Below are 102,207 nucleotides of genomic sequence, written 5' to 3'. Positions count from 1 at the left end.
ATGGAGGCTAATCATATAGCCTCTGGGCTGTTGGGTGTGTTTGTCTGTCGTGTCCATTGGTAACTACATATCTTTGCCTAAGGCAATTATATTTCCCTACCTAATGGGTGCCTGCTCAGTACAAAGGCCCAAGTACAGGAAAAACAGCTGGTGTGGGACCGCCTCAGTGCATTGTGGGAAAGCCGCACATGGACATGCACTGGGAGGGAAGTTGCTAGAACATTTAACATTGGCCTGGAGCGAGAGAGCATTCCACAAAAATTTGGCTTTGGGGACAGAAAATACCTTCAGAAAAAAACAACTTTCACCCGGTCAAGTGTACACTGGATGAGTTCCTGCCCAACTAAAACCTAAACTAACACTCCAGTAGCCTGCAAAGGTTATTTCAGAATCATAATCCTGGGTAAGGTCAGTCGTATTCTGCTCAGTACGACTGTGAGATGCATGTAAACACAACTTTCTTCTTCACTATTTACTTTACCATTTCCCTTATCCAGGCGCCCGGTCATGCATTATGCAGTTCACACCCAAGTACACTGCAGTTTTTTTAGCAGACCCAGCAGCAAGCTGATCTTTGTGTGGGAGGAATCTGTTACCTGGCTTTTGTCGAAGGACAGTCGGGGGGAAAGGGAGCATTTAAGCACATAAATCTATTTTCAAAAAACATCTTGAAAGGCTAAAGTGGCAGCGCCTGAATGCCATGACACCAATGGCAATGAATCGCTCAGTTCCACACTGATGGCAAAATGAATTTAACAATTTTCTGCCAGGCCTAAACCAGCAGACAGCCATTTACATGCTGTTTATGCCAGTGCTGTCTTCCGGTGACCCAAAGAAAGCCGGACTGCCGCAAGACCTTGACAACAAAGTGCTGGTCTCATGCCTTTCCACCGGATCTGTCAGCCCCATCATTTGCCCCCATTCTCCCTGACCAAAATAAAACACAGTGTGTGTGTGTGGGGGGGGGAGCATGGAGAGCTTATTTTAGACCGGGCAGACGCCCCCAGTCATTTCTAAGCCAACTGTTATTCGTAGTACATGGTTAGTTCACTGCGGCAGTTCACGCAGTATTGCCTTTCATAGACTTGGCCTTTATCTGAGTTTATTTACACAAGAGCGCACGGTCCAGTGCAGAGCATAGCCACATCAGAGGCATGCTCGCTCACTCGTGAATTCCATCCACAGCTGTACGATTTGGCGAGCGCACTTCCTCGTGCGAAAGCACTGGGATCACAAGGCAGAATTAAGGAACTGCGGTTCAAGGAGTCTGACTTGTGAATGAGTGACATGGATGAAGCAGTCCATGATGAACAGAAACTGTTGTACTCTTTGGTGTAGTGCTTGATATATACCTAGGAATATATACATCTTTAAGTATTACTGGGCAGCTTAATAGATGGATTTTTAATTAATGCTTGATTTTGCTTCTTCAGGTGACATCATACAGCTGAGGTGGAAGGCATGTATGCCTGATTAGTTTCTGTCACCTAGGAGGGCAGAAGGTGAAGGTCTTCATCAAAGAGATGTATAAGATGACAGATGTTGCATTGGTAGAGATTCTTTGTGAGCAATGCAGGAGGGACAAATCCTAACGTCTGTCATATTTCCCTAATTCTATTTGACTTTTTATGTAATTGCATTCTACCTTATTTATCCTATTTTATAGGACAACGTGTCCATATTACTTAATTTTGCATGCGGTCAAAGATTTGTCTGAGAGATAGATCCCCCTAGTTTCACATTAATGTTCAGTTACTCTGTTTTGAAGTATAGGGCCTTATATTTGTGAAGCATTTCATTTTAAATATTTGCGTAAAGGCTACAAATGTACTAAGTAGTTTGTACTGGTCAGTGATTATCTTTGATTTTGATGAAACGACAGTGGGTGTGGAGTGCGTTTTTACATTGAACATTGATCCCAAATGAAGATGTAGTGAATAGGCTGCCCTTTCCTTTTTCCCTTCCCTTTGTGAGTTCTATGTAATACAGATGTAACATGGCACAAAAAATGTTTGTTTATTTGTTTATTTAAAGGATCCCCATTAGCTGATGCCGTGACAATCAGCTACTCTTCCTGGGGTCCACAAAAGTATTACACGAGTATAACACACGAGTAGGCATATTCTGGACTCTGTTTAATACTCTGCTTGTTCACTCATTATTTTATAAGTCCAGTGGTTTTTTTAAAGGATAAGCAATAATTCAACTTCCTTTTAATTCTGACCTCCATGTTCACAAAGTACATAGACTGCTATAAGATGGAATGTCTTCCGAAGGATGCAAAGGGGTTAAAAAAAACTGACATAGGGAACTCACAGACTTTCAACACAGTAAATGCAAGTCATTGTTCTGGTGTTTACATGGTAACTGCCCGGACTAGTTTCTCAGGAGAAAGTTATCCAATGGAACATTGCATAATGCATGTGCTATGTCCCGAACTGGCTCAGGGTGATTCCTGATTCATATCCCACTTCTTTTACATTACCCGCACTTGGATTGTGTCGTTTATTTTAACAACTTTGGGTGAAAACTGATTTCAATAAATTGCAGTTATTTTAAGACCTACTGTAGGCAAGTCTGTTAATATGAAGGGTTAGCACTGTGATAGAACAGGAGCAAAGCAACCCCCTCCTAAAACAGAGAAATGAAGTGAACAAGCCATTCCCAAATATTCCGGTCCTGTCTAAACAGGCAGGCTCGCTCAGATGAAAAGGGTTTGAGCAAAGTTATTGAGTCTTGACGCAGAACTGGAACTGCAGCTGACGTAGGGTGAGCTAGGATTACGAATGGGAGGTGTTAGTTTACCAACAACGCCATTCGGTGCAGCCCTGGGTCAAACGAGCTCCTGCTGAAGTAAGCTGAAGGCTTTTGTGTGGCATTCGTGTTTTTGAAGATAATGGGAAGGCGAGGAACACATTTTGACATTAGCTGCTTTTTGTGGCTCTTGCTGGCCATGACAGCCATTCGACACACCTGGTCAGCTACGGTATTTTGGACAGCCTATGTGGGAATAAGCTACCGGAACTCGACTGACAACCAGACCGTGAGGCAGACCTGCGAGTGTGGCATGTATGGGCTGAACTCTCTCCTTGGTGATGTAGTAGGGCAGGTGGAACTGCCTGCCTCTGACCCCCTGGCCTGTGGCCCGTACACCAGCTTTAATAGCTCAGCCGACACCTGGATTGCCCTGATCGAGAGAGGGAACTGCACCTTTGCCGAGAAGATCAAGGCAGCTAAAGAAAATGGAGCTGTGGCTGCGGTGATCTACAACCTGGCTGGAACTGGTGATGAGAAAAGCCCCATGATACACCGTGGTAAGGGTGCCTGTCTTTGCTATGTTTTCCAGGGACTTGAATCCACATGCCTAGGTATTTAAATGTAGTTAAGCCTCTGGCATTCATTTTAATGTATTTTTGGTTTTGGCTGTCGATAGATGAGCCTCGTCATTTATTCATATTCTGCATGAATACTGAATGTTATGAAGTTATTGTACATGACTGTGGTGCTGCGATAGATTACAGTAAATATAGAAAATAATACAGAGAACGCCATTTAAAAAATTCTCAAACAAAAATGTCCTGTCCAATGGGAAACATTGTATCTGATGAAAATAAAATGTGGTACTAGAGATTCTTACCATTTCGGGAGATTCATTAAGAGGCCTGGTATTAGATTTCACATTTATTATTCCTGCAGAAATAGTGTTTTGCAAAATGAATTTCATTATATAAGGAAACTAGGAGACTAGGTGAGGTTATAGTGTTTCTACACTGTTTCATCATTACTTTAACTCAGAAGGTCCTGAGATTAGAGTGTAAAGTACATATGAAGTTGCGATCTGAGTAAGAGCCAACGTGTTGCTGTGGATGTGGGTTTTCACACTCGTAGTTAAGAGATCAGGCAAATGAAGCATCAGTGTTCCTCTCTAGACTCTTCTGTATCCAGGTGATGTGCAGCAGTATTGCAGACAAACAAAACAGTTGCTAGGTGCTGCAGTATGCAAGCATGTTTTTCCACTAAATTGCATTATTTAGTGAAACATTAAATTATAGAAACAGAGAATGTGAATGGTGTATTTATTTATTTACATCAGAATTGAAACTGCAATAGACACCAAAGCTTCAAACTACAGTTACCCACTCAGCTCGAAATTGTGTATTTATCTCTGATCTAAATAAATTATTAAATATTGATAAAGTGCATACGTGTCAATACACTTGTATCCGTAAAGTATAAATTCTGAAACAATACTGCATGAATACTAAAAACTAATTTATAAAATATTTACTTGTACAGCACCTTTCCAGCAGTACACCACAAAGTGCTTCACAAAGTGCATCGAGAACTAAAATACAGGATGATACAGATAATTACTCAAATATAAATAAAGTGTTAAACTATATCACTTGATTGCATTAAGCGTTAAAATTTCAAGCAGTGTTCTTATACGTTCTACATAGTTATCAGGGCTTATTGATCATACAAAATGGTTTTAAAACGTATACAGAGTTCTTCTTTTCAAATCTTTCTAAAGGAAAGCTTAACATGTTAATAAACAGAACAGTAAAAGCACAATGGTCATTGTTTGCCCTCTTTGCTAGTATAGGGGAATCCAGGGAAAACACAGTTATTATTTACAGCCTGATTGATTTAGATATATCTGACATTGATGATTTTTAATTAATTCATAGACTGAAAGCCAAATGCTATTAAATTTGTGTGGATTTTACTTTTTCATTTTTTATGAAATTATATATTTGGGGGATCTTGTTTGTGTTATTCTCTATTGTGAATATAAAACATGCAAATAAGCTCAGATATTTGTGATGTGCTGTGAGGTTTATGTGTGTCTCACTTGTATAGCACAGAAGCCGTAAGTTCTTGACTTGCATGAATACATGCTATAAAACAAATAATTTTGTTGAACACAAAGTTTATCCAGCATGGGCTAGCTGACACTTTCTGGAACTGGGAAATACAGAATTTTTCATTTATGTTTGAAAATGAGCCTTACTAAATTGGTCACTGCACTCATGGGAGAGGTTGAGGTTGGTCACAAGGGGGTAGGATAAAAATGTAAATTTAAAATGTGTATTTTAAATGTGATGCCATACTGGAATATATGTCATGCTTCGTGATTTTAATAATGAGTGTTTCACAGAAACTGCATGTGTGGATCTGGAGTTGCGTAACACTGGCCCAATGGGCCACAATTGAAGCGAAATTGTATATTGAATTTATTTACAGTCTTATTTGCATCAACCGATAGATGGCGACGTGTGCTAATGGGGAAATTTGAATATGTTAATCTTTGCGGCGCGTCTTATGTGGCTCACTGTATTCTCAGATAATGGTTGTTGGCATTATACATGCGCGAGCGTTTGTATGTTGTCATGTCAATGTCATTATTTTTAATGCTAGACTCACAGACAACAATTAAAGTGCTTTTAAATAAACTGTTCTGAAACACCCCTAATCGTATAATCAGCTTTACATCAATGTGTAAATTGATCTCTTTTTTCTCATATTATGTACGTGCGCAGAATAATGTGTGCCCTGAAATACGCGATGACGGGAAGACCACTTTAGGCAGTGTATTGCGAGGTGCCCAGTGCAATGTCAAAGGTCATGAAAAAAGCTACTCTAAAGTGGAGATCGCATCGTTTAATAAAGTGTACAAGTGGTGTTATGTTTCTTTACGCAGTTTCGGATATTTACGACAGATTGAACTGGACCAGTCGCTTCCTGGTTGAGAGAAAATCGGCCAATGTCGCTTTAAGGACTAGATGGGTGTGTTCAAATATAGTTTGACCTCATTAGGAGGGGAGGCAGCTTTATCCAACTAGCTCAGCTAGTTCACCTGTCAACCTCGTCCAACGAAGCCTTCGTGGAGTTCTGACTTGCTTCCTAGTCTTGTTTTAAAAACCACATTTTCGTATGGTAACTTGCATCCGAAAAGCACTTAACTAAGAACACAACAAATAAGAAATATGGATCCTCATACGAAACGGTATTTGCTTTCGTGGTTGTTTGTTGCTTATATAATTCAGGTTTCGAGTTTACACTTCGCGCAAGCGACTTACTTATATACTGCATATTTGAATGTCTCGTTTTTTGATTCTGAAAACAACGAAACGTTCTGGCGACAAGAGGAAAGTGGACTTTACGGGCAAGACTCTCCGAGAGAGCCTGTGACTGGGGAAGTGCTTTTACCGGAGCCGATCCACAGCTGTGATTTGGAGACTTTATATGATGTACCAGGCGATGCTAAGAGTTGGATCGCCCTGATTCAGCGTGGATATGGATGTACTTTTACAGAAAAGATCAATATTGCGGCCAGTAAAGGAGCAACAGCTGTCGTAATCTATAACGAGCCAGGCACAGAAAATAGGGTGATCCAGATGTCTCATCCAGGTATGTCTTTTCTAATTCTGTGTTCATTTTACGCAGCTGCGCACCTTGATCGAATATTACTTTTGCTGTTGCTTTGAACGTGATGGATCAATGTATTTTTATTGTTAATTACAGATACACGCGACTTTTTTGCTTGGCAACCTAACCTATCTTTGGTCTTGTGACTTTAGGATTGTTACTATTTAGTTGTTGATGGGTGTTATTCAAATTCCAGGTTATTCAAACATTTGTAAAGGTGTCGATTGGAAACAAAACTCAGTATCAAGATAATTGAACTAAATTGTTTTCTAAATTTCATGTTACCATTCTGTGTCAGTTCACCTTTGAATTATTTGCCTGGAACCAGGAAGACGGTTCATAACTTCTGTTTGATGTCATAATATGTCTTTGCCATGCACCTGGTCTTTGGAAATACAGGCATTTTAGCAGGCACGACAAGAACTTCATGGTTTTTTCACGCATTTTAAATAGTTTCTTTCTCAGGTCGTTTTGTCTAACTGTGCCCTGGTGGTCTTGTTTAGAGCAGTTAGGATATAATGTTCCCCCAATTCTCGCTTGAACTTAGTGTAAGAATGTGCCTAAAGGAAATTATCTGTTTGAGCATATTCATTCACAATGGCTGCAGTGTTCCGGAGTAAGCGAACTTTTCTGTTTGATTTGTGATGCAGAATCAAAATTATAACTGCCTCCGAGACAATTCAAACGTTTAATACTATGATTAAGTTGGTCTTACACGAGACTACTTCTATACAGTTAAAGTCTGACACACTCACACATTTAACAACAATCATGGTTTTTTAGTCTTAGAGTTTCGTACATCTTAAGTTTCTGCAAACACTGGGAATCATGCACCTTCACACTTTATAACACTCCAACAGGATTCTTTTGGAGATTTTTATCTTAGCCCTCCTCAGGTGTGTTGATGTCAGACAAAGACAGTGCACCTATTGGCTGTTCACATTGTAGGATTCGAAATAGGGCCATTGACCATCACGTTTTCAGCCAAGACTGATGTCTTTGGTCCTGGCTCAAGAGGTTTGTGATGGTTAAGGACAGATTTCTAACCCTACACTGCCAACAGTAGGTGTGCTGTCAGTGTTTCCTAAATTATTTCATGTAATTTGGCCCTGTGTTTTTTCATCTTAACATCTGAAGAGAATGAACCTCATTCACAAAACTCTATTTAAATTATTCTTACTTTTGTTCTTAACAATGTTTCTATGATCAACAATATGAGATTCATGACCCATGTGCAGACCTTTGTTTTTGCGCATATCCCAGGTGTATGAAATGATGAATGCTGGCTGTAAATTTTATGGGCAATCCTGTTCATGTAATCTGCATAAGGAAACGGCTATGAACAAATGCAGATAAGAAAAAAGAATGAATGCCGAAATGTTCTTGGAAACATTCTTACACGCAATTTACAATCAAATGTGATCGTACACATGTTTCGTGAATGAGGCCCAATGTGATCTAAATTTATGTGTCACATGAAAATGTGGAATGGCAATCATTTACAGTGGAAGTAATCTGCAATTTAGCTGTTATGCTTACATTTTTTAATTGACTACACTATATGTTTCAACAACTGTCTCCATACAGTGCTTGAATAGCATATCATGAATAGTAGTAGTAGTATTGACATTATTTTGTTCTGGGAAGTGTTCACAAATTAATTTATTATTATTTCACATTTTTAAATAAATTATACTATTTTGCTTATTTGGCTATATTTATCTGACCCACAGACATACAGTACATTAATGGGGCAAACATATGTCTGGATAGGTTTATAAGATTCAATATTTGTTTAAATATTTGTCATTTTTATCTATATTTTATTATTAATTCCCACTTTCCCTGGTGCAAATGATTGCACGTTTCTTGGTGTAAATTTGTTTGTAAATGTGAATGTCATTATGCTGCTAAAGTAATTTCTCAATGGTGATTATAAAGTACTCTATGATAATCTATTTACAGTATCTATTTTGCAATAAATACTTCTTTTAAGTTGTAAATATACAAAAACATTTTGTAAAATTAACTTGACAACCAAGTATAAACATATATTTTCTGGAAAAGGTATCAGCTGTTAAAAAACATTAATTTGAATGGTGTCTTCTTCCTTGAGGAAAGTCTTTGTTATTTTAAACTGATAAGACACATAAAGTTTGAATGATCACATTCTCTTCAGATGGTAAGATGAAAAACACAGGGCCGATTTACATTAAATAATTCATGATACATTGGGTAGCATTGCTTTGGAATAGAGATTGTGTGTTGCAAATTGGCCTCATTTTCATATCAATTTGAAAAAGGTAGATTACCTTAGGCACTGGACTGTTTCAAAAGTATCATTTTAGTACAGGTATCATCAAAATCAGAAAAAATACCCAGCCCTAGTCATGAAACGATATCATGTGGGGTTTGCATGTGAAATGACAGAGAATGCATTTCAGAAATATAAATGAGTTTCCCACAAATATTATTGGCCTACAGCTGTAAAAGCAATAATTTGACTTTTTTGGCAATTAGCCTATTTGTTAGCAAGCAAGCTAGCTTTCAGATAAAACAAAGATGACAGTCACAAAGTTTTAAAAATGTGCTTTATTGGCTGAAATAGTATCACGTGCACTTCCTTATATGTCCATTTTGCCTATTTATCCCAGTATCCTGCAATTGGCTGTTTTGATCCGACTAACTGGATCAGATGTTGTTACTGGCAGATGTAGCTAAATCTCCATTGGAGAGAATTATTGATTGTGGGATTGGAGTATTTGTGATGATGAAATCGGCAGGAAAAAGAAGAATATGGGGAACGAAAAATAAGCAAAGTCTGAGACTTTGTTTTGTGAACGTGTTCAGTTGTATCTGGGTTCTGTGTGTTTTTCATGAGGTCAGAAGGTACAGAAGGCCATGTTCTTCAGGGCTGAGAGTCTGTGGTCATTTTGGTTATTTCTGTAGGAAACCCTGAAAAGTGTCATACCCTCTGTGCTGTATAGAGTAGGTATGGGGCTTGCCCCACCCAGCTGTAACTTAAACCAGAAAAATCTGGTTCTGTGAATTTTTTTTTAGTAGTAGCAAGCCTACTTAAGCAGAAGATGGAGGATGATACTAATAAAGATCTGGTAACGCTGGTAAATGGAAAAACTAGGCCTTGCAGAACACTTGTTTGTTTATACATTTGCTCAAACAACAAGGTTTGGTGCAATTATGCCTAATGCATCCATAAAATGTAACCCCTCCCCCATGGATACAGGCAGACAAAAAACGGTGTCTGCTTGCAAATAAATTGATTCATTTTCTCCCAGCTGGCTAATTTTCATCCACATATTCTTGTACCAAATGCCTTCTTTCTGTTGAACAATGAGAGAAAGTAAAGCCTTTAGACACTTGTGCTACGGGACCTTAATGCCAGCTCTTGTGGCGATATATTTTCCCATATGTTTGTTTGCACTCCTTTCAGAAATTAGCTCTACTGGGTGGACAATTTTCTATCTTCTTGGCTTTTCACACATAAGACGGGGTTTTCACCGCACTTAGCAGAACAAGATCACAGGCTGGGTGTATGCACTCATTTGTGAACTGTGGTACCAGACAGCCCCTCCTATTTGCATGGGTTTGAGCTGTAGGCTGTGCACACAGCAAGATTTTTGAACGTGTGAGATTTGCGTCTGATCACAATGGCTACAGGGTCAAAATTGCAAGGAGTCTTTTGCATTTATAAAAAAAAATTTTTTTTAAAAAAGCTCTGCTTAAATTTCAGGGGAAAATGTGCAAATGAGTCAAGAGAAACACTTGCATGGTTGGTATAAGGCTTGGTGTTTATGTTCATCTCAGTCAGAAAGCCTCAATGTTTTGGACTTGACGCATGAAAATGTAGGCCTTTTCTCACAGAAAAATTGTTTCAATGAAAAAAACTTTTACACCGTTCACATTTTCACCTGCTTTACTTCTGCCCCAGCGATTGAATTCCTAACAACTTGCTTGACAGCCTTAGACTGCCTCAAATGCGGACGTACCATATTTTAGGCGTGGTTTCGGCGTGACCACCAGTTAGCAAGCCCGAAAGAGGGATGACAACACTCAGCCGAGCAGAAGAAAATAAAAACATTCCACTCGCCGGAATGGTGCTCTACAGTCCGTTGGGCCTGTTCGACAGGTTTCTGGTGTGAGACGTGTTTATCTGCCAAGCAGTATCTGCCACAGTAAACACAAGCCAGTTAAACCAGTTTCTATTATTATACAGCACTGTATCATCCAGTGTTCCAGTTGCTTAGTATGCAACAGGGATACTTAATCCATTACTGTTCTGTCACAAAATCAATTTGGTCTACTGATGTATACATATCAATTTAGCCATTATACACAAGTAATGGTTACATAAGTGCTGTTCCACATCGAACGCGAGGAATCTGTCATGCCGTAGTGTTGTAGTGTTTGTCTGAGGGGGTCAGATCCATATTAACTTTGTTTACAACACCTTCAGCTAAAGGCAATTTCAGTTCTTTGGTAAGGAAACCACAGCAAGTCTTCCATTTTTTATTACCCTGCTTTTTTTATTACACCTCACGTGCATCAGTTTTCAGATGACTACTTTTGTCAACATGGTATAGGCTTGTCTAATGAACAATACACAGTTTTGTCAAACAATAACTTTCATAGAGTTGGCTAGTGGTTAAGCCACCCATTTTTAGTAGCCTTACATTCCAGTACAATGGACAAACACAAATCTATCCAGATTTATGAAAATATACTTACTAATACGAACTATTGAAAATAAAAGATAAGGAAATCAGTTAAACAAAATTCATAGTTCTAGTGAAGGGGTGCATTTGTGTAATCTCAGTTTGTGTTGTTGGTGTATTTTATTTGCATATTCACAAGTAAATGTACTTTAGGATTGCAGATTAACTGACGTCCGAGGATCCACCTAGATGCAATTTTGTTTAAATTATTGTTATAAGTTTTTGTTTATACAGCCATTCCCCATCAAGATATATCAGTGAGGTAACTATGCTTTGCTTATGTCTGATTTTAATTTTGATGGATTTGCAAGAGGTTTTTCTCTATAATAAGAAAACATTATAGAGATGGTTAAGAATTTATTGTAACTAGTTTTATTTGTTAAAGGTGATGCGTCTTATAAAATGGATGATAATTTGGTTGCAATGGGGGATAATTTGGTTGATGTGAAATTGTTCTGAGGTTATTTTAAATGAGGATTGTTGAATTGTACAGGACCAAAGTACATGACATAGCTGAAAAAACTTGAACTACCAAATGCATGTTTTTGTATATGGAAATATCTAGCCAAAGCAGTCACTTAACTGGTAAGGTTTGTCACAAGCTCACTATTTTGGTGGATTAGTGTAGTCTTTGTAAGAACTTTCTTCACCTGTTCTGCATTCAGCAAAGAAATGAACAAGAAAAGAGTGGCTCAAGTAAAGCATTGAATGGATTGCTTATCCATTGACATTACTTATCTTTTTGCGACAGTATCATAATAAAAACTGAATGTAGCCTATATATTAAAATATGATTCATTTTATTGTGTAACAGGGAAAAAAGGGTATGTGTTTGATTTTGTTGGGAAGGACTGATTTTAAATTAAGAATTTACAACTAGCCTACAGGAAACTACTTCTGTACTCAGTACTTGAATTTGTCTCCTGAATGGTTGAGAAAATGGCTGATACTGAAATGCAACAAACCGGAGTTCCAGTTAGGGATAGTTAACCCTCAGGTTGTGAATGTGTCATCTTTCTATTGTTTGTGTAGCTGTCGGGTGGTCCATTTAACTGTTTATAAAGCAAACGTAAAGTATAATTCACCTAATGTTATGTTATACATTTTGACCAACTTCATTCCCTGTCATTATCACAGGTTTTACACTTCTTTTGGTAAAAAATTACACCATTCTTTTTTGAGTAAACTAAAGTATAATTTATCTCTTTTTTTACTATTGTAAAGACCAGTGTAAAATGCGATTATCACAGATGTGTCAGAGTTTAGCAAGGATACTTTTGAAACCTTTTGCCAATTATTTTATGATTCACGATGATGAGTGCTCAAACTCACATGATCCAGTGTGACTTCAGAGCGAAACAAGCATTCCACTTCTGAGTCAGCTGGGCTCTCACTGGCTGTGGCGGGTTTCAGTTCAAGATTCCATCGCTGATCCCCTCATACTACAGAATTACCGATTACCTGCCTAGATTATCTTGTATTGTAAGGTGTTTACAGGCAGAATATTAACCCTTCCGATCGGCTTGGGGGTCAGCCCGATTTTGAATTGTAAATATCACGCGTTATAACGTGATTTACTTCCATTCAGCCAGAAGAGCATTAGTGAGGACGGGCATTGATTGGGTGATTAGACCTGGCTCGCAGTTGGCTTTCCAATTGATCCCAAAGGTTGAGTAATGTACCATTTCAATGGAGCAGTATTGGCAAAAAACTGATAGGTGTCCTGTTCTATCCTATCCTTTCATGGCAATTTTTAAGTAATTTTACTGTTGGGGATGGTAGAAAATTTGGCCAAAAATAGAGCTTTAAAATAAAATGTTATGTTGCACTTGATGGTATGACAGTGGACAGAATATTCTTTTCTGAGTTTGGTGTCTTCACCCCCCACAGGCACCGGGAACACTGTGGCCATCATGATCGGACACACGCGGGGCATGGAGATTGTCAGCCTGATCAAAAGGGGCATCTCTGTCACCATGAGCATCGAGGTGGGCAAGCAGCACGGACCCTGGATGAGCCAGTACTCTGTCTTCTTTGTCTCCATCTCCTTCTTCGTGGTGACCGCTGCCACCGTCGGCTACTTTATCTTCTACTCGGCCCGCCGCCTGAACAGCGTCCGGCAACAGAGCCGTAAGCAGGTGAGACGCCGAGAGCCCAAGCTCTATGTAAAAGGAAACAATCTTATTCTGATGCGGTGCTCTAGTTTTCCCTTTGGTGAATATATGTGTCCCTGCTGCGGACTTGAACATTTCTTTGCATAATTCATGTCATGGGGGCGGCAGTGTATCATAATGGTTAAGGAACTGGCCTTGTAGCCAAAAGGTTCCAGGTTTGATTCACAGGAAGGATGCTGCTGTTGTACCCTTGAGCAAGGTACTTGGCCTGTTTTGCTTCAGCATATAACCTATCCAGCTGTGTCAATGGATGCTATGTGAAAATGCAAAACAATTCTGTATAAGTCGCTCTGAATAAGAGCGTCTGGTACATGCCTGTACTGTACTACAATAATGAGCTTCGGGCTTTGAGATTTTTAAGGTGATGTATGCAGAGTAGGACAGTAGAACATGGAAAGCAGTTTGCCGCTGTTTGCTCTTTGAATCTGTGTAGTGTATCTCTACCATCGCAGATGTGTCTCATGGTTGTGCAGCAGGATAATTTGGTTTCACAAGAAGTGCTTTTTCAAATGTGTCCTTTGGAATAAAGGGATTCTATGAATAATTGTCTTTGATTGGTGGAACAGCGAAAATCAGGGGCACTCTACAGCTGAACACACGCATCTTGTTCCCACCATTCAGCCCAGTAGCCTCAAAGACAATGTTTTAGGTAAATACAACGTGTTTTAGATTGTGTGTAATCTGCAGTGAGGAGTCAGCGTGCAATCAAAGGCTTTTCTGACACTTGTGGGTTTATCAAGGTTCAAAGTCGTAAGTCAGGGTACATTACTTGGTCTTAAGTCAAGCCAAAGCAGAGAAGCACAGTCTGACCTTTTATCTAAGGTGAATTGGCTACTTTTCTTAGAATTTTCTTATTTTCTTATTATTTCTTATTATTTCTTCCTGTTAAAGTTGTTTGACAGATATGTCCAGAACACCGCCTGTCCTGCCTGTTGCTTTAAATAGCCAAACTGGTTGTGTGTTGAATTGTTGCAGAATGATGTCAGAGCCTTTTGCATTTGCCCCACATTTATTTGCCTTTGTTGCACAACCATGTTGCAAAGCTATCGGCACACAGGGGGAGCTCAGGCCATTGAACGGGGCTGCATTTGAACCAAGATAATTTGTGATAATCTGTGTAATGAATGCCCCTGAGTCCTAAATCGTAATCCTGCTGTGCTCACTGTGCTCCAAGTTGCGCTGTAATATAATTACACATCATCTTCACAGCTTATGGGCTTTCGTATGTGTCTCAGGCGCCCGCAGTCTGAAACACTAATATATATATATTTTTTGTAGCACGCACAAAGTTTCCTGTGTTGGCACTGGTCTCAGACTTCAGTCCTACTGTGAAATGTGAGTTCCTGTTGCAGAGAGATATTGAGCTTCACTTATGAAATATTTAAAATTGGCAGGACTTCTTGACTTCACGCTGGCAGACTGAACCTTGTGCGTCGTCGGTGTTAACCAGCGGTAAAAATAAATCTTGCCAGTCTGCGTTTTCCTCAGACGACACCAGCAGCTATCACCCAATGTCTCAGTGGACAGTGAGAGGAACTCGGTTCTCTCTTTCTGAGTTGGGGAAGTCTAAGCCTTGGAAACTCTTTGTGGGGCTTTGTGTTCAGAATTAGCCTATCCGTCATTTTTCAGTTTTGCGAACAGGAGAGACTTGAACTTGACCAGGTGTCACTTGAACTAAAGCGTAGAACAGACAGTGCCAGGAGAGTCCACCTATAACGCACCCGCATTACACCACAGCGTAAACTGGTGTGGAACTCTTAGATCCTCCGACACTGGTCTCCTAAAATGTTCCAAAGGCTAGAACAAAAAAACATGGAGAGGCTTTCAAGCTATTTTAGCCCTGGAACAGCCTGCAAAAGGATCTGAGAGTCTCTGAATCTGTGGACATTCTTAAAAGGAATCATGAGACACACCTTTTTGGTATCTCTTTTACGTAGCGGTATTTATTATCCCTTGATTTTCTTTTCTTTTAAATCCACTCATTAGTGTCCTTCTTTTCTAAGTTATCTGACCTTGTTTGCTGTTTTTTTCTGTTTAGTTGCTGTTGCTATCACTGAATAATGTCATTTTAGTTTTATCACTTCCCCTTTTTTGTGTAAAGCGTATTGAACTGTGGTTTGAAAAGTTTTGAAGAGTTTGTGGAATGCACATAAAAGCAGACACCCTTGCACAAGGCCCATATTTTTCAGAAAGAAGAGTAGAAAACCAGAAAGACAGACGTGGAAATTCTTCCATTATGCAGGAACGCGGCGGCCAGCACGGGGCCCCGCCCACTCAGACGGCTGTGGCACCACAGGAGCCCTTTGTTCAGGCCGTAATAGTATGCAAAATCATCTCGCTCTCTGCCAAATGACAACAGCCCTGTTTGAGAGAAACTGAATTACGTGCAACTGAATTTATTTTCGCATTTTATTTCTTCATTCGCTGTCATAAATTTGATGACGCATTTTAAATGTTTGCGAAATGTTTTTTTTTTTTTTACTTCACCCAAAAACATGTTGAAACATTCCTGGCTCTGGTGATACACATAAGTGAGCATCGGTGCTTTCCAGTGGACTTTTCACCGCAGAACCAGTAGTCATGTGCTGACCCTTTCGTCCTGTCTACTCCAAGGAACTGCTGTCCTGACCTCCAGTGGTCATTCAGAATCTCATGGTGCTTTTGGAAGAGTGGATGTGTTTACCCCTGTGTCCTGGTCAAATTCACAGGAATACCGAATCTGTCCTAACCTCCACCTAATTATCCTGCTACATCTGGCTATTCAATTACTTGCACTATCTGCTCAACTTTCTTTCCCTGGTCGTTACTGCATTGAAGAGAAAGGTCTCACGTGACCTGCCTGGCCAAATACAGACAAATGGCACGTATAAATGTAACAGTTCTGCTCATGGCTTGTTTTGCGGCTGGGTTAATATTACTTTTCATAACATTTGCACTTTTCTTTGATCTCAAAATCACAGTGTAAATTTGTCATCGGTAAATTAAATGTAAATATCAATTTAGTTTTGTTAGAAATATGTGTATGTCGCAAACAAGCACGGCTGTGTCATGAGCGGAACTTGCGTTAGGTTCTCGAGGTGGTGCACACCGCGATCTGCAGAAGCTGATGTAATATTTCCAGTGAAGCTTTCCTCTCAGGAGCAGTTAAATAACGCAAACACGGTCATGTCTCCTAATGAAGTTGTAATCAAGTGCTTGGGTTCATCAGGGGAATACGGGCCTTGATCGTGACATCATCACTTTGGTTTGTTTTCTTTTTCATTGAACCAAATTGTGCCCTTGAGTAGCGGTGACTTGACAAAAAAAAAACAGTGCCAGATTTTGTTTGCATTTCAAATACAGGTTGTTTACTTAATGAAGTCTGGCTTTCTGTTTGACTTGAGTAATAAAAGAAAAAAGATCTTGCACTGTTGTGTGGATACTGTTATTTGTACCGAACGGTTTAGCCGAAGTCCACCACGTCATTTGTTTCCTGTAATAGGCTTGTTCTTATTTAAGCACGATGCATGCGAGTGCTTCAGTGCAGCTGGAGCACAATGGTGTTCTTGTTGTCTGAATGCATAATTATGCCCTTTACCCAGTGATTTCTCTGTACAGTGAGAGCAAACAGCAGCGTGGGTTGGTCTTTAGGGCCCTGATATCTGGCCCTAAGCACACAGCATATGAATCCCAGAGTAATACTTGTGTTTTGCCTCCTTTTGCCAAGGTAACTGTCCCTTAAGCTGTGGTAAAACTCAGCTGTGTAGTAGGGCTACAGAGTGCGTCAGGTGTAATGGCTTAGTGAGGGGAAGAAAGCAAATAATATAATGTAAGACTACAGATCCCAGTGTACCACAGGCTCGTGGTTACCTACCCTCACCATGTTCCTGCATTCCCTTTTGCAGAAACAGCTGAAAGCAGAGGCAAAAAAAGCCATTGGCCAGCTGCAGATTCGGACCTTGAAGCAGGGAGATCAGGTACACCTGTCAAATTATTCTGATTGGCTTAATGAAATCACATGACATTATATTTTATGCAAAGTTCTGTGGCTGGTGTATTGTATATCATCAGCCAAGGCAAAGAGACGTGGTTCGCCTTTAAAGTCCAAAATTTCTTTTTGTGTCTTAGGAAACGGGACCAGATGCTGACACCTGTGCTGTGTGCATTGAGGCCTACAAGCCTGGTGACGTGCTCTCCATACTCACCTGCAAGTAGGTATTGGCCTTTCAAAGTGAAGAGAACCTCCACAGATATACCACGCCATGCAAATATTTCACACTGAATAAATGTGAAATTTATTCAGTGCTGTTGCATTTTTTTGGTGTGCTAATATGAAGGTGCAGTTTTACATACAGTGCTGCTTTGCATTGTTTTATTTTTGTTTCAAATCCAGTCTTTTTTCCTTTGCTTTTAATTCCACATAAGGTCTGTCCCTGTTCTCGTGTGTACTTGCGTGGTTTAAGTTTTGTCCTCTGCTTTGCACACTCATGTATTTCTCGATTGTCCAGCATTTTGGTTGATGGTTTTGTTTTATATCTGCTTTAGAAATTAACTTGCCTAGTCCGACAAAGCAGAATAAATATTGTTGCACATCTGGATATAATCTAACTGGTCATTTTTGTACTTTTTAGGATGCAACATCTTTTGAAAAATTCACTTGTAACATGCCAGTGCAAAGGGTTACGTGGACAGTCATTGCACATGCCGATTTGTGTTTATTGTTTAATTTCATACTTTCATACTTAGACAATTCCCCCCAAAAGTATTGCAACCTGAACCTCAAACAACATTGCTGAACTGAATATGATATTTAGACTCTGGTTTACCTAGTGTAAGTGAGTAGTATTTGAATTAACCTGCACTGGCAACAGAAGGTAAAGCTGAAATTGAGAGCACACTTTTTTCACATTCATGTTGAAAAGCAAGGTCGTCCCTTCTGAAGAAAATATGTATGTAAAAAAATGTATGAGTGCTATTTCATATGCATGTTATTTTTATCTTTGAAAAGCTTGGACCCATGTGATGTGTCCACAGTACTTACCCACAAGTCTTGGCATATCCATTTCAGTAAAATTATTTTTTATGTTTGAGACAAGGCTGCTGTGCATGAAGACTGCTTGCAGGACACTTCCTGGCATATTTTAATGCACTTAGCGGTATTGAACACCTGCTCTGACTCGCAGTCATTTAAACAGGTCGTTTGGAAACACTCTTAAGTGCCTTTGAGTGTCTGAGGAGGACTGACCTACAACAGAACATTCCACAGAAAGCAACACAGTTTAAAGCTGAGATTCGACTTACCCACAATACAGCTGACTACAGATCCCATGCCCTTTGGAAAACAAACTTATCTGGCTGCCCTGTGGCTGCTGTTGTGGATGGTGGCTGGTTGCCCATTGTACACGCTGTTGATTAGTGATCTGTCCACCTCCGACAAGCCTGTTAAAAGCCCACTGGTGGCTCAGATGAGATCAACCTGTTATTGTCCACTTTTTGTTGTTATCTATTGTGTTGATCCTTTTTTTTTCTTCTAGTCATTTCTTCCACAAGACATGCATCGAACCATGGTTACTGGAGCACAGGACCTGTCCTATGTGTAAATGTGACATCCTGAAGGCCCTAGGGATTGAGGTGGGTGCACTTTTGAATTTCTCAACACAGTCCCAACGTCACTAGGGAAGCCCTAACTTAACTGCAAATGCATATTTGTTTTAGAAGAGATATCTGTGCTTATGAACAGATAAATAACACAGTTTTCTATATTTTGGCTCTGTACTCCACCAAATTGGATTTGAAATGATGATACAATGAACATGAGGGTAAAGTGCAGACTGTCAGCTGTATTTCTCTAGCTGCCACTAATCTGATCAATATGTACATTGACTGACTGACCGTGTTGGTCACAAAGCTACACTCTGAGCTGACCCGAGGAGGATGGGTTCCCCCCTTGAGTCTGGTTCTTTCCACAGTTTCTTCCTATCTGTTACCAGGGAGTTTTTCCTTGCCACTGTTGCCTTAGTCTTGTTCCTGTGGGGGTTAGGCCAGGGTTGTCTGTGAAGCATATTGTGACAATTGTTTGTGAAATGCGCTAAATTGATTTTGATTTGATTCTTTTTTTATTTGATTTTGTATGAGGGTATGTACATGCATATTGGCGGATCGGTATAGGAACTGCAGCCTTTTTTGTAATTTTTTTCCACCGATTTAGGGGAACAAAAGTAACCGGAAAATTGAATGCTTGGCTTTTTCTTGGCCATCTGTGTGTTGCTTTATCATTAGTTTATGCACAAGAAAGCTAACAAAAGGTCAGGAGTTGATTCTAGGTGTGACCTTTGTGTTTGTTGCTGTTGTCTGTCAACATGAGGATGAAAGAATTTTCAGCGCCAGTAAAACGGGTCATCATGAGGGTGAAGAATTTGAATAAACTGATCAGAGACAGACTCCAAAACATTGGGTGTGTCAAAATCAACTGGTTGGTACAGTGTTATGAAGCAAGAACGCACTGGTGAGCTCAGCATTAGCAAACTTCCTGGTAGATCACACAAGACCGCTGTTACCGTCAAGAGAAGATTATACCAGTGTAACCTCAAAGGATTGACTACAATATACAAACCACTGATAAGCCTCAAGAACAGAACGACTATGTTGGAGTCAAAGCTAAAAAAGTGCGTAAGAAAAGTACTGTACATAGAGTTCTGGAACAAAGTCTTATGGGCAAATGAGGCAAGTATTAACCTGTACCAGAGTGACAGAATTCAGAAAGAGGAAAGTGTAGAGACCGAAGGAACTGCTCATGATCCAAAGCATTCCACCTCATCTGTGAAACATGGTGGAAGCAGTGTTATGACTTGGGCATGTACAGCTGCCACTGTAACAGGCTCACTTGTCTCCTGATGATGTGACTGCTGACAGCAGCCGCAGTTTGAATTCTGAAGCGTACAAAAACATCTTATCTAGTCAGATACAACCAAAGGCCGTGAAGCTCATTGGACATGCAGCTACAGTAACTATGCATTTCAACTTGCAGCAGCCCAAATAACCTGCTAAAGCAACAAAGTTTTTCAGGGGCAAATAGTGGAATGTTCTTGACTGGCCAAGTCAATCACCAGACCTGAATCCAACCGAGCATGTGTTTCACTTGTTAAAGACAACTGAAACCAGAAAGCCCCCCAAAAAAACAAGAACTGAAGTTAGCTGCAGTACATGCTTGGCAGAGCATCACCAGGGAGGGTACCCAGCATGTGGTGATGTCTGTGTGTTGCAGACCTCCGACAGTCATTGAATTCAAAGGATTTGCCAAATATTAAATATGATGACATTATATTTAAGTTTATATTAATTTGTCCAATTACTTTTGGTTCCCTAAAATGGAGGGGGGGGGCTACATGTAAAAAGGGTTGTCATTCTTATGTGGGTCACCCAATGTGGATGTTAATACCCTAAATTTAAAGCTGACAGTCTGCAGTTTAGCCTCATATTCATTGCTTCGTTTGATTCATTGTGATGGAATACTGCGTCAGAACAACAGGAAAATGCATCACTGTCCAAATTCCTGTGGACTGCACTATATGGGAGGGATTCAGTTGACAGGGATAGCAGTGTTCATTGCTCAAGCAACCCTGTTGCTCCATGGGGCTGCCTGTGGCTCACTCTCTGAGAACAAGTATGATTGGGTCTCCTCAGCCCCCAGTGTGCGTATGTGGATTGTAGCTATGATGTGAAAAGAAGCTTCTGGCTGGCACCGCACATTTCGGTGGAGAACCGCAAGTTGTATATGAGCACGCTTGTAATATATTTTGCGAATTGGGTGGGATTGGAGATACCAGTTTTAAATGAAAACAAACAAATACATAAATAAATAAATAAATAAATAAATAAATTCAAGTGAACAGTCGGTCAATGTGCATGTTTAAGTAGGACAGAAAATTTCAAAATGTCTCCCAGCCTCTCCTACATGTTTTGTTCTGCCTCACGTTCTGCCACTACTCAGGATCATGAGTAGAAAAATTACAGTCCAGACCCCCATGAATTCATTTTGAAAAAGTAACTAATCTCCTTTATGTTCCCCAGCCCGAGGAGGACCATCATCAGGGCTCCATCCCACCTGACTTCAGATCGTACCCCTACAACCCTGAGGACACACACAGCGAGACTGCCTCTTCAGGCTATGCTTCTGTGCAGGGCATGGAGGAGCACCCCATCCCCACAGAAGGCACCACTGTTTTTGAGAGTAAGCCCTTTTTTATGCTACAGAGACAGTAGAGTACAGTCCACTGACCTGGGCTGTTCTTCTCACTGAGCTGCAGATTTCATTACATGCTAATTAACATTCTTTCTTTGCCTACAGAGCCCTGTTTTGGTTTCAGTAGCATACTGCCACCAGCATTGAAACTTACTATTTTAGAACATTTGCCCTTTAGCTGAGCTTAACTGAATACAGTTTCTAAGGCTTAAGGGTTCCTTCTTTAAACTTAAATACTTTATCATGAATTTCACCATGTTTGCATAAGAACCAAATTAGTAACGCATGGTCACTTCAGCTTCTCAATTTAAAGCAGAAGTAGAACTACATATGACAAATTGAGAACATTAGGATAGAGTGGTGAGGTTTCTGATCTCACCGAATATAAGTTATGGTTGTTTGCAAGCTATATGAGAATTTGCCTAATTCATTTAAAACTTACAGATTAAGACAATAGCAGCTCATTGAAATGTGCTGCTGAAAAGTCACATGAATCGTTTCCTCATTCAATTTGTGGCGTTGCTTCCTAATATGCAGTGACTGTTCGTCCTATCTGCTTCCTGTTTCTGTACATAGACCCTCCAGTTCAATGGTTCGCATCACCTTGTCAATATGTGCTAGTGTCTATGGCTATTTACTCTTGGCTCTGGGAAAGTCCACTTTGTGTCTTAACACCTGTGTTTGAAATCTGGGGTCTGGTCTGCACATGCTCTCTGCATGATTTCTTTTCCCATCTTGCTAGTACTTCTGTTTATGCCACACATTTATCTTCATGTCTGTCAACACAAGGCTTTATTGTAATATTTACTTGATTGGAGTGCATTCCTAAACCTTATTTATTCCTTCTCTGGGCTTTCTGTCATCGAGTCATTGCATAACAGTATACAAGCAGTATTGTGAAATCTTTTGTCCTTATATAAGCATTGTATGTACACATCCTGCCTTCATATGTTATTCTGCTAGTTTAGCACTCTATGAATGCTTGGCTTTCTGGTGTGTGGCAAAACACAGTTGGATTAAGTGTATATGCAAGATAGTGAGACCTCGTAATTTGAGTGAAGTCCCCTAACTACTTGTGTCTCTGATCTGCAGCTGTACGTGAGCTTGCCGGCCCGGATCCGGAACCAGGAGCAGTCCGAATGGATAGCCAGCCCCACTACGACAACCTGGCTTTCGAGGGAGACGCTCGGGCCAACCAAAATCCCAGGACGTAAACAGTCTCTGCACTCCAACACTAAAGCTGGAACCAGACTTCTTGCCGGACTTGTGCCACAATAGACTTAGACTGAAATTGGTTTTGTGGTTGTCAAAGAGAGAGATGTCACAGAGATATATCTGGCAAACAATACACAACCAGCACAGAAAATGTGGGATCACTGCTAGAAAAGTATGTTTCTGTCTATGCATATTGTCTAAATGTAAAGATTGGATAGGGCACCACTTTTTTTTTTTGTTAAGTTGTCTTTAGCATCTATAATGAAAATGGTACTACAGAATCTTCTGTCCTGCATTGTACAGTTCCATGCTGTTTGGTTTAAATTACATCGTAGTGTGTTCTTTAATCTTCTGATTGCAAGTGTATGTATGTCTAATGATAAGTTAATCAGACGTAGGGTTATAAATTGTACTTTTAAAAAGTTATTACCTCTAGGTTTTGAAGCAGGCAATCTGGATAGACATGCCCGCAACAGTCTCATTGTTGATCTCCTGATATAGTTCAAGTCACTCGAAAGATGAAATTTTATTTTGAAGGCCTCAAAATGTGAAGTACATTTTAAATAGGTTCAGCGAAAGTGGCTTTCTAATTCAGTTTGTACCCTTAAGTTGATTTACATGCTGAAATTAAGCTGTCATTTAAACACTTTAATTACATATTCAGTTATCTTGTACTTAAAGCCTGGTTTTAGCTTGCTTTTCAAAATCTTTAACTTTAATGGAAAAGGAATGAATAGTATGGCCCTAATATATGAAAAATTCATTTAGAATTGACACGGATGGCAAAAATTCTTTATCTCACAGGCACTGAAAATGCAACAACTGAGGTTACCTCCACCTACTGGACACTTTTGTCTATTGTTCCTTACATAAGCTTATCACTTTTCAACCCTTTCATATTGCCTGACATTATGCATAATGGGAATTGTAACAGCATTGTGTTACAAAATGTTCATTTACTGATATTCGTTTTATATTAGTTCATTTACTTTTTGGAAATTATTTTGTTTGCATTTCGCAGTGACACACACACACAAACATACATTATAATTATTATTTTTTTACCCACTTTGAAGATGTGTGCCTTAAAATGCTTTAGCTATTGTTGATTTTTCATATAATGTTATTTTGTTTGTAACTTTACTAGATGTTTTTAAAACTATGGAGGTGGAGCTCTCCAAAGTATTTTAATTGAATAAGGGACATAGTATTTGTTCAATTTTTTGTTTCTTAACTGGCTGCATTTGAGACTTTATAAGTGTATATATGATTAAAGTTTATATTAAAATTTAAATGAATTGTAAATAAAATTTGTTTTATTAAACCAAGGCAGTGTCTTTGAGCGGTAAATGGGGTCTATACTGTATCAAGCGTGGCGATATTAAGATATCAAAGCAGTCAGCGCTTCAACTTGTTTTCCTCCAGTTGAGTGTGGCTGTGTAATTAGTTTGTGGAAAATGTAATGTGAAGCTCATAGTGGGTGTACACCCTTCCTGAACTTTCTGTCCAGATCCATCAAAAGAAAATTGTGTTCTATCTAAAGCCATTATTAATGACCAGAAATGATTCTTTGGCTGAATTGTGATTGACAGTTGTAACCTTTATTTCCTAGAATTACCTGTTCCCCTTCTTGATTACATTTCCAATACTGCTCCAGAGCCACTGAGATCATGTTTACCATATTCTCATTAAGTTAAAATGTTACCTGCCATACCAAAATATGGGACTCCTGGCTTTCATAGTGCAAAAACAATTGCCTGTTTATGTCAGTGGTGCAAATTTGTGAAAATAGGCAATCATGTAATGGAAATGCTAAGGTATCACACATTTACTTCACTATCACATTGTTAATTTCTCACTCTACTAAATATTCATGACAAATCTTCCCATCCCACACATCAATCAAAAATAATGTAATGTTTTCATACAAGTTGACTACAGAGGCCAAATACGAACATCTCCCCTTACCTCCAAAGCTGATACCTGCTCACTGCACTTGCATCATTGGCTCGCCTAACATTGTGTACACTGTGGATGCAGTGGCGCTGCCCTTTTGTTTTCATATAGGTAAGCTTGACATGATGAAAACGTCTCTAAACAATGTAACTTCATTCGAAAAGTTTACTTGAAAATAAAAGCTACAGATGCATATTAACAAATATTAACGAATGTCCATGTTGCTCCATGGCCTTCCTTCAACAAACAGATGACAATAGTCTAATTTAACATCAAACAGGTAAATTTAAATACAAATAAGATATTTCATTGTTCTTATGAATTTCTATCACACTTAAATTATGGTTAGCATATTTATCTGGTATAACAATTTCAGAGATTACAGTTATGAAATCACACGTGAACTAAGATATAAATCTAAAACAGAAAAATGCCCTTTTTTTTGCTTATTTATGCAAAATTACATTCTGACCACTGAGTGGCTACATGTGGAGAATACCAATGACTTAAAAAGCAGAAACAAAAAGCCACAAAACGTCTCTAATGTAATAAAGCCATTTTACTGATGGCTTCAATATGAACTCTCATACTGTTTCTTGTGGCAGACCGAATTTAGTTCTAGGTCTTACATTGGTAGTTCTGGTTCTCACACTAACACTGTGCACAGTACTGCTGGTATAATGCAATGTCTTGATAATTCTTCCCATTATCCAGGAATTTCATTGGGTGGAGTCATCCAGTATGATATCTCCAGGTATGAAGTTTCTCTTGGGCCTTGCCCATTTCTGGTGTTCTTGAAGTAACGATAAGTATTCCCGAGTCCACCTGGTCCCGAACAGATTGGCAATGTACTGGACTTGATTCCAACATAGGCACGCATACTGTTTCATGTTTTTATGTTTTTAGTGAAAACACCAGGTGGAATTTTAGGTTGTGTCTTCAACAATAGCAGATGATTAGGGGTAACAGCGTCTTTGACGTCTTTGGCATCATCTGATGTCATGGTGATCAGGCAGTTATTGATGAGGGCCTCAGCTTCACACATGGCAGTCTGTAGGCCTTCATTGTCCAATGATTATTTCTTGAGCACTGAACTGAGAAGCTTCCTTACAGTGTGCATCTGTCCTTTCCATACACCACCATGGTGGAGGCTGCAAGTGGACTTAAAATCCACTGGATTCCTTTTTGCACTATGGTATCTTATATTTTGGCCTGGTTCAGGTTCTTGAATGCTTCACACAACTCTGTTTTGGTTCCAACAAAGTTTGTGTCGTTATCAGAATGCATGACAGTCACTTGTCCTCTTCTACGTATGAAGCATGGTCCGACATTAATACAAGAGTGAATGTCTAGCGTGTAGGCCACTTCGATATGGACAGCTCTGATGGTCAGACAGGAGAAGAACACACCATATCTCTCCACGATGCTTCGGCCTTGCTTGACTTCAAAGCTTCCAAAGAAATCCACTCCAACATTTGTGAAGGGTGCTTTGCCTGATAACGAGCAATCTTCTGGGAGCCTTTTTCAGCCTTTTTCTGCTCTCCAGCTTTGGCACAAACACTTCTGCACAATTTGCAGCTTGAGATGAGCTTTCTAATAACTGAATTAGCTTGCAGGATTCAATATTTTTGTTGCAGCCTTAAGAGCTTGTGATTCAATCCATAATGTCCAAACTCTTGGTGGATGTGTCGGAGAATCAGAGTGGTGACCTTTAAATCTTTGAAGAGAATGAATGGGTGCCTCTTCTGGCATAGTGGATTTGTTTAGTCTCCCACCAACTCTCAGTACTCCAGCTTGCAGAATGGGGTCCAGCTTGTATATGTAACTACTCTCTTCATGTCGCCTTTTGTAATGCTTTGATTTCCTCAGGGTACTTCTCTCTACAGTGTATGATCACTACCTCCGCATTGGACAAGGTAAGAGATTGCATTTGAATAGCACTTTTTTGCCTTTGAATGTGTTGTTTGACAAGCATGGTCTGTTTCACAGGATCACTCTCAGAATGGCTGACTGTCTCTTGAAACTCCTCTCTTCTTATTTTCTGGTGTAGCAGCACTTCTCTTCAGTCTGAGAAGCCATGCAACAGGTTTCTACAGTTTGCATCATTTTGAGTAGCGCTCAATACACTTGTTCACTGTGTCAAAGTTCCCTTCTGCACTTGTAAGACTGGCTGTGATGGATTTTTGAATCACAATGCCATCCTCCAGAACTTCAGTCACAGTATCTGGTTGCACTGGCCAGTCACTCTCTGGTTTCATCAGGAAACTTGGGCCTTGAATCCAAGTCTTACTCTGCTTGAAGCTTTCAGCCTTTAAACCTCTCTAAGCTTGACCCTCAGGATCCACTAGGCTGTTGACACACTTCTACGTTGACGTTGTTAAAGCTTCTCAAATAGCTGCGATTCTATTAGCCACAAAGATCTTGAAGTGTGTAGTCATGTTCTAAACATACGGCGATGCATAATTTTTTGGCACTGGCAATAATTTGTGTCATGCTTAGAAAATGTGGTCCTATGTCTTTGACTTTGGTGGATCTTTCTACCTCTGGGGTAGACACTAAAACAGCTCTACTATTGCTCGCCCATTTCAAGTGAAACCCTTCACTGGAACACAAAATTCTGAGATCTCTTGATCCCTTAACTGCTTGGTCTTCTGAAGACACAGACTTTAAACAGTCATCAATGTAGAAATGTCTAAGTACTGCCTTCCATCTTTATATTCATGTTCATGGCACCACTTTTGCTATTTAAGTTATGTGAAACCAGAAGAGCGATACACTGCATTTGTTTAGTTCCGTCCACATCAGAATTGTAAGAAATAAAGTGAGAATTCCGAGAAATAAATTGTGAGAGATAATTGCAATTCAGCAAACTTTTTATTCTGTGGCGAAAATGGGCTTCCGTACATAACCACGGTTTCATTCTTGAACAGAGTTTTTTTTTTACTAAATGTAGTGACACTGTCTGCTGTTTTCATAGAATGCAGCCACTTGAATTGTCCATGTAAACAAGTAAACGATGAAAACATGTCACAATGTAACTTTGTTAGAAAAGTTTACATGAAAGTAAAAGATACAGACTTTATTCAACAAACTGATGACAGTTGCCTAATTTAACATCTGAAAAGATGTAAAATTAGACAAACTGAATTTAACAAACTGAAAAGATGGCGATGATGTAACAGTAGTATAATATAACAGTGCATCAAATAGGGAAATTTTTATATAAGTAAGAAATTCCAGTGTACTTACAAATTTTTATCATACTAAAATTGTGGTTAGTGTATTTATCTAATAGAAGGTTCACAGATTACAGTTATTAAATCACTCATGAAATCCAAAACATGAAATATTTTTCAATTTTCTTTACTTATTTATAGCTCATACAGTGGAATGTATCTTTTTAATATCTGTATGTAGTTCATCAATTTTTATGTACAAGTTTGTTTCCACTACTATTTTTCTTAAAATCTTATTTCTGATGTATGTCATTCAGTAGCATGCTTGCAGGTGCCACACTACAATACCACTTGTCACCTGCCCCAGGTCAATACATATTTACATAAGTATACATCTATGCATATTAGATATTTTCAGACACTACTTCATTAAGCCTGCAGCCATACCACCATGCACCATGCTCCTGTAAAATGGCTGAAGCTAAGCAAATGTGGGCTTGGTTAGTACCTGGATTGTACCAGCAGGGGGCAGTCTTCACGCTAGAAAATCCCCAGTGCGGTGAAGGGGACACTGTGCCAGAGGAGATGCCATCTTTCGGGTGAGATGTTAAACTGAGGTCCTGACTTGTGGCCAGGTAGAGGCTACACATTGGTGGTGGCTGAGGTGAAGCACTGTGAAACACTTTGTGCATCTGGAAAAGTTCTCTATAAAGGCAAAGGTTCATCCATTAATGATGCTGACAGTACACTACTGACAGCATGTACATGCTGACATTAATCAATCTAAAATAATCATTTAAATCCATGTTATTATTAAGAAATATGAATGATTCAAAGGAACTGTCTAAGAGGGCACTTCAGTTGTAATTTGAAATATGTAATGCAAAATAAATTTCTGTTGAAAAGTATTATGTGTTATGATGCTCTTCATCTAATCTTTTAAATCTTTGAAATGTAATTGATAGGTACACTGTTTGAAATGTGCTGGCAGACCCATGGGGTGAATGTAATTGGGCAGTGTATCCAGGGAGGGTTTTGGTCGCCAGGACTGTCCTCATCTCAAGTCCTCCAGTGAGTCCACCTGCGGTCTGCCTGTGTGACCTGCGCATGAACTGTATTCTTTGATACAATGGCACTTAATAATGAGAAGCATTGGCCATTTAAAACATACGTATTCAGCACTATTTGAAAAATAACTTGAAGTTATATAATTTTCCTGGGATTTATTTTTTGTGAAATAATCACTGTGCATGGTAAAACGATTTCGCCGGATGTCGTTATAAAACTTACAATGCGCACATTAATTTGCAAACATGTTCCAATTGCTTGTATTACTGAACCAGTTTTACGCTGTAAAAAATACTGGATTTTAGTGACTGAGAAGGATCATGGGAAACGAAGTTTTTATGTAGATGGCGCTCGTGCTATACGAACAACCAAAACATTTAATAAAACTACTGTCCCAGAAGCACCTACGCGATTGACTCTGGCAAGCTTTCTGTCGACGTGGGAAAGAATCCACTTGCAAACAGAAACATTCATGGGTGTAGGTGGCTTCCGCGATGAACATCTGGACATGCAAATTGGAGATATATGAACTGAAATATGTGGCTAAAACCAGAAGAAGTGCTCCTGAAGAATGCATTGAAACTATGGGTGACGGAAACATCAAATGATTATTTCGTTTTGCAAAGGAGACGAGGGTATGGAGAGGGAGGAGGTGGCTTGACAGGTAGGGGACAATTGCATCAACTGCAAAATGTGATACCGTAACGTATTAAACTGTGTTTGAATGTGCTAAACATCCCATGTTACATTGTGTCTCGCTGTAAACTCCGTCATTTATATAATGTACGCATATGTACGATCATGGGCAGCTGTTATTCTCTATTTAAGTTTTGTTTTTCGTTCGTAGGCTATTCCCTCACAAAGGTCAATTCCTTCTTTGGATTTGTGTTTGGTCACTAAACTATACGTGCTCATTTAGCACAGTGTCGACCAACAAGTGTTTTCCATATTGGTCGCTCCTGTGCACACGTTTTGTAAGGTAGCCTATAACTGTGACGACCTGTCCGTCGTTTTGCTGCATCTTACGGCGAGTAAAAGGGCGCATCAAAATACGTCCACGGGGCACTGTGACTACCAGCTCACCCGGTCGCTTTACAGGCCAGCTAGTTTGCCCCTTGTATACTCGTTCTGATATTTCGAGTACTCTAATCGCATGTCTCTCTGAAGGGATGTGACAGTTATGTAGCCTGTTTACCTACGGTGCAAGAAATCGTGTCCGAAGAACAGAATCCTGCTAATTGTGACAGTTTTAGGTCTCGCTTAGGCGCAACAGTGACGCATAAGTCATAAATAAGTTTATTGAATGCAGTCTCTGCATGACTTAAAATCATATTTTGTCTTTCATTCCGTCGTCATTTGGTGGGCGTCGCTACATGATCAACAATGGCTCAAAACAATACGTTATAATTGTGCAAATAGCTGTATTATTGTTCAGATGTGTCCAAGGGGCTAAGGGTACACTGAACTTTTCTTTCGTCAACTGTGTGGTTTCTAAGTACGGATATACAGTCATAGAAATAATATGAAATCATGCCATGATCCAGAATTGTACCGCGGTGAATATCGGATATAAAACAAACTTCACCGCAGTCAGAATTGTTACACAGCATCGCATGCCTTAACAATGCAATTTTAGAAAATTTAGTCCACTGCCACTTAGATCATGCAAGTCTTTTTTAGTAACCTTTGATATTGAGCCATGACGGCATTTTGTGGAAATGTAGCCTATTATATGGCATAGCCCCAGGCATTTTCAAGCTTGAGATTGTGAGAAAATTATCCAGTCATTGCTTTGTAGACAGTGTTTGTTTCAGAAGTTTGATTTGCCAGTGCTGCCCTGCCCCTGACAGCAGGCTGCTTCTCTTTTCTTTGCTGAAGTCCTCTGTTTTATTTCCCTGATAAGCCTGAAATTGTTGCATTTGAGGTTGTGTTGCTGAAATAGTTGTACTAAAAGTGACCAAACTCTGCTGTGCCTCCATGGGATGTGATGTTGATAGGCCTCAACATTCAGACTAAGAGACTTGAAAGGAGAAGAGCCAAAAAATATACATATATCGTTTGGAGAAAGTGTGTTTTTGGCAGAGGTGATATCGAACAGTCAATCACTGAATACAGGGCTGCTAGGTGAAATTCCCAGTCCTGGTACAAAATTATATTATTATTATTATATTTTTCTGGGACTGTGACAGTAATCAAAAATATTCTGCCAAACGCACATTTTCTTGCCTGTTGAAATGTTGATTCTTGCTCAGTGGACAGATTTTTTTTAATCAATAAAAATTGAATAAATTCTATAGAATCTCACTCTCATCAGTGCAATGATCCTTGTTTCACATGGAAGAATAATACTGGCTTCAGAAATGGTGAAATTTTAAGAAACCTAGGCTGAGGCCACATGCTTTTAGCAGTATTTAGACTTGCATCCATCCCATTAAGCCATGAGCCAGAAATATCATTACAATCCTATCAAGAAAACTGGGGGTAAATTGCAGTTTAGTATAACCTGTATATTGCAGTTGTTTCTGCAAAGTGAATTGAAAATCTATGAGATAATTTACTCTATGTAAAAAGCACTGCCCATTTCAGTTCCCATTACACTCTGCTTCTCAGAAGATACATTTTACTCTATGATAATTGAAAGGAAAATCAGGCTTCATATTTTCAGATTCAGTTTTGCCATTTTTTAAAATATGCACAGGTTATAATGCTGTGGTCACTGAATCAGGAATAGCTATTTATTAGGTGTAATATTCTGTGCTTTATTCTGTGAATTCTTACAACAGGACTGATTGCTTCTCCTTCAAATGGCACTGGACATGCTAATAAATATGTCGATAACCATTCGTATAAAATTGTGGATTGTGGATTGACATGAGGTGGATATCGGTAATCTCGTGTATTGAATTAAATAAGGTTTGAATCAAAGCACCTCAACACCTCTCCCATCAGAGTGACTTCTCTGACAAACAGAAGGTCATGAGCTCGGCCCCTAGGGTGAGTCATACCGGCTCCCTCATTTGGCTGAATTAGATTGCTTCAGCATTAGGATGTAGCCTTTGGAAAGGCTTCTCACAGTGGCCACCTGCGCTGTTCTATTTTTCTCTTGACAGGCTGCGAATGGGTTTTATTGAGGGTTACTACCAAGGAGTGACTCAGAGAAGAGTGGTAGTTGTGAGCACAGTCCCCATTACTCTGAGTGCCGGGGCCGCAGTTACGTCCAATTAACAGGCTATGACATGAAATTAATCGTGATTGTGGTGTTGCCCTCCCCCCAGTGGCACTAAAGAGGCTGCAGGCACTCTCCACTCTCTTAAGAGCCTCTTCTAGTGCCTTTTCAGGGTCATTTTCTGATTGGTGTATGCACCCAGATCACAAAATGCTACCGCAGGCATTGTTTCTATATGTGGCTAGCCTTCATAGGGAATCCCTGTGGACAGTTGTAACCTGAGCAGATGGTGCAGATAAGATTAATGGGACTAATGTTTATGTGTTGCTTATCCCTCTATACAGCGCCTCTGCTTTGGCTAATAGTGTCGTTGTTTGCTACAGCTCGCAATTTACAAGCACCTGCAGGCTGAATTCGGAAATGTATGTCATTTTAAAATGCTGGTGTGTCACACACAAGAAGGCTGCTAAAGGAAGTGGGTGTTACATGGAAGGACGCATTTGTCCTCGAGGCTCAGTTGCGGATATGATTAGGTGAACAGCCTCTGTGTCACACTCAGCAGGTAATCAGGAAGCTTGAATTGTACTTCTGACCTTTATTACAATTCATGAAGGGTAAATCACAGAAGGGTAATTTGACTCAACTAGCTTGAGTCAGTGGCGGTGGAGCAGTCATTCGCTTAGCCTAATTGAAATGCAAATTATCCATCGGAAAGGGAAGATCTTGTTCACAGCTGCGTTTTGCTGTGGGATAAATGGGATAGCGGGTCCCCGGGAGAATTTGAATATTGCACCTGACATCCAAACAAAATCCCCATTCCTGGAGAGCCCTCCCCGTGTCCTAGATGCGCAGCATTATGGTTGCGCTGTACGCGATGCTTGATGATATTTCAGCTGAATCGTTTGTCTCTGTGTCTTCTGGGAGACAGGCCTCCTGGTGGGGACTCTGGACACGGTCCTGGACTCCACAGCCAAGGTGGCTCCCTTCCGCATCCTCCATCAGACGCCGGACTCCCAGGTCTACTGGTCAATAGCATGTGGTGAGAGACGGCTTTACTCTAATAACATTTCAACGACTCGGAGAAGTTTGGAGTGACCACAGTGCTGCTTAACTTACTACTTCATATAGGCCTAGACTATGCGAGAGAGGAAATGTGTGTATGCGATGGAAAAAATAGAGTCAATGCAAAATTGCATGTTTACATGTGCTGTGCCCTGGGGAAGAGTATTTTAGTTATTCAATTATTACAACTTCTATTACAACTTATTACGATTTGCTTGTGGAATTGGGCTTTGAGGCAAAGAAGATCAGATGTGAGTCTTGCACTGTGAATTTACTTTTTCATTTGGTTTGGGTCTTATTAAATCACTTGATTCTGTCATCAATTTAACCAATATTTTAGTTCAGCCATTCTATTCCACTGTCAAATGGAATCGCATCAGTCACATCATTGTTTAGTTCCCCAGGTCCTTGGCTCCATTTTAGACATGCTGAGATCAATAAGAACAGAGGGCGTTGTAAAGCTTTGATCTCTCGCCGTTCTTAGTAATCCCATTTTCTGCTGAGTAATGCAGGAAAGATCACAGGCCCCAGGAACAATAAACCAAAGACAGTGGCTGCATGTGCTTCCCCTCAGTACTAATGGTAAATCTAAACTATTACTTTACATTATTTATTTTCTCAGCAGGCATCCTTATCTATATGTGACTTTGGACACATCATGCAGTTGGATATTTACTGAATCAATTTAGGTGAATTTCTTTAGACTGTGGTACTGAAGCAGTATTGCGAAGCTGTTATTCAGACCTTTAGTGTCTACATAGGGCCAGTTTTTCAAGTACACTGGGGATTGGATTTTGCAATCTATTCCCAGTTATTTTTAGGCATTTAGCCGACGCTCTTATTCACAGCTTACGTTTCGCTTACAATCAATTTATACAGCCAGATATTTTACTGAAGCAATTCGGGTTAGGTACCTTGCTCAAGGGTACAAACGTGCTACCATCCCCTTCGCTTTCAGAATTTTTTCTGTGGTGTTTAGTGACTTGCTCTTTCTCTGTTTTTGTTCAGGTGCCACAAAAGAAGAGATCAGCCAGCACTGGGAGTGGCTCCAGCAGAATGTCATGAGGACTCTGTCTGTCTTTGACTCCAGTGAAGACATCACCAGCTTTGTCCAGGGCAAGATCCGAGTGCGTTCCTCTGAAGTGTCCATTTGCCTCACTATCATGGGGGCTTTCCATTTGGTTCCAGGGTGACATATCCGGCCCAGGCCCATTCTTTCTGCCATGATCGTGCCAGAGCCTGGTGACTGACTCTCCATGCCATTTTATAGTGATAGTAACCGTCGCCTGCCTCTCCCCTTCTTTTTTTCTCAGGGTCTAATTGCGGAGGAGGGGAAGGCCTCCCTGGTGCTGGAGGACGACCCGGAGAAGTTCCGAGAGGCGTTGCTGAGATTTGAGAAGTGGTTCGGCCTTCCGGAAAAAGAAAAGTTGGTGACCTACTACTCCTGCAGCTACTGGAGGGGCCGGGTTCCCTGTCAAGGCTGGCTCTACCTCAGCACCAACTTTCTCAGCTTCTACTCCTACCTCCTGGGGGCTGAGGGTGAGGCGGAGAGCAAGCCCCACACCCCCTCTTTTCCCACAGTTCTTTTAGAGGGATAAAAATGTAGTGCAAAAAGTCTCAGTTTTTGTAATTGTTGTTCTGAGTGAACGTGCAGTCATGAAGCCAACATGAATACTTGCAGAGGACATGCCTGCTTTTCAGGCAACCACACTGCTTGGTACAGAAAGCATGAAATGACATCTGTCTGGCCGACATGTCTTTATTAGTTGTGTCGCCATTTACAACCATGTACTTGGAGTCATTTAAAGTGCTGAAGAGTGAACAGAGCTGATGCATCACATTATGTTTAGAAATACTTTTAAACAGATTGGCTTACACATTGCTACATTTCTGTGTACTATTTTTTGTCTGTATTGAAGCTAAATAGTTACTAAAGCAACTCACATCACCTTGCTAAAGGGTACTGCGACAGTGGGCAGTGAACCTGCAACTCTTGGTTTACAGGCCCAGTTCCCTAACCATTATGCTTCACTGCTGCTCTCAGATTCACCTGTACTTAAATCCTCTGTGCTGTGGGACAGGCTTCTGCACTATGATTAAGGGGAAGATACAGACTTAAGTTCAGTAGTAGGGCCCGGTGCATTGAATTGCTGTTGATAATTATAATGTCTCTGCACCCTCAGTGAAATTCATAATTTCATGGGCTGAGATCTGGAAGCTGGAGAAGACGACCAACGTGATCCTGGCAGAGAGCATCCACGTGGTGGCGCACGGCGAAGATCATTACTTCTCCATGTTCATGCACCTCCACGAGACCTTCCTTCTCATGGAGCAGCTCGCCGACTACGCCATCAAGAGGCTGTTTGACAAGGAGACTTTCCAGGGTGACCCTGCTCTCGGAGACCCATTGCAGATCACCAAGAGGTACTGCCTTTCACCCCATGGCCTGGCTCAGAGTCAGCCAGGACAATGACTGCTGGGAGCCATGACACACTGTCTATCACTGCCATTGGAAAGTGATTTTTAACATTGCACTAACAACCATTTAACCCAGAATCAGTCAGGGTTACTGTTTTGTCTGTCAAATACGCCTAAAGTGGAGACATTACTGAACACATCTTATCTTTACTGCAGTTGCTGACCAATATTCATTGGAAAAAAAATACAGGTTGCATTCAGGCACTTGAAGGTGAGGTTTGAAAAATACAATTTTATTTCCTGTCTCTCCTCTCCACAAACCATCCTCTGCTGTCCCTCCTGTCCTTCAAACCTGCTTTCCTCCCTTTCCTCTACTATCCCTCCTCTTCTGTCCCTCCTCCCTTCTTCCCCCGTTGGCCTATCGACCCGGCGCCTCCCCCTCTGACAGGGGCCTGGAGACGCGGGCGCGGAACGAGCAGTTCAGGGCCTTCTTCCGGCTGCCGCGGGAGGAGAACCTGCTGGAGGTGTACGAGGGCTTCCTGTGGGTGCCCTTCAGCCACTTCAACACGCTGGGCAAGATCTGCGTCTCCGAGGGCTACCTGTGCTTCGCCAGCCAGGACGGCAGCCAGTGCTACGTCATCATCCCCGTCAGAGAGGCAAGCAGCCGGGCCTGCCCTTCACATGTTTTCGGCTATATTTGCTTTGCTCAAATAAAAAAAAATGTTTTTATGGTGCCTTTGTATTTACTTGTGGCGCTCGCATTGTGATACCTACAGTAGAACCGCTGATATACAAATGTTTCGGGAATGTGGGCTGTTCAGAAGTCTAAAATATTTAATAAAGTCACATGAAAGTTAAGTCAATCCAACACTATTGACTTCCCCACATTGTATGGTTAATTGTAACTTTTTTAGCTAATAGGGTTAATTTTGGTATTATTTCTTGTTCTTTGTCAGTTGAAAGTTTCTATTTAACGTTTCCTTTTCTGTATCAGCAGTGATAAAAAAAAGAAAATGTTCATCTGATAACAAGGAGCTTGATAAGGCATAAATGTGCATGCGACTTCTGGTTTCATATGTGCTGGGTAGACCGGTCATTTCCATGAAACTCACGATTCATGTCTCTGAAGTTCTGCTAAGCTCATTAATGACTGCTTGGTACTGCCAACCCAATGCCATCCCTGAGCTATCTTGTTCTATGATAAGTCTGTCTTTTTCAGACAGTATAATGACCGTGTCGTTTTATAGTTCTCTAGGATTCTTCCTCAGCAGTAATAAGCCAGATCAGCCTTTGAGATAGATCTTCCTGCAGCTCCTGAGCTAGCCTCTCTCTGTAGGTAGTCAGCGTTGAGAAACCGGACAGCTCCAGCAGGGCGGTGACCGTGTGTGTCCGTGGAAAGCGAGCGCTGCGCTTTTCTGAGGTCCGGGACTACGAGCGCCTGGCCAATGGGATTCGCAGGAGGTGCGGGGCTGTGGCCAGCCCCCAGCATGTAGCAGGGGGAGAGGTAAGGTGAACCCTTGGTCTTGGTCATCGACTTAACTTATTTGATCCATCCGTCACCCCGAGTTCATCTTTGTGTGTACCACATTTCATACGCAGGCCTACAATGCAATTTTCTTCACAGTAATAAAAACAATGAAAAAGTAATTAAATAAAATGAAAAGATAAAAGGCATAATCATGCTTTCTAACTCTTGGAAGCAGTGAACCTATTTGTGAGTGTGCTGTTGATTGTATAATAATCCTGTCACAATGATTTCAAACCATAAAGCAATGGTCAGTACTGCAGCATGTGAATTATGAGAAGAAAACTAAAGCCTTTGCAGCTATTATAAGCACATTTCACATTATGATAAATAACGTCCATGACTTTCCAGGTTCATCATTAGGGCAGCATGTTCTGTCACTGGTCCTCCCCTGAGGTATCGCAATGAAAATCTGAACTGGGGCTCATGAACCTAGAAGTTCACTCATTTCAAATCTATTAGTGAATATGCATTGCAGTAGGAATTATTTCCAGATGGCCTGACAGAAGAGGCGGTGATTCAGGCTTCAAGTCACCGAACCAGTAAATGTTCATCGAGCTCTGGAATTATGTCTGTGGGAATGCTCAGTGATCCATTTTCACTGGCCGCTTTATCTCGTTCCTCAGCTTCTGTGGGCACATTGAAATCTCATTGCGTACACTTTATATCGTATCATTGTATCAATCTGATTAATATTTTAGAATACATTTTCTGATGATTCATGGTCTTAAGTCACAGAACTTTAAAACACATACAGTGAGCTCCATAATATTTGGGACGAAGACATTTTTTTCTTCTTGATTGGGTTCTCTACTCCCATGCACCGGGCCCCAGGTCCGATGAGGTACTATACTCATTTTGTACAGTTATTCGTAGCCATACCAAACACCTGTCCGACAAATCGGAAACACTCAATAGGAGGAGAGGTAGAGCGCTTGCAAAAAATATTTTTGGTAGACTCCAGGTAGCGCAAACTAAGGTGCTCTTGAAGGCATGGTGCCTATACAAAATTTGACTTGCTTGAAACTTCAGGCACACTTGCGCAAAGAAAAATATTTTAAAAGTCTTTATTGTAGGGGTATATTTGCTGATGTTAAGTTTAAAAAAATGGATTTTTTTTGACCTTGCAGTGTCTTCATCTAGGTGTGTCAGTTTTAATGCTTTTTCACATTCACAAACTGGTCAGAAATATTTCCAAATGATTCTTGCAAAAAATAAAAATAAAAACCTGGGCTGAAATTGGCTTGCTTTCCTCCTTAGCTAAACACCAGTAGGTTGGGTTAACTGTATGTTAGTTACGGTAACAAAATATGTTAAGCCCAAAGAAATCCTTTGTACATGTAAAATGTCGTGCGGACACGGCAAGCTAAGTTGAAAAGCATTGCTCCTTCTCTGGATGCAGAGAAAGCAATATGCTTTTTTCTTTTCCTAAAAATGAAGATACCTGCAAGAAATGGGTTTTATTTCTGGAGCCCACAGGTACTGCAATATTGCAACAACCCTTACAGATAGAATTTGCAGTGCCCATTTTCACCCGGAACTTGTCACTGAACAGACGCATGATGGATGAGTAAGGCCTACCATTAGATAGCGATAATTATATAGCTTTCAAGCTTCGACATGCAGAATCAAAGCCTTTCTTTATTCGGGCGTATTGTCCGGAGTTTCAGACTGCTGTAGAGTCTAACATTAGTGTACGGTAGCTCAGTGTTACAACTTCATTCCGCATTGAATGATCTTCAGTTTTAACTATATGATGGGAATGCCTAGTTTATGTTGCTGTCTTTCATTGCGTCTGGCAGTGTTACTGCATGACACAATCTATCTAGCAATGAGAAATGGTTTACATATGACTGGTCTTGCGGATACAAATGTTAATGGGTTTGGGGTACACGCCCACCTTTTCGTTGTCTGCTGAACAGATCGTGATAATCTAATAGTGATTATTACAATTTAATGGTTATAACTGGGCTAAAAACTTGAACGAAATATTAAGAAAATAATCAATTGTCACTTCTGAGTAATGTAACCACAATTTGAATCCGGTTTCCTGGACCGTTAAATGTAGTGTAAGCAGGGTTATTGAGTTTAGGGTTCATTGATCCGGGATGAACCGAGCTGCTTTCCGAGCTGCTGTTTGAGAAAACCTGTGAAATAATCGTCGTCCAGAGATTTCTTCCCAAGCTGTTAATCTGAAAATAGCGACGGGTCGCTCGTCACTAACGAACGTGACTGCATGTTCCCCTGCAGGTGTCCGGAGAGGCCTGTCAGGCCCTCATCGAGCACTTTGAGGACAACCCAGAGGAAGTGACCTTGATGGTGGGACAGAAAAGCAGTGGCCAAGCTGTCAGCACCGAGGCGCTCATGACTGTCTTCCACCCCCAGGATGCAGAAAACCTCGACCCTAAAATGGTACTGAGAAAACCATGCCTTCTGGGTTTCGAATAATTATTAACAGGAGAGTCTGAATTGTCCAGTATTTCAGTAGTTTAGATGTTCCTTCAAAATGCTGATGTGATTAATAATCACTTGCTGCTCGTTTGGATGTGAGGAGACCACTGGTTTTTATTTATGAGATGTTAGTATCAATCTCAAATGCATTGCTTGCCTTTTATGTATTCATTTCATTTTAGAAAATACACGTCACATTACATTTTCATGATAATAATTCAAAGCTCCTAAATAATGCAGTTAATAATAAAGCGGTAATCATTTGTGTTTTTGCCTATTTTCTCTTTATTAAAATAGTTTAAAAAAAGCCCAAAGGTATACATAAATGACTATTGCTGTCAGTTATTGAATAAATGCATTGTTTATATTTATTGAAGGGGGCTATTGCTTTTGTTTATTGAATGAGTGCATTGCTTTTAGGATTTATCTGCTTGGGAATGTTGGCCATGAGTGTTATTTTTGTGCATTCTCTGTGGCGAAGCTGAAGGAGAAGATGAAGGAACAGTCCTGGAACATTCACTTTGCGGAATATGGACGCGGGACGAGCATGTTCCGTACCAAGAAGACGCGGGACCTGATCGTGCGTGGAGTCCCAGAGGCCCTGAGGGGAGAGCTGTGGCTGCTCTTTTCAGGTGCATTCTAACCTCCAACTCCTAACCCCAGTGGCCTTGGAATACTACTGTAAGCAGAGAGCAGAGGAAGCGGAGCATGCATAAAATCTGCTGTGTTCTGTCCAGAACTATTTCCATTGTTCTAGATCCTACAGAAAACAAGTGGCTGCTCCTAGACAACTCTTAAGAATTCTGATAAAAATAAGGTTACTCTTGTATACAGTAATAAAGGTAATGAAATTAGATTACTAAAGTATGGTGCCTTTAATCTCAGTGTATTTTAATGAGGGGTGTGATTCATCTCAAGCGTCACTATAGTGTAGCATCAAAGACTTTGCTGCAGAATACTCAACACAAATCAGTTGAGATGGAGAGGAAAAGATTGGCTTACCCAGTTGAACTGGCAGGTTACCACAGGGTAAAATTCAGAGTATTTGGAGTTTGGCCTGGGTAGTGGGGAAGCCTTTCTTCCCTATGCTCCTTTGTAAGTGCCGCATTGAGCCAGGACCTGGACTACTGGCTTTTAAGCTGATAATGAGGGGGTCACTGTGAATGCTGACTGTACCTGTTGCTTAATTCCTCGTGCCAGGTGCGGTGAACGACATGGCCACTCACCCGGGTTACTATTCGGAGCTGGTGGAGCAGTCGCTGGGCACGAGCACCCTGGCCACCGACGAGATCGAGAGGGACCTGCACCGCTCCCTGCCGGACCACCCGGCCTTCCAGAGCGACACCGGCATCTCCGCCCTGCGCCGGGTCCTCACCGCCTACGCCTACCGCAACCCCAAGATCGGCTACTGCCAGGTACAGCGCTGCTCGCCTCAGGCCGCGCCTCCCTCCGCTTCCCCTCCCCCTTCCCCTTCCCCCTCGCGGCGGGATTCTGTGACTCAGATGGTGTGACAGCGCGCCTGTTCTCCCCGAAGGCCATGAACATCCTCACTTCCGTCCTGCTGCTCTACGCCAAAGAGGAGGAGGCGTTCTGGCTGCTGGTGGCTGTCTGCGAGAGGATGCTGCCCGATTACTTCAACCGCAGGATTATAGGTGAGTCATAGGCGTTTCAGTCAGCTTGTCATTTTTATACCCCCTTTGGCTCTCCGGATATTAGCTCCGATCAGGCCATGATACAAAAATGAGACGGGGAAAGATGTAAGAAATAATGAAGCGTTTGTTGTTGTGTGTGTGTGTGTGTGTATGTCTAATGGTGACTGTGCGTGTGTGTGCGCATGCGTGTGTTTGTGCACTTGTATGCGTATTCCTTGCGTGCGTGTGTGTATGTGCCACAGGTGCCCTGGTGGACCAAGCGGTGTTTGAGGAGCTGATCCGGGACCAGCTGTCCCAGCTGACGGAGCACATGACGGACATGACCTTCTTCTCTTCGGTGTCCCTGTCCTGGTTCCTGACCTTATTCATCAGCGTCCTGCCCATCGAGAGCGCCGTCAACGTGGTGGACTGTTTCTTCTACGACGGGATCAAAGCCATCCTGCAGCTGGGCCTGGCTGTGCTCGACTACAACATGGACCACCTGCTAAGTTGCCGTGATGATGCAGAGGCTGTCACAATCCTCAACAAGTGAGCAAGGATAAGACCACTGTCACCACAGGACACCAGAAACACAATCACACCGCATTGATTATATCTAGCTGTGCAGTAAACACTCTGATGACTTACAGAAAGGAGTATTACATAAACCCTGGTTGGCAGACACGCCGTGTTGCAATATTTGCTTGAATTTAGTATTTTGTATCATTTAATTTTACGGTGGCGTTATCGGGATCCCCTCGTCTTGTTCCGGGGCTCCTAAGGTTGGCAGATTTAGTTGTTTATTTTTATTTCGCCGCTCACTTTTTCATCTGCAGGTTTTTCGACAGCGTGACCAACAAAGACAGCCCCCTGCCCCCCACCGTGCAGCAGGCCCCCGTGGGGAACAACGACAAGACGTCGCACGCCAAGGTGGACATCATCGACCTCATCCGCGAAGCCTACGAGGTACGCGTCCGCCGCGTCTAAGTCCGGATCCTTCGTACATCCTGTGAAGCAGCACGATGTGCCAGCAGGTTCTGATGACATGGCGGTAACTCTACACACCCCTCCCCCCCCCCCCACTCACAAAGCGCTTTCGTCCCGCAGAAATACGGGGACATCCGATCGGAGGACGTGGAGAGCATGAGGAGGAGAAACAAACTGTACGTGATCCAGACTTTAGAGGATACCACCAAGCAGAATGTTGTAAGTCAGCCTCAATCACATATCAGTGCATTTCAGCTTCCGTTGATCACACAGTGCATATCTCCCCAGGATGGGTCTTTACCCGAGGGGGCTGCGCTTTAAATATATGGTAAAGCAAAAAAATAGATGTGATGTTGATTGGGTCTGACCTGAGCTCTGTGCTTTCCAGCTAAGGGTCGTGTCTCAGGAAGTGAAATTCAGTGCTGCCCATCTAGAAGACCTTTATGCGCTGTTTAAGGTGAGAGTACAATTTGTTACCGAGTCATATGTGTGGCTAAGTCAAGATGATCATGTGCTGTAACATGATCATATATTTAGTAACATTCATTTGGCTATCTAAAAAAAGACACAAAAAATGTCATGCAATATGTTCATTAATAACTGTTTACCCCACAGTGTTACTATGCTGTGTTCCCATTGGACGCTGACGAGCATGTGGCTTGTACCGTGATGTCTTGGAGCTGTTCAAAATGGGAATTTCGGTTTTAAATCATTTAACATAGAATAGCATAAAGTATTAAAGCTGAAGTTCAGTTTTCAGTTTCAATTTCAGTCAAATGAAGGACAGCAAGTACATGCAAAACAGAGGCTACCACAGAACTGTGGCTCCTGCATGAATTAAATGACATCCCAGCTGCTGGCTTGACTTGCTGATATTTACATGCAGAGGGGCCTATGGCGAGGTCAGCACGAAATGCCTAGGTGAATGACATCATCAGTATAGGGCAGCCTTGACACATGCCCCAGGATCATGATGTCCAAGCATTCATTTGAAGTGAGAGGCCAAACAGACGAGCAACTTCAGGTCTCTTCACTGTAAATTGCATCATGGGGTGAAAGCATACAGTTGAATCAAAAATGGTGGTGGCCCAACACTTTAAGTGACTTTACATTGGTGGTTCCTTTTTCTTTGTTTATTGCCTATACTTTACTGTAATGTGCAAAAATAATGACAATTATCAAAACCAAAATGTGGAAAATGAAAGACGAATGACTGTATAACCACCTCTTTTTTTATAATTGTGCATCGACTTTTGATATTAATTACTGCTACCAAATCCCATTTGTATCTATTTATAGGGATGTTAGCAGCAAATAAATCAGATGTGTACTTTGAACTCGGTGGTAGCTGTACAAAATGAATTAAATTAAGGATATCAAGTTTAATGTTGAGTAATTTAAATTTTTAATTTCACGATCTGCATCAATCAACAGCATTACAAATGCATGCTTCGTCTCTCAATCAGCCCTCTTTCTCCAACAGTACACTCCTAGAATATCATACTTTTTCCCTGTTTGACTTTCTTCATTAAGGCAATAAAAATATGTCATTTTGATCATAGTATGGGATGTGTGTGTGTATGATTTCAGTAACAATCACGCAATGCTTTAGCAACATTAAGGATCATATTTGAATGTGAGATGGTGGAGACCAGTTTTAGCTGAAATGTACTTTCATTTATGATGTAAATGTGGTGCAAAACCACAGTTGTATTGAACTGCAACTGGGCCTGCTGAACATGTGCATTTGTAGCCTGGACAGGTACATAGCCTAAATGTGATGGTAAATTCAGGAAAATTCCATGAAAACATACAGGACTGTCATTCAGTCCTCTCAGGTTTTAACCTTGGTGTTGCATGGACTGACTATAATACAATAAATCTGTCTGTGGTTTTGTCTGCAGAGGCAGCATTTTCTCAGCTGCTATTGGACAATGAACAGCCCGGTGCTCTTGCACCATGACCCTAGCCTGGCCTATCTGGAGCAGTACCAGCTGGGCCAAAGGCAGTTCCGCACACTCTTCTCCCTCCTGGCACCCTGGACCCACTGTGCCAACCAGGACGACCTCTCCCTTTGGGCCTTCCGACTGCTGGATGAGAACCAGGACGGTTTGGTGAACTTCAAGGAGTTCTGCTGCGGCCTGGGTGAGGGTCCTCTACCCCGCTGCGTGGTGATAACCATGTGTGGTCATCACATCCGCCCGTACGCCGTCCCCACGCAGTCCGTTTCACCGGCACTGACCAAAAAAACCCTGTTTGTTCTGTCCACGCAGATGTGCTATCAAGTGGGTCTTTTACAGACAAGCTGAAGTTTATCTTTAAGTTGCATCTACCGCCAGGTAATTAAAATGGCTTTTCATTTCCTTCGCTGATACTGCTGCAGTGAATTTGAATGCTCTTTCAGCACTGAATAAAGCTTGACTTTCCTCTGTTCTGGTGTCAGCAGTCCCGCAGATGTGTTTATGGGTAATGGATTGACGTAATGAGCTAATGTATTTCTCTCAATGTCCTTCTCACACTAACCTTGCTCTGGCCTTTGCTCGGCCAGTTTTACTAACCGCTGTGTTTTCCAGCTTTCACAGAGGTAGAGACAGGGAGCCCTGTCCTCTCAGAGGTTCACAGACTGTCCCACTTTAGTCCATTGAGCGACAGCCTCTCCCACCTCAGTGGACTGACTGGTCAGCTTGCCTTTCTCCTATCTTATTCCCACCCTTTTCCTTTCACTGTCCCTGTGGCTTGCAAGGTCTTTGTCTTATATGTTCCGTGCATCTCTCGACGTGCCTGTCGTGGAACGTTTTCTCCGTTTGGGTCAGAGTGTGTCCGCTATATTTCTTTGCGTGAGAGTCACGTTCCAGTCTAAATGTGTACTGTGCCGCTGCTTTGTAAGCTACGCTCTGTCTTAGTCGCTGAACATGATCAGTGCTTGGGAAAAAAATGCTTTGGTGTATGGTTTACTCGCACTGGTGTGTACAGAATACAAACAGATACACAAGTACCTGTACCTGTATTTGGTCATCTGCGTCAACGTCTTTGAGTTTTGTCATGTTTAAATGTGAACACACTTGATTTGCCTGCTGTAGTGTCCTCCCTTGATGTTTCTGAAGATGGGGTCATTAGGAAAAGTCCAGAAAGAGGTAATGATCTACTAGTGAAAGATGAAATAAGAGATATTTCTCTCTTCCTTATTTTTCTCTTCTTAAGCAGATAATGGTTTATGTGAATGGAAATACGTTTAGCGATTGTGGGATATATTTGATGCCCACCAGAATTGTCTGTATGATGTAAAATGCACAGGATTTGTTTGATTTTAAAACATGCTGACATTTGTTACTATTCCAACATCCCCGGGCAATTTTTTAGAATAGCCTGTACTTGATGACCTTTGGTAACCTTTGGTAATGCTGTGGGTGGTATCCAAATCTAGGATGCAGTAAGTAGTGATATTTGCCCAGGATTGATCTTGGACAGTATAGAAGTACCACTGAGAGGGAATTCAATGAGGGAGTGTAATGCCTTATAAATCATTGCTGTCTGCTAGGAGACTCAACTTTGCTTTTTGTTTTAGGCCGAGGGAAAGTGGATCTGCAGGCATACCTGAGGCAGTGGCAGGATGAGTTACTGAAGAAAGAGGAGAGTATTAAGGATTTACCCAGAATTAACCAGGTAAAGTAAAACTCCTCCCAGGCATTTGCTCCCTTTACATTCGCATCCGTGACTCAGCTGCTCCTTAATTTCGTTTTATGGACTGTGTGGATTCATTAAATTAGTAAATGCAATCAGAAATGCAAAATAATTTATGTGTACATATTCAGAGAAAACATTTTTTGTTAAATTAAGTTGTAAGATTCAAATTGAACTTGAACAGTCTTGCCTGGAAAAAAGAGCCAATTTTATTGTTTCATTAAACCAGGTTAGTTAAAATTATTTTATCTTTTCACCATTTAGAAGTTTTTAAATTCTTTTTCAGGGTCAGTTCATTCAGTTTTCAAAGACCCTGTACAACCTGTTTCATGGCGACGTGGAGGAGGAGTCTCTATACCGGGCTGTTGCCCGTGTCACCAGCCTCCTGCTTAGGATGGAAGAGGTGGGCCGCAAGCTGCAGCAGTCTCCCCCGGTGCAGGTTCTGGCGGATGGGGAGGTCCCCAAGAGGCCCGACAGCTCCGGCGAAACCCTCATCCCCCCCGGTGAGCCGGATACCGCGTCCGGCCCGGAGGAAGTGGAGTGGTCCTTCGCCTTCGAGCAGATCCTGGCCTCGCTCCTCAATGAGCCAGATCTGGTGCGCTTCTTTGAGAAGCCCGTGGACATTCAGGCTAAACTGGAGTATGCCAAGAGCACTCAGCTGAAGGCTCAAGCAAACCAGTAAAGCTAACTCTCTCTAAACTCCCTTATTAAAGCCATAAGGTCTCTACACTTTCATGCTTTATGTTTGGCCATGGAGTGGGTGCAGGATCAGGCCCCATTCTCCAAGTGTTCTCCCCCAAACACTTTTCTGAGGGAGGACTGGATCAAAAGAAAGCATTCGCATTGGAACCATAAGGGATTGGCTATTTCTGCTATTGATTTCCTGTTGATACACCAGCCAGTCTGATAAAGCACTTGCCACCGTTTACTTGACTGATTTGTGTGTTTGTTTAGCCTTAAGTTTTAAAAGTTAATCTTGATAACACCAGCTTTGCAAGTGGAGATGTCTGAAGTCCATTGTGACGTTTTTTCTTAAAATGGCTCTCCTTAAAGCTCACATAGGGCATTTCAGGGAAAGGGATTCTTTAGCATGGTAGAATGCTTTGGCATATGTTGTGTGTTGACAACAATTAAAGGGAATATAAATGGATTTCTCTTCATATCCATCTGAAAAACAGTTGCTATATTTGCAAATTTCTTGCATGAGAGATGGGAAGCAGCTATTTGTTTTATTATTAGAAGTGGGAGGATTGAAATGTGTGTCATTTTTGACAGCTGGGTCCTGCCTTACGAACATTTTGGTTTTTAAATCTGAAAGCAAATTGTGGTGTTGGATATAAATGTGCACAGCATTTGAGAATGCTGAGTTGCAACATGTACCTGTTGGCTTTTGAAAAATCATTGATCAATGTGATAATCTGTGCTCTTAATTATGCTGATGACAAAAGTTAGCTCAGAAGGTTGTGGCACAAAATCACTTTTCATTCTCTGAATAATTTTCTATAATGTACACAACAAGGATTATTGCATTCATTTTCACTTGCAAACAGTGGGACATTTCTGCTAATTTATCAGGAGAGGGCAGTGCTGCTCCGAAGGGATGCATTGTTGATATTGTCAGACTTGGTCTGTTAGAAACGGTATCATAATTTCTTTTGATGCTTTGCTGATTTTTCATGCATGAATGCACATTTAAGTAATGTGCTCTTTTTGTGTTCATAGAGTGTGAACACTTTTTATTGTATTGTTTTTTGTATGATTTAGTTTATTTCTAGAGGGGCACAGAGATTGCTTTATGAAATGAATGCTGTCATTTTTGTCAGTTCTTTATATTGCAGTTTTGACTTAAATTTGTGCAGTAGAGGTGTGGACAGTTCAAAACACATTCAAACTGAAATGAGACTATATTTGAGTCTTGTACGTCTCGGAGTATGCATTGTTATATTTATGTTGTACTGTATGTCAGACAAAATTAAGTAATCTTGACATACCTGTAATGCATAAATACATGATATACCAACTGTAAAGACATTCCTTATTTTTTTCTGAAAGAAAATGGCTGGAAAAGCATGACTCTGTGCATGTGCATGAGCATTGATAATTATAAATGTGTTATTCTGAAAGACCACAGTGGGCAGGGCTTGAATGTTTCACTTTATTGAAGATTTAAAGTGGTATGGAGTTAAAAAAAATGAAATGACTTTTAGGATTTAAAAAATATTTTCCCAGATTTCTTAAATAAACAGTACGGTGTGCATTTGAAAGGGAAATGATCGGAATGGTTGTTGGAACACATGTTGAGAATTAGACAGTTGGTTATACACAACATTTGTTTTCAGAAGTTAAGGACAGTGATGTGTGTTTATCAAAGTTTATTTGAAAAGTGGTGAAACTTTATTATGCAGGTGAATGGTAATCCACTCAGAAACAACTGCTTGACAGTTGACCTATAAATATGCATATGTATTTTATTTTATATGTCTCACCTATCAAAAAGAATGAAAGGTCAGGAAATACACTATATGACCAAGAGTGCCTGGACTTAGTCTGGGGCTGTTTGGGCTGTTATGGTTTGGGCTAGGCCCCTTAGTTCCAGTGAAGTAGCTCTTAATGCGACATTCTAGACGATACTGTGCTTCCCCAACAGTTTGGGGAAGGCCCTTTCCTGTTACAGCATGACAATGCCCCTGGACACACGGCAAGGTCTATATAGAAGTTGTTTTGTTGAGAACAGTGTGGAAGAACTTGACTGGCCTGCATGCAGCCCTGACCTCAACCTCATCCAACACCTTTGGGATCAATTTGGAAAGCCAACCATGAGCCAGGCCTAATCGCCCAATCAGTGTCCGATTTCACTAATACTCTTCTGGCTGAATGGAAGCAAATCCCTGCAACAATGCTCCAACATCTTGTAAAAATCCCTCTCAGAAGAGTAGAGGTTGTTATAGCAGCAATGGACAAACTCCATATTAATGCCCGTAATTTTGGATGAGATGTTGTATGTCAGGTGTCCATATTTTATGGCCATGTAGTGTATTAAGGAAAATGATAATTACATATTATGTGCACCTGACTGTATGAGTATTGAAAACGTAATGGAACTGGATTCTGAAACCTAGCCTGTTTTTGGGGAAACCAGTCTTACCAAAAATGTGTATGTCAACACATTTACACATGATTATTTTCAAATGGAGTTAATGGATTATTAAATAAAAAAAGCTATTTCTATGTTACTGTTTTTGCAGTTAAGTTTAAATTATAAAAATGTTATAAAATTATATTTTTTAAAATACACAGTTCTTTAAAATGTTCTACGTACAGTACATTCTTTAAAATATAGTACTCATTATTTTAAAAATCCTTTTGTGAACAAGCAAATTAAAGGGATCGTTAACCACAAAGATCCATGTTATTTCATGCCTCAGAAATGTATTTCTAATCCAACAATGACAGTGTATTTTTCAAATTTGATTATTCCATCAAAAAGGCTCCACAAGGTCTCATTTAAAAAGTAAATAAATAAATACTAAATTAATAAATAAAATCTTCAAATAACAATAAGAGGTGAGAATCATTATCAACGATAGTCCTACTAGAACCTACGTTCAGCGCAGTGATTGATTACCTAGCAAGCTGTAAACATATTGTGTGTCATTGAATAAAAGTTCTAGAAAGTTAAGCAAGTTACAAAACCTGCTGTGATTATGATGACTGCTTATGATGGCAGTCGTTTTTATTATTGACTAATCACAAATGTACAACGATGCTGCTGGAAGCTGTCATTGTAGGGTCAAAAGACATCTTGAGAAAAGGGTATGAATAACATTCATTTTTAGGGTGTGCTAACTATCTCTGTCTAAATAAGTTTTGTTTTTGACGTTACTGTAAGGGATGATTGTGCCATTATTAAGGCGAAAGATCATCTCTTCCAACTGTCTGACTTCAAAAATAACCTAAAATCTGTGTTTTTATTTTTGTTGCTTTGTTGGGTTTTTTGCTCTTATGACTTGACTAAAAAAATGTGCAAATTTTATTTTATTAATTTTTAATTGTGCAAGAATTAATGGCAATATCAGAACTTTGATATTTTTGATCATCTTCTGAAAACAGTTGATATTTATTATAAGTTAACAGACTCCCACACACACAAAATATTCAGTGTATTTGGTTGTTCGGCTATCAATAGAGTCCTTACAAGGGTGTTGATAAATTCCAGTATGAGCTATCAACCACTTTCCCTGGCTTAATATATTTCATAGAACTATTTTGTTGTCCATTATGAGCTGTTTTTGTTGAACTTTCAGGGAAGAAAAACACCATTTGCACATTATGTTGTACAAAACCAGCCATGCAGAACTAATACAGACAAATCCAACATCCTGTTTTGGCAAGAAAACAAAGATATACAACTGTACCATATTAAAGGCTTGTATTACTGTATAATAACCTATTTACGGATATACATATATTCATTTGCTTCCAGAATATTTAGTTTAGCATTTCAGTAGCCTTTATTTGCTATACATTTTATTGAGAAACAAAACTGACTAAAGAGGCTTAAAAGATTTAGCTTTTCATACTTGTTTTTGTAGGACAGAAAAAAATGTTTCTTCTCCTGTGGGCATAGATTTGTGCTCCTAGCTGCTAGTTGAGTGAAATAAAACCTATTTTGGACAAACACAATTATTTCAAATGTTATGATGTAGGAAATATGTACCTCACAGCACAAGGCATAAATGATAGATATTAATTGTATGTCTGTTGTTTTTGTGCAAAAATTAAAGAATTATAGACTTGTATTTATAATATTAGCTAAACATTTTAGGAGAGATTGGTAAGTCTTAAATCAAATCGTATTTAGTTTAGAATTTTAAATTAAACTTAGATTGTCTAGGCGTACTTTTTCAAGTTATAAAATGTAAGGCACAGGTGATAACGACACAAATATGCTGTTTTACACAATCCTTCAATTCAGTTTTTGCCATAAGGTTGCACATTATAGTCACCCAGCTAGAACACATTGACAGTGACACAGTATTTATGTGACATCTTGTAGTGTCTGTTTAACTCTGAAGTAAAATATTTTGCAAAGATGTGTTCTTAAGACATTCGATATAAACTGTTTGTGCCTATCACAAGTCACTTTATGTAAAATGTCCTTGATCAAGACAAAAATGTATGTAAAAGTGCAACCTGATAAATAAACTGCCATTGATGTTTTCCACTGTGTGTATATTTACTTGAGACATATCAACACTTATGTGGTGTAGTGGTATATGAATCCCATGGCATAGCATTAAATATTACAGGCAGACTATGCAGGATTTTTTTTACTTGAAAATATTATTAAATAACCATGCGAAGGCATATCTATGATGCACTGCCAATCTATGTCTTTACTTAGTTTCACCAAATTCCTGCACCTTTTACCAATATTTGTTATTCTAAAATGTGTTTGGGACATTCCTGGACGTGGCACTCTTTTCTGTGTGGGGAGGGGTGGGTGTGGCTACAGAGCCTGTGGTTTGGGATCAGATTCCACTCCTAAAGTGCTTGTTGCTTGTTAGCTGCTGCAATGATGGATGCTAAGAAGTCTAGAAACAGCGAGGCAAAAAGACAAGCTGACAGGGCTCATTCAATAACTAGAGTCAACCTTGGAATTGCTTTTCCTTGATGACGTCAGCTGAAGTTTGCCAAGGGGATGAAAAGCAACACAGAGTTGCCCTGTTTTCTGTTGGACCTGTAAATAATTTACCTTTAGCTAGTTAGTAAGGCAGCTAGATGCCCAAGGTTGGGGAGCTTTTGTATTGAATTATGTGCTCCCATCAAGATGTCTTTCTCCCTATGGGAACTGCTGTTACTGTTTATAGTTGCAACTTAGCTAGCTCGGTAATTCAGTAGCATTTATTTCAATTGGGAACTGAATTGCATGCAATCCTGCTATGGGTAGCCAACTTCACTAGCAAAGCTAACAAAGTTGCAAACAAAGACTCTCGTCCTCATAAGGGTTCACTGATTATAAAACACTGCATAACTTGAAATATTTTTATAATTTATTTCTGACTCTATACCTCAGGAATATAACAATGTACTGTAATATTACATTACATTTTATTTGGCAGTGGCTTTATCCGAAGAGAAGCACAATAACTGCATACCAAAGGACATTGGAACAACTACCGAACACAGGTCAGATAAGGTAGCTTCAATTCTCATAAAGTCTACAAAATATTACCCCAGTTCTAAGGAGCAGAAGTGAACTTCAGTTTAAAGAGATATTCCATAACTGAGCTGAGCTACTTACTACTACTACGTAAGACAATGCATGTTTTCATAATATCATAGTACTTAGCCCTGCTTCAAACAATATAAGGCGACTTTAATATGTAAATTTCATTTTCAGATAAGATGGTCCCTGTCTAATCCTGCTCCCAACACTTCACACTTCACCCAATCAGTGCAGCCACCAGCCCCACTCTTTCTCAACCATTTCTCCCTCCCCCTTGGAATAACTTTAAAAAGCAGACTTTTCTTTAATTAGCCAGAAGAAAGAATTTTGGGTGCTTAACTTCAGCCACTTAACATCCTGTGTTGGACATTCAGGGGTTGCTACCTGCTGTTGCCAGGTGAGGAATCTGAACCTTGCATCTGGGCCTGGTGTGGTGTTCGGTGCATGCAGAATCTGACATTTTTGTCTTACAGCCCACCTGGCATTTTTACATTTTCATTCCAGGCTTTTTGGAATATTCTGATGCATTTTGGTTTTTGGACTTTGGTCTTTGGACCAAAGAGAACCAGAAAGAATCAAGCTGTGGTTTGGTATTCGCTTTCATTCATGTATTTTGTGGCTGTAACTTGTCCCTGTCTGTAACATAGTTAATTGTTTTTTTTTAAGGTAGTCAAACTTCATCTTTAGATTATACATTGCATACTTGTTGTAATTTAATGAATCTCTTAATTGTAATCTGGCTGTGAGTTGTACATTTTAACAAAGGTTGATCCAACAGGTTGCTATGCCTATCAATGAATTTGACCATTTAATTGATGTCTTTGATAATAATTAACAAATTAAATTGACTAAATGTATTTTATGTTGAATAAGTGAGGGGTTTTAACTGTTGATGCACTTGTGTTCGGTATTCATTGTGCCAGATATCAAACAAGGGTTAAAAAGTTAAAATCACTGGATTAAGAAAGTGAAACATATTTTACTTAGGCCTTAATACTTCATTCCCCAGACAACATACAGGCAAACACATATACAAACTAGCTCAAAGAATCACATAGGTGTAGATTCAGTTATTTTGCTTTACCATGAATTACAATTTAATTAAACTGTTTTGTCAGATTTTTAAATGGATCACAGTTTTAGTTTTTAATGGGATATATGTGATACATACTTTTATATGTCAGATGATGACATAGGCCTAGCTACCATTAGTTTAAAAACTTGGCATTTCCAAGATAAGTAGCCTACAGTAGCCTAGTTAAAAAGTAGGCTACTGTAGCTAACACCAAAAATGCTACCGCCATTGCCACTTTAAGTAAATCAATAGATCTTCCATCATTAAATTCGTAATGCTCTACTTCATTACTTTTTCTAAACATACTGAACAGTCTGATATAACTATCAATATTGCAGGAGGAAATAAAGTTATAAACCCTTATTTACTCACTTAAATGGCCACAAAAAACCCTTCTGTAGTCATGAACCAATATTATGTGGAGTTTTTGTGTGAAATGACTGAGAATGCATTTCAGAAATATTAATTTGTTTCTCACAAAGATTATACAGCTGTAAAAGCAATAGTTTTCTTTTTTGGCAATTATCAGTTAGCAAGCAAGCAAGCTAGCTTCTACACAAAATAAAAATGCCAACCACAAAGCTTTAAAAATGTGTCCAATTGGATGAAATGGCATCATTTGCACTTCCTTATGTCCATTTTGACAGTGTATCCAAAAACAGTCATTTGATCGGGTGTTGTTATTGGCAGATATGTAACTATGTAACTAACTGCCCAATGGGGAGAATTATTGATTGTGGCACTGAAACATTTGTGATTTTGAAGTCGTCTGGAGGAGGAGGAGGAGGAGGAGGAGGAGGAGAAGAAGAAGAAGAAGAAGAAGAAGAAGAAAAAGAAGGAGAAGAAGAAGAAGAAGAAGAAGAAGAAGAAGAAGAAGAAGAAGAAGAAGAAGAAGAAGAAGGAGAAGAAGAAGAAGAAGAAGAAGAAGAGGAAGAAGAAGAACAACAACAACAACAACAACAACAACAACAACAACAACAACAACGACAACAACAACCAAAGTTTGAGGCTTTGTTGTGTGACATTTTAAGTTGTATCAGAATTCTGTGTATTTACATGAGGCCAAAAGGCACAGAAGGTAATGTGCTTATGAGCTGACAGTATGTGGTGATTGTCGTTATTTTTCTTAGTTCTGTAGGAAACCCTGAGAAGTGCCACCAAATTCGTGGTGCTAGGTATGGGGCATGCCCCGCCAAGGCGTAATTTGGCGGATGCCATACTTCCCATCCCAATCTTGATGAATTTACCACATGCCTGAATGTTTAGAAGTCTTCTGGTGTTATCCAGTCACACATATTTCTATTTGTGCACAAGTGAATTTAAACATTGAACCGCACAAAATTGGTAGCTAGCTATTCCGTAATATAGCCAATTTAACAGTAAGCTTCATCAGCCGGTTGCTTCAATGACAGCTATAATACATCCAGCTGTACGTGTGACGACGGAACCAACGTCGTAGATGAACGACGTCAGACAAAATTAGCCAATAAAATATAAATTCATTTGAAAATACATCAATAAAAATCTGTTTTTTGTACGATTCAACCAACCAGTCTCATTAATGACAGTCTAGTTTTTAAAGCAGACATGCTTCCGTCTGGTATCTGAGCACGTCCCTCCCCCTTTGTGATCAGAAAAGGTCTGTGGTGGTTAGAAATTGAGGAAAAGGATAGGATCTGGAGCTGGTGGGTGCGTGACATAGTGTCGTGAGTAATGTTGTTACCGAACAGATTCTTTTGGTAATTTTCTGTATACGCCCTGGCGGTTGTCTCCCCTTAATGTTGCGATCAATACGGTAATTCTGGTTATTGATGGGTCGTATTCGGTTAGTTAGGTAGCGTGTATCTCGTCTTGTGCCGCACAGTAATGGCGGACTTGGCGCAAAGTGAGCTGAGAGGTTGAGCTGTAGGCTTGCTACTTCAGCCTGCTAGCTACTTAAGTAATGCTTTAGAAGTGTCCACAGAGTAAAGGTGAAGATGATTAAAAAGGGGCGTGTATACGTAGAAAATGCATTCTTTTATTTTTAAGAAACGCTAAGCTGATGTCAGGGGAAACACCTCTGCACGCAGAACCCCGAACTAGTTAGCTAATGAGACTTAGCTAGCTAGCTATATGGTTGAAACCACAAACATTAAGTAGTTATTCCACCCTGCTACCTGTCTTATAGAGCACCATTTATTTTGTGCGGGATCATTTTGGGCAAATTAGTGAGCTAGCGTAATGCAATCACATGTTGCTCAAGCATACAAATAACAGCGCTGTTATACGAGCGCTGTGTGTTTGGATGTATGCTCAGGCAGTTTAAAACGATAATTGTAGTGATTTCATTTATGAAAGTTTAAATGGAAACATAATGGTACGTTTCGGTATGCAGCAAGCTGCATGGAGTCAGATCCTGTAGTGAATTCGTGTGTGCCATGTCAGCTCATGAGAAGTCCAGGTCGTGTTTACGTTCTTGCCGAATGTCCCCATAGATCCATAATCAGTGGAAGATATGCTACTTGTGTGAACTTCGTGTTCAGTAGGCCCAGATGAGGGGTGGTAAACCGCTACCACGGTGTTCTTTCAATATATTCAACCCGTTGATAGTATGCTGCGAGAAAGTTCACTTCATATATATTTATTTACGCGTTTGCAAACTTGTTTTGGCTTTGCCACAGACCCAAAGCGTGGCCATCTAACGGAAGCACAAGGGAGTATCTGTCGATAGATTTTATGCTGGTTTGTCAAAATTTCCCGCTTTCTTAAAATATTGCTGATCTGATGAAAAAGCAAGAAGAGCTGAAGCCTTTAATATTGACACACTACTTAAGAGGCCGAAACTTACTGTGTCGTTTTCCTTCCTATATATTTTTGTTTGTAAGCATGACACACATTGGGAAATAAGAGCATGTGTTTGAAGAAAAAAACATCTTTGTTATTGCTTGTGGTCCTGAAAACCCTGAACATCGCGAGGTTTCATCGGCACATAAATCGGCCAATGAGCGCAAAGGTCTGGCAAAGCTGCCTGTTTGCAGGAAAGCTGGAATTCTAAATGTACAGATCCAGTCTATGGTACAGATACAGTTTGGAAAGGCGTGGACAATGTCTACGTTTATCATTAGCAGCCGAAAGTGCGTACATCTTACTCTCGTTTTAAATGAGCGTTTGTCCAGATATACATTGATGTGTCAGCTGGACTATCCTTCATGTTGAAGGACGTAACGTTATACGCTCTAAAGTTAGTTGGTCGTAAATGCGAACGAACCTCCTAGCTTGCATTGCTAATTTGGGTTCAGATGACTTCAAAATGTCTCCTACACTTTCACCGCCCAATAAGACCTTCCATTTGTTCATTCTGATCATGTAAAAATAAGTAACTTTCTTTTAATGTAATCGCTGAATGGTTTAGCAAGGTAGCAATATATAGTTTTGAAAAACCGAAATTACACAAGGCCATGTCTGGCCTAGCACGTTATCAGTTTGCTGTCTTATGAAGGTTTTAGTATAGTCGTGACGTGAGAGTTTTAATGGTGCCCACGTTTTGAGTACAAAAAATCAACTAGTTTGTGTCGTTAGTATGCAGATACATTAAGTGACCTTGTTTCGTTATGTTTGAAATATCACGCCCTCAATGCAAAATTTAGATATGCACTTCCATCCCAGTCACTTACACATTATAATACTCTTCCTTGCTTTTTAAATCAGTAAACCTGGTGCAACATGGAGCCCTCTGAAGGTCCAGGATCTTTAGACTCATTTCAACTTGCTAACGAAACTTTACGACGAGACTTGCTTTCTGCACAGACCAACATGGAGGTCTCCTGTACAGATTTCCTGGGCGCAGATCAATTCGGTGCCAAACAGCAGGCTTCAGAGCCACCGTCACTAACGCAATCTGAAAGGGAACGGCAGAAAACACAAAACAGTCTAAGCATATTGGGGGACCCAGACTCACTGGAACTATCCAAAACCCAAGTAGAAGAGTTCTACAGCCGAGTGTTTCCAGAATCATCTGAGCCATCCTCAAGTTCCTGGCAAAAGGATTCTACCAGCCAGGACCACATAGAAGCTAAGTCACCAAAGGGAGCCGAGCTGGCTGACACCAGGCACAAAATGGACACTCGTGAGGAAAAGCAGGACACTGACCGTGAACCGAGAGGACCCAGCCTGGCAGGTTCTACTGACCTGCAGCCTTGCACGTCACCAAAGATGTGCGATGATGATGTACAATCGTTTGCCGAAGGAGGAACTCTGAATTCTGAGAATGAGCCCCAAAAACTAGAGGACTCAGCAGATCACAGGATGATATCAGGAAAACAGGAGGAAAACAAAGTCATACTTGACCCCCAAGAACCAGAATCCAGTGCAGATGCTCTTCCTCTCAGCAGAGATGCAATGAAAGCCACTGGGCCTGAGAATAGAGTGGAGGAAAAAATTGGAAGTACCCCAGCAGAGGGCAGTGTAGGCCCACAGATCAGTGAGGTCAAGCCTGGAGCAGTGACCGAAGGTGAGAGTGCTGGGGCTGAAGTTTTAATTAATTGTCATCTGGGACTGGAATATTGATTATAATTTTGCTAAGTGGCTCATTTAATCTTCCAACGGTTTATGATAATTTCTGAACTTGGAAAAAAGTTGGAAAAATAAAAGTAAAACAACTGTTTAGATCAATGAAATCTTCATTTAGTTAACATTTTCACAGGTATCATGTGGTCGTTAATGTTATGAATCCAATTTCCTTTTCTGTAGCTAAGGATTTCCCTGCAGCTTCTAGCCCCACTGAAAATGCAACGGAGTCTGAAAATGCACGTGATAAACTGGTATGCTTGGCACTACCTGGTTGCTGCTGATGCCGTATAATCGATATGTTGCCGCGTTTAAAATGGTGTTTTAAGCATGGCAACATATTTCTTTCTTGGTCTGACTTTTTGAAATGTATAGGAGAGTAGGAGAGCCCAACGTCTGAGGAGAGGAGACTCCAGGCGAACATCGCAGAACTCCTCAAACAATGGTGAGTCACCACAATAACTGCACAGCAATAGTTCTGCTACTAAATAATCGTTTAAGCATATTTTTTGGTTCATGATTAAGTCCGTTTTTAACATTTGTCTTTGAAATTTTGCGAGGCAACTTAAAAATGCTTGAATTAAAAATTAAATAATGTTCGCCAAACAAGGCTAATAATAAGAAATTACTAGAGAAGCTTTGTGAAGATGTACATTTATTTATTTATTTTTTTTTACATTTAAAATGATTTTGCAGTTAGCTATTGTGTCTTCCTGTAGTCAAGCTCTCTGATGACGATGACTCGGACGCCATGGTGGACGACCCCAAGGACGCGGACTTCGTCCCTCACGCGACGACGCTGCCCCGCCGCTCCCCCCGGGTGACCATGCGGAACCAGAGGGCGGCGAGCAGCCCCTACTCGGCCCCCGAGCCCGCCCCCCACACGGCGGCCCGAAACTCCTCCCCCTCGAGCGCCACTCACGGCCACGCCCAGAGGCCAGGGGCCTGCCCCAGCTTACCGCGGAACGCGCCGCGGTCGGCCACCAAGATGCACTGCGCCCACTGCCGCACCCCCCTGCAGAAGGGCCAGACGGCCTACCAGCGCAAGGGCATGCCTCAGCTCTTCTGCTCCTCCACCTGCCTCTCCTCCTATGCCAAGAGACCGCCTAGGAAAAAGCCTTGTGTCTTCTGTAAAAAGTAATTTTTTTCCCCCACATTCTTTAAAAATTCCTTTTCGCTGACAATATTCAGTGCAGTCGTAATGTAATAATAATGCAACATCACATCTGCTTGTAGTAATAAAATCCAGTTTAGTATCTTTAGGATTCCTTGAAACTCTGTTTAGGATTTTCATGGTTTTCTCGACGTTTTTCAGTACTGACTTTCTCGATTTCCTTTTCCGCAGGGATATCGGAAATGTTAAAGAAACAGTTTTTGCCCAGACGGGACCGTCCAGCTCCTTCCAGGAATTTTGTAATAATATCTGTCTTTCGCTGTACGAGGCCCAGTTTGAGACGCGAGCCCCGTTGATAACGGATCCCGCCGCACCGAAATGCAGCATCTGTCACAAAGTGGGGGAGGTAGGAGGACAATCGCAGCTCCTTTCAGTCCAAATCCTCTTTGCATGTGTCGCTTTCGAAAGCTGGTGTCACCAGTTAAAAAAATACCCCCTGTAACAGCCTTGGTTAGAGCTTGGTCAGAGCTTGGTTGCGCATATTAAACATTTATAGGAGTGCTAGGTAGTGTAGGAAGCTTTAATCATTTGTTCTTGGGGATTAGAAACAACTTCAAGCTCCTGATGCACGAGGCAAAATGCACGAAAATAATAGTAGGAATAATTTTTCCTTATTTTACTTAAAATTTTGTTTCATTAAAGTATGGTCATACCTGGTTTTACTGTAATAGCATGGTATTCAACCTTAGTAGTAGTGCTCTGCAATAAACTGCTTGTCCGCTGTGCCTCTTTCAGTTATGGACAATGCAGTTCATTTCAGAGGTTGTGGTTCAAGATGTACCCAATTGAGCCTTTTCCATTTCTGAACATGTCATTTGCTGCCTGTTATAGTTCGGGTCCCTCATAGTCAGCAACCAGATAGTGTAACTTGTATGTTGGTTGTAAGCTGCTGTATGTCTCTGTAGCTGCTCTAGGTGACCATCTAATACGGTTATTGACTGTGAGCATGCAGTAATTAATTAAAGAGAGCAATTTTAACGTGTCTGGTGTAAACCAACATATTCGAGTGTTAACCGAGTGCGGTAGAATAGAGAATTTTTACAGTAGAAGAAAAGCGTCTAAAGCATGGGACCTTCCCTTTTGTTTCACTGTGATATTTTGCCCTTTGTGAACAATCATTTACCCAGATTTCCTGCTTGAGGGCCATTACATTGCACACTGGGACTAATCACTTTTAGGGATGCCAAAGAACTGCTATGAAATTACGAAGGGTAATTTCAGCATATTAAAGATAAATGACTGGAAAGACAAAATGTTCTAAGGAGCTGTAATGTAATTACATTGTTGCGGACTGTATAATGTTCAATCTTGTATGCCATTCTGTCATATAGTGGTATGGTTATGCACTGTGATGAAAACATTTTAAGAATATAAATATGATACAGTGATTTAGCATTTCCTTTCAGTTACTAGTTTACAGAAATCATTGTTCTCAAATCATATTCTGTCATTAGTAAGTGTTTTTATATTATTGACATATTATGCATTATGTTTCAATAGACTTTAGTGAATATGTGACTTGTGACTATTGTCAGCTTCTCAGAAGAAGGCTTCATGAGGAAACTGTTTGCGTCATAGTGCTGGAGCGCTGAATTACGAGCTATAACGGCAGGTTGCTGAAAGTATAGTATAGTATAGTATAGTATAGTGATAAGCCATAACGTTTGTGACAGCACTGGCCTGAATCAGAGGGAATCTGAATGAAACCAGCATAGCTGTTATTCTTTCTAGCAAGGCTACATGAATTGTGTCTCTGAGCTGAGCATTAACTGATGGAGTACAGCTTAAAAGCCCAAGATGTGTTCTAGTGTGTTGAGTGAACATGTCTGCTTCTTTATTTCAAATGTCAACAGTTTATGTTTACTCCAGAAAGCTGGCACGTAGTAGGCCTTTTCTGTTCCGACTTTCCCCTGCCATCTGTGAGCCATTAGTAAATCGGTACAATAAAAGTTATTAAAAATAAGTAAGCACTTTCTGATGCCAAGGTCTGCGGAACCACACAGTGATATAATTAAGGTATACATTCTTTACTGCAGGCTATGCTGGGTGGCTAGTGCTGTTTTAGTGGTGCTTTCTCCAGCATGGGATATACGCACTTTATAATTACCTTTAGCATGTTAACTGAAGGCAACTATCAGTTTGATGACTGTCCCACATCCTATCCTATATGTATTTAAGTTAATATACTTAAATGTAGCAGGTTTTAATGTCAACTGAGGTCCGTGTTGCCATTGCAATTAAGAAGGCAGATTTCTGCTTTAGAAGGTTCCTTGAACAAGGGTATCCACCCTGCAGATGATTAAGGATAAAGAGTGTCCGGCAGCGGTTGGTTGCTGAGGCATCTTCATTCAGTAAAGCAGGAGTGATGGTAAAGCCGCTGGACGCCCAATCGCGAGGCGGCTTTCAGCGTTTGTGCCCTCTCTCTCTGTCCATTTCCTCAGATGCTCCACGAGGTGAGCAGCGGGAACATGGTGCACCACCTGTGCAGCGACGCCTGCTTCAACCGTTTCCGTGCCACCAAGGGCCTGAAGACCAGCTGCTGCGACAGCTGCGGGCTCTACATCTACGCCAAGGCCGCCCGCGCCGAGTACCTACTCCACGACGGGCAGCAGAGGCGCTTCTGCAACACCACCTGTCTGGCTCAGTTTAAGAAGGTAGCCAATCAAATTCTCCCTGATGAGCGCGCAGATACGCTATTGTAGGGGTCTCTAACTCAATTGATTGGCTAAAGGGCTCACAGACTTTGATTCCAAGGCCAACATTGGCTGCTGATTGAAAGGAAATCACAAAAACCAGCAGAGACTGTGCCCCTCAGACTGTAGTTTGAGACCCCTGAACGACTGTCTGTTAATATATATAACACTGACATCATCCGGTGCATCGAAAAGGAGCATGAATGTCATAGACCAGCTGTTTGTTCAAGCAGAACGGTTGGTGTGGTTGTGCCTACTGTCTTTCAACCTCAAATATTGAATCCCAGCAATTAACAGTATGGCAATTAAAAGTAATACATTTTTCTTCACAAACGCTGTTTGGAGACTTACTCGCCAAAACTGAGTTTGTGAAAAAAAGTGCAACACTTTACTTGTAATAAAAATTTAAGGACTAATATTGACCGCATGCAGGCAATGTCTTTTGTCCAAGCAGAAACCCATGCAGAAGTGCAGCGATGACTACGCGTACATTAGCTGCAGTGTGTTAATTTAAGTACTAACCCATTCAAATAATCAGTTGGGCTGCGTAAGCCCATCTTATTTAAAAGAATTTCTATTTTTGGTGAAATTCTTTTACATGTACGCAAGCGCTGTTCTGGCATGTGATAGAACAGAAAGATACATAAATAAAAAAATTAGATGGTAAATCAGGCAATTAGTATCAGAAATCAACGTGCATATTAGTGAGTGCTTTTGCCTGTTTATTCAATTTTATCTGGTTGAATCTTGACCTTGCTGCTACTTGTCTTTTTTCTAAAGCAGGGGGTTCACAATTGTTTGTAGGGATCCTCTATGTACATTGATGTTTGTTATAGTCAGTCTCTTAACCACTTGTTGAAAGCACATTTTTTAGTTCTTCTATGACATTTTGTCCTTGAACCTATTTTAACACAAGGCAGGTTTATTTTTGAACCCTTCGTTTTCCATTAATGGCTTAGTGGCCGCGACCAGGTGTCCACTCTTTCAGAAGTTAGGACCCCAGCTGATCAAGCATTTGCACCTCTTCCTAACGGAATCACCTTTTGGCACATTACAGACAATGAAAGCATTCGTTGATCTGACTTATTAGAAGTACTGGATGTGAACATGAGACATTTATGCTTCATGGCATGCATGGCTAGGTATGCAGTAACGTGGCCTTTAAATGGACATTAAAATGGTATAATTACGAACAATGAACAGCTTGTTACAATTGAGGTTGCATTTATGGTTGGAATGAAAGCCAGCATACACAGTGGGTCCCCAGGAAAGAGCATGAAAACCCTTTTCTAAAGTACACCATGCGTCATTCGATCTCAAATCAGACACATTTATTAAGGTTTATAGACTTTGGTCAGAGGTTCTGTGTAGATATGTTTTTCCCACACTCCTTGACCATACAGATGGTTCCAAAATGGCCACTTTCTTTAGGGGCAGTATTTCAGTATACAATATCTCTCTCAGGCAATAAAATTTAAAAAAGACCTGATTTTTTTGTGGTGGCTAACATCACGCCCAGCACAAATTCAAAAATATGAATCCACTTGTGGATTGAGACGAAACATTAAAAATAATTTTTGAAGATCAACACAGTTATTGTATTAGCTTTGGTTATTGTGTTTTGAATTATATTATACATTTCTAGATACAGAGAACGTACATTTCCAGATACGTTATTGCATAAATTAATATATTAATATGAGGTTACTTTCTGACAAATAAAAAAATATTTTGTTTTGATGTTTGATGGTGTTATTCCTTCTACACTAACTTGTGAATGTTGGCGATCATCAAAACACGGCAAGTTTACAAATGAATAGCAAAATAAAATTTAAAAAATCCTGTCTATGTACATTAAGATATGTTTTCTGTTGTCTGAGACATTGACAAATTATTCAGAAGTTTAAGTTGAGCTGGGTGGTCAGGTGCCACACAGAAAGTGTTGGCAAACAGGTTGTGGGCCTCCAGTCTTGTTTTGATGGAGCATTTCTGATTATTGGGGCCTGAAAGAGCATTGTTAATGCATCTGTAAAAATTCAAATTTGCGTTTACAATGTTGTAATTAGGCAATAACATGTGATAAGCCATCCTACATTGAAAATGTTTTTTTTTTCTGAGGGTTGGGCCAGAAAATGTGGGCCTTTAAGGTCTCAACTCGAGCGAAGGGAAAACCCAAAATGTTAAAAGGCTAATGTAGCTATATCGAGCCTTTTTACTTAGAATAGAATGGGAGGTGAACATGCAGGCCACATGGTGAGCATTGGAACCTTGTTTTCCCTGATGTCTTTTATATGCATTTCACTATGTGAGGCCTGCCTCTGCCATTGGTAATTATACCTCGTGTGTGTTAAACGGTATGGCTTGTGAGAATGAACAATTAAAAACTAAAATGCCCCCACTTATTTGTTTCAAGTTTTATTAAATGCTTGGTGACTTGCATGGTCTAGCATGTTCTAGTTAAGCTGAGTAAATATGAAATTTGTAAAACATGAAATTTCATGACGTGCTAATTATAAAACAACATTTTATCACTACCAGAAAAACATTGCTGCACATCTTACCCTTAAAAACAACATCATTGCATTGTTAGCAAACTACCTATGAGCAAACAGTAAGTGAAAACGTTGAGTGTCATCGGTAGTCTTGTTAGGTGTGTGGCTACGGGCTGCCAGTCGGCTAACCGCACATTACACAGCATTCCAAAGGAGCACGGTGTAAGGAGTGGTTGGCTGCAATTTTTTATTTACATGGGATAATCCCTTGCTGGATAATTTACCGATGCCATATTCCTTTTCAGAGCAGTAGTTGTGTGGGCAGGAGAAGGGAGGGGCACTCCTGTCATAACCAGTCAAAGCTGAGAATGTAAAAAAAAAAAAAACATGCCACACCCACACATCTATATAACTCCACTTGGTAGACCTAGTGGAGTTATATAAAATTGTCAAAAAATAAAATAAATGAGGAACCTAATAGAGAGCTTTGGGATTTTTGGGAGTTTAGACTTTTGTTACAGAGGCAGCCCAGCAATTAAAAGCATTTTCAGGTGCCTGCCATAAATCTTTTGGTAGATTCTTTTGGACACCAGCACCCCCTGGTGTGCAAAAGCAATTTTTCAATTGTCTGTCCATAACCAGGCTGTTATTTTGCATAGAACTTGGGGAATCGCAGTAAAATATGGTTGCAAAGAATGAACAGTATTGCTTGTTATCACTGTATTTTCTGTACGCCATGAATGTTTTGGTGCCAAGGTTGCCAGTCTTTGTAGCTGGTCGTGCGCTCTGATCTTGTCTCTTGTCGCTTCAGAAAAACACTAAAGTGCTCCCGTGCCAGTGGTGCAAGACTCTTTGCAAGAACTTCGACATGCTGTCCAACCCCGATGGCAACGGGAAAACGCTGCTCTTCTGCTCGGTGTGCTGCATCACGTCTCACAAAGTGAAAAGCACCTGGGACGCCGGTAGAGTCCCGCTCCCTTTTCTCTCACTGGCCTTCCGAACGGGCTCTGAACGTGAACGAGTTGTCCGTGACAGTGTCTCCTTTTCCCCGCGCCAGCTCCTGCTCGACCGTGCGGCTTCTGCAGACGCGCGCTCTCCGAACCCGCGTACTACTACAAGACCGACCAGGTCGTCTACCAGTTCTGCAGCCCTAGCTGCTGGACCAAATTTCAGGTAGGAAGGCTCAGTTTGCGGTTTCGTGTGCAGAAGCCCCCTCAGCGCCGCAGTAAAGGCGTACATACGTGACCTTTTGAAATTGACTGCGTTCTTGTTTTCCGATGATTTTGCATTCAGGTGTGCGCACCAGATGTTTGAACTTGCAAGATTAATAAATGTTTGTTTCTCTGTTGTGAAGGTTATTTTATAAAACTTTAGGGCTTTAATGCCTGATTTTTAACAAAAGAGCTCCAGGTAGTTAGCGTTTTTTTTTAAGGAGTTTAAAAGTGAAAAATGAACACTTAATATTTACAGTGTGATGTACGGGCTTGGCTGGAGATGCCTGTAAAGTGGAAATATTCTTGTTAAAATGTACAAACTAGCATCTATAGCCGAGCGCGTCGACCGACTTCTGGAGCCCATTAGAGTCCAAAGCAAATCATAATGTGCCTCAGTGTGCCGAGAAGGGTTGTTTGTTGGATGCTTGTTTTTGCCTGAAAAATCCATTTTTATTTTCTCAATGTGCGGTGAAATCGAATGGTTTAAAAGATGCTGTCTGATTCTTCCTTTCAGAACAACAGCCCCGACGGTGATATTCACTTAAGTTGCCACTCCTGCCATACCATGTTTAACGGGAAACCAGAAATTCTCGATTGGCAGGTAATGACTTTGCTTCGGAAAATAATGTTGAATCTAGAGTCAAACCCGTCGATAAAAAGAGCTGACCGGTTCGTTTCACAAATTCAGCGGTAAAACGACGCGGCCGTTTTTGTGTGGGTTTCAGGACTCCATCTTCCAGTTCTGCTGTAAGGAGTGCTGCGAGGACTACAAGCGGCTGCACGGCGTGGTGATCGTCTGCGAGCACTGCAAGCAGGAGAAGCTGCTGCACGACAAGATCAGGTTCTCCGGCGTGGAGAAGAACTTCTGCAGCGAAGGTCAGAAGAGCAGCCGACCGCTCGCGCCCCGTGGAGGAATCGAGCCGCGCTCGGGCCGCCGCGGCGCGAACGCCGCGCGGCGCCGTCAGAAATGCCCCCGATCCCCGCTTGCGCCTCGCGCGGACGCGCGATGCGTTTTTCTTTTTTTTTTGCTTAGAAACGTGAATGCTTGTGTCTGTGTGACTTTCGTTTCATTCCCCGTCTCTCTCTCTGTGAAAGGCTGCATCTTGCTGTACAAGCAAGACTTCACCAAAAACCTGGGCCTGTGTTGCATCAACTGCACGTACTGCTCCCAGACCTGCACGAGGGCCGTCACCGAGGAGCTGGACGGAAACACGTGGGACTTCTGCAGCGAGGACTGCAAAAGCAAATACGTCCTCTGGTACCTGAAGGTATGCCGGGTCGTACTATTTATACAGTGTGGTCGTTCGCCAGGCCGTGAGGAATGTGGAACACCTGTCCAGTGTCATGAGATGCGCGGAATGTGCACAGTTCCTGGTGTACCGCTCCAGGGCTTGCATTGTAAATACTTTGTGGTTCATGCTCTGAACTATTAAAAATGATGATTGAAAGATGTTCATTTTAGCACCTAATGCAATGCATGTTATTCCTTACTATTTTTGGTGGTAGAATGCTAAACAATAGTTTTTCATTGTAAATGTTTCTTTTGCTGGATCAGAGATAAATGTTTGTCCACAGTTTGATTATGGTCTTGCTAGGAAATGCTACATTCACACTTTCAGTTATTGGCTAGTCTTAAATCAGATACCCATTTGCAGCATTAGTAATTTAACTGCCCACACAAAGATAGGCTCAAATCCTTGAGAACTGGATGATCAACTTCCCAACATATTGTCCTGTGTTATGTACCAGAAGGAGCGCAGGCCCTGGACACCAGCACTCACAAGCACCCAGTCACGCGGCTCCACCCAAAACGCCTTGGCCCCAGGTCTGTTTTCACCACCTCCCCCCTCCCCCCCCCCTCCTCCCTCCCTCCTGTCCCCAGGCTGCCCGATGCCACGCCTGCAAAAGGCAGGGCAAGCTCCTGGAGACCATCCACTGGAGGGGGGAGATAAAGCACTACTGCGACCAGCGCTGCCTTCTGCGCTTCTACAGCCAGCAGAACCAGCCCAACCTGGACACCCAGCGGGGCCCGGAGAGCCTGCTCAACAGTGCGTCAGGAAGCCTCCCCCCCCACCCCACCCGCCACCGCAGGCCCGCTCGCAAACTCATAACCAACCGCGTTAGGCGCAGTCACTCATTACAATCCCCCAGCTTTCACGGCGGTAACGGGCTTCGTGGCGCGCGGTCAGTGGGAGAAACGTTGGTGGGCCCCGGGGATCGTAACTCGCGATCAAGCGCCGAGCTCCGGCCAGCTGCCATAATGAGTCCGAGGAACATGAAACGGTCCTCCGTCAGCGTCGGACGGCCGTAAAATGCACACATCTCACATTCTTCTGTTTGGCTCGGGAGAGGGGGGTTTGTTAATTTAACGAGCTGGGTGAATTCTGCCGATTATCCCGCCGTCGAGAAGTGCTTCTGCAGTAAAGTTTTTTTGGAACCGTTCTCGACGCTGTTCTGAAATTCTCAAAGCCTTTGTAATTTCCACTGCGTCTATAAAGTGTTTACATGTGCAGGCCGTTGGCAGTAATTGGCTGTTAAACTTGTATACATTCGCTCCGTTCACGTTTCAGGTCAATCCCCAGAGTCTCCCCCTACCACTGCAAAGAAAGTTGAAGTGAGTCTCTTCTTTTTCTGTACGCACCACTCCACGTGTAATCCGTAGCTTCACATTTTGAGTTATATTGATTTTCATTTTATTATTATTTATTTAAACTTAAATAATACAGCTCCTTTAATTAAATCTCATAATTGTGTTAGTTGTCATTCTAAAATTTTATATTATTCTGCGCCTTACATTTCAGTAAGCAAAGAATAAACATACACAATTTCCTTCCGCAATTTTTTCAAGCTTGGACATCATATTGTGACATTCACTCTCCATAATGCATGAGAAATCTCATATGTACATGTTTGAACAAGTAACAGCTCTGAAAATAAATCATTTAGATTTTTAGATTTGTTTCAGCTCTCTGTTCTGTGTGCCTACAGTACCCAGAATTCACTGTGCTTATGCATATATCACACAGCAAGACATCTGGCATACAATTCAGAGTTCCGTTGAGAATTTATCATCTATATTTATGCTTTTAGGTGATCAGGAACTTTCATAACTGTGTACAAGTTTGATTTGCAGATATAATTTCATACCTTCCGCAGGAAGGAGAGACAGAGAAATACGTTTTGTACTTTGCATGTTAGCCTGGAGTAAGACGTTTTCATTTTTTCAACACTGATACCTGTTTTGAAAAAAATAAGGAACAGAATATTAAATCCTCTATATGGCCACCACAGGCAACTTTTTGAATACTCCTCCTCAGAAGTCCACTAAGAAAAGGAACACCCTTATGAGTATGCTCTGATGCTGAAAGGCCTGTGTACGTATTCTTAGGTCACAGTAAAGGTGCCGCCAGCTCGCCTTTCCCCATCGCCTTCTCCTCCACTCCCACCCTCTCCTAACGAACCTCAGAAGAACAAAGCGTCCATCTGCAAGCCCTCAACGGAGACCAGATGTGTGACCTGTAAGCCTAAAACCAGGTCGCAGGGTTGCCAGACAGGTAAGGTCACACAGAGGTCTTTCCTTGTCACCCTCTGCTGGTTTAAGTTGAAGGGCTTGGGGTATCGGTGCAGCATATGCAGAGATTTCAGCCCTTGCGTGGAGATCATGTATCTCTTGGTTATAAGAGCACAAGAACTGATGAGCGTCAGCACATGTACTGTAGTTGGCCTCACGCTTAGTAGTAGCAGGGGGACTCAGTTATAGGAGGTGTGTTCCCACCGAGAGTTAAGTTCCCAGAACAAGGTGTGTCGTATGGTGCATTACTTGCCTGTTGTTTGGGTAGGAGATCTCCTGGAGTGTGAGGAAAAGATCTTGACCTGGGCGGGCTTAGATCCAGTGGTTATGTTTTGTGTTGCATGTTGGTGAAGGTGGCTTTGAGCTTCTACAGGTCAAATTTGCACTGAGCCTCCACGGTGGTCTTCTCTGGACTTCTGCCAGTACCACATGCTAGTGAGGGGAAGCAACATTTTATTTGGAGATTTAATATCTGGCCACAAACCTTTAAGAGAGGTACAGGTTTATGGGGCAGTGGGACTCCTTTTTGAACAATGTTAATCTGTAAAACGTACACATGAACCACAGGGGTTCTGTTCTATTTGGCCAGTGTAAGCTTTGTGTAGCGAAGATTTTAAGCTAGGGATCAGGAGCACAGGCAGATAAATTACTCGTAAGGTTAGGGAGGTGCTGACTGCCTGGATGGAAGCTATCAAGGCTACATATAAACATCTTTTAAAGGAAAATCTTATTACAGTTGGCTTGGTACAGCTGGGGGTTGGGGAGACAGAGAGGAAGTGTACAGTACCCTGAAGTTCCTTTGTATGAATCCTCGAATAATAAATAAAAATAAAATGCATTTTCGCAACTAGACACTGGGATTGGTGGAGTGTAGAAGGGTATGATAATTGCCACAAGAATGCTACCTGTTTGGTTTGGTGGAGGAGGAGCAATGGTCTGGGGCTGTTTTTCATGGTTTGGGCTAGGCCCCTTAGTTGCACTGAAGGGAAATCTTAATGCTACAGCATGCAATGACATTCTAGAGAATTGTGTGCTTCCAACTTTGTGGCAATTGTTTTAGGATGGCGCTGTCCTGTTTCAGCATGACAGTGCCCCCACGCACAAAGCGAGGTCCATTAAGAAATGGTTTACCGGGTTTAGTGTGTAAGAACCTGACTGGCCAGCGCTGAGCCCTGACCTCAACCCCACTGATCACCTTTGGGATGAATTGGAACGCTGACTGTGAGCTAGACCTTATCGTCCAGCATGAGTGCCCGACCTCACTAATGCTCTTGTAGCTGAATAGATACAAATCCCCGCAGCCATGTTCCAAAATCTAGTGGAAAGCCTTTCCAGAAGAGTGGAAGCTGTTATAGCAGCAGAGGGGGGGCCAACTCCATATTAATGCCCATGGTTTTGGAATGAGATGTTCAACAAGCACATGTGGGTGTAATGTTTGGGTGTCCACGTACTTTTGGCCATGTAGAGTATGTACATGCTAGGGGTGTTCAGACAACATCAACGTCTTCTGGCAAACAACATTACTTGTGCCTGTATATGGAAGGTGGGATCTTGATGATTTTCGTGGTTTTGTTTTCTGTTTAATGCTAGTTTTTTATCATCTTCTCAATACCATTGGTCCACTTCTTGGTCAGAAAAATATCCGTGTACAACCAATGCAAATGCTGTATTGAGGTCTTAACTGGTGGCTTCTTCATGTGGGTGCGTTGCAGACGATTTTGTGATGCCCCAAACCTTCATGCTGCCCATCCCGGTGCCTGTCTTCATCCCTGTGCCACTGCACCTGTACTGCCAGTACACCCCTGTACCCCTCACCCTGCCCCTGCCGGTGAGTCCCAGCACCCACTGTGGGGGCCTCGGGCCCCGTTCATGAAACCGTTCAGCCTCACTTCATCTGATAAAGAGAGGGTTCGATTTCAGCTTAACCCGCTCTGTGACTTGCCTGTCCTAAATGTAGAACATTGCGGCTCAATCTGTGGGTATGTGAAAATCCATTAATTAATTTCATTAACTGCTGTACTGGTCACATTTCAGGTATTTTATCTTGACCCGTCTTCAACACACTGTTCTTGTTTGCTTGCCTTTCCTGGAGAAATACAGGTCTTTGTAACCTGGGAAAGGCGGCAGATGCGTCCAACAGATTAAATATTTAATGGTGACATCACCTGCTTTGTGATTCAGAAGCTTTTCTGGCATTAGATGAATGTAGTTCTGTAGTTCTGTGCTTCATATTCATCTTTTGATCTCAAATCAAAATGCCAAAATAAAAAAACATTCACGCTTCCATTACCATACTTTTGGAGGATGCTGTGTGTCATCAATCAAGGTGTACCGAAGGAGGATTTGGTTTAGTGGCCATTCTGACACTCTGTACTAATAAAGTCTGGTTTTTGTTTTGCTCCTCAATAAGGTTCCCGTCCCCATGTTTCTGCCCACAACCCTGGAGAACGCGGATAAGATCGTAGAGACCATCGAGGAGCTGAAAGTCAAGATCCCATCAAACCCCCTGGAGGCGGATATCCTCGCCATGGCCGAGATGATAGCTGAGGCCGAAGAGATGGGCAGAGCCTCTTCCGACCTGTGTGGTAATTATCTGGCCTGCTGTGAAAAGCTTGCCACTTTTAGATGCTTCTGTTTTAGTATGCCTCTTGAGCATATCCGTACACTAAAAAAACTGGAAGCTTGGTGCCATTTTGTGTATTGTTGGCGTAAGTGTTGCTACACTACTATTTGTTGCTACACTACTATTTTGTACTATTTGTTGGCAGCACCTTGCCTGTACCCAATCTGACCTAAAGTCACAGAGCTCAAAACAGGCCTCGGTATCACAAAATCACAGCATACCTTTGGGTCTCACCGTGTTCGAGTCATGATGCAGATCTCTAAATCCGATAATGTAGCTAATTCATTAGCCAGCTGATTTGTCAGCAGGATTTTAGAGACTAAGTTAATGTCATCCTGAAACATGTCTGAAGGCTATACGTTTTTAGCTAATTGTTCTTTAACATGTATACAGTACAACTATAGCCGCGTTTCCACCGCAGGAACTATACCCCGGAACTAGGAACCTTTTGAGGAACTCAGTGCGTTTCCACCGCAGGAACTAGGGTCTAAATTTAGTTCTGGGGGCTTTGTTTTACCCCCCAAAACGTTCCTGCTCGGGGGGTAGTACTTTCCGAAAGTACAGGAACCTTTTGGGTGGAGCTTGCAGCGCTGAACATTTCTGATTGGTCGAGTACTCGTAGCATTTGTGTTGTATTTATTTTCCGCCATTACCCGCCATGTTTGAAAATATGCAGCGGCAAACCAATTTATTTTCATAATAACTTCAAATCAAACTTGTATGTTATGCGGCGCAGTAGCCTACTTTTGGTTATAACCTGTCAACGTCTTGGAATTATAACGTGTGCTCTTCTGTTCTTTTCTTGCTTTAGTATTCGTTTTATAAAATGCTAAGCATTCGTGCTGGGACAGCATATTACGTAGGCTACCAAAACATTCAAACGGATTAATTCGGTTGCTGAATATTTTCTTCCGGATTTTCTTTGTTAGCCCGTTGTAATTGACTCAAAACGTTTGATGCAGTTATGTGAGGTATGCGGTAGTTCTGCATAATTAACATTGGTGATACAGTACAAGCAAACTGGAAATCACCTTCCGTACTTTTTATCCGGGTAAAATAACAGGTTAATTCTAGTCATCTTCGCTTTAGCTTTTTCAGACTGCCGTAATTTTACTCAATTTTACTGCCATTTTCAATTCCACGAAAAGACCAGGAAGACTATGGACTCATTTATGGTGCATGGTTCGCATCTGGAGGGCACACTTCGCTGCTCGGCTAGCAGTAACTTCGAAGGAAAGCAAACGGTGGCTGTACCACTACTAATTTACATTTTCACGCAAGTCCGAGTTTTCGTTCTATTCTTGTCATTTTGCGATTAGCCTATATGGAATTGACAACGAGAAAGTAATAAAACAGCAAATTGTTTACAACGTGTGCATGTTTTCTGCTGTTAATGAATGTGTTTGAGAGGATATATGAAAATCAATAAATACAAAAGTAACCATATATAGTCATTGTTGGTAACCCGTTGTATATAAGTGGAATAAACCCCTCCGGGCTGTCCCGGTTATTAGAAAATAATGTGGTAATCGGTGGTAGTATGGGGTTACAGAAGAAATATGACAGATGGACCGACGACAACGTCAGTGGGCTAATTTGCCTAATCTTCGCGGTACTTTAGACCCCGGTGGAAACGCAGACAACCATTGGCTGAAGGAACCTTTTAGTTCCTGGTAAAGTAGTTCCTGGGACTGAAAGTTCCGGGTAATTTTGGTGGAAACGCGGCTTATGTGAGTGACTTATAGCAACGTGGTTCGTGCGTGCATGCATGAGTGTAGTCAATGTTTTGTCTTTGTTTCCTGTTGAGATTTGTCCAGTAACCAGAGTGCAGAGGGCTTGCTGGAGGACTGTGATCTGTTCGGCCCAGCCCAAGATGATGTGCTGTCCATGGCGGTCAAGATGGCGAATGTTTTGAACGAGCCTGTTCCAGAAGATCTGAGTGCTAGCCTCCCTAAAAGTATGTTCAAGCTGAATCATATAGATGAGATGTGAGTAATGCCAAACTTACATTGGACAAACTTGGATTGTGGGAACATATACATTATGCTATTAGGGGCTCGCAACTGGGACGGTACATTGACTTTACTGGGACAGGACATTTATTTTACAATCATCCACTGAGTGGAGACGCAAGTTTCTAGCTTTGGAACACAAATAAAGATGGTATTTAATTTACATCTATATTACCTCCTCTCCAGGTAAGCCACATTTACTGTTGTGCTTATGAAATGTATGCAATGTATGTAGCCTATGCAGACACGCCAATATATTGTATTAACTATTGGATATTTAATGCTGATTAGTCGTTGACTTACTCGGTTTTTATGGTCTGATGTTTCTTTTTCAGTCACGGTTGTCAGATTGTCATTTGTCTGTAGCTGCTGTCTCAACAAATTTGCCCAACAAATTTGTTGAGACATCCTGTGATTGTGGGGAAGTTGCAAAGATGACATCCCAGTCGTGAGCCTCACTTCCCAGATTTCGTCCAATTCTAATCACGGTTAAACTCTGGCAAGGTCATACAGTGTAAGTTTGGCATAAGCATGGTTTGTGAGTGTTATTAACTTCAGAGAAAGCAAGGGCTAACATACTGGAAACAAGTCATTGTATGCCTTGAAATGCGTTCTTCTTTTTAGCTCCTCTAGACTTGAACCCCAGTGTTGAGTTCCTGTTTGACTGTGGGATGGTTACACCAGACAGCGATCGTCCAGAACATGAGCTCCCTGCAGCGGTGCAGAAGGTAAGGAACTTCACAGTTCCTCACGCTCTCCCTCTCTGACACGCTCCTTTTCTCTGACCAGCCTTCACGCAAGTACCAAGAGGACACACAGCAGTCTTCCAGGCCGTTTATTGTAGCTCATTTGCTATTAAAATGTATTAGCAAGTCATTTTATCACTGGGGCATGAGGTGAGGTTGCTCCTTGTTAAAATATTGACTTCAAAGCCCAAACAGCCCAACAGACCCTGGGCCCGTTCAGGGCTTTGTGTATTCCTTGTGGTAGAAAGTATTTAGTCTTGAAAGCTCCTTTCATTTGTTTGCAATGTTTCGTAATTATGCTATTTAGTTGTTGGAAAATGTGGTTGTTTTATATGGACTTATAGTTATTTAAATGGATCTTCTCCAGATTTATGCATTTTAGCAGGGTCTAAATGTAAGTAGTACTAGTAAGTAGGATTTCTTTCTGCTTAATGTCATTTTGGTAATCATCAATAAATAATATTTAATTCACCTTCCTTCCAGTAGACTTGTAGGATATTGAATATATTAGGCTTAAGAATGACATGATATTGATTAAATTGTACGATTCATTTGTTAACACCTGTGTTTCACTGATGGCACCTCGCTCATGCATGATCTCACACAGGGTTACTAAAGGCAGGTTATGGTACTTTTGTTGGACCATAGTGTAAGAAGGAATCCCACATGAATTCACTTTAAAATTGCTCAAATATCTCTGGTCGTGTTTCATTTTCCACTCAGTGGCCTGAAGTGAACATTGATTTTGTTATTCTTCTTAATATTGATTATAGATGACAGTGGTGTGATTTGTCTTCCATCTGTAGTGGGATTGCAGCTAACTGAAGAAGTATTAGTTGATAAAATTGGAGCGTTAGTTTGTCACATCTTTATTAAAGAAAGGTGATCTTTTCAGTAATTTAATTTCTTATTTTTCTGGCTTATTGATAGAAAGTTGATGGAAAATCCTTGTAGAGCTGTAGGACTTTGTTAAAAACAAGTACTTTTAACTGCATGTCCTTTGAAAAGTGCTGTCTCTTACTCCAAGCCTGTTTTATCCCACTGTATGTCTTGGCTGTAGGCAAGGCCTCATAAAGGGGGGGGGGGGTGCTCATCAACTGGTGGAAAATTACAGAGTTCAGAGGCAAAGGAAATTGTGTTGAACCAACCTGCATTGTGTTAAAATATGTTTAAAATGATCAAAGATCTTTGGAAGATTTCAACAACATTAAATGGCCAAGAGATCTGCTGAAACAAAAAAGCAGAGGGTCAATGACCACATTTGCAGGGTTTGATATGTGCTCAACCTGTCAGATCATCAGCCGTCACATTGTGTCCTACTTTAAAATCAGAAATCAGACACGACCGTGTGTTTTCTGATTTTAAACCTGTAAATACTGTATTAGGTGTTTTATGAATGCAGTGAGTGCAAGCAGGTCAGAGTGTAGCACAGTGGGTAAGGAACTGGGCTTGTAACCGAAAGGTCGTAGGTTCGATTCCCGGGTAGGACACTTCTGTTGTACCCTTGAGCAAGGTACTTAACCGAAAATTGCTTCAGTATATATCCAGCTGTATAAATGGATACAATGTAAAATGTAAAATGCTATGTAAAAGTTGTGTAAGTCGCTCTGGATACGAGCGTCTGCTAAATGCCTGTAATGTAATGTAATTCTGACTGAGGCCATGCTAAGAAGTGCCTGTGTGCTGCAGGGATCAAAGCAACTCAGGCTGTCGGAGAGCTCTTCCAGGGACCCTCTACCTGCCCCAGCCAGAGGCACAGGGTTAAGCTGCACGTTTGGGGTCAATGCTTGGAAAACCTGGGCCCACAGCAAGCAGCCAGCTTCAGAGGAGAGAAAAGGTGAGGAATCCAGATTTGGCTCAGTCTGTTTTCTTCACCATTCAGAGGAGAGCATTTATTTTTATCAGCTTTACAATGCTATTCTATATCCCTGTACACATTGCAGTGCGCTCAACTGTCAGAGTAACACTATGATTTGTCATGTCTTTTTCTTTTTCTCCCAGCGAAACAAGTTAAAATAAAAGAGGACCTTCTTTCTTGTACGGCTGCTGAGCTTAATTATGGTCTGGCGCAGTTTGTGAGAGAGGTCGCGAGTTCTGATGGAGAAGGCTACCAGGCGGACATTGTGTACTACATGTGTCTTGGGATTCAGCAGGTTTGTCAGAACATGTCAGCAAAACACACCCATAAAAAATACATTTTAACGAATAGAAAATACATTTAATGTATTGCAATTTGATATTATCAATGTCCTTTGGTAATTTAGTTAGTTGTGCTTAATTTAGTTGAATGTTTCATTTTTCAACTAAGTAGTTGACAATTCAAAGGTGACCAGTTCAGGAGCTGCAATATTTATCATTTATCCTGAAAGGTAGCCAGCTATGTTCCTACCGTTATCTGTTAAGTTTGCTGTCTCGTATTAGAAGTTTGTCTAGTTTTGTAGCCATCGGGGATGTATAGGTCATTAGCTACTTTAAGTTTATTCGTCAAGCATTGCAACTAGCTACCTACCTAGCTCAGTCTGAACATTTGTCAACAGAAATTTTCTGCATTTATCTTATAAAATGATTGTTGGCTAAATTCATAGCTTTCCTAATAGATTTGTGGTAGGTGTTCATTTTATTTTAGTTTATATAGCTTGCTAATGAATTGACCGTTCAATATTGCAAGGTATGGATTTTGTTTTGTGTTTTGTAATAATCAATGCTAGGTCAACTGACTAGCTGGCTGGAGTGTCACCATTGCATTGACATCCTTTTTGAATATGTTTGTTAAACCCATAACATTTAACAAGCCAAACTAAGCTAAAGCATTGCTATGTAACTATTTTGTAGCTTGCTAGCTGGCTAATTTAGATTTGTTATTTGGAAGTACCTCAATCTTCAACTCCACTTTTTGCCTTTTTTCTTTATGTTAGTGGTTTCATTGTGGTGTAGTTTTGGCTATAAAAAAACAACTTTCTACTTTCCTTCTTTTAATACTGAGGATGACATGAATGAATGTTTTTAGATGTGCTCTTTGTTGTTGTTGCCCTTACTAACAGTGTTAGCAATGATACACTGCAATTACAGCAAATATGAAGGCATTTTTCAATTATATGCAAAATGTCTTTAATAAACCACTGTCATGTTGATATGCATCAAGTTAAGGAAACAAGGAGGACCTAAACAAATACTTGTTTTAATGGCTTTGGATATTGAAGTTTATGCAGCAAGCAAAATCGCTTTGAACGATAATTGATTATGCAAGCTGAGTAAAATGTGATATTCTGAGGCATTGTGTGCAGCTTCACTGAGAGGGTCTTTCTGCTGTTTGTGTTGCAGTACCTTCTAGAGAACAACCGGATGGTGAACATCTTCACAGATCAGTACTACCTGACCTTTGTGCAGGAACTGAATAAGATACTGAGCAGGTGGCAGCCCAGAATGTCTCCAAATGGTATGTCCACAAAGGACCGCCCCCCTCCCCTACAAAACGTGTAGGCCTGGCAGAGATGGAATATTATACAGAAAATTGTAAAAACCTCTCTAAAGCTACCATATCAGCATGCCCCAAAGGCAGTATTTCCTTTCAGGATTTAAGTAAGGGAAGAACAGTGCGCTAATAAAAAAAATAAAAACCTCCAGACAGTGTCTCATTCAGGGCAGGAAACTTTTTTATCCACTGGGTGGGTCATCCCAAAATTCTCCAGCCAATTCACTGTTTTACCAGACAACTACAGTAGATCCTTTGAATGGAACAGGACCTCCAGATGATTGCCTGCCAAAGTGGCTGGTGGAGTTGGACTTACCACAGATAAAATCTACCCGCATTTGGTTGGTGGCTGGTGCTGATTTCCCACTCTGGTTTCATTAAAATATTGTGTAAACAGTACATATATTTAAGAATAAGTTCATTTTGTTTTATTTTGTTGTAATTGTTGTTAGTAGGATTGGTTACGTGATTGTGTTCCTATTGAACATGTTTGCCTGTGTGCTGGCCCTGAGTTAACTTCTAATCCTGAGAGTTTGTAACCACCGGCAGAGAGATGGTTCAGATCAGATGGTGCTGATTGACAGTTTCCATTTTCAACTGCTCAGTCCAGTGGTCTGAATATATCATGAAACCCTGTCAGAGCTAAAAGGGTCAGAAGTGTCCCCACGGATCTCTCACTGTCTGGTTTCATCTCATCAGTTCCTTTGAGCTTGATGTCTTTGCCCAAAGCAATACAAGTGGTGAAATAACAATAATAGACATGTCCCTGTACACATGTTTTTCAAGAGTCTGGGTCTTCTGTAAACTTGATGAAATTCAAATGCTTGGAAACATACATATTTATTTGCATGTTATGTGAATTCTAGAGCTCTTCTGTAAAATTCCAAGAATTTTCCAAGCAGATTATTCAATATTCACTCTATTTATAGTGATATAACATTAGCGAAGCAAAATGTGTAATTGCACATATTTAGGATTACAAGAAACTATTTCTCATAGAGTAGATGTTCACAATGGTATCACGTTTATATAATTACCTTATCACCATTTTGTGGCAGCAATATAAGTAGGAAGGCCTATTATAGTTGCAAACGAAACAGCCTGTTGCTAGCTAGTAATAAAATGAATTTATTTGAACTGTTTTAGGTACCATAAAATTATAATATTCAAATTTGGCACGCTACATTTATGGTGATTATCTAGCCCTGTGAAAAGGGTATGCTTAATCAATTATTGTAAGCATATGGATATCATCATTGAATATTACTCTCTTAACTATTATGAAGTCCTCTTTAGTACCCTTATAGGCTATTAAGTTTCATTGTTACAAATTGGTTTGAGAAGCATTATGGCCATCAGCAGCCATGTATGGGATTCTCTAGAATGGCTGCTCACAGCTGCTGGGGGCCATTTTGAATTCTAGTGTATTTTATTCCTGTTTACAGGTGCCTTTGTGGAGAGCCCTTTTTTTTCTTAATTGAAGTGTGTTGAGTGTGGTGGTAATGAATGTGCGTGCTGCAGGTGACCCTTTGTCGCAGGTGGAAGAGGAGCATCTGTGGGAGTGCAAGCAGCTGGGCGTGTACTCGCCCTTCGTCCTCCTCAACACCCTCATGTTCTTCAACACCAAGTACTTCGGCCTGCGGACCGTGGAGCAGCATCTCCAGTTGTCCTTCAGCAACGTGGTGCGGCAGTGCAAGAGAAACTCCACGTCGCAAGGCCCCGCTAAGATGCTCAGCATCTGCTACCTCCCCAGCCACCGGCAAAGGACAGCCAAAGGTGAGGTTCTGCAGTCACTTACCGTCCTTGTCCAGCAGAGAAGGCTTTCCTCAGCAAGAAAGGAAGCCCTTAAATCCATTTTGTACCTTTATATCAAGCGCGATGATCAACGCTCCTCCATTTGTTTTAACTCTATTTATCGACTGGATATTCAAGAATCAGTAAGTACTCTTGTCCAGGCAATGCACACTACCCCTGGAATCAACCAAACTACAGTGTTAACAGGTCAGTCCAAACCATCTACACACATTGCATATTAGTAAAGGTCTGACTGAACTAGGTCAAAACAACCCCTTTGTAATACTGTGTAAACCAACGTATAGTGCATTGAATGACATGAAGTCAAATCCCATTGATGCTCGTCTAAACTCATTTCCAGCTAAGAAAACCACTGCCCCATCGAATACAATGAAACATCATGTAAAGATCAGATACGTCCCATTGAAGTTACCAAACCTCTAATTCTCTGAGGAATACAAAACCACTCCCCCATGAATACAAAACCACTCCCACATGAATACAGAATCAACCCCCATGAATACAAAACCACTCCACCATGAATACAAAACCACTCCCCCATGATACAAAACCACTCCCCCTGTGAATACAAAACCACTCCACCCGTGAATACAAAACCACTCCTCCATTAATACAAAACCACTCCCCCCATGAATACAAAACCACTATTCCATGAATACAGAACCACTCCTCCATTGATACAAAACCACTACGCCATTGATACAAAACCACTATTCCATGAATACAAAACCACTCCTCCACAAATAAAAAATCACTCCCCCATGAATACAAAACCACTATTCATGGGGAGTGGTTTTGTATCAACGGAGGAGTGATTCTGTATTCATGAATACAGAATCACTCCCCCATTGATACAAAACCACTCCCCCATGAATACAAAACCACTATGCCATGAATACAAACCCACTCCTCCACAAATACAAAACCACTCCCCCCATGAATACAAAACCACTCTGCCATTGATACTAAACCACTCCTCCACAAATACAAAACCACTCCCCTCATGAATACAAAACCACTCCTCCACAAATACAAAACCACTCCCGCATGCGAAAGTCATTCAATGAATGGAAGTCGGTAATGTTATTTAGCAGCCTTTGCCTTATATGTATTTATTGTTCCTCATTTACCCAGGTGTTTCTGCACTGCCTGTGATCTACAGTTATATTGTGTTCAGAAATGTCACCAGATACCTAGAGTAGTAATAGTTGGTCATTGCTCGAAAATGGCATGTTGATGAAAGGGGAGACTGACTGACTCAACGTGCTGTAAAAGGAGGGATGCTAAATTTAGCTCAGAAGGAACATGTTCAACATTTTTATTCAAATCATTGAAGTAAACTTTCCTTTTTTTCTTCTGCATAGTTTCTTCTCCATTACCCTCTATTTTCATTTTAGACTATTTTAAAGTAACTCCTGTACAGACTGTACCTCATAGGATGATTTAAAAGGAGTCTGAAATGGATTTCTGCTCCTGTATGACCACATAACCAATGTTTTCTTGTTTTACACTGTGTAGAAAGTTTAGTGTTCAGCTTTGTTGATGTGGAGTAAACGCTTGGTGTCCCTTCCCCCACTTTGGGATGCGTTGCTATTCTGAGTGTGCCTGTGCACTATTTATACTCGTGTGAGTGGAGGTCTTCTGAAGTGCTGCTCTCCGTGTGGGATGCGTAAGACGGTATGCGGCTTGGAAAGGGGTGACTGGACTGTTAATTTGAAACTTGCCTCTTGGCTGCACCCAGGACTGGAGGGAAACAGGGTTGTGGTAGTGAAAGCTAAAAGGAGCATAGAGACACGATGGATTGCTTTTTTCCTAAAAATACACCGGTGTCATTGAACACTCTTCCTTTGCATTGCTGTGCATGCTCAGTAGAATCCGTACGTGAATGTTCCTGAATGTTTCTTAGACTCATGGTCTTGAAAGTCAGTTTTATTTTCCCTGAGAAACGTACTCTTGGTAAAGACAAGAGAGAGAGAAAATTGTGTGAAAATTGTTTGAATTCCAGGCCTTGATAACTTGTTTTGTTCTTGAACATTCAACACTCAGCTGTTTGTGAGGGAAACTTTTACAGCATAGGCTGTGACCTCACAAGGTTGAACTCCCTGTAGGACAAAATCTTTTTCTGTTATATGGCTATCACCTTTTGCAGATGGCCAGATAATCAGACTAAAACCAGGCAAAGATGATTCCTTTTCTTTACAGAGATTTTGGCTTCATAAATCACTGTTCCCCATGATGCGATATTTAACTTTGTCAGGGTCGGAGTCAATTGTTAAAATAATCACTTCAGGTTGTAGGTTTGATTCCCAGCTGCCATTCTACCCTTGAACAAAGTACCTGCTACAGTAAATTTCCTGCTGAATTAATGGGTTGTATGCAAAAACTTTATCTGTGTAAGTCGCTCTGGATAAGAGTGTCTGTTTAAGGACTCAGATTTAATACGATGTAATGTGGGGGACAGACAGTGACGCTGCGTTGTGTTCTCAGAGAGCAGTCTGGGAAAGAGGAAGCGAGAGGAGGACGTGGTGGAGCTGGAACAGCAGGAGAACAGGATGAACCCCCTCAGATGCCCTGTCAAATTCTTTGAGTTCTACCTTTCCAAGTGGTAAGTGCATGGGTATGAGCAGACATGCCGGTGTAATGGAGGTAGGTCCACTGTACTGCAAGCTTTGAACGGCGACTACACTGCGCAACACGAGTTCAGCTCGCCGAGGTAAAGACCAAGGTCCCACGCAAAGGGAACCTGTCCACTTGTGTCTGTTATGAGTGAATCCATACCTCAGGTATATATATATATATATATATATATATATATATATATATATTAATGCGGTAGACACATTCATACATCCGTGTTGTGACGTGTGCAGCGGTATTGGGTGTGATTTACGGTGTTGAATGAAAGCGGCTGCCTCCATGTGAAAGCACAGGCCCGACTGTGCTGTGCCCTCTGCCCACGCAGCTCCGGGAGCGCGCGCAACCGCAGCGACGTGTTCTACCTGCAGCCGGAACGCTCGTGCGTGGCCGAGAGCCCGCTCTGGTACTCGGCCCTGCCCATGGACCGGGGCACGCTGGGGAACATGCTCAACAGGATCCTGGCCGTCCAGGAGATCTACGGAGACCACGCTGCACAAGGGAACCTGGACTGATCGTCCATCCTGCTCCTGTTTTCTGCACTGCCCCCCACCCCCGTCCCTCCTTCCCCTCCCGCCCTGTCCCCCCCCCCCCAGACTTCTACTTTCACATGTGTGTGCCGGAGACTATGAGCGTGAAGCCACTTGGATCAAAACAAACTGTGGCGTCGGGACGCTCCAAAATGGCGGGAAGAGCCGGTTCGCTATTCTGCGCTGCCCCAGAAAAAAAGAAACTCAACTCCCGTTTAGAAAATGTTGCCTTGCGGCTGGCTGGCTGCAGGCGAAGACTCGTGCTATGGTCATCTGACTGTTCGCCACAGAAGTGGGTTAATTTTGCACATTGCATTCATTACACAAGGTTTTTTTCTGATTTTCCCGCACCGTCAGAGTGAAATCTGCTTCAGCCGGTATTGCGATTCCGAGGACGAGGCCTTGTTGTTACTGAAATAAAGTTTGAGCGCTCCACCCTGGTTTACTGTACAGATGTATATTTATCTTTCAGTTTGTTTATCAACCAATCAAAAGCATTTCTGGACTCCCATGCTCGATTAATCCTACCATAAAGTGCTTACTTGGTAATTTGGACCAATGATTTGATTTGGTTTCATTCTACAATAATTTGAACTAAATAATTGAGTGACTGAAATATTAGCCAAAAAATGAGAAGTATTTTGCTTATTCCTCACTGTAAACAGTGGTATAGACAGAGAAGACTAACTTGCATGTTTTCTTGTAAGTGATGTAATTTGGCTTTTTTTATCATGAAGAAGGCTGCATTTTCTGTTCAATCATAAAATATTTTAATACTGTTCCTATATAGTTACATTATATATATTGAGCTGTTTGAAGAGTTCCTGTTATACCTTTGGGTTTGAGTATATGTACAAGGGGCTGCGAGTCACCAGCACAAATTGTGAAATTCATTTTCTGTTGTCATTAAAGCAAACTGCAGTAAGGTGTTCAGAACCACTTTTTTTAAGCTTCAAACTTAAAGGAACTACTGGAGCGGGTTACAGTTGATGCTGCCTTAATTTCCTGACATAATTGCGTAAAAGCAGAATTCGTTTTTTTGTTTGATTTTCATTTTTACTGAACTTGTTTCACCCTGTGTTTGCAATAGCTGAGAAGAGAATTGGCTGTACTGTAAGTTTGTATCGTGACCAGAGGAGGCGAGCAATGAACATGAAGGCAAATTTTGCTGTGTCTGTTCCTAGTTTGCATATGAACTGTATTTATATTAAACGTACTTCCCAGCTTGGTTACACTTAGTATGGCCTCGCTGATGCCTTGCATTAGAAAGTTAAATACTGTCCAGTTGTTTTTACGTGTCCTGAGGGGGTACTGCTGATATCCTACTTAATCAAGTGCTTTGTCAGCCATGTTCTATAATGGAGATACCAAGAAAATATATGGTTGTCTGATCCTCTGACACATGTTGATACTGCGTCAGCCTGTTCCAGCAGCACGCATAGACTTGCGTAGACTCGCATGTCAAGAGCTGTGAGCATTTTCAAACACCGAACCGGATGTTATAATAAAGTTCTCTACAGTTGGTTCATTCTTGAATGTTTTTATTCAGCTGATAGTAGATTTACATTTAGTAGGATATTTTTATTCATCATTAATAGATTCCTCATTTATGTTAATAATTTGGCAATATTTTATCTAAAAATTGAATCTGTCTCTTTTAGGATTGAGAGTTTTATTTAGCAAAATGAACTATTGATAAAAGTATTCTCTTTGTAGAATATTTAATAAAATTGGTGAAATATTCTGTTATAAATGAAAGAAAGACGATAGCTTTTCAGGGGTAAAAGGGGGATCTTTTTACTTTTGTTGCCAGGAATTTGTAAATGTGGCGTGAGTTAAAGTGGGAGAAGATTTTATTTCACCTTGTAGTACGGCTAATGACTACTGAAGGGCAGTTTTTATCATAGGGTACTCTGATGTCTTGTTTATTTGTTTAATGGTTTTTAGACGATGTACTCAAGGCTTGTTCCAATCAAAATCAAAATTCATTTTAAAAAGGATTTTGACTAAAATATTTATAGTATTTATAGCTAGTTTGACATATCAGTCTTCCTGTTATTTTCTGCATGGCGATGTTTCTATAACTTTATTCTACCAGAGAAGAAACATGTAGTATTCTGTAAAAAAAAAAAAAAAACAGTACCTCAGAAACATTTTAGGGAGAGGGAGCTGCTGATGTGGCCTGTTGGTTGGATACTGGTGTATGAGTCCAAAATGTGTCCAGCACATTTTCAGGGTAAGATCCGGGTTTCAACATTGGATCGCTTCCAGGAATCCATTACAAAAACTGTTCTCAATCCAAATCTAAGGAAAATTTCTCTTGCATGTTAAAGATCATGTTTGACCTAAGAAAAATTCCTAATTTTTCGCAAGATTTGCATTTGTTTGTAACTTTTAGTGGCCATCTTTTTCAGAATGTAAGAATGATGTAAATTTATTATTCTGAATTAATTCAGACTACTACTTGCCATTGATCAGTAGTAATGCTAAAATGTATATGATGTTTGAAGTTATCAATATCTGAACCTTGATTTTTTACAATTTTATTGAATCAGTTTTAAAGATGTGTGGTATGCATGGACCAGAATGCATTGCTGCATGTCTTTAATTTAGTACATCTTATTTAAAAGAATTTCTTTAACATGCTGGATATAAACGGAAAAATCTGATTCTTTTCGATATAAATATGTTTATTCATATAAAACACTTACAGTTTGTTGTTTGTCTAGATTTCGGATCCTTAATGATTCTTTTGATATTCTGGTGCTTCCTGCTCTTGATCTCGGACAGCACATGACCCCTGCGTTTGTTCCTGCGTCGTTGCTTGAGTGATGATTAACAGATATGTCACCAGTTAAAAGCCCTGTTCTTATGGCCTGCTGCTGGTGCTGGTCAGAGATTGTGCCTTGTGATTTGTGATTTGTGCCTTGGAACTTGATCCGAGTGCTTTCTTTGTCTGTCTGCTGGGGGAAGAATCAAAGAATCATTGCTTTAATAATCCTTTAGACCCTGACAGTGCAGGCCCCTTGGGTGGAAAAGACAGGTTTAAGTGTTTGGTACAAGAAAACAAACACCCCTATGCACTAGCATATGAACATTGGGTCATTTTTTTTTAAAAGCATGTTGTCGTTTGAAGCATTTGAGAAGTGTGTGAAAGGTTTGCAAGTTATTTGTCGTAATACTCTAGTCATAATACAGTAGTGGTATGATAATAGAAGTGGTAGTATTCATAATCTCTGACTCATGGATGTATGGATTCAGAATACTTGTTTTGGCAAATACATAGGTTTCAAGTAAACACTTGAATATGTTCAACAGCGAAGTCCTAGCTTAAAGTGTACCCACATACTGGAGTACAATATTGTAGACACATGGGACCAGCCATAGAGGAAACACCTTAGGCAGACTAAAAGGTATACTACATTGTTCCTTGCCTACTAGTGCTTGCCACCCCCCATTGCTTCAGTTGGAAGACATGTACAGTCTTGTATTATGATCATTGCATACAACAATGTATGTTCATGCTTGAACATGAGACCACATATCCTCAGTAGAACACAAACAGCTTATGTCAGTTACTAGTGTTTCTCCGACTGCCTCAGTGGAGAGGCAGGGTCTCAGATCTTCAGATCGTCCAGTCTGGTCTTATTGTTGCTGTGCTTGCTGGAGCGGCTGGGCCGACGCTGGTTCTCCACCGGCGACCCCGGGGCCGAGCCTGAACCCTTCTTCACCTTCAGGTCGCATTCCTCGGGTTTACTGTTGCGCTCCACGGCCAGGTTGTCCCTGTTCTGCTTGTAAGCCTTGCTGTTGTAGGGCTGGTAAATGGAGTCCGGCTCTGTGAGCGGTGAGAGGCTGAACCCGGCACTAGTCTGAAAGGGTCCAGGGACAGGATGGTGCCTGGGAAAACAGTTGTAATTGGGTACGAAAGGAACCGCAGCCTCGCTGGGAACCTTGGAGCCCAATTCAGATGCGAGGTGAGAGCGCCTGTACCTCAGCCCTTGGCGGCACTTGGTGAAACCCAGGTGGTACATCTCCACCAGGTTGAGCAGGAGGGAGATGCAGGCCACTACCAGCATAAAGAGGATGAAGATGGTCTTCTCGGTGGGTCTGGAGATGTAGCAGTTGACCACATTGGGACACGGTGGCCGGTTGCATGTGTAGAGGGGCTTGAGCTCGAAGCCGTAAAGGAAGTACTGGGCCACGATGAAGCCCACCTCGAAGAGGGTCTTGAAGATGACGTTGAAGACGTAGGTGCGCAGGAGGACCCCGTGCAGGCGGATGCGGCCCTGCTCGTCCCGGACCGAGGCCTTCTTGGCCTTGCTCCCGAGCAGCGGCTGCTTGTCGTTCTGCAGGGCGAGCTGAGCCCGCTCCTTCTCCTGCTGCTTGTGTTTCTCCTCCATTCGCACCAGGTGCAGGATGTGGCCCAGGTAAATCAACGTTGGTGTGGAGACAAAGATGATCTGCAGCACCCAGAAGCGGATGTGCGAGATGGGGAAGGTCTTGTCGTAGCAGACGTTCTGGCAACCGGGCTGCTTGGTGTCGCAGGTGAAGCCTGACTGCTCGTCGCCCCACACCTTCTCGGCGGCGGCACCCAGTACCAGGATTCGGAAGATGAACAGGACGGTGAGCCAGACTTTGCCCACCACCGTGGAATGCTCCTGGGCACTCTCCAGCAGCTTCCCCAGCAGGTTCCAGTCCCCCATCCTGGCTCCAGTACTGGCCTAGCTCTGCGAGGGGAGACGATCTGGGCACCTGAATTTAGAGAAAAGTCTATCACTGCCAGAGATCTCACTGGACAAGAACATTAACGTCAGATCGGACCAAGAAAATTTAATAAAATTGTACTTTTTCGGTAACTATAGACATATTGTTAGACCTGTGCTTTTTGTACTGGAATTATCTTCTGCTTTAGGAATATTCTGCAAATCTGTTTGTCTTATACATGAATCTATAATACCACACTGCTGTGTTGGTATCTGGCATTACAGGACACCTATTTTAAAAATGAACCCATTGAAAGATATAGCTTAATATTAATCACAAAATCAGATGTTCTTACAAAAAGATTTATAAATAGCACAAACACTGAAACTCTGGTTATACAGCTTTGCTCTTAAGTGTGGGATGAGTGGAAATCGTGGATTATATCATGGCCTCACTTTCTTGATTTCTCATTAAGTCTAATCAGACTTCTGGTGCAATACATTTTCCTTGTGCTGCACAAATTAATGTTTGAAGAGTTAAGAAAAATGTGGAGGTTGACTGCATGTTTTGAGACAATCTGCCATCATGGAATAGTCTGTTTTCTCTTTCAGATGAGTGCTTTATAGCTACATAAATACTCCAGGGCAGAGAAGTCTCAGAAAAACAAGAACTGGTTGTTTCGCTATCCTTACTTGATTGTTTCATTGCTCTTCCAATCCCCAATTTTATGTCTTTCATTTTGCACTATTAATGCTTTATGTAACAAGGAAGACAGGCAAATATTTGTCTGTTTCTGCTGAGTCCATAGCTCTGTCTTCATGGCAGTATTGCATGTTTTTTTTTTGTATTCCTAAAACCAACACTGGATAAGACCTTCAGCTAAGTGATTGTAATATAATAGGATGCATTTGGTGAGTATATTCAGAGATCCCTGGACTTGCCACATGAGTGTTCAAAAAACATATTTTTAAAGTTCCATGCACATTAGATACTTAGTTTGCATTTTTAGATTCATTATAATTATGCACTCTAAAATAACTACCATGTTTAATAGACATTGCACAGGCAACAACAGGAAGTGCACTAAAAATTAACACCAAACTTTCTCTCTGAATAAAATTATATTATTCTGACCAGCATGACATTTATTCACAACAGACCTCAGTTGAAAAAGTTAACAATTGGCCAAGATAGCACAAGGACTACAGAATATGATAAACTAGATCCACATATATTTAACAGCGTTGACCATGAGATCTGTCTAATACAAAGTTTTTCTTTCAGATCTCGTAAAGATGTGTGAAAATGTGCCCACTGGCCTAAGCCACTTTCTGACGAATGTGCAGACATTTTCCCCTTTATCTTGTTACCAAGGCAACCACACCCATAACACTGTCCAGACAAGACCTCCTCCCCCCAAGTTGCTTGGGCTTGTGAACCTTTGAACCAATCAGAGAAAGCCATCTTGGTCTGGCTGTGCACATGCTCAAAATGGCAAACCGAATAGAATAAACTACATCCCACAGAACTAAATAAGAACAGTTCTGTGGTACGACCCCACAGCATAGAATTATTTAGTGCACTTCTTGCAGTTGAATTTGTGCTATATAGCGTTAGCATCAATCAATAAATTAATCTTTGTTCACAGAGCACATTGCATGAAGAATTTGTCACAATATGAAAATAATTTGGCTCAATACACACAATGCACAATAAGGTATTCTTGTGAGTGGGAAACTATTCTGAGACCTACTTAGATGTGAACCAACACAATGTACTCAGTAAACAGACTGGTCAGCTTTCTGTGAGATTCATTGTCTATGATGTCTGATGATAACATTTATTTTCTTATGGATAATAACAGTAATGTAATAATAACTGAATTTTATAAGGACTGCAGTGCATTCTGTCATAGGATCCACCACATATAATCTTGAGTACATGAACATCCCGGTCCCCTGAAAGTTGTTTTATGAAGCTCCTGCCAAACTGTGTCTGAGCGTTTTGTTGGCAGGCAGTGCATGCCAAGCACTCCTGGTCTGTTTGTCATCATATACACAAGGTTAGTCTCAAGCATGTTCCATGTTCCACGTGTATGACCTAGAGCAGGTGGCAGTAGCCCGTCTCTACACATTAGAAACTGGAGAGTAAGTGGTCCCAGAGATCCATGCATATGGCCTGCACACTGTAGGCTTCCTCAGAATTGTGTTACTGGTGCATTCCCAGAGGGTGTGAATGCCATGTAGTTAACGCTCCTTTACTGCTAGGAGCCCTACACACATAATCCTGCTCAGGTCACGCCTGACAGAGTCTGAGGTGTGAAGGCCCAGAGCTAGGCCTTGCAATCTGGAACTTTGCCTCAGTACATATTTTAATATGCAGAATATAATGCACAGGTGAGTCAGCAAAGCACTGGCACAAAAATATACTTATGTTCTGTCATTCATAATATTAGGTTAAGCAATAGTAAGTATATTACGTAAATTCGTTAAGCCTGCTGGCATGGCTGTGAGGAATATGGCATAGCTTAACGTATGACAAAAACAGTTGCACTGGCAGGTTTGGGAGGATGAATTATGGAATTATGGATCTGTAAATAAGGATTTTGAAGGCCATAGAGGTGATGTATGCTTAATACACCTCAATAATCCTTTTTATTGGGGTGCATTTTCAAGCAATTAAAATGTACTTCTTTATGTACATCAATACCACTAATTGTATTTATTGGTAAATGGTAATTGTACTGTAAGGTAAAGGACTGATTTTAAAAACCCTAGGTGTCATTTAATCTGTTAATTGCTAACAGTTTTGTTTTGCTCTTAGATAGATATACTATGACATCATGACCATATTGCTACAAACTCCAGCTGTAGCTGCTAATGCTAACTTTATTGAATTGGCTGGCTGGCAAGAATATTCAGACTTCTTTCTGTTTGTAGACAACTTTCTTGTTAAAAACTCCCAGACTACAGAAAGTGTTCTCAAAATTCCTCTCTACTGGTTGAATGGACTACCGGTGAAGCCACCATATTATCAGACAGGAAATACATGGACATTCTACCGTGACGATAAAGGCTGAATTAATTCTTAATATAATTCAAACTGTATGAGCATCCACTTGTACAAAATGTCTGAAGGTGCTAGAATTGTTGTATTACTCCATGGCTTGTATGAAATGTAAACAACACACATTTGCACGTTTGAATCTGTGCTCCAGTTTAACATTTTCAATTTATATATACAGCATATATGTGTGTGATACTGACTGGCTGAATAGAGATGTACTGATATATATTCTGTCAACATTTGTCTTGAACTTTGACTTACTTTTTTTTTTTACTTCACAAATGCAGCTTGGCAAGTACAGCAATTACTAAAATGAACTTACCAAACTGAGTTTGTGAAGAAAAGCTGTACCATCTGTTTGCTTGTAATTCAAAGTTAAGGACAGATGTAGATTAAATGCACACCAATGAATTTGCAAAAATTCCCATTCAGCAATGGGCACAGAACTCCCTGCAATTGTCAGAAGTGTTAATAAAAATACTGTAATGCGGACCCACCTTCTCAATGCGCTCATCTCCAGCAGGAAGAGTGCTCTTTTTTTGTAGTATCCATGCAGGTCACTGATACAGGTGGCGAAGTGGAACTCCCCCAGTCAATATCATGTCCTTGAATTGACTGAAACTGGGCTGATATTGTTCACAACTTTCAACTTTTCACAGAAGTAAATGGAACAAGCATTCAGTGCTTGCTCAGTAGAACCTATTTCCCTGTAGAGTGAATTCAGGTCCTGCTGAAACACACAAGTCTTCTGTTTGTACTCTCCTTTGCCTCCTTGGTTAAATTTGGCTGCAAATGCACTCCCTACTGTGGACAATAAAGTGCTGCTAGCTTGATATGTCTTCAGACTTGGTGAGTGGCAGCTTAGCTATCCAATGGGGTGCTCTCTGTCTGGCACCAGAGATATTCTAAATATAATTCATGTCTGAGGGGAGGGTTATGCACGCAGGGACAACTTGGAATTTGGTTGACTGGAACTCAGATTATAGGAGCTAGGCCGAGGCTATGTTTTACAAAGGCACACGTTCTGCAAGAAAGACTGAGCTCTTCACTGTTAAGGTTTCATATCCAGTGATGGATTGTCACATAATACACATTACTTCTGATGGCCTAACAGGAATTTCGGTCTTCCTTGGCCGTAAATACCTGGCTGTAAATACAGCAGAGGACATCCTACCAGACAGGGAGAACCCAAATAATTTCATTATTTATTTGAACAAAGTGATAGCCTTGTGCAGCCAAACAAACCATGGTTCGCAAGATTCAGAGTCATCAATAAAATAATAAAAGAATGCATTAAGAAACTCATTAATGCCTATAAAGTCCATTCCTTTTTAAAAAAATGGCCAGTCACCTGTTTTTTTAGGAAATCAATGTGTGTTATGATTTAACAGTTCAAACAACTTCAATTAACAGTTCAAACCTGATGTTAAACCAGGAAGAACAGAGCAGAATGTATAATAACCATATTCATATCACATCGCTCTTTTCGATCTGACAACTGTGAATCTTAGTATTGGTCCATTTAAAAATTGTATGTAAATTATGCATATTAGGATATATTCCAACTGTACCCTTTGTTACGGTATGTATTCTTGTCTTGTTTTGCCGTAGGATTCCACAATAAATGGGCCCCATGTCTTTGTGCCTGAAAAGGTCTCTCGTCCCTGGTGTGCCCCTGATTGCCACAGCAGGGTGCCGCTGTCCTGGGGCCCAGTATTTTAGGGTCATAAGGGTGCTGACACCACCCAAGGCCACGTTATTCATAACCTGGAACTATGCAAGAAGCCTAATTCTGTAAAGCCCTGACAGGCCTGCCCCGTGGTTCTGAACTGTAAATGTTCCCACAGATGGCTGGACGGGATGGGGGACGTACCAAAATAATTCAGAGTTCAGAAGGTTAGGTAAAGAGTCTGTGTGTGCTGTGTGTAGCTGCATGTGTGATGGAGCAACTGCAATGCCTCACAGTCTGACCTAAGGTCTCTTTCACACTATAAGATGTATGTGCCTTCCGACACAAAGTTAGAGGGAGCGTGTTTGTGCTGCCCCCTTGTGGCTGGTTAAGGGACCATAACCTTCATCTTGACCACGGCAAGGAATATTTTATGTATACTCAAGACCAGGGTTGGAGTCAGTTCCATTCTCAATTCAGTCACAAAATTCATTGCAATTCAGTTCAGGAATCAGAATATGTCTTTAATGTTTATACATTTAATTCCAGTTAATTGAGTATTGACTGAATTGAAAATGGAATTGACTCCAGACATGCTGTGGGAAATTTTCTAAATGTCCAGAGTATGATAGAGGAAGTTTTCGGTTACACACACTCAATTCATACTGAAACTGAGCGTTCTTATCTGTAACTTACAGTGGCCAAGAATTCAAAGCAACCCAAATTTATCTCAACACAAATGCAAATTGGAAAACACGTCAACAAAGTACAGTTAATACACAGTGACAAAAAACAAATGCAAATACAAAAGCGTGAATGTTCCAGTATAGAAAACCAAGGTGATTTAAGAAAACCTCATCAATTTTTTGTGATTGTAAATTTCACTATGTGTATCAGTCTGTGAAACAATTGTTGTTTTGCACTGTTTTTAAGTACTGTCAACACCATACACCACACATGCAATTTTAATGAGGTTTAATACAATTTAAGTTTACCACTCTAGGGTACACTGTGGTGATCCCATGAGTACTAAATGTAATTAGACAAATAATTAGACAGTAATTACATATTGACTTGAATTTCTAGGGGATGGTAATGTGTGTATGGATATACAGTTTATATGATATGCATTTTACTGTATGTGTACATAACATTATCTGTTGGTGGAACTGTTAACATCATTGTTGCTTTGATCGCTCTGATTAACTTTTCTTGTGTGAACAAGTTTAACAGCAACAACTTATTGTTTTGCCACCATTGTCAAGTCATGACCATTAATTTGCATGTGTGACCACTAAGTCCTTGCACTATTTTACAGGATAAAAAAATGTACAACATCTAATCAGATGTTTAAGGGAAACTTCTCTGCTTAGTCAGAAGGTCCTTCACAGATCATTGTTCCACTGATCATTTGTTTTGTTTTTTTATTGTTTTTTTATTTTTTACAATATTTAATATTTTAATAACACTTTTTAGACTGCATAACATTTTTGCATTTTTAAACCTTGACAGCACGTTATACAGAGGCATTTATCAGCACTGATAAAACACTGAAAAAAAAAACATTTACCTTTCAATTAATCATGCATATACTTCTAGGAATTGTCTATAATTTTCCATTACGTTGTCATACAAAGATGCATCTTATAATGGTTATATGGTCCTGTATTTTTTTACAACTAGAAAATATTTGAAAAGATGAATCAGACTTCTAATTGTGAATGTCTCCTGTGGACATCTTTTACAATTAAGTACCATAATTCAATACTGATAACACTGCATTATTTTATTTTAATTATTTTAAACTTTATTAGTTTAAACTTTAATATTTTAAAATATTTGACTTTCATTTACTAAACACTGGGACACAGTCCCACCAGAGAAGGTAGAATTGAATTTTATTTTGTCTTAAAATACACTAACTGTAGAAAATTTCTTCCCGTGCAGCAAAATATTCATTACAGCATAACATGGATGAAGTCAGGTTTAGGGCCCAGTGGAATAATCCAGTTTTTTATTTCACATGCATTTCAGTCCTCCAGCACCAAGAGGTCGACAGAACCTCTATTTCAAGCCACAAGTCAAACAGTCATTCAGTTAAAATTGTCGCAACCATTTTAGGTAATCATTCAAATGCCACTTAATCCAGAGGAGAATGAGAGAGCAATGTCTATACTTGTTGACACTTGTGTTAGGTTCAATGCATTAGATAAAGCGATAAAGTCATGAGCTCTAATTTCTGTTGTCAAAAGTAATCATTGTCAGTTGCTGTCTCTTCTTTCATGGATTGACATTGATGCATAAAAGTTTGCTTAGCAAGATACTTCTCTCAGCATCGACAGAATTTGTAACAACTGACCTGTAGGTTTTGGCATAGCTTCATATTAAACTGGGAAATATTTTTCCTTCTGTATCCCAGAATTGATCCAGTTTGATCCAAATTTGGACATTCATTATTGTGCTGTTCGTAATTCTGAAGTTCTGTATGGCAATCCTTATCAAGCCTGGGATAGAATTTAGCGGGAGTTTTCTACATCCATACTGCAAACTCATTTAAGGTACAAAATCCAGACAGCCTTTAGACATTTGTGATCTTGTAGACTGAACTGTATTTCCTTTCTCATTACTGATTTGATTCACATTTCTCTGTTACTTCACTGAATGTTGAAATATACTGACAATTTAATGTTCTGTCTGTGCTGTAAAACTGTTGTGCCAGTGTTCGATGTACATTCATCATTCATTATAGGTTTTGTGAATTCTCCACTGGGTCAGACCATTGCCATGTTGTGCAATGAGAGACCACCATTTCTTCAGACTGTTAATGTCTTCCAAAAATGTCCTAATTTCCTGCTAATTACTGTCATTGAGCTTCCATTGTATTTCTCAATACAAGCTAGAGCAAATTACAGGAAAATAGAACTGTTTATACCATGTCACAAATTAATTTATTAAATAATGTACATTCCATCAAAATAAGATAAAAACATGACTTTTGAAACTAATAACGGTAGTTAATGATACATATGAAATCACTGGTTACATATTCCAGGGTTTACATTATTGTATTATACAGTCCATTCAATCATAAGTGTATCATATGAAAATGCATGGTTTAAAAGATGAACATGGAGGTATTTTGTCTTTGCTGATCAACACAGATTTACAGTTAAATAAATCACCCGTTTGGTTTAAGTTATTTACCGAAGGGAAGACATACGCACCTCTGAATCATGTATATTCCGGGGCTCTGAACAATCGCAAAAAATAACTTTGGGAAGATTATTTTAAAATTCTGACCTTCAGTGAATAGTTAAAAGTAAATGTTCAGTCAATTATTATTGCCAATAACATTGGAAATTATGTTAGAGTTCAATTTTGCCATTTTATTACAATCAACATATGGGTGGGGGACGTTAAAATCACCTTATGATATCAATAATTGAAAGACAATTACTTTGAAGCACTTCTTTTTTTCTGGTTACACCCCACAATGTTTCTATAAAGCAAATAGACAAATTCAAAATATAAACTGTAATCTAGAGTAATGGATCCTTCCTTTCCATAGTGCAGATTTAACCACATAATAGCCTATACACTTTTAAGCCATAGATTATTATGAGCAATGAATGTTGTATTATTTAAATGAATGGCTGAAATGACCATTGAGATATTAAGATATGAGATGGGTGATTCATAAATGAGTTAAAGCAGAATCAAATATACTTCAGGAGAACACACCTGGACTTTTAGAGGGCTCTAATCTATTTACATCCAAGGTATTGCACAGGGTAGCTTGCTATTTCCTTGCGGCAACTGACGCGTTAGATATTTTCCTTTGTGGATTTTGTTCTAAATAGGTTGCTTAGCTCTGACCCCCTTCCCTGAAATGGACGCCCAATGTGTCAAGGCTTTGATTTGTATATCTGCCCAGTGGCACCAAAGAGCAGAGGATCACTACTGCTAAATCTGTGGTAAGATTCGGCTGAAGGTGAAGGCAGGGGAGGGATCGCATGAAAACATAAACATTTTTGCAGGCACATGTAGGTGGCACTCTAGTTCAGCGGAAAATGAGTCTCTTAGGGTCATCCATGTTTTCTATCAGCGCAATAACACACACACATTTCCTTTCCTGTGCTTATATAAATACAATGGACAGAAAGGCTTTTAATGAAGTATAATATTTTTTCCTTTACACAACCTTCTAATTCTGTAATATCCAGCACCTCGGCTGTTTTCAGACTTTTGTCAGAGGTTAAGGCAGAGGCTTCCTTTTTTGGTTCAAGGATAAAAAACTGGTCTCATAGCACATTGACATAGTTTAGTTGAATCTAGTCATTGGAATATTTCCATACTTTAGGCATGTTCAAATAAAAATGAACACACCTCAAATTTCAAAAGAAACAGTCTATTGTTATAGGCACCACTAAAAACACTCTTGAGTTTTTAGAGCTTTTGAGTCCTTGGTTCCCTGCATTCCAGACTGTCCCCTCTACAACCCACACAATGAACTGCAAGTCAGTTATACTTTTGCCCCTAAGTTTTATGCTGGTGGTTGCCAATATTTATGAAGCATTGGAAACATCTTGTTTGGGGCCTTTTCAATGCAAAAATAAATACATAAATAAAAAATAAATAATTAAAATCAATAAAGTAAACATGAATAGATGATACTGTAAGTTGCAGTATGATTTCAAGTTTTCTTTACCTGTCCATACCTGAATGTATAAAGTATTTCCTCTGGTAAAATATTCCAACAGCAGGGCAGGCATAAAATAAATGAATTAAATTATTGCCATGTTGTGTCCGGACCAATGCCGGGAGCCGGTTAAGCCTTGTTAGTAGCGAGGGCTGGATGCCGGGCTTGTTTAGCTAAAAGCAAAGCTTTTTGGTGATCCAAGCTCCCATGGGTGAGTCCTCAGCATTCTGGAAGTGCCTGCTGCATGCCCTTCCCACTAGATACAGCGCCTCGGCGATGTTGAGCAGGATACACACCCCGGAAACCGCCAGCATGAAGACAGTGAAGATAGTCTTTTCAGTGGGACGGGACACAAAGCAGTCCACCGTGTTGGGGCAGGGGTAGGAGTCGCACTTGACAAGACGAAACATTTTGTAGCCCGGGTAGATCATGTAGAAGATGTACATGAACCCAACCTCGAAGAGGACGCGAAATACGAGGCTGATCATGTACGTCCACCATAGAGCGCCGGTGATCTTGAACTTGTGGCTCTTGATCTGCTCCAGGTCCTTGGGGCTGCCCCTCCCGGACAGCTTGAGGATCTTTTTGTCGATGTGGCGACGGTGAGCCACATGCATGGCCACCAGGAGGGCAGGGGTGGAGACCAGGATGAGCTGCAGGGCCCACAGGCGGATGTGCGAGATGGGGAAGAACTGGTCGTAGCAGACGCTGTCGCAGCCGGGCTGCTGGGTGTTGCAGGTGAAGCCGGCCTTCTCGTCGCCCCAGGCGCTCTCGGCCGCCACCACCAGGACCAGGATGCGGAAGATGAAGAGGACGGAGAGCCAGATGCGGCCGATGCCAGTGGAGTGCCTATTTACGCCGCTTATAACGGCATAAAAGGACGCCCAGTTCATTTTCGATTCCAGGTCTATAAGAAAGAACATTTAGCAAAGTTTGCATACCCAGATAAACACCGACAAAGGCAACATCAACATATGTTCAATTCAGACAAATTTGTATATTGTATAGTATCAGAATATATTAAAAAATCTCAATTATACTAGATTAAAATCTACATGCATCTTGCCTGTTCATTTCCAAGGTTATGTCCATATTATAAAGTGGTTTATTGTTTTTTGAAGTTGATCAATTTGCAGTTACTCTTCCGTACTCTGCAAGACCCGCCAATATATTTACCCATTATTACTACGGTACTCTGAACTCAAGGCGTTAATAGAGATCCATAATCCTCGTAATGCTTCTATTTTCATCACATAGCTAGCCGACAGGTGTGAAATTCAGAAATCCCAGTGCTTCATTTGCACCTGATCTGTGTGAAGTGGTGTAATCTGCAGAATTTACAGAAAGGCAGATTACCAGGCTCAGCAGGAGGTGTAAGAGGCATAGGCACCCAGGTCGGGAGGCAACGTCGACCTGCTGGCGTAGCCTGGACATCGAGACGCGCCCAACTGAGAACCCAATCGCTCTACCCGTCCCGTCATCAGCAGGCCGTTTTAAAGCGCGAGGTGATGGCCAGTCACCACGTAGGGGGTCACGTGGCCCACTTTACCCGAGCCAATGGCAGGCGCATAGGTGTACCACATGACTAGAATGTCATATGGGTTGCAACGCCCCCCCCCCCCCCTCCATACTGCAGACCTGAGGTGTACCAAATGGTTTGGCCTCATTTTATAGCATGGGGTCAACAGTATGACCTAGATATCAATTTAAATATTTGCATTTCTAAAATTTATAATAAGATTGCAGGATTTCAATCCATGTATTTGTGCATGTGTACATATGTATATACATTTATACACACACACACACACACACACATGCATAATACATAATTTCATTCAAAAATGACATATGGGCATCAGCTATGATATCAGTTTGTTTCAACTCACTGAAGTGGTGACTTATAATAGTCAAATCCAGACATAATGTTGTCGAGGTCAGAGAAGTATGAGGAGCCGCAGCTAACAGTAGCCTCATAACCAAGTGCAGAATGCAGTAACTTTGGATTATGAGTTGAAGTGCAGGATTTGAAACAAAACTGTTGACTCTCCTTCCTCACCCTGTTATTCAAAGTGAAAAAGAAAATCCATACACCTTATACTTGACCCAAAAACCATATTAGCATGAGTAATTACTGAATAGATTGAATAGACTCAAATGAAAAGCAAGGAGCATTGAAGATGTTGAATCATATACTCACAAATCGTCCTATACAACAATAATCTGTACTTCCAAAAGAGTATTCTATTTGACAGTTTGTGGAATAATCTCTTAAAATGTAAAAGCAAGTCTCTGTGTTAAATAAACCATGCAATGAGGCCAGCTTTTCATTGACGTGTATGGTCCACTGTGATAAAGTATTTTGCTGAACAGAAACCACCACTGATTCCCCCCCTCTCTTGTTGACAGCTATTTTTTACACATTTAAAAGAAACAATTTACCTTCAGTTGAAGTGGAGCACAAATATGTCCAGAAAAGGGTGGATTAACATCAGTGTAGTAAGCAGTTAATACTCAGAGGCTCAGCTGACTAGAAGTCCAGGCCTTTGGAAATTGCTAATGAATTCCCTGACACTAGCCACTACCCTGCACTGTAGAAGTCATATGCTCTTATATAAACTATTTACATACAATGGTGGCTTTCACAGCAGCTAACAAGACTCTTTAGAATTCAGATCAAACCCCTTGATTTCCGCCTACCCTCGGCAAAAGAATGAATCTGTGTGGACACAAAAAAGCTTTCCTCTATTATTCATTGTGCCGAGGACAACGGGGTAAGTGGAGGTTGTTTTGACGCAAGTTAGAGTAAAAAATAAAAACAAACAAAAATGACTTCCATAAGGCTGGGATGGAGAGTATGTCAAATATTTACATTTAATAATTTGTATCAAATATAATGATTTTGTAATAACCAATTTACCATTAATGTGTCTGTTTATTAAGAGATGTGCAAGGCTGATTGAGACATGAACTATTATTTTTTATTTATTTATTTAAGGGCTTTTGAACCAAATGCTGAAAAGCATATTGCCTGGGTGTTTCTGTTCTTAGTGAGTTTAGCTTAATATATATTATGTATGTAATTCAACACTATGTGGACCAGAGACTGGGTTATCACTTAGAAAATGTTGACAAACATTGGCCACTAACAAAATAGCTACGTTCTTTATTATGACAAGAACGTAGCTATTTAGCTAGAACGCAACACTTCTGACGACAGTAAATTGCATTAAAATGGCATTTGGAAGAATCTTCTCCAATTCTATTGCCTGAAAACTATTCCCATTTCCTACCAGAAGAAGTGCAGAGACAAAGCAAAATGCCAGTGAGCCACACATTTAAAGACAGTAATTTATGGAAAAACTTTAATCAACATTTTCATTTGAGTTTATCAGAAATTGAGGCCACATGAAATAAAAATCAAATAAATTTTCCATTATTGCATTTTTGTAGCCTCTAAACTGCATTATAACAAAACAGCCAAACTTCACCACAGACCATTAGCAAACTATTGGTTGCCAAATAACTGAATTGGTCACCCTAAATTTCAAGTAGATTAAGCCATACGTCTCTTAGGATTTACAGATGGCACACAGGCATGCACAGTGCAAGAAGCAATTGCTAAAAATGCAAGTCCAAAATGAAGAGAGAAAAAGAGAAATAGTGAACTTAATATAATGTTTAATTTTTAAAATATTCTTATTTCATTAAATTATTGTGTTTTAAGTTTATATTGCATTAGGATAATAGCTAGACAATAAGTAAGGTAATTGTTAAAACATAATGCTACATTACATACCAACGCAAAAGACAATGCATAACTGAGGAAACCTGCTGTTTAAATGTAATGGAGTGTAATATAAATGCATGAACTGTAAACTCAACCAAATTCTCTGTTCAAGCAGGGGTTAAGTAGTGGGTTTTATTGTGCAAACTATCTTGATGTTCATAATTTGACAATGTGTTGGGACTCTGTCTCGCTTCTTCTGGATTAGATTGTTAACTTAAATGTGGCAAGGGAGTGAATTATGTTTAATGGGACTGTCAGCCTCATGAATGACCAGCTGTATTGTTCGTAGAGCTCTCTAATGCATGAGCCAATTCCACTTTGAATGTGGCTCACACTCAGTCGAATGTCCTGGCCTGTGATTCAGTCCAGCTGCCCTGTGACCTCAAACATACGTCAAGCAGGGTCACTGTTCCATCTGTAGTCGTCAGAGGGCCGAAAGCCTACCTCCTTGGCTGGAAGTTATTCCTCAGTTTATTCAAGCATTTGATTCTCCCGCCCCCACCGGAGTAAGCAAACACAAAGATTTACAGTCCATGGAAAACAAATGGCGGAGCAGCAAGAAAAACTGGCCACTGTTTGTGTGCGCTAACACTTGATCCAGAGATTGCACAGCCTTTTATTGGTACAATAAGACCAAATGCTACCATTTAATAATATGAAGTTTCTAAAGTGCTTGTAGTTATCCCCCCTCCCACACAAATGCTGTTGTTGCACCCAACTTTAGGAAAGCCTGAAATGCTATACGGGTATGGGATCTGTGCCACCAAGCTGTAACTATGAACCTTCTTTTTTACTGAACTGTTCAAAACTAAATTAGCTGTGGCTATACAATAAAACAACCAAAATCACACAAAAGGGAGAAATTATATCCAGTAGTTACCTTGCTATTCTACACACAGTGGTAGATTTTCCAAATGCCTCATTCAGTGCATGTGTTGCAAACTTAAACAGCATACTGTACAGTCTCAATGGAGACGAAAGTTTTTAATAAGCACATGCAAATTTTTCAATTAAACCAGCAGTTTTATTAACCAACAAATCACACATTATACATCCAGAATACATATATACATATAGTGGTGAAATGAGTTAGTTTCCAAATTCAACTGTGAGGTTTGGCAGTTCTTGATTTTCATTTTACAGGTTTCCTCCTCAGTCAAAATTTAGATCATCCCCTTAAGTCACATTTGCATTTATTCTGTTTTTTTATGGTGAAATTTTCTATCAATCTGGTCACACGATACACCATTTTAAAGTGTTAAAACACATGATTCTATCCTATAAACCATTTTACCATGTCAATGTTTTAGCAACAATGGTTCCTTAATTTGTAACATGTGGGGTGGCAGAAGGTTTGGGGGTCCTCACATTCTTTGCATTTTGGAAATCCACAGATGAGAAGCATCACGATTATTTTTACGTTGACTGTTGTTGCACCCAACTGCGCTGCAAATAGGCATTTTGATTTTCTCGGTCAGGAAGATAGCAACACAGTTTTACAGTGATGTCACATGAAACAGATACAAGAACTGGAGACAGCTTCCGCTCACTGGTTCCA

The 102,207-nt window shown here is 40.8% G+C and overlaps 5 protein-coding genes across 17 annotated transcripts; 3 read left to right on the top strand and 2 right to left on the bottom strand.

Moving 5' to 3' along the window:
• Window positions 1-2,761: 2,761 nt before the first annotated feature.
• rnf128a (ring finger protein 128a) lies at window positions 2,762-24,103 on the top strand. Of its 2 annotated transcripts, none has more exons than XM_064350406.1 (7): window positions 2,762-3,314; window positions 13,056-13,303; window positions 17,224-17,295; window positions 17,447-17,529; window positions 18,853-18,949; window positions 21,389-21,548; window positions 22,653-24,103. In XM_064350406.1, the coding sequence occupies exons 1-7, from the start codon at window positions 2,897-2,899 to the stop codon at window positions 22,772-22,774; spliced, it is 1,200 nt and encodes a 399-aa protein (XP_064206476.1). In that variant the 5' UTR covers window positions 2,762-2,896; the 3' UTR covers window positions 22,775-24,103. The 2 variants fall into 2 exon arrangements, with proteins under 2 accessions (XP_064206476.1, XP_064206475.1); XM_064350405.1 differs by lacking the exon at window positions 2,762-3,314 and adding an exon at window positions 5,822-6,414.
• Window positions 24,104-29,397: 5,294 nt separating this feature from the next.
• On the top strand, window positions 29,398-51,120 carry tbc1d8b (TBC1 domain family member 8B). 4 transcript variants are annotated; one of them, XM_064350400.1, is made up of 21 exons: window positions 29,398-29,639; window positions 33,070-33,180; window positions 34,212-34,330; window positions 34,517-34,742; window positions 35,387-35,627; window positions 36,070-36,277; window positions 36,958-37,125; window positions 39,397-39,558; window positions 40,079-40,229; window positions 40,798-41,012; window positions 41,132-41,249; window positions 41,492-41,777; window positions 42,065-42,194; window positions 42,336-42,434; window positions 42,604-42,672; window positions 44,120-44,360; window positions 44,489-44,554; window positions 44,789-44,893; window positions 45,296-45,349; window positions 45,781-45,878; window positions 46,183-51,120. In XM_064350400.1, the coding sequence occupies exons 1-21, from the start codon at window positions 29,513-29,515 to the stop codon at window positions 46,576-46,578; spliced, it is 3,390 nt and encodes a 1,129-aa protein (XP_064206470.1). In that variant the 5' UTR covers window positions 29,398-29,512; the 3' UTR covers window positions 46,579-51,120. The 4 variants fall into 4 exon arrangements, with proteins under 4 accessions (XP_064206470.1, XP_064206472.1, XP_064206474.1 ...); XM_064350403.1 differs by lacking the exon at window positions 29,398-29,639 and adding an exon at window positions 32,492-32,674; XM_064350402.1 differs by lacking the exon at window positions 44,789-44,893.
• Window positions 51,121-54,741: 3,621 nt separating this feature from the next.
• Window positions 54,742-84,249, top strand: LOC135262943 (zinc finger MYM-type protein 3-like). 8 transcript variants are annotated; one of them, XM_064350393.1, is made up of 25 exons: window positions 54,742-54,889; window positions 56,888-57,689; window positions 57,929-57,999; window positions 58,121-58,190; window positions 58,465-58,882; window positions 59,091-59,265; window positions 61,361-61,573; window positions 64,916-65,066; window positions 65,162-65,277; window positions 65,833-65,919; window positions 66,044-66,194; window positions 66,414-66,586; window positions 67,201-67,366; window positions 67,889-67,932; window positions 68,707-68,872; window positions 70,602-70,717; window positions 71,300-71,474; window positions 73,320-73,469; window positions 74,149-74,252; window positions 75,960-76,107; window positions 76,272-76,423; window positions 77,592-77,706; window positions 79,264-79,518; window positions 82,045-82,162; window positions 82,520-84,249. In XM_064350393.1, exons 2-25 carry the CDS (start codon window positions 56,903-56,905, stop codon window positions 82,704-82,706), a joined length of 4,308 nt encoding a protein of 1,435 aa, XP_064206463.1. In that variant the 5' UTR covers window positions 54,742-54,889; window positions 56,888-56,902; the 3' UTR covers window positions 82,707-84,249. The 8 variants fall into 8 exon arrangements, with proteins under 8 accessions (XP_064206463.1, XP_064206460.1, XP_064206468.1 ...); XM_064350390.1 differs by having other exon boundaries at window positions 54,752-54,906; XM_064350398.1 differs by lacking the exon at window positions 67,201-67,366 and adding an exon at window positions 67,068-67,143 and having other exon boundaries at window positions 54,752-54,906.
• A 1,141-nt stretch (window positions 84,250-85,390) lies between these two features.
• gja2 (gap junction protein, alpha 2) lies at window positions 85,391-91,286 on the bottom strand. The gene is made up of 2 exons (XM_064350399.1): window positions 90,989-91,286; window positions 85,391-87,473 (listed from the first exon to the last, which is right to left on the bottom strand). Exon 2 carries the CDS (start codon window positions 87,422-87,424, stop codon window positions 86,339-86,341), a length of 1,086 nt encoding a protein of 361 aa, XP_064206469.1. The 5' UTR covers window positions 87,425-87,473; window positions 90,989-91,286; the 3' UTR covers window positions 85,391-86,338.
• Window positions 91,287-93,101: 1,815 nt separating this feature from the next.
• gjb1a (gap junction protein beta 1a) lies at window positions 93,102-99,406 on the bottom strand. Of its 2 annotated transcripts, none has more exons than XM_064350389.1 (2): window positions 99,302-99,406; window positions 93,102-97,766 (listed from the first exon to the last, which is right to left on the bottom strand). In XM_064350389.1, exon 2 carries the CDS (start codon window positions 97,750-97,752, stop codon window positions 97,033-97,035), a length of 720 nt encoding a protein of 239 aa, XP_064206459.1. In that variant the 5' UTR covers window positions 97,753-97,766; window positions 99,302-99,406; the 3' UTR covers window positions 93,102-97,032. The 2 variants fall into 2 exon arrangements, with proteins under 2 accessions (XP_064206459.1, XP_064206458.1); XM_064350388.1 differs by lacking the exon at window positions 99,302-99,406 and adding an exon at window positions 98,216-98,314.
• Between the last annotated feature and the right edge of the window lie 2,801 nt (window positions 99,407-102,207).

The sequence above is a fragment of the Anguilla rostrata genome, chromosome 9 (genome assembly GCF_018555375.3).
Source record: "Anguilla rostrata isolate EN2019 chromosome 9, ASM1855537v3, whole genome shotgun sequence".
NCBI lineage: Eukaryota > Metazoa > Chordata > Actinopteri > Anguilliformes > Anguillidae > Anguilla > Anguilla rostrata.
Note: the sequence above shows the minus strand (reverse complement) of the source record. Positions and strands in the feature narration are given on the sequence as shown.

Coding starts and splice junctions, on each gene's coding strand:
- rnf128a (XM_064350405.1), top strand. CDS start 5,991: ATGGATCCTCATACGAAACGGTATTTGCTTTCGTGGTTGTTTGTTGCT. Junction 13,304..17,223: donor GGCAACAGAGCCGTAAGCAG/GTGAGACGCCGA, acceptor TCCCTTTTGCAG/AAACAGCTGAAAGCAGAGGC. Junction 17,296..17,446: donor CCTTGAAGCAGGGAGATCAG/GTACACCTGTCA, acceptor TTTGTGTCTTAG/GAAACGGGACCAGATGCTGA.
- tbc1d8b (XM_064350400.1), top strand. CDS start 29,513: ATGTGGCTAAAACCAGAAGAAGTGCTCCTGAAGAATGCATTGAAACTA. Junction 42,195..42,335: donor TCATCCGCGAAGCCTACGAG/GTACGCGTCCGC, acceptor TTCGTCCCGCAG/AAATACGGGGACATCCGATC. Junction 45,879..46,182: donor ATTTACCCAGAATTAACCAG/GTAAAGTAAAAC, acceptor ATTCTTTTTCAG/GGTCAGTTCATTCAGTTTTC.
- LOC135262943 (XM_064350393.1), top strand. CDS start 56,903: ATGGAGCCCTCTGAAGGTCCAGGATCTTTAGACTCATTTCAACTTGCT. Junction 67,933..68,706: donor CCACTGCAAAGAAAGTTGAA/GTGAGTCTCTTC, acceptor ACGTATTCTTAG/GTCACAGTAAAGGTGCCGCC. Junction 76,424..77,591: donor TGTGTCTTGGGATTCAGCAG/GTTTGTCAGAAC, acceptor TTTGTGTTGCAG/TACCTTCTAGAGAACAACCG.
- gja2 (XM_064350399.1), bottom strand. CDS start 87,424: ATGGGGGACTGGAACCTGCTGGGGAAGCTGCTGGAGAGTGCCCAGGAG.
- gjb1a (XM_064350388.1), bottom strand. CDS start 98,243: ATGCCTCTTACACCTCCTGCTGAGCCTG. Junction 97,767..98,215: donor TACACCTCCTGCTGAGCCTG/GTAATCTGCCTT, acceptor TCTTTCTTATAG/ACCTGGAATCGAAAATGAAC.